Below are 115329 nucleotides of genomic sequence, written 5' to 3' on the forward strand. Positions count from 1 at the left end.
TGGCAATACAAGACGGCATTAAAAGTACGTTAGTGTGAGATTATGCAAACAAATTGGCTTTCCTTGTTTTTACACAATGTTAACTGTAGAATTTTTTTTTTCCAGATTACTTTACCCTAAAACTCTTTAAATTGGTTCCCCCTAAAGTTAAATTCTCTAGTAAAGCATGACTGTAACCATTTTTTAATTATTTTAAAACTAAGAAAATAAAGACTTGCTGTCTTAAACTCCAGTACAAAACATTATAAATAATTAACAAACTAAAATGAACTGGTTTTTGTTCTGGTCTGAAGGTGAACTGGTAGATTTTGTTACGTTGGTGGAATGTGTTTGCACTGTTTACAGACTGAGAATGATGAAGGGCTCTGACCTGTTTGTTCTGTTTGCAGACGCATCAACTGCGTAGGAAAAGCTTTTAAATTATTCACTCGCTCGCCTCCCAAAAGTCTGACCTGTGCCAGGAAGTTAGTCACCTGAAGAACTCGTGGTCTAATTACTCACTAGCCTGATTTTGGCTAAACAAGAAGGAACCCTCCACAGGAAATGCACTGCGGTGATCGGGTTCCAGCTGCCAACGAGTTCTTTAACCCTCACTGATGCACGGCGCAGCGTGTCGTTCCTTAAACAGCCATCTCAGGCTGGACAGCAAAGCCCCAATTTGTGAGAGGTGTCACTCTAGATGTGCCAGAGAACAACTTTTCCTTTTACCTGGAATATGATTAACAACGTATGCTGTAAAGCAGGGATCACCAACATGGTGCCTGCGGGCATTAGGTAGCCACCAAGGACCATATGTGGAACCACCAAGCCTGTTAAAAAAAAATAGCCCAACCATCCAGTGAGCTGCATCTAAAATGTTATTTTCTTTAGTATGTCCTTCTTTTTTAATCATACTTGTATTTACATAGATTTTAAGTGATAAATGCATCAAAAAATAGGCGTATATTACATAAAGTTAATGTGAGTGCTGACTCTTCTAGTTCAAAGGGTAGCCCTTCGTATGACACAGTACCAAAAAAGTAGCTCCCTACTTCTAAAAGGTTGGTGATCCCTGCTGTAAATCAACACTCTCCAAGCATACTTCATCTCAGATTATTCATTTTTATTTATTATCTTTAGAGAGAAACTGTTTCAAGATAGTTTAAAAAATAAATAAAGAACATTTTTGTCCATCTTTTACATCACAAATACAGAAATATAAGCCGTGAGATGACAAAAACAGTGTGACGCTATCAGGTTAAAAGCACAGTTAACCCAAAGGAAGTGAAGAAAATAAATGGCTCACCAAGTGAAAATCACCCTAAACCTGTAGGCCTCCTGGAAGAGCTGTTTGAAAAAATATAGAGATAGCACAGTTTACAGGATTATTATTTATTTATTTTTTTTACATTTATTTTTTTACCTTTAACCGGATGCGTCTGAAACCAAGAGGCTGTAATTATACTGGTCTCCCGCTAGGTGTCAGTGATGCACAACCTATGACCTAAGAATGAGCCAAAACGTGAAACGGAGACGATCAGAGAATTAAAAACGAGCGTTTAGAAATAAATATAAATATTTGAACAAGCGTATTATAGCAAAAACTATCAAAACATGCACGTTCCTGCATCTTTTCAGCATCGATTCTGGGTGGTTGCTGGGTATTTTAGTGCATATTAGGTATCCAGCAGACTGAGCATCTGCTGCACTTTAATCTCAGATAAAGCTGTGATTTCTGATTTTGGCAAGACTTGTGTGTTTCCAAGGCTGCTGAGGTAAGCAGAAAGCGGGAAGTGTAGTCATTGAACAGAATGAGGCCAACATCCCATACAGCCCTGCTGAGAAACAGATCTGCATACTGGTCAGTAATGTCATATAACGATGACTAGGTGCAGAATTGACTAATTTCTTTTCACAGAAAACACAGAATACAGAGTTACATATTTATATTTTCTAAAATGCATCCCTCTGTAACGAGAAGAACCTTGTGGTTCTAATTTAGGTAATGTAAAAGTAAACATGGAGACCCGACCACGAATGTGCCTAAATCTTAAAGTAGGGCAGCAGCTCAATCTACTTTTTCCTAAACTCCTTCTCTGCATGAGAAGCAGACCGACCAGCTGCGTCAAAACTCTGCATCCAAATGGAGTGAAGTGATGAGATACGCTTTAATCTCACATAAAGCCCTCATAAATCAGGGGAATGTCGATGGTGGGCCACATCATCCAAATCGTATGACTTAATACTGCAGATAACTTGTTTGAATCAAAGCAGCCTGCTTGTGGAGGCGTACAGAAAGAAAGATTTTTTTCCTTTTGAACCCTGTAGTGAGTTCGAAGGCTGCTGGACCCGAATGAAGGCAAGCAGTCCAGAACCCAACATTAAACTTTTATTAAATTGGCTGCCTAAAAAAATGTTAGCAGTCCGTAAACAGATAGAAACAAGAGGGCCTGTCTCTGATGTGAGAAAACTAAAAATTATAATCCCACAGAGGTGGGATTCCTCAACTAGATCAGGCAGGCTGATCACACTCAATGAAAAGCAAAAATTGGGACTTTTCTATCTTCCTGTTGTAGCAAGCTGTGCTGCAGAGCTCTCACTGCCTCAGTGCTCGTCCAAGGTTGTGTGGAGACCCAAACAAAATTGGTTTTGAGGGCCAGATGAGATTATTACCCATCAGAAAAATCTAAGTTCAGTTGTCCCTGTTTGGTTTCTTCCTCATATAGCTTGATTTTTCTTTTCTTTTTTTAAACATGCTAACATGTGAGCCAACATTTAGTACAAGTAAAATTATAACTTTTATTGCTCCAGCTAAAAGCATCACTGAGATTAAAATCTCTTTTTTAGACTTTTTTTTTTTTCAGGAGACATCTGAACACAAAGGCGGTGAAACATACAAGTAAAATAGAAAACGGCTGTTTAACTGAATAATGCTTTTGTGTTTCACAAGGCGACCAAAGAAAATAAATTAAAGACACAGTTCTCTGACTTTCTCTGTCTGATAACAAGCACTTTGAAACAAACTGAAGCAGCCGGGAAAGAGGGGCCAAGTTTAAGATTAAAACTGCTTAATTAAGCAATTAAAAAAAGAAAATATAAAAAAAAAATAAACACTTTCTCTCAAGAAATAAACCACAACGCTCCCAAATATCATTAAATTTGCTAAAAGTACACATAAAACATATCACATCACATGCACAAAATTAGAGCATCATTACTCATTATTTAAAAACTAGACACTTACACTATATTACCAAAAGTATTCGCTCACCTGCCTTTTCTCACATATGAACTTAAGTGACATCCCATTCTTAATGGGGTTAAGATGACATTGGCCCACCCTTTGCAGCCATAACAGCTTCAACTCCTCTGAAAAGGCTGTCCACATGGTGTTGAAGCACATTTATGGGAATTTTTTACCATTCTTCCACAAGCGCATTTGTGAGGTCAAACACTGATGGTGGACGAAAATGCCTGGCTCTCTGTCTCCACTCTAATTCATATTGGGATGAATTAGAGGTTGAGGAAGTCAAGGTCATCCACACCAAAATCTCTCAGTCATGTGTTTATTAACCTTGTTTTGTGCACTGATGCAGTCATGGGCAAAGGCCAGCTCCTGGATGGGAAAAAAACACAACAGAATCCCCCTCTCCGCCAAACTTGGCTCAATCTAACCCTAACCCAGCTCCATCAGTTTAAGTGGCCTACCAATTTGTTATAAACCTACCCAAAACATATCATATGATGCTACACTAAGGTAAGTTATTGAAAAACTCTGAAAATATGCAAAAGTGCATCCCTGTACATTTTGAGTAAAACTGGACTACTTTAGCTTCCTTTATGCGATTAAAAACAACAGCTGATCAGGTTCCTTCTCTGTTACTTATGTGCTATTTCGGGTCCTCTCATTTTGTTAAAAGGGACATTCTAACTTTTTGTCAGTGGAAATGCATACATAAAAAGCATATTGAAGATAGTATTTCTTACCACTCCTGTTGATATTTATTTTATACCATTCATGTAAACCCATTACAGAACATCTTAAATAAAGAAACCCCAAAGTTACAATTTCCTCTATATTGAGCAGACTCTGTTTAGCCATGTCTGGAAACCAACAAGGCGCCGGCAAATGACATCAAATGAGAGAAACTTATTAAAATAAAGCAATAAAGAAAAACTTTATTTATGTTTCCCCTGGTGTATGTGGTTAATTGCTGCCTTAATAGCGGCTGCTATTTACCGTGCAGTGGAAGATCTACAAACATGACGCAGGTTGTACGTGACGCACGAAATGGGCGTTTTTTTTTCTGGTTGAACGCTGCAAAAAATGCTTCACTCAAGTAATTAGGTAGTATAATTTTTTAAATTTAAGTGCAGTTTGCAAACACATAGGATGGGTGCCTATAGTGTGGCACTCTGCTAGAAATGCGTTATAATTGTGTTACTATTGTTTCCGGTTTTAAAAGCAAGAAACAGCGTTCACGGTGAAAATGGCAAACTCCCAAATATGATTTGCGTTTGTGATGCACTTTCGTCTAATCCAATGCATCTTCTTCTAAATCTAAATCGGAAATCAGATCCAGAAAAAATGTATGCATGTAGCTGGAAGACTTCTTGCAGTGTTTATCTCCTCCTCCTTTGTCTGCCCTGTCGCCTCCCCCTCCTCTCTGATGAGGGGGCAGGTCCTGTTATAGTGGATTGTATTACTGCCTTGGCAGGTGATGCTGCAGCTCACACGGGGCTGGAACAGCCTCCTTGCTTATCTGCTTTTAATTAGACAGGTGACCTCGTTTCAGCACCGACGTGCGTCAACAGCTCCGGGAGGGACGCGCATATTCCTCCAGCCTTTACGCGCCTTTCGCGTCTGACAGACAAAGCTCTTTCCCCCCCTCCCTCCCTCAAGGCGCAGCCTTTCCACCGACAGTTTCAGCACCGGGACCGGAGCTGTCCACACATTCAGCACTTTTTCTTCCCTTCCTCAGGACACGAGAGCCGCACCAGTCAGATCGCCAAGCCAAACGATCCGCGGCAGATTGTTTCGGGATGGCGTCAAAACGCGTTGGCCTTTTCGTGCTTCTCCAGCTCCTTGCTCTGAATGTAGTGAGCCAGACATCTGCCTTCCCCACACCTACAGCCTCAGCGGATGGTGAGTTCGCGGGAACTGGGGCACCATTTAGTTGCAAGAAATACGCACGGCCAGTTTAACGTTTGTGTAAAACTCCCCAAAAGTACCACGGGATCAAAAATGTTTTACAGAGCGCATATATAAGGAGATAATTAACAATAAAAGTTAGAAATATTATGAAATGTGTTTTTTCTTGTTTTTTTTATTATTATTTACAGTATAAATTCAAAATAAATGGGATTCTAAAAGAAAGTGTAATATAACCCTTTGAGTTGAGCTCCGTGCGGTGTTTTTAATGCGCCCGGCCGCTTTAGGCTGCTTGTGGTCTATTTTCGCCACAGTTTAATCTTTTGTTTGATAATCCGATTAAGCTCTGCCTCTGGTGGAGAGTTAGGAGGGCAGAAGCCCATCAGATCACATCAATCGGGGAGGTCAATTTTCCCTGAGTAACTTAAAATCTATATTTCAAATGAATCAAAGTTCGTTTATGGTAATGTTAACAACTTGTAATAAAATCATCTGTGCGGTTTATCTCTGGTGTTTTCCACTGTAAACTACCAGTTTAACCACTCAAAGCATTGGTTTTATTGCAGATAAAACTGTGTACAACAGACAGCTGACAGAAGAAAGACCTTTACAGGAACAGGTAGGTCTCTTTGTCTCCGCCTCCCACAGCTCATTTTCTTTCTTTCTGTTTATCTTTTTTTAATATCCGGCCAGATGGGTGTTATGGTCGCTTGTCAAACAGCCTGGGTTTTAGCCCAACAAACATTAATAATCAGAGCTTATATCCTGAGAGATAATCAATTGTTTGATGTTTGTCCTTGCCCAGATTGCAGAGGCGGACAGCGTGAAGGCTGCGCTACAGTCAGCAGGTAAGAGGACACCTCATTGGCAATCAATTGATGACTGTGTTTCCGCCTGCCGCGCCGATTCATGTTGCAGCTTTTCCAGTAAAAGAGTCTGCACCGGGATTCAACCTTGAGCATCGCTGTGTTTGCCTCTGCTTCCTGACAGTGAGCAAGCAGCCGACGGCCCCCAAGGATAGCGAGTCGGAGCAGGGTGACGACTTCACCATGCTCAAGTCTCTGGCCGACGGCCAGAACCCAAAAGGAGCCCCAGAAGGGCCAGGGAAGAAGGAGGATCAGTACATCCCCGATGAATCTGACTCCACAAAGAGCCGACGCCTGGCTGACGACTATGACTCCACTAAGAGCGGCATGGACTATGGCAAGTACCAGGATACGCACACTCAACATGTGCTTCGTCCCTTCTGGAGGTTCACACATAAAACTACTGATGCCAGCACCTTAAGACGGCTCTCTTCCTTTTTCCTCCTTCACACTTACCCCAAACAGAGTGCTCACTACTATATATATATTTTTATTTATTTTTTGCTGTGCTTGTTATCTCTCCAGTCTCAGACACAAGCCTCCAGTCTGAGTCCTGTGGCTAGTTTCCTGCCATCACTAAGGACAGGCCTCACGCTGGATGCTTCTGTCCGTTGCTGGCAGGCCACCAGGCCGACATTTTAAGAAAGAGTAGGCTGAAGAAACACGTGGGTATAATGGAGACGAGCAGCCGCAGAAGGAAAGGAGTCAGAGACAGGACACGTGAATCCAGCAGAAACAGATTATCCTCTTCCTCCTCTGCTCTGCTGGGGTGAAAGCTGATGCTCTGCTCTGTCAGCCTGTTCCGGCAGCACTTTGCAGGAAAGTTTCATTACTCTGATGGGATCTTGATATATTTAGCGTCATGAAGGGGGGAAAAAAACACAATTCTCTGTTACAGTTTTTTTGCATTGTTTGCGTTATTGTTTCAACGTGGATCTTTAACATCAGTTCTAACAATAAAAATAAATGCATAGTAGTGTGTAATATAAATACACAATAAAAACTAAAGAAATCATTTTTAAAATACAAAAAATGGCATTTATTCTTCTTTAAAATGTCTAAAGTCAAACACAGGTGTATCATATCAATTGCATATGATGAAAACATAGTTAGTGTTTTCGGTGGGGGGGGGGGGGGGGTAATCCAGGCTGTTGAAGTAAGCGTGAACACCATTGGGAGATTCAAAGATTTGTCTCAGGCCTTCAGATTCAGAAAGTGGGCAGATCTACAATCAGGAGAGGATTGCACAAGTTTTACTTTCATAGTAGGCACAACAAGAAAGCATTTGCTTACCAAGAAAAACATGAGGAAAAGACTGAAATTGAGCCATTTGGACGGCAAATGGAGGGCTTGTTTAACGTAAACGAAACACAGCCCCAGGAAAAAGAATCTCATTGTCATTCAGAAGCATGGAGGTGGAAGTACAATGATTTGGGAGGCTTTGGTGCAGCAGATGGCCAGCTCCCCGTCAAACCATCCACCATGAAATTTGCCGTGTATCAGAAGCTGCCTAAAGAAAAACTCATGAAAATGACCCAAAACATGCCAGTTTATCAACCAAAGGGAGGAAAAAGGGAGGAGTGGGGCACTGGCGATGAGAAAGAAGGGCGTGCTCTTCTTCCTCAGCTAGAAAACACATTTTTATTAACATCTTTTTAAAAAGTAAACCAAAGCAATATTCTGTTATTTATTTGAAAATAAATAATTTCCTACCAATCAAGAAATATTTAGGGTGTTTTACTTTTCCCCCCTGACTCAGATGGTTATGCTTATAGCATAGGCCTGCATTGGGCCTAAATGAACACCTATCCTTTCGATGGGGGGTCTGACCGTGGAGTCCCCTCAGAGGTGAGGTGACTCAGACTCAAAGCGCTGAGCGCTACACTTCCTCGGCTCCTGCAGGTGGTCCAGCAGCGACGCAACGCTTTTCTTTCCAGGTTACGCTGTACGCTTAAATTTGGCAAGCGCTGCAGTCAAGATCTCTTCAAGTGCGCCAAAAATAGATGGAGGGAAAACGTGTCTGTTGTGATTCAACACACAAGCAAAAAATAACCCGGCACTGCTCATTTTGACTGGGTTTGGACCTTGGCAAGCAGCAGGCGACGTTATGCAAGTGTCAGGCTGTCACAGTTATTCATGACTCAGGATTGCGGCGACATGCTGCATACGAGGAACATTATTTTTTGTTTTGAGTAAAACGGAAAAGCTGGAAGCTGCTTTGAAATGAATGATGTTGGCGGTGTCTTCACAGATGACCCAGAAAGCTTCCGGCAGGTTGACGGCACCCCGCTGACTGCTGAGGATATCGTTCAGAAGATTGCCAACAAAATATACGAGGAGGACGACAGAGGGGTGTTCGACAGGATCGTCTCCAAGCTGCTCAAACTGGGGCTGGTAAGCTCTGAGCGCGGCCTCGCAATCTGAAAGTCATATTGAGCTCAGCCCAGCGGGTCGCTTGGCATTTCCCCCGCGGGGGCCCTCCCTGTCTCACGCTGCACAACCTTTTCTGTCGCTAAGAGATGGAAGATATGTGTAAATTGCTTTTACTCTTCCTTGACTTCAACTGTAAATGAGTTTTCCGACACTCGATGGCGAGTTTGACTTTGCCCCCCCCTGCGGGGACGGAGCCGTTGATCAATAGGTTGGACTATAGCACCATCGCAAACCGGTGGTTATTTTCTGTTGTTTTTTTCTGTAGATCACTGAAAACCAGGCGGATACTTTGGAGTTCCAGGTGGCCGAGGCTCTCCAGGACCTCATCACCAAAAATGCCAAAAATAATGAAATTGAGGACATGGAGAGCGTTGACCAGGAGACTAGGGGAGAGCAGGACGACCTGGGTGCAGACGCGGTACAGCATGAGAGGAAAGGCGTAGTCATGATGACAGACGGCTGTGGTAGCTTCTTAAACGTCTCTCTTTCTTTTCTTTTTTTTTAAGGATGCATGGGAGCCCCCCAGGCGCCGTTACAACGAAGACGATGAAGAAGAAGAAGTCAACGACGATGACGAGATCGTGGACAAGGTGGACAGGGATGCAGAACAAGACGTGGACGGGGCTGACAATAGTTGGGACAAAGATAAAGAGGAGGGCAATGAGGTGAACCCTGAAGACGGACTCCAGGACCTGCAGTACTTCCCAAACTTCTACCGTCTGCTGAAAAGCCTCGATTCAGGTACAACGCTTAAAGAAATCCGGCTCATGCCGTCTTCCACCTAGGATATTCTTTCTTTCTGTTTTTTTTTTTTAGTCATGACAGCATGAGTCCACATTTGTTTCCTACACAGAAAGGAAGTGTGCAACACAAACAGACCCACCCACACAGACACTCCAGCGAACTCATTACTTATACTCCAGTTATGATGAACTCAGCGGTCAAACATTTTAATAACCATTTCCATCCATCAGACCATCCGTCCTCATTCTCAACCTGTTCTCTGCTTTGTTTTTGTTTTTTCAGATCAGGACGCTCAGGAGAGAGAAACTCTGATCACCATCATGAAGACGCTGATTGACTTTGTGAAGATGATGGTGAAGTATGGCACCATCACTCCAGAGGAGGGAGTTTCATACCTTGGTAAGATGTTAAAACAATCTTTTGGCGGCCTAAAATTAAGGATTCATTTATTAGGCGTATGACTGATTATTCCAGATAAATACTCTATATTTTGATTAGACAGGCTTACTTTTATGTTTTTATTTTTGAGTTTCAGGTGTGGAGCTCAGTTGGAAGGTTCGTAAGGTCTTCATGAAAAAATTAAAAAGAGTAATTTTGAAGCTTCAAAATGAATCAGTTTGAGCTTCCATCTTCCAGACATAAGCAGTTTCCGATTCGGGCAGTAAGGCTCGCCACCCAGGGTGGCATCCTACTGGGGGCGACATAAGAAAACAATTTACATGTTGGTTGTTGTCCAGACGCTTGTTTGCTTATGAAGTAAACAGGGAGTGGGCAAGCTGCTGTGTTGTGCGCAGTGAAACGACAGCACAACAAAATAGTCCTACGTTGTGAAGTTAGAGTCAGTACCTGATTTGGATCTTGACCTAAAGGTACCATAGAGACTGTTTCACTTTTAGACATTTAGACTTTATTTTATGATCACTAGCTGACAATTTAAAGTCTAGACTGTTCAAACCTTAAAGGAACAATCAGTAACAACGATACTTAATGGTTATAATCGGAACAGCACATACACAATGTCTTTCACAGACACCCCCCTATTTACTCAACGGTCTGTTGTTCCACTGAATCTTTACGTACACAGGATAGGTATATAATGTTGCATTTGCTCTATTTCTGGTCTGCTTCTCTCAGTGGCTTCCATGTTCGCAGGCTGCTGCTCTTTTGCCAGCATAAAATACCAAATGCTGCGCTCTGGTTTGGGAACCCCAGGAACTTTCATATGATTGGTTGAGGAACCAGGAAGTAAACACGGGCTACACTCTGAACCGAAGTAGTTCCGGACTGTACCTCTAGGTTTGACAGGAGAAAAACTTGACTAAGACATAATTGATGGAAAGGACCGATAGTTTATTGGGGAAAGTTACTTCCATCCCAGGTGACAAATGAGAACGATTTAGGTTGATTTTACAGAAAATATCTTATGTATTGGTACTTTAATTTACATATTCTATAACGAACAGATATTATTTTAAACATAGTTTGAAATTCATCAAAAAAAAAATGTTCACACCAAAATAATAAATAAAAATTCCTACACAATTTATTTTAGATTTGGACCACCTTACATTGAAACAATTATATGAAGAGTGGCCACAATCTGGATGGTGTTAGGATGGGCAAACCTGGAGTGTTATTCACACAAGAACTGCTTCCAGTCCTGTTATCTCGTAGCAGCAGTTTTAATGCTTTAACAAGAACATATAAATAAAGTCGGTCCTCTAGGTGTTTGGTTTCTGTTCTGTTTTCTTTATATATACACATAAAAAACATATAATAAAAACACATGTTCAGCCTATTTCACATCTTGTACAATCTTTACGTTGACAACAATCCTTTCTAAATTATTTGTGGCGAGACTGCCAGACATCTTTTGTTCGCTGATAAGAAACTCCGACTGGATTCAGATGAGCTTGGTCCTCGTGTAATTAGAGTATTGCTTTTCTTATCTCTGGATTTTAATTTCAAACTGTTTGCAAAGACCTATTTGGAGATGACAATCACTGCTTTTAATCATTCTAGTTTATGTTATTATAATTGCCTTTTTCTCTCAGAGAAAAACACCTGATTTTCTGTTCTAAATTGAAATAGCTTAGAAAAAACAACAGCATTTGCCTCGTTCAGAGTATTTTGTCTCCTTTTTTGATCGGCAAGTTGTTTTAATTAAACTTTAAACCTCGGGGATGTTTGCCCAGTCTCACTGCAAACAAAAATAGAAATTTGGGGAGTGTGCCGTATAATATTGTGACACTGATTTCAGCTCTGTTGCGTAAGCTTTTTGACATGGAGCTTACAGTCTGATGAAGGATTTCAGATTTAGACGTTAATCCAGTGCGCATGCATTTCATCCCCCGTCCGTGTGTGGTTGTTGTTGCTGTTTTTTTTTTTTTTTACTGTGCTGTTTGTGTAATGTTCGCTCTTAGCTAATGCAATCAAGTGTGAAGCCAGCAAAGGCAGATAATAAATGTCAGGGAGCGTCCAATGTGACCAGACTGGTTAGGTTATGAGCATCAGTAGCCGGTGGAAAGGTCAGCCACCTTTAGCAGACAGCGGAGCCGTCATCTCTGTGTCCGCCTGGAGAAATCCCCGAAACCACCCGGTCCCTCTCTCTGTGATACAATCTCTCTCTCAGTTTAAATCAGCATCCAGTTGAAAAGCAACGTAAAACAAGCGTAAGCAGTTTTTGTCTTTCAGAGAGAGTTTTGATGGGTTAAGTAGTTGTTGTTTTTTTCACTGAAATCAGGCTAACTTTACCTCACGATGTTTGGGTGCACCCGTCATGCTCCCACAGAGAGACAAAGAAAATGGACTTAGTTCGACTGAAAAGAAAATATATCCTAGTATGTTCTGATCATGGACATTCCAAGCAGAACAAGACGATTATGGGGAAAAAACGTTTTGCTTTTGGGCAAAAGTGTGATAAATCACATGCCACATTGAATCATGTTGAAAATGTAGCTGGTCTAAAAAAAAAAAAAAAAAGGGAATTCCGGGGCAGGAACAGATATTTGATGTGACACTGTTCAAAAAAAAACGTATGCTAATTGATCTGCAAAATATACAAGCATCTACCTTTGCATGCATACCTCCAAGATCCAGTGTGGAGGACTGTTACATGTAAAAATATAGTGTAATTTTTTTGTCTTAATTGCAATACATTCTTCTTATATTAATCAGTATATACACATATATGGTATATGCTTATATTGCAATATATTTGAAAATATAAATACTAAATATCATACATGGGGATATATTTACTCATATATTGCATATTTACCAGTATATTGCAATATATTTTAGTTTCGTAAGGGTGAGAAATAAGGAATAAGTTATTTTGCTCATCAATTACAATCTTGCTAATCTGAGAGTAATGTGACGTAAAATACGGACAAAACCTCATATTAACTTTCTGCGGTTTTATGTAAAAGTTGTCAAATAATTTGTCAGCAGGTTTAAATCTTTAGTGACGACATGATAGTAGGCCAACAGGCCTTCGCCGCTGTGTGTAGACGGATTATTTGGTTCCCCTTCAGTTGACCGTCCCCGGCAGACGGCCATTAGTGTCTGAACCTGCTGCTGCTGTTTCTGCTTGCCCACCACAACCGGCCAGCCATGATATGCCATTAGAAAATATGTGGGTCTCCTTGGCAACCAGTCCTAGGCTTCGCATCGTAGTGGCTGGAGCAAGAAAAGAGGAATGGATCCTCCTCCATCTCCTAGCAACTCTCCTCCTCCCCCCCCCCCCCCCCCCCCCCAACCACCGACCCGGTTGTGATGTTCCAGTGAGTCACTCAGGTACACCGCCGAGTACGCAGGGCTGTCAGTCATCTCCAGCCTGCCAGCGGGTGATGCTGCTTGCTTCAAGACAGGCAGGGAGGGAGAGAGAGGCAGAGGAAGAAAGCATGGGAGGGGAAACAATGTGGGTTTACCTGTGTTGGTGTGTTCCTCCAGGTGTGAGGAGGTGGACGGTACGCGTGGAGAGAGCAGAGGGAAGTGGGCTGGTTAGGTAATAAGAAGTAAAAAAAAAATAAAAACGCACGAGAGGAAATTGACAAAGATGTTGAAGTCAAGCTTCATCGTACCATCTGTTTGATCGGTTTGCTCTCATTGATTAAAAAAAAAACACCCTGCAGCGCTCATCTCGTTTCCATTATGGACCCATTCAGGAAAAAACAAAAGCTCCTCTACTCCTATCAGTGGTTCCTCCTCTCGAAGCAAATTACAGCAAAGCATAATGTCAACACAACTGCTCTCTAGCAGTCAGGATATTAACCAATCCAGCCGAGGTGGTAAATTTGATGAATAGTTTATAACTAGCCCATGTCCCTGCTCACGTAAAGAGGAGATCAATAAACACATCAAGGGTTCTTACGGCGATTTAAAGCCCGAGTGCTTTAATCTGTCTGTTAACTATTTACACAAGGCTTTTAAATGCTGAATTAGAAGACTAAGTAGAAATCAACTGGGCTTCCAGCTGATCTCTCATTGTGTCCATCCCCAGAACATCTGCTTCCTTTATTTTCCACCATAATGTTTCCCTTTCGTTAATCCGGCCGTCGAGCAATACGATCTGTTCTTCTCTCCTCCTTTCACGGTCACCCTGTGAAGAAATAATAATACAAACCCTCTGTAGCACTTCATTTTACAGAAATAGAAAGATTTGGAAAAAAACAAGCAACATCTTATTGAGATGTTAAAGAGGTGAAGCACACATGCAGATAGTTAAGCCACGCGTAGATTATTCCGGCTGTTTGTTTTTTTTACTCCGGTTGAGATTGCTAATTAAGCCACAGGAAATGAGAGTGGAAAAAAAAAAAACACAAGGTTATGTTTATGACTGTCGTCATTCTCCTGAACGTCCCATTCATTAATGAGAAGGAGGCCTTTTCTCATGATAATAACCCTCTGAGTCACACAGGAACAGCGTGAGACACTGAAACGGTCGCCAGGCGTCCAGTCCTCGTCTGCAGAGCGAGAACTGACCGACCGCACGACGCTGATGACATCTAAAAGTAAACGTCTGTTCTCTCTCATCCACCTGCAGAGAACCTGGACGCGATGATAGCCATGCAGACCAAGAACAAGCTGGGAAAGTCCCTGGTCGTCCCCGATATCTCGGGTCTTACGGGTAAAGTTTTTACAACCTTAGCCTAAAACCTTATCGTTAAATATTGGACCAAACTGGATCATTAATCATAATCGTAGGCAAAAAATAGCTTCTTTTTTTGGTGATTGTAGGTAGATTATGTCTTGGCAGAAGCTAGCTGCTTTAAAAATGGCTTTTGAATAATGCTCAGTTGCTTTCAACACTATATGTTTTGTAAACTTGTCCACTACTAGCACGTCCTATTAAGATGTTAAAGACCTCGAAAGAGATCGGTGTTTTATTGCGTAGCCTCGAACTACATGTTCATGAATCCATCTTCGCCTTGAGGATGTTTGTTCAGAGGGGAAAAACTGCCACATGAGGATAAAATAACCAACCTCACCATTCATTGGTATCCCTAACAGTTGCCATAAAAATAAACGTAAATCAAGCGTTTCATCTTCAGTTGACGAGAATGTTATCTGAGATGGGTTTACTTCTCCTAGCCACTCCTCAAAAGGGGGAAGACAAGCACACAGGGAAGTCATATAAGGCAGATGTCTGCTGATTTTCATATGTCATGTACTGGAAACAAGAAAACAGCTACTCATCTGCAGAAATAAATAATAGTAATAATTAAAAACTACTTTTAAAAGAACTAGAATTGGAATAAATAAGGCTGAACATTGACCCAAGTTCATTTTATAACCACAAACGATAATGAGGAGGGTAAGGGAAGTTTTAAAAAAAAAAGTCTGAGATTATGCTACCGCAATAAGAGATTGATTTTACACACTTTTACCCTGAGAAGACGGAATACAAAAATATTTCTAAAAAGTTTCATTGGGGGTTATTTACCAGTCTTTTTCATGGATGAAAGCTGCTAGGTCCTTGCCTATAGCCCGACCACAATCGAACGAAAAGAATCAAGTTAGACGTGTTTTTGTGTGTGTTCAGTTTGCTGAGTGGCCACCATAAGAGTTTTGCTTTAATCCTTCATGTCCTTTTTTTCCAGGGAAAAACTTGGATGAGGATGACAACACCAAATCTGAGACGGCCAAGATGCAGAAGGAATACGAGAGCCTGAAGGATTCGACCAAAGAGGAGCAGCAGCCGTCAGCCGAGACCAGTCAGTCCTAAAAACAAATCCCCGATGACCTCCAGACACATCCTTTGTTTTACTTAGCTCAACTTCTTTGACAGTTTTACCATTTTTAAATCTAACAAACAAACATTTCTGGCCTTGCAATTTGAACCTCTCCTTCATTGTGTATTTTTTGTTGTTGTTGTTGTTGTTGTTTTTTTTGTCAATTCACAATTTCATGGTTTTGTACCTCAAGCCTCAAATAAACACTCAATTTACAAAAAAACACAGCTTTTTTTCACCACTTTACTTCAGTTAAGTAAAGCATCATATTCAGTCGACCGCGAAATTGGCTTGAATGCAACGGCGACCGGTGGAGACATTTGGTGTGTTCCCACAGCAGAGCTGCTGGGAAATAAGCAGCGCTCTGGCAGCCCAGACCATTCATAATCAGGCCCCTGCTTGTCTCTGAACTGGGCCAGTCCAATAACAGTCACCGGAAGAGCTTGTCACAGCCTCGTTGGGTCTGTGTCCCGGCAGGCTGCGCGTTAAAATCCATATTTGCTACCAGACAGAAACAGACAGCAAAACACGACACAGACTGGGGCTCTCGGTTTCATCCGTTAACGCAGGGAGAAGCTGATTGGCTCAGTAAAACTCTGGTTTTATAGGCTGCAGTGAGTTCTTTTTTAGGTTTTACAGCAAAAATGACAAGATCTCTAATAATCCACATTTAATCTCTGATTAAACTAAGAACATAGACCTGTACATGTCAGATTTAACCAGCAAGGATTGTTTTCTCTGCAACTGAACAGGGAGGGAAGAAAGCATGAAGCTTACATTGGGAATTTTTCATACTGTGAATAATTTATAAATCTACTATTCAGTTGTCTTACCAGCTGATAAAAAAAATCAATGTTCATGTATGTTTCACATTCTGAACAAACAAGAAAAAGCCGTTTTGGAATAATATCGCTTTGCTTTGTTTCATCTGTGCTTCTCTCCTGTTTTCTGCTGCGTTTCTACTCCAGGTCAGCCGGGCAAATCAGAGACCTACCTGGAGGCCATCAGGAAGAACATCGAGTGGCTGAAGAAGCACAACAAAGAGGAAGGCAAAAACGGTGAGACAAACAGCCATTACAGGAAAGTTGATGGTGCGGGTCTTAATCCTCATTATTGTATTTTAATTTGTTTACAGGGTAGCCGGTTTCTCTTTTAGAATTTTGACTGACGTAATACACACGCATCAAAAGCTCTTTATTTCCAAATCATCCCTTCCCTATTCCTCACAAACTGTCCCGTCTGAGGAGCTTGTTATCCTCTATTTGCATTTTAAAGGAGCGTGGCATATGAACATAGATGCTTCACTCGAGATCTCATCAATATGGATCGTCCCTAATGATGCCGTCCTAATTGCTGCAGAAACAGCTGCAGGACAAAGGTCGCCTCCACCCGGTTGCCGTCATTTGTGGTGTGTGTGTGTGTGTGTGTGTGTGTGGGTGTGCTGAAGCCCTGAACCTCCTCTACTAAGCACTTCTTAGACAGACGCTTTCTGATGCTGCCACTGCTAACGTCGGCCTGCAGAGCCGTGAATGCTGCTGCAGCCTGATGCAGTCGGCTATCACCGTGTGGTGAAATCAATGCCCGGGGGCGCGCTTAATTAAACAGAGGGGAATGAATTGCTAATGAGTTCTCACCATTCAGATCTTCGCGCGGCAGAGGATCTCGGCTGGATGTCCCGGACGAGAAGACAAAAGTTCAAGCTCAGCGAGATTTATGCGTACTGTCCATTTTATTTGTTTATCTGATCCGACCTCAGCGACGGGATAAGAAGGTGAAGACAGAGGGATTATGGACGAAAGCAAAGTTTGACCCAGATTTTCTTTCTTGCCTCCCAAACACAGCAGAAAGAGGAATGAAACAACAGCAAGTAAAGCAGAGTAACTCTGAGAATGTGGTGCTGAGGAGGAGAGGGGAGCTGCAGGGGGGGTGCCGGAGCAGCAGGGATGTTTTGTTGGGGTCTCATCTCTAACCTTGCCCTAGATAGGACACTTCATTAACATTCAGGAGCGTGCAACGGTTGTCCGGGACAACTGGGGGCCCCCCCGCCTCCCTGCCAGTGGACCGAGACGTACAGATAATGCTGTACGAAGAGGCACACGCAGACAGAATGTGTCCAATTGCCCCATTTTTCCCATGATCAGGCTCCATTTAGGACTGAAATAAACCAGGGTGTTCGTTTTGTGGCTCATTTTGCAGGGCGTTGAACTCCTCCTCCAAGCCCTCGCTCCTGTTCTTTTTTTAGAAGAGAACAAAAGCCTTGGCAGCTGAAAACAGTGTCATAGAAACAGAGTGGGATCCGAGCCATTTATTGTGTTTACTCTACCAGAAGCGTCCATTAGGACGAGCGCCGCGGCCCGTTTGCACGCGTGTTAATGAGTTCATGTGAGTGCGTTTGTGCGTGTGCGTACGCCCACACTCTACAAAGATTAGCCAGAGGAGCAGATGGACACGCACAGGTAACATCCAGGCTTTTGCCTCTTGGCTTTTTATGGTACCGACAAGGAGGAGCGGCGTCATCTTCACGCTCTGTTGATCTTTTGCACAAGTATCAAACGCTGATGTGAGGATCTGGCCCACTGCAAATGTGGGGAGGTCGTGGTGTGACCTTTTTCACTGCCAAAAAGTAAAATTTTCCTCAAATTAGTGTATTTGTCCTTGATTTGAGCAGGTAATTTTAAATATTCTGACAATTGGATACGATTTTTGCGCTTAAAATAGGAACCACTCATCTCCATCATCTTATTTCAAGTGCAGTATATATAATTATCTTATTTTAGTGGTCAAAATACTCATTCCATTGGCAGATAAGCTTATTTACCTGCTAAAATAAAAGACACTCAAATCAAGAAATTTTTACTTACTTTTAGTTCCCTTCTTGCAGTGTTCTAACTCTCTAACCGTCTGCTGCCACTTTAGTTGGAGTCAGTTTCTCATATGATAGCTTCTTGTTGCTGGTTTTGTGAGTGATGATTGTAGGGCTTCTAAAGGGAGTGGAGTACAAATGATCCTTTATTAGTATTTAATTAATTTAGAAAGGATAGAACCAATCTTGTTGGCCCACCTAATTAAGGAAAAATATTTCAAATAAATATATTTCTATTGCAGTAGCATAATCTCACATTTAGCATTTTAATTCCCACCTTGAGAAATAATTGTTTTTATTTAAATAAATGTTGGTACACTTATCGATGACTTTTTATTTATTTATTTTTTTACAACTTATTTTGCCAAAAGGACAGCAGCAGTCCTCCTATATTACTTATCACAAGGTTGGCGCACATAGAGAGAGGAAACTTTCACCATACCTCTTTTGCACGAGCTCTTCAGATTGTCCAGAGTCCCAGGTCTTCTTCTCCTCAACCTATCAATAGGTTTTGTATATTATTCAGGTCTGGGGACTAAGATGGACATAAAACAAGTCTGATTTTGCATCAGGAGTACAATTTCTGCATTGACCTCACAGATTTTTATTTAAAATCTCCAGGTATCTCAAATATTTCATAACGTTGTGCCTCTAATAAGGTCCCCATGGTATTTTTAAGCAAACCCTACTGCATCACAGATCCTCCACCATTCCTCCAGTGGTGGTCCACAATATCTGCTTTAAAATATCCATCTATTCCAGTCAAGGGAATATTTCAGGTTAAAATGGTATTAGTTTCAAGGCCCAAATAAAAACTACCACAATCCTCATTGTGACATACACACACACATTAATGTTCTCAAATGAAAGGCTGGTTTTCTGAATTTTTTTTAATAATTGTTGAATATCTTTATCATGAGTGTGAACAATCTAATCTACAATTGTATTTCAATTTCAAAAGTCTTGTCGATGATGTAGCGGTATGACCTTCCTATTACACGACTGCAAATCTGAGCATCAGATAAACATCCTTTGACCCTAATCCTCCATGAAGCTTGTTTGGGTGTGGCCTCTGAGGGGATCCACTGACCATAACATCCTTAATGAACCTGCTGTGAACTGCAGATTATGAACCACCCTCCATTTCCTACTTCTTGTCACTCCAGATTATGACCTGTCCAAGCTGAAGGATTTCATGGACCAGCAAGTCGACTCGTACATCGAGAAGGGAATCATCGCCAAAGACGAGGGCGACACCATCAAGAGGATCTACAGCAGCCTGTGACAAGATCCTCCGTCCAGAACTGAGTCCAACACTGAGATCTCCAACTAAAACACTGACGAGTTCAAATGCTTTCAAATAGTGTGATAAATTATACGCAGCATAATTAAGACATTTCCAGACATTCCAAAAAAGAACCAAAAAAATGAGATGTAAAATTAGTCTCGACTAAATTCAAAGCTACTATCAATCCAACTGTTTCTGTTTGCACCAAAAGAAATTGAAGACAGTTAGCTAAAATCCTTTATATGAGCTACCAGAAAACTACTTTGTCACGTCACTTGATGAAGTCTGTGAATGTATCTGTTGGAATCACACTTTACAATAAAATCCACAGCTAGCAAATTATACTAATGTGTAACCTGTCTTAGTCAGACAGACATATGTTATTTCTAGTGCATATGTGAGATCCTATGTATTCTTGCTTTTTATTTTACCATAATTATGTTTGTGATGTTACGTCTGTGCGCCTTGTTGCTATCTTTTTTCCCCCCTCCCCTGTTCTGCTGTATTTCATCTGGAGCCCGCTAGGGGGCGGTGTCGCAGTCAGTAATTCTCTTTGCATGTCTCTACTGTGTTTTACGTTTCCGTCTAGGCAGATGATAAAAGTATTTTTAAATGTAAATATTGGTGGGGTTTTTCCTAACGTTGTAAAAGCAAATAAAACATTGCCTTTTCTTTATATGGGGTCTGGATGTGCTTGAGTGCGTAATGCATGATTAAATAAACAATAGAATATGCTTATTATTATTATTATTATTATTATTATTATTATTATTATTATTATTATTATTAAACCTTTACTTGAACGCTTTAAACAATAACCTTTATAGAAGATCACCTTTTTAGTATCATAAATGAGACATTGGGTATTATGGCAACTAATGCAGAAAATACATCAGATTTTCTGCACAATAAATATTTTGTATGTCTTAAAAACATAAACAGAAGTTCCTACTTTTGGAAACTACTTTACAGTTTTCCCCCATGCAGTTTGTATTTTTTTACACTCCCTGTGTGAATTAGACATTGCAATATGTGAGCTATTTGGTTTTTAGCCTCTCTTGTAAATACTCTATGCATTGACTGCAGCTGTGACAGTGTGCAGATGTGCCATATTCCAGATAAACACTAACTTTTAAAGTATCTGCATTTTACATGACAGCTACCACTAAGATGCAACGAAGTACAAAAACATAGAACATATATGTGAAATATTTACATTTACTTTTAAGTACTTGGTATCTTACAATCATACCAAATTAATTAAATACATGTCCAAAGTCAGACAAAAATTATTTCACTACAGCAGTTTTGAAAAAAACATGCATATCCATTAAAAATCGTATATAACAACAATCCCTTTCTGCCACTCAGGGCAAACCAAACCAATCAGCTGCATGGTTGCATTTTACCTTTCACATCAGCATAAAAAAAAAAATTTATCTGCTTTTGTGTCACATTTAAACCAGAGCATCAAACTATTTTTTTAGACAAAGAGACATGTTTCTGAAGGGAGGAACAGATTTAATCCTGAGTTCCTTTAAATCAAGATTAAAAACACATTTGTTTAGGATTGACTTTGACTGTTCTAGTTAAACTGTTTTACTGAAACATCATTAGTTCAACTTTTTTAGTCCAACTGTTTATGTTTGCTTTTAGTTTCTATTTTCCCATGTTCCATTTTGTTTCTACATTTTTTTCCTACTTGCTTTTATTCTGTTTTACTTTCCTAAAGTTTAATCATGTAAACCACTTTGCATTGTTTTTGTACTGAAATGTGCTATACGAATAAATTTGCCTTGCCTTGCCAAGATGGGGGGGGGGGGGGGGGGGGGGGAACAGAATAAATACAAAAAGTTGTTTTTAATGACGCCATACATCAAGAAAAAAATAACTATCCAAATCAACCTGGCTCAACATAAAAAATATAATTACCCTGCTTGTGAAATCACAAATTTTCTGAAAATATTCTGTGGGCTGATGAGACAAAAGTGAAACTTTTTGGAAGGCGTACATGTTGTTAAATCTGGTGTAAAACAATTCTGAATTACTCATGGTCAAACAGAGGTTTATTTGACCTGAACAACTCGCTGCAGTTTATAAATTCTCCCAGAATATCCTGGAAAAGAACGTCCAGCCATCAGTTTGTGACCTCAAGTGCATCTGTTTTATAGAGCACCGCAGTGATCCAAAGCACACCAATAGTGCCATCTGTGGATGAAAAAAAAAAATGTTTTGGAGTGGCCTAGTCCAAGTCTAGACTTAAATCCAACTAAAGTACTGTGACCAGCTCAAAAATCTGGCTGTCTTAATTTAAACAACACGAGGCCAATATTCCTCCCCAGACTGTCAATTATAGCACCACTTCATAGTAGCTGTTAACACCAAATTTGGTATAACAAATTAAGGTTGAGTTAGATTTTTTTTTTTATGTTAAATTAAATTATCCTCTTTTTCTATTTACTCAGATTATCCTTTTCGCCAAACTGAATAATCCAGGATTTCTTTCTCTCACTTGAGAGTAGGGGCCAACTTTGGTGTTGCAGTTACAGGAAATCATGAAAATAAGGCTATCACGTGATAATCTATTAACCACAAGGAAGCCTGCCTGATATGTTTTCCACACTTAAACACAAGCAATAAGACCTTTAAACTGTGAGTTTAAAGGTGTTCAACTGGCGGGGCTGTCAGGCCGTCTTGTGCAAACTCAAGTTTTCTTAGAGCCCGTTAGCAACTTAAAGTCCATTTATACCGCTGGCCGGCCCTGTGCCCCGTGATAAAACACACTTGACATGTCGTGGTATGGCTTAAATACATATTTATTTCCGGCAAATGCAACCAAAGAAGTTTAAAACCACAATAAAATAGCTGTTACAGACACGTTCTCCACGCACATAAATAATGCATTCACACTTCAAAAATAGAGCTCTCTCTGCACTCCGTTTTCAAACGAAAACAAACACTTTGACGAGGCAAATGTTCTGAAAGGCTTGAGTCCATCCATCGCCTCGGCGTCTGGGGGCGTTTCCGCTCATACGGGGAGAACACTGATGAGAAAGATGGGAATAAGACTTTCCAAAGATTGGTTGATTGATTTAAAATATCAGGAGCTTCGATCGAGTCTAGCCTAGCTAGCGCACGGTGTTTCAGTGTGTGGACGTACGCAGCTGGTGTGTTCTGTACAGCAGCTTCACGCAACTATGCTCAGACAGATAAAAGTAAAAAAAAAAAAAAAAACAGAATTAATAAAATAAATCATTACAGTTCCATAAATAAGAAGGCAAACATGACACTTGTTCAGCATGGTAAACCCAGAAAGATGAGGCTGTGTTTAAGGTCACTGCTCCTTTTAAAGCTCCTGGTATGAGGATTCGGGGGCTGTGTAGTCCTCCTCGTTGTTCCTGCAAATATAAACACAATAAAGGTCTTAAATTAAAAATATGGTCAGAGGTTTTAACGCCACAGCAGAACTTGAACTCCTTTCCGGGCTTCCTTCTTTCGTTTGCAAAGTACCCTATTAAAGGAGGGCGTGAAGCTCATTGCCTCGATTTAATAAAAGGCGGAGTACACATGGGGGAAAGTTAATATACAGCGCTTTGCAAAGCCTTTCATCAGTGGTGGAGTCAAGGCTGGTTCTTCCTAGATCAAGACCGATGCAGAATCTTTAGAGTTGGACAAATAATTGGGGACGTTGTTTTGTTTAGCTTTCGTTCTGTTTTTTTGTTGTTTTTTTTAAATAAAGGTTCTACAACACAAAACGCAGAAATAGATTTAAAAGGGTTAATTACCCAACCAGAACCGCCTTTAGGTGTTAAACTGATAGCTGCCCTAATAAACTTAAATATTAGTTATTAATTAGTCACACGTCGATACACAGCCTCCAACGTGCCTTCATCAGCTTACGCTGCCCAGCTGGTGTTTGATGAATTATAAATAAAAGCCTGACAAGAGTAATAAGGATTTAGCAATAAAGAAACATTTTACTTAAAATTGAAGTTTTTGTTTAAAATTGTTAGCCGTTAGATGAAGCTACAGGTTGTTGGAGCTGATGAAAGCAGTTATTGGTGAAAACCAGATGACTCGCAGACATTGTGTATGTCACAGGTGGGACATACCTAGATATGGACAGAGGGACAGCTATAGGGACGGCTCAGTTATCTATGGGCAGTATGAACACTTGGACAGTCTTGGACATCATGTTATCACACATTCTACCACATAATACCCGAGTGGTGACCAGTTTCTACTGACGGTTCTAAGACTCATGCAACCAGCATTCCCGCTCTTCCTCATCCCTTTTCTCCGGCGTCGATATCAAGAGAGCCTCAGCGCCAATCTGTATCCATCTCTGGCTTGTTTAGATCAAAAGTATAGTTTCTGTTTCCAGATTAATTTCCTTTTTGGATGTGTGATCGCTTCTCCCGGGTTAAAGGACGGACGGGACGTCAGACCGCTGACAGGGGCCGGTAGCTTTTACAAAATTAACTTTTGCAAACTAACGCATTCTCAGACCAAGCCCAAGACCAGGAAAAAAACAAATCAGTCCAGGTATTCATAACATACCCCCTGAACGTTTTTTACATTTTATCATGACACAACCACAAACTTGAATCTATTTTATTGCATGCATTTGTCTTCAACCAACCTTTACTCTGATACGTCAACTGCCTCAAAGTCACCTAGTTAGTGAACCCGGGTTCACCTGTAATTTAATCCCAGCACGACGACAGCGGCTCTGCAAAGGTGTCGCAGATCCTGTTTTAAACATCCCATAAAGCATGGTTCAATCCCTCACCCAAATATGGAGCGAGTGAAAACTCCAAAACTGCCAAGATGTGGGCGTCCACCTACTCCTCCGCTTAATCTTTTGACAGGAAGCCGAGGCAAATGTATTTGTATAGCACATTTCACTACAAGGACAACGCAAAGTGCATTAAAACATCCATCCATCCGTTTTCTAACACGTCTATGCCTTGTGGGGTTGTGAGGGTTGCTGGTACCTATCTCCAGCATTCAATGGGCGAGAGGCGGGGTACACCCTGGTCGCCAGTCTGTCGCAGGGCAACACAGAGACAAACAGGACAAACAACCATTCTCTCGCACACCTAAGGAGAATTTAGAGAGGCCAATTAACCTAACAGTCATGTTTTTGGACTGTGGGAGGAAGCCAGAGTACCCAGAGAGAACCCACACATGCACAGGGAGAACGTGCAAACTCCATGCAGAAAGACCCAGGGTTGGATTTGAACCGAGGACCTTCTTGTAATAATAATCTTACTGATAAAAGGGGGGGGGGGGGGTTGAGATGGGCCTGTAGTTCTGCAGAAGTAGTTTGTCTAAATTGTTCTTATTAGCGACAATCCTGGCCTTCACCGAACAGTGGCCAGAAGAAAGCCGTAATAGAAAGCAGGCCTTAAGGAGATGCTTTAAGCTTGTCAGACTTGGATGGAGACAAACACAAAGCAATGAAGGAAAACAAAAGCAACGGAGGGCCACTTTCCAGCACAACAACGCTGAACACGAAGCCAGAGCTGCAACGGAAGCGTTTAGATGAAGCCATTTTTTTAGGTGCTAAAGCAGGACGGTCATTGTCCAGACCTAAAACCAATAGAGAATCGTAGGCGAAGCTTGAAAAAAAGTCCATGTTCACGCACCGTAATCTGCCCAGTTTGACCCGAGCTTGAGCTACGCTACGAAGAACAAGATGTCTCAGTCTGCAGAACTGGTAAAAACACATTCAGTCATGGACCACCATCGTGTTGCTTTATCATATGAATGATAGAATGGCGGTTCAGACTCTGAGCTCAGAGCATGGTCAGGAGCCCCAGTCAGCAGGTATAAAACGTCAAAGCGTCCTCAGAAAAGACAGCTAGAAGGCCCAGTTCTCCGTGTCGTACCGGTCCGATGCCTTGTTATGTTATCAGGTACTAAGCAGGCCCTCCTCCTGCAGCATGTTGAGACAGAGACGCAGCATGTCTGCTGCTCCGCTGCAGGGCATGCATGCATCCACTGGTGCAGCGGAGGCTGTAGTTGGTGCATTAGCTTTACAGTGGACTGAGTCACGCTGTGTTTTCCCCCACTTTAGCCTTCCTGGATCCCATTATTTTCAGAGCACTGCGCTTCCCCTGACGCAGCTGAGCGTTTAGTTTCTGAGCCCACAGCTCCAGCTGCTGCTACGTTTTCGCTGTCCCAACAAACAAACAAGCTCTTGGCCCTGCTTTGGCCTGCGTGTGTGCTCGGGCAAACAGAGGCTCGTGCCGTTCGTTTCCACGGCATCCCAGGGCAAACAGGCTGCGCCCTCTGATAGGGCTTCCTTCCCTAAACATAACAAATCAGAAACCTCTGGAGATGAACTGATTGACGGTTCTGTTCTAATAAACCGGCGTTCTCTCAGACCCAAAGAGGAAGGGTTTCTGTGACGCGCCGCATTTAACGCCAAGACAGGGTTCATAGGAATCGATGATCAGTTCTGTGTCGAGCAGAAAAACTACGGCCTGTAAAAATAAGAAACCTGGGAGATTCGTGGAGTCACTTTTAAGAACGGCTCACTTGTGGATACTCTCATTGTATCATTCGTCGAGAGAAACCGTGTAACCTTGCTGTCTTGGACATTCTGTTCCTGTGATGGACTCGTTTCGCAGATACACTGTTTCCATTCATAAAACAGGGCTTCAGTTCTCAGTCCTCTGTTACTGATCGCAACAAGTGATCTCAACCCAGGTTCAATCCAAGCGGCCCCAAAGCCTGACGCTACCGCTACCGTGCTTGTTCCTTCCCCCAAACTAAAAGCTTTCTGTTTAACCAACAAATAACGCGGCTCTGTCTGAGTGTAAGGGGAACCCATTAGGGGCTCGTCTGACAGAAACAAGGCTCAGGAAACTGATTTTAAGCACCCCTTGGCCTCGCAGTGCGAGAACATCTGCTGAACTTTGATCACACAGAGGAGAAGTATTAGTTTGCTGCAAGCAGTTCTCCGCAAACTGCAAAAACGGATCTAAAAATAAGTAAAATGTTCTTAAAGTTAGTGTGTTTATCCTTGATTTGAGCAGGTAAATAAGAAATCTGCCCCTAAAATAAGATAATTAGACATCCTGCACTTGAAATAAGATGATAGAGATGAGTTGTTCCTATTTTAAGTGCAAAAATCTTATTCCATTGGCAAATCATCTTATTTGCCTGCTCTAAACAAAGGACAGGTACACTCATTTTAAGAAGATTTTACTTATTTCTAGTTCTGTTTTTGCAGTGCATGCGCCCCTCGCTCGACAAGCGCGTTCCGACGCGACGGCAGGGTCTGGACAGCGAGTTGAGGACGGGATTCCTGAAACGGCGTGAAACAGAACCAACAGCATCCGCAGCGGCGAGCGGCTCACCTCACTTCCTCTTCCTTCAGTTTCTGCGCCGCCCGCTTCGACTGCTTAATTTGCAAGTCCAGTCTGTGCAAGAAGTCTTTGGCTGACAGCTCCTCGGGCTGAGGCTGCGGGGCTTTGGGGGTCTCGGGGGGAGGGGACGGGGGCGGCGAGGGCGCCTCGATGTCCCGTGTCACGACATGGGCGGCGGGCGCGTCCGGGCCTTCCGTCTCCCCGTCCCCGTCCCCGTCGGGGGACTCCAGAGACAGTCCGTTGAAAATGGAGCGCTTCTCCGACGCCATGGGGATGCTGAGGCTGTTCCTCAGGAAGATGCAGTCGTTGCTGAACAGCTTGTTGGCCCGCTTGATCTGCTCCATCTGGAATATGAGCGAGAGAGTGAAAAGAAAAGCACAAGGTTATTCATCTCTGTTAGGGATGGTCGTGGTTCTTCTTCTAAACAGGACGCCCTTCATTTCAGGAACCATGCAGTGTTGTGATCAAAAAAAAGAGGTGCTTTTTTATTCTAAGTTCCTTCTTTTAACGCGCGCCGGCGACCTTTTATGAAGCCACTGTTTAATACCTCGTTAGGTTAGCAATAGGGACGCATCACCACTCCACCTCAGGTTAGACCTTCAACAGCTCACAGGTTTGGGTCTGAATCACCAAACAAGCTTCAGTTTTCCAAAATAATTTAGATCCTCCACAATAACGTTCCAGAGGAATCACCTAAAAGTAGGGCTGGGCGATATGGATTAAAAAATAAATCTCCGATTTTATCATACCAAATCCGATTAATCCATTTTTTTTTCCTCCTTTTTGTTTCATAAAAAGAAATTAAAGAAATTATTTTAAAACCTTGCTTTTATGTCAAGCATTTTGTCAGGGAGTTGACCCGAATTGAAAGTGCAACTAAAAACAAGCTGTGAAACATGCATGTAAAACAAGATGGCAGCCGTGCCATTATAAACAATGAAAATATATCAAAACATTTGCTGCTAGTGGTATTACACACTGAGCTAAGAACAGGCTTCACTGCACTTGTGAACTTCAAACTAAGTTAAAAAAAAAAAAGTAAGTAAGTAAATGAAGTACCTCGTATTATGGTAAAAAAAAAAGTTTCCACTTAACAATATTTTGACAATATATTTGCCTAAACATATATTCAGCATCACATGCTGTTCTCTTCATGGAAACCCAATGAGTGTATTGGCAAAATAAAATCCTGATTTTCCAAAAATGAAATCTTAAAGAATTGTAAATTCAAATTAATCGATTAAATCGATTCATCGCCCAGCCCTACCTAAAAGTCACCTAAACTAATATCTGAGCTATTGGCATACGTAAATAAACTAAGACCTGGCTTCCTCTACATCAGGCCTAGAACTGCTTGTCTCTGAACTCTGTTTGTCAACTTCTAACTTTCTATGTCCTCTCAGAACTGGCAGCTGGAGAGTTGACACCACGACACAGAAACTGAGAGCCAGAAGCCAGAACTAAGAATCCTCTTCTCAGGAAGTGATAGGCGAGGGGAAATCACAACCATGTCAGTGCTTCCTGTGGGAAAAGGTGTGCAGCATCTCACGTAACCACAGGTTACCAGGCTGAGAGAGAGAGAGAGAGAGGGGGGGGGGGGGTAATTCTGGGCTCCTGCTCATGTTAAATTGACCCAGACAGCTGGCTTTGGTAAACAGACACATGAGAAGAGCTCAGCCCTGCTGCATGTGTTAGTGTGGTCGACATGAGAGCAGCAGTCTTACCGTCACGCCGTACTTCAGAGCAATGCCCTGCAGAGTGTCGCCGTCCGCAACCCGATGCTCGATGCATTTCCCCCCCAGGGACGCGGTGACGCTGGCCGTGCTTCCGTACGAGCGGATCTTGGTCCGGGCCAGGCTCTGGGACAGTTCGCTCTCGGACTCGGAGCCGGACCTGGATCGCGGGAAGATGGGCTGGGCGAGCCGTCCTCCTCCATCCCGCATCGGCAGGACGGGAGAGAACTCCGCCATCTTCTCTCCTGAATAAATAAAGAGAGCAGATACCTCTTCTTGTTTTGTTTCAACGACCCCCCCCCCTGGGTGTGCCTCTGCGGCCGGACTACAGCGAAGGCTTAGGCGGCAGGAAGAGCTCCATGCCGGGTCACTCTGGCCACGTCAACCCTGGGGAAAAGATGCATGTTTCGGGAGGGGGGGACACACAACCACGGCGCTCCCCTGTCGCGCAGCTACGCGCTACGGTGACCGCTGTACGTCGGAAGGAAGAACTTCCGGTCGGACTTTCAAAATAAAATGGTTCTTCTCCACTGAGCTATATAATACAATTCAGTGTTCTTCTCATATTGTTCTTAACATATTTCTAAAAAATAAATTTTTTACATAATTTATTAACTTAATTATTTGTGTTGCTGTTATTGTTGTTGTTGTTGTTGTTGACAGACACCACGTGTTACTATATCTTAATGAGAATTGCAGTTTATTTGGGATGCACTCTTTGTTAATTAAGTTATCATAAATAAATATTTCAAATGACTTGCCGGCTTATGAAATATCAGACAACCTACAAACTAACGTGCTTGCGTTAAAGTGAAATTATACTAATGTTAGACTCAAACATATTAGGCTAGATGTGTGTGAGTTTAAGGAAGATTATATATAGGAGACAGTTATTATTATTATTATTATTATTCAGAAATCTACAGGTCATGAAATATCTGTAGTTTATGACACTAGATTTTATTTTTGGATTAAATTGGCAAAGCTCTCTTGTTGGAGCCAGGATTGTTAAAAAAAAATATTATCTGTAAAAACAAATTATCTAAAAAAATATATGCTATATATACAGAAACTAAAACAAAACAGAAGGTTCAGCTATTGCTGCAGCAACTACTGTAGCCTAAATGCATCTCTCAACAATAGCTACCTTAAATTGTGTGTTATAGTCTTTCCTGAGTATATTGCTTTATTTTATCCTACAACATTTTTTTGGAACCAATTCCTTTGACATAATTGTAACTAAATGTGTAGCACATTTTTACATTCTGCAGGTGTGTAAAAAATCATGGAATTTGCTGTGACTTTATCTCATTTTCTTGTTACATTTATTCTAACAACATGAAAAAACAACAGAAAAATCAAACTCAGACCTTTATGGACTAAAGGGAGTACTTGTAGTAACGGGTGACTAAATAATTGCATTTACTGCCCGTAGGGGTGGGAAAGGTAACAATTATCAATTGCTCATTGTTAATTACAACCAGTTCATTGTGAAATAAAAAATAAAATAATTTGAGTCAAATTAAGAATATCAAGAAAAATAAACTGTATTTCTAAATGTTACTTGTAAGACAAAGACATTTAATATCAGTCGCCAGGTATAAGCCAAAGGATTTCCCAGTCATACAAAACCCCGTTACATAGCTAAATAACTGAGTTCTAATTTCACACGGCATGGAAAGATTTAGCAGGTCTCCGTGATCGCCATCCCACATGGGGAAATGTGAGGCCTGTAATTTTGCTGGAGACTGTGAAACGAGCTGAGTTAACAGGCATGTGACAGAAACTTTGTATTTTCTGCTCCTGACACATGACAAAGGCTATAAAAGATATACGGGATTTTCCCAAGATGGAAAATCATAACGTCTAATCAAAAGGGAACTAACTGTTTATATAGACTGGTCAAAAATTTCCATAATTCTCTGTAATCATATTGACATCAACTATACAAAGATCTACTGTTGTATTTTTACTTCACTAATAGGTGTACGGTGACATTTAAAACACAGAAAGTCAACACAGCATGAATTTACACAGCAAAACAGAAGCTGTTTTAAAAGTTCGCAGAAGAAAATTAAAAAAAATCTGCTAATTTAGATTTCCGTAAATTTGTGTTGATAACATCACAAGAAGCGCAGGAGTTCTAAGATTGGGAAGCATTCAGGTTTTGCTCCGGCGCTCTCCATGTGTTTCCTGTTTTTCATTGTTACAAAATTTTCCTGAAATCCATGAAATTGTCTGAAAGATAGCTTTTTTTTCTGGAGTTAAACATCTTTTATTTGACAAACAATTGGGGGGAAAAGACGGAAAAGACAGAAATCACAAAACCATTAAGTGTCTAAAAAGAGTTTTCAAGAGATAAATTAACAAAATTACTGTCTGGAGAAATATTATGCTCTTTAAGAACAGTGCCGCCCATCTTCAATCTCAGTCCTGTTTTCAGTCCTGGTTCAAAAGAGCCAACAGTTTCTGTATCTAGGTATTCAAGCTGTATGTTCCAGAGCATTGAAACAAAAAACACTGCCTCCTCTTATTTAGTTCTGGTCCTGGAAACCATGAACCGGTTGGTTTCTGATGATTTGTGGGGTCACATGGTCACACTTGAAAAGCAACTCAGAAAATAAACTTGTATTTGTGTCTCTATTGCATTTGTTTTTGATACAGTAAATTTTAACTCGATTAAAAACCAGTTGAGAACAAAACAGCGACACTGACACAAAAACTGTCCTTGACATGTTGTTCCGGAGGTAACAAATGATTTTGAAAGGGAATTTGATACATTTTCCAGAAAACCCTCGTTCAGTATCTGCAACTTAACTAAAAACATAACTACAAAATAGTGCATTTATTTAATTTTGTTTGGAACAGCACTTTTGTAAACTTGTAATCAAATTCATGATTCCTAGAGTACGTTAGTCTGATGTCTGTATAGAAGTGAGGAAGCATTGCATGTCTAGTCCACTATTTGTCCATTATGCAGTGGTTGAATGTAGGATAGCGACAAAGAATACTGTCCTAAGATGTGCAGATTTGTATGGAAAATGATCCATTTCCAGATGAAATGTTGTTATTTCTTTGAGTTGAAGCATGTTGGCAGGTTAGTTTGGTTCTCTCCATTCTTTAGCACCAAATTATGGTCTGGTTTGTGAATCATAAAACAGGCCTGCATTGTAGGCTACTGCTGGTGAAGATTCTCAGTCATCCAGGTCATGGTCATTCCATAAAAAGTAAAAAACAAAGCAACTGGACTTGTTTTCCGTAGTTGAAGACATTTTGAAAATTGTAGGCTACTAAAGTTATATAACCATAGCTTGTTTGCATCAAGTTTTACATTTGAAGATTCTGCATCTACCTCTAATAAGACCAAGGATGTCTTAAACTGCAATGTAGAGTAAAACTTAGTTTTATGGCCGTGTATGGTAGTTAATCAGTAAATATTGTTTTCGCCAGACATCATCATCTAGCTGAGGTTCTCGGACTACATATAATCTGGATTCTGAGAGAATTTGTCCGATAATGCTGTTCGGCAAACTAGAAACGAGCAGTCTGAAACTCCATCATGTGATTCCAATCTGGAAACCTGTGAAAAACAGAGCCCGTCTCATCATGTATTCATTACTGGATGGCCAGCGAGTGGAAATTTTCATCACCACCTGCCGCCGCCGTCTGTGCGCTCTTTATTGTTATTGGCCATTCAGATGGCTAAAGTGGTGGAAAACTCTCTGACGTTGGTTGGTGTTGTCGGGGAACTTTGTTCATTTATCAAATCACACAAAGGGTATGGAAATAGTAACCGCTGATGGTCAAAAATGAGTGATCTGAACGTGGCACCAACAAGAGATAGCATCTAATTTCGTTAGAGGAACACAAAAGCCTGCAGGTGCCACTATCAGACGGACAGAATGTACTGAGATGAAACTTGATCCTCCGTGGAACAAATGTGCGGGGAGCAACAAGTGGATTCATGATCTCTGAATGCTTTATTTATTCAATTGAGCCTCTCTTGGTTATACATGGAGCCGTGTTCATCTCGCTGCAGGACATTTTCTAATGGAAATCAGGTCATTAAGCTTACACAAGAGAACCGAGAGGGACCAGGAAGAGGCAGCGTGGTGCATCAATTAGTCATGACGCTCTCAACATGACATGACACTTTTTAGATTGAACAACAAATCAGTTTGTGCATTCACGTAATATGTAATGTTTTGCCTTACTTAGTCTAAAAGGTGAATTTGGTACACACTGGGAGCGGTCTATTTATGCATTAGGTGGAGAGGTTGAAGTAAAAGCACACAAGTGCTGAAGTATAAAAAGAACAAAAAACAGAAGGCCTCCTACACAACTCCCGCCTTTGTCTCCATGCTGGAAAAATAACAAGGGAAACGACTGTATCCATTAGAAGGAGGAGAAGGAACAGTTTGTCTCTCGTGTTGATAACGACCAGCCTCCTGATCCAAGTCCACCTACAGCTTCTTAGGAAAGCGGATATGACTGACTGTGCCTATTCCCTCCTACCCGTGTTTTATATTTGGTGAAGCTCCAGGCCAAATGTAGTTCAGCCTCTTAGGAGTTTATTTTCCCTCAAAAGTTCTCAACAGAAACAATTTAGAAAATTAGAGCATATTTGAATAAAGTTTACACAGTCAGTTTGAAGCAGTTGCTTTATTTGTTGTATAATATATTAATTTGCTCTTTATTGGAAAATGCATGTGTCTTTGAAGGGACATAAGATGTAGCTACAGGTATAATAAATAGGACGTCTTTAAAGTTTTGGTCAAGAAGCTCTAATGCGGTGGAAAGTTGGTTAAATTCTGACCCCTACTGGACATATTTAACATTACAGCTGAAGCTTTATGTCGCACTTTCATTCAAACAGCAACGTAAAGTGGTTTATGAAACAAAACAATACAGTAGAAGTATGCTTAATTTTCAGAGGTAATCTCTAAATTATATATATAATATAATTAATTGCTTTATTTCACTGGACTGTCCGAGATAAATTATTCATCCATTCATTCCTTAATGGTGACGGATATGGTATGCAACACTATCTTTACCTTGTAAGAAAGTGCTGAAGAATAAAACACAAATCAGATGTATGTGTTATGTTTCATCCATACAAATAAAATAAGTTAAATAACACAAAAACATAAAGCAAGATAAATAAGTAATATTAAACAATAAACTTGTTCAACTACAACTATGGGATAATACGTTGAGAAAATGTATATATATATATATATATATAATATAAACGAGACTCAGAAACAAGCCACGATAACATCTGAATAACATAGTGGATAAACTCAGATAAATAAATAAAATAAAATACATTTTAATTTATTTTATTTTAAAAGCAGCTTAATTTTGGACTTATTTCAACCAGCAGATGGCGCAAGTTAGTCACCAGTGTCTTAAACAGAGCTGATAGCTAATGGAGCTCTAATACATGCTGTTTACATTAGTGTTTGACTTTGCAACATTCACACTAGAAGAAACGGTCTCCACTTTACTGAAGGAAAGGCTGGGATTTTGTTTCACACAAACTATTTTCACAAATAAAAAAGCTTGTTGCAGATGTTGATCATTTATTTTTTTAGGCAAGTCAATGTCTTTCATAACAAATTCTAAATCCTCTTGGGGCCGTGGCCTATTTTTTTTATAAAGCTGGGACTTGGTCTCGCGTAGACATTTTGAGTCTCTGTCGTTTTGTCTATTCATCCATCTAATTCAAATAGTACTTTTCCATCTTCTTCCTCGCGTTTCATTTGAGATCATCACAGCTGAGCGGCCCATCACGTCCTGCACATCTGAATATGTTTCCACCTCTCCCATCAGCTTTTTTTAATCAGAGCACGCAGTCGCTCCGCACGTCGTCTGAAAGGACCCGTTTAGCCTCCACTTCCAGGGAAGAATCCACCACAACCAACGTGCGCTTAAATAAGAGCCACCTGTTTGACATCTGGTTTTCACAGAACAAATGACCTCACTTTTTTTTTTTTTTTTACCGTACTCCACATGGGTATTACTTTGAACATGTCCTTTTCATTTGTTCCTCCAGTTGCAAAGAATCAACAGCACGTCACGACTGTTGGGTCTGTTGCTTTTTTTTTTTTATTGCTCCGCCGTGTACGACTAATAAAGCGTTTTTGCTGTGGAGAAATCTATCCACCGGTCCATCGTTGCACTGGCAGGTCCCAAGGCCTTCTCAGGCCAGAGAGGATTGTTCCTCCAGCGTAATTTTCCAGGGTCTCCTCCCAGTTGAACACGCCTGGAAAAACCTTGAGAGGGGAGAGCGCCCATGGAGGCTTCCTGTTTAGACCCCCACTCCCAGCTAATTGAAGCGTTAATATTGTTTTCTACCTTTTTATTTAACAACTATTTGTTGTTTTTGCTGGTTTGCTTTTTTTCAAGCATATATTCTCGCTCGACCACTCTTACGTTTTCTTTGTGTGAGCTGCTCCTATAAAGCTGCCAGCTTTGCTCCACTTTTATCTGAGCTTCAGCTTTTTAGTCAAGCATGAACATTGCTTCTTATTTATGAGATTCCTATGAGACCATAAAAACAACCTTTAGATAAAGACTGATAATCGAGGCTTATGTTCAGTCTATTTTTCCGTATGTGTGGGCAGAGTAAAGGAGCAGCTGCTTACATGAACACAAAGGTGTGTTCTGCCCCCAGATTCCCGGCTCTAGGGTTTTTATTTTTCCTTTTGCTGAACAATGCCTTTATTTGTGACTAACAGACGTGACTTTATGCTGATTTGCTGATTCTCCTGTGCTTTTTTTTTTTTTTTTTTTTACTCTCAGAGTTGTAACACTTGAGTCATTCACTTCCCACCCTCACCGGGTCAGAGTTTGCTGCCAGAAGTGCAGCGTTTTCTCTGACGGCAGCGAAGCTCGGGCACATGGAAACCCGCAGAGGGATGGATGGAGTCATATTCATGGTGACATCATCTTTTAGGCATGCACAAACAAGCCGAGAACTGGATCTGATTGAAGGTTGCTTATGTGCACCACACGAAGATCCAACCCAAACCCCAAAGAGGGCCTGTCGGTGATTAGAGACTCCTTCAGCCGGGGCCACACAGGGTTTTTTTTTTTTTTTTTCTAAACATTCTGGTGCCACACAAGGTAAAATCAACTCATCTGTTTAGGTGGTCTGTTGACAACGAACTTGTCCAGTTTCTACGTGAGGATTTCATGTTTACCGTTTAAACCCATTCCTCCAGGATTAAGTGGGGAATGAAGTCGGCATCCATGCACCTTGAACACAATCCCCACGTTAAACCTGCTGAACAAACACGATGCGGCCTCGGCTGCTTTGCATGCAATGCAAATACCAAGATTTTCAGACACAAATAGATTTGTTTCTGTTTCTTTTACTAATTCAAGATTTGTACCATAGATTTTAATTAGTATATAACGTTATTACAATTATCAAATATAACAACGTATTAATGTGTTTATTCATTTTGGGGATTTGTGTCAGTCAGGCTTCTATTTGGTAATATTATCTAGAACCTAAAAATCCCAGGTATGGAGCAGAATGGAGAAGGGAAGAGGCGAGCAAGGCAAAACGACAGGAGGTAAAATGTACCATCAGCCTCGTCTAGTAGTAGATACTGATTAATTTTCTACTAGTTACTGAATGCAATGGGGGGGTTGGGGGGGGCATATGGGTGTTGTCCCGGGCCCAAACAGGGCTGCCAGCCGACCTGCAACACTGCTAACCCTCCTAATGAAGGGTCAGCTGGAAATAATGGTTGAAAAGACGAGAACGCCTTCCACATGAAGCCGTCCGTCGATGTTTTAAATGTGACTAGTTATTAAGCTTGATCAAATGGGCTAACTAAGCCTAAGTTTGAACTTTTGTTTCCAAGCTAAACATGTTCAACGCAAAACGGCCTAAAAACGGAGTTCAAGCCTCTTGAGCTCCAAAGGCAAAGCTCTGGATTTACTGGACCGTCTACATTCTGAACCAGACATCCTTGATCCAAGTGACTGAAAACAGCCTCCTCAGTAAGGTGTGAGCTCACGGTTAGAGATAAATGGAGGAGCTCCATTAGCTGGGGGGCTCCGAGTGAAGCTGCATGTCCTCCAGCTAATAGTTCAGGCCTCATTAGACTTTTAAAAACTCTAATTATAACTTGGTGAGGGTGTTTTACACACAGACGGGGGTTCTTTTTCTCAGCTAATGAAAAACTCAGTCTGTCAGATATGAGCATTACCAGTAACCAATTAAAACAGGGCATTAACTATATTTTTGGACTCAATAAGTCTGAGCTCCTTTTTACGCAACTCTACCAATGCAAACAAAAAAATAAAACAAACACCACATGTATATATAAACATTTATTGTTGAGGATATTTATATTCAGCAGTGCTTTTTAACCTGTCTTACGTTGTTGTTTTTATATAATACACATTCTTGGTGTTAACATTTGGATGTGGAGTTCAGGTACAAAACAAAAAAAAAAAAAAAACCTTCGGCAGTGGTTTGTGGTTATGCGATACACAGCTGTATCTGTGTGCATATTTTCAATTTGAGATGGTATTTTCTTTTTTACAGTTAATATGCTTGCTATGAGCCACAAAATACTAACAAGCCCAAGCAGAAGAAAAAAAAAAAAAAAAAAAAGTTTTCCACTTTAGGTGCCTTTCCACCAGAAAACGAAGGAATGTAAAAACAGAGTCTGTCAGGAGAAAATACTAGCGGATGTGGACATGGAAAAAGTGCACAGACATATAAAAAAAAAAAAAAAAGAAAAGAGGGTAAAATTCTTTCCTAAGGAACTTTGAAGCTTTTTTGGTCAACAGAAACTTGATGTTCACAAGTGAGCACGTCATGCCAGCATATTGTTCCTATTAACAGTATATACAAGGTTCAAGTAACGCCTCATTAAAGTCCTGGTTAACTAGCTGAAGCGGGGTTAGCCGCGCTGAGGACGTCCGATTCCATGCACCTGAATTCCCAACTCCACTGAGTGGGGTGGCTCGTGTTGGGAAGAGCGGAGGGTTCGTGTTAAAACTTTAATCTGCAAGATGCCGCTTAAAAGAAACGCTTTACAAGCAGTTAGAACCTGAGAAGCACGTTTCAGACAAAACCTCTGAGTCCTCCTTATGGCTCAGTGAAGTAACAAACCAACATCTTGTTATAAAAGGTCAAATGAAAGGGGGGGAATGACATAGCTTCATGTAAAAAAAAAAGTCTGAATATTTATTAGGTTTTTTATTAGTTTGCTTTTTTTCCCCTTGAATCTGCACCGTGGAGTTAAAACCGGGTTGTATTCTGCACTGTGTGTTAGTCTTTGGCATATTTGAGCAGCAAAATCTTTTCTAACTGGCATTTTTCTACGGTTTTGCTAAATAAACCCACTTCTGCTTGATTCTAAACCTTTTTGACCAAGCTATGTAATATTTCTCGATCCAAAACAACAAAATACTAACATTAAAATTGCAACTGTATCAAAACAAGAATCTGAGATTAGAGCAAGAAACAATAATTACAGTATAATCTTTTACAGGAGGGGATAAGCCGAGGTTATCTATGAGATTTTAAACAAACTTCACTTCCAGCACGCTAGGCCCAGTCCAGCCAGCTTTACAAGAGGCTTCTATAATATATGTATAATATATAATAATAAAGCACTGCCTGCAAAGCACCGGGCCCGTGCTGATTCACGCAGGTCTGCTTCGTTAGAACCAAGAGTCAGAGGTGAGCAGGAACTTCAGACTAACTCTGCCGCTTCTACGCATCCTTATTTGATCTCAGCTGCGAACAGAACGGAACGCGGCGAGGCTCCAAATGTCGGCGCCGGGTTCTCCTCAAAGCTGTTATTTGTTACTGTGCATGACTACTTCACATGTTTTTCTAGCGTGGTATAAAAAAAAAAAAAAAAAAATGAACAAACGTAAAAAGTCTGGACAGGTAATATAAAGGCTCAAAATGAGAGCAGCTGAAATGACACGTTTAAAAATGAAGGAGATTTACAACATTAACAACAAAAGTAAGAAAACACGTGAACAGGGAGAGGGCGATTCCAGTTATTCCCCTTCTTCTCTAACGTTTTGTTCAGGTCGAGCGTGGCTTGGCCCGCAGTTTGGCACAGGACTAAAACCTCCCCGCAGTGAGATGAGACCAGGGCGATGGCTGAAATGATTCCACGCGATGAGATGAACAGGAGCATCGGCTCGGAGGAGAAAGGCGGCGCTCGGTCTCTACTGGTCCCTCTCCACTCGCCTCCTGCGGACTAAAGACAAAAAAAAAAACACATTACTATATACACGTAAAATAAAAAGCATGCATGCTGTATAGTCTTTAACCTTCAGAGGTCTGTTAGTCAATCTTAAAGAGGAGAAGTGAGTCGTCATTAACAATGCGGTCAAAGTTTAAAACTATTTCGCCAGCCAGCGTGTGTCGGCATGTACAGGAAAGGGGAAGTGAGATGTCGTCACTCATAAAGATGTAAGACGGTTTAGTCTCTGGTTTTTCAAACTGTTAATGCAGTGGATGCACCATTCAGACACTGTGAAACAAGTCACTGTTATCATCAACCCCTCGACACACCCATGCATCAGACCTGAGCAACGGCAGCTCTGGCAGGGGGCGGAGCTAAAAGGAAGAGGAGAGTTGGTCACTTCTGACTCGTGTCTGGCGGAGACTGCGCAGATGTTCGCAGAAGCCTAAAGAACTCGTCAGCGTTTCCACATAAACGGATAGCAGCTGATAACAGGTCAGTGATGGTTACACATCCCTCTCCGCCCCACGTGGGAATCATACCGAGGTCGTTGTTCTTGGTGATGGCTGCGGCCGCCCTGGACCGAGGTCCCTGCTGGGTGAACTGGTAGCCGAACTTCACGATGCTGGTGTTCTCCTCCAACATTTTAGCCATCTCCATCTCTGCAGAGGTGCCCAGCTGCTGCCTCTGAGGAACACACAAGCACACGGAGGTCAGGCGAGCGCTTCCTCTGCAGCACTTCAGCTGGAGGCTCCATCAGCACACAGACGTCCACGAGGCCGTGAGGGCAAAGTAATCAGCAGGGAGAATAATAACGTAGCTTTTTGCCCATTTATCAAACCAGAGTTGCCTCACGTGTTAAACACTACTGCACTAAAGGAGGAATGTGTGTTATTCTTTCCTTCATGATAAAAATAAATGAAACCTGTAAATCTAATGTACAGACAGAGGAACACTTTGGCCATAAATGAATAGACATGGTCAGCAACAATGCTTGGGTAGGCTGTGACCTTTAAATATAGATAGGAGGCCCAAAATGTACCAAGAATATACCTGCAGCACCATTTTCACCACCATCCAAGGCAGGATGGATCTATGCTTCAACATTTTTATGTCTAACTCTGTCCCTTCCCACTGAATGTCAGGACTCATTGATCTGTCCAGCGCCTAAACCCGCCTAGCCGCGCGGGTCACACAGGGCTGGAGCTTCTCTGCAGGAGTCCATTGGGTGAAAGGTGGGGTTCATACACTCACACCTACTAGTGATTTAGACTGACCAATTAGCCTGACAGTACGACTGCACTGTAAAAGCGTTAGATGGTAGAAACGATGTGAATTTGGCCTACAGTCAAGATTTGTTATGTCATCCTTCCTGCCTCGACGTGGCTGCAAGCGGCTTTGCAAGCAGCGTGTGTAAAGATATGGTCCCTTTCCACACAGTGGAGCGCAGCGGGTTTAGAGATGGTTAAAACTCTTCATCTATATAATCAACCTCTGAGCCACGAGTGTTTAATGAGCAGAAATGCCCAAACTGTATTGCCAGCTCAGAGGAAAAGTTGGAAGGACCTTTTGAGTTAAAATACTACGCAACTACTATGGATGTGTGGTCGAGCAGCACCATGGAGCCTCATATCAGCCACTGATTAGTGGAAACCGGCCAGTAGGGGCTCGCAGACTTCGTATTCCTCCGATGACCATACGCAGGGTTCCTACAGCATAAGGCAAGTTCAATTCAAGACTTTTTAATGCCACTTGAAATAAAAAGTTAAGACCAACTTCACGATAAACAAGATAAACCTGGTTGCGACAACTTCACCCAAATGTTGATTTTAACATAAAACATTACTTTCTGGCTCAGTAGACATGTTAAAGCATATTAACTGTAAACAACTACTGAACTGAATTCACAAACTTTGTTTTGTTCATTACTAAAATAAACTATAAATCAGTGCCAACTCTTTTTCGCAGCTATGGTCCGGCCGCAACAGTTTTTATTGGTTCCGCTATCGGGACGGAACCAATAATGGTTACATTGGGCCGTTTGGTAAATTTAAAAAAATATATATAATTGTATCAATTATTTTAGTGTTTGGTAAGGATTACAAAAATAAAATCCTATTTATGACCTGGTAACAATTTTAAGACCTAAGAAAGACTGATTTAAGACATTTTAATGCCAATTAAGGCCTTAGTTTTATATTACAGAATTCAATGCCTTTTAAGACTTTTTAGGGATCCGCAGGAACCCAGCATACGGGTGAGGCAACAGCAGCAGGAGTCGTGGGGCCTCAAGGAACAACCTTAAGTGTGCATTACAACAGGCCACGGCACAAATGTGGTGAAGGCAGTGATGCTGAATGTCCGGAGAAGACTGCAGTGCTTCAGCCACAGGCTACGTCTCCTCATAGGTTAAAAGTGTAACAGAGACTATAATTTGCATTTCCGAAACGTGCGCACGCCTCCTGGGGTAAATTCACATTACTTACAGGACTATTTTTTTGTACCTGCTCTTAGTGATGTTTAAAGACATAAGATTACATATAGCCAGGTAATATGCACCGTTTTCTGCTAAATAAAAAAGGTCTAAAAATGTTCTGATAATTTTTAAACCATAAATCTCTACTGTGATATATACACAGTTACCGTGAAGGGATTGGTTTTATACCGTGACAGGCATGTCTTTGGACTGTGGGCAGGCCTCACTAGATAGTTTCAGTTTTGTCCCTAGACCCGAGAGATGGTTGTGCATCTAAATTTGACATTCTCAGACCAGCAACCATATCATGAGATGCTTTATAGTGGAAAATGTAAACGATCAAAGTTGATTTACAGCGCGTGTGCAGTCATTTATCGGGTTTACATACCTGGTTGTCTATCTTGATCTCCGTGAGCGTGTCATTATCTCTCAGGGCATCAACCAAAGCTTTCACTCCTACTCCGGTGATGAAATTGGACTCCAAGTTCAAACTTCGCAGCGTCTTGTTTTCTCGCAGCATGTCACTGAACGCCTGGGAGGAGATGGAGAAGGAAAGCAGGAAAGAAAAGAAAGAAGAAAAAAAAAAAGGTGTAAATATGCAGCTACCAAGTGTCAACAGAACCATTAAAAGCCCGCAAACAAGCCCATCTCACCACAGCAACCGGGTCGTTGCTCCGTGTTGCTGCCAGGCTGAACTTTGTGACGTGTGTGTTGCTCTCCATTGCTTTGGCAAAGTCTTTCAGAGTGGGGATGGGAATGTTCTGGGAGAATTGAAACGCTGGCGTTGGTGAAAGGCGTAACTAAAACAACCGAGCTCCGGGTTTTTTAGTCTTCTGCGTACCTTGATGTTGTTGAGGTTGACCTCGGTCAAAGAGCCGTCGTTGCTTTTTACCCTCTGCAGCGTTTCTTCTACGTTAGTGGGGTTTGGAGGCTCATCGAACACTGGGTTCATCTTCTCACCTTTGACCACATCTGGAACGGACCCAACGCCAAGGATCACAATACTGACCTTTTTTCTTTAAACAGTTAAAGAGCTAAAATGTTGCTGTACTCACTGTTGTAGCCTTCTTTACTTCCAGTTCCATCAAACGTCTGATTACTGGTGACCAGCGTGTGAACACCCAGAATAGCTGTGAGCCAAAGCAGAAAAACTGGTGAGCATTAAGCACAAACTCTGCAGCTCGGTGGGAAGGTAGGATGATCTAATCTGGGTAGCACTGAGAACGGGAGGTGTTATGGTGCTCAGTCAGCCCTTTTTTCTTCCATCCATCCATCCATCATCAACACAGTAAAAGTGCCTGGGGAGAGGCTGAGAAAAAAGGGAGCTTGTATTTTTCCATCCCAAGAAAAACTAGGATCAGGCTGCATGCAGCTGCACAGATTTTCTTTTGTGTTGTCCTGAGCTACAACGCCCTGCAGGAGTCTTCCTATCCATATTCACACAATATCTGGCAGCTCACAACTCTAAAGTGAAAGAAAAGTGAAACGATGTTTGTTTTACCGTGTTATCTAAAAAGTGCGGCGTGCCTTTGTTTATCCGTTTCAGGCTCTCCTTGCCTGACCTGTCAGTTTATCTGAATGGCCATGCCTTGTGTGCAGCTGTATGTTATGTTTTATAACCTTCTCTACTGATTCCTCTGGAGTGTTCCTTGGTTTACAGAACGCCATTTGCCCACTAATGTTTCCTAACTCACCTCTCAGGTCCTCACAGAACACCTGTAGATGGACTGAAATTCACTTACAAAAAGGTTGACTGTTTTATGTAAAGCTGTGGATACGCACAAAGTCTCGTTTTCCTTTACTTTGTGTAGGTATTTCACATTAAAGTCTAATAAAATGGATTGTTTGTGGTTGTAACGTGACAAGGGTATGAAAACTTATTTAAAAGCATTCAAAGTTGATGTTTATTAGTTTTCATAGAGCCTTACCTGCTAAATCGCACAACTCTGTGTCTGAGGCACTGCAGAGAGCTTCTTCTAATTCAGGATCAAGGACCGTGACTTCGTCCTGGAAAAGTTCCTTTGGCTTCTGCTTTGGAACAAAGGCTTTACCTGTGGGGAAAGGAAAGAAGGGATGTCAGTCAGACGTGAATGGGATTGCTATTCATCAGGGATTGCTATTCATCACGCACAGAAACCACCCGCTGTGCAAATCAGTGGATGAAATGCTTGTTGTGCAAAAGTAAGATGAAGTTTCAATAAGACAAAAAAAAACTTCAAAGCAACAGACACCAACTGTTTTTTTCTACTGTCCTGTGAAAGTGTTTTTAAGTGTGATTTAAGCCTATACAGAGACAGACATGGTAAATTTTCATAAGCTATTAAAGTAAAAATGCGCGTCGGCATGAGACGACACAGCACAGAGGCCTGTAGTAGGTATGCCAGACCCGTTGGTAGCGCTGTGCCACAGAAACATGCAAAAACACTGGGCATGCACACAGACATATTACATGCTGGAGTGCATCCAGCGTCGCCGCCATATTGGATGGGTCTCTCCAGCTCCAGGCTGGCATTGGAGCCGAGGGGAGAAAACGCAGAGGGAGCAACTTTGCCCGTATTTTCTGCAGCTTACCGTTGCATAAAGCGGTGATAACTACTTAAAGTAGATCACATGGTGCACATTACCAATCTGGGCTGAGACTGGTTCTGAAGACGAGTTTTCACTTGGTGAGAAAATGCAGAAACCCAACAGATGGACCCTCATTTTATGCTTATTAATTTGTTATCGCTGTATTTAACAAACTGAGCCTGAATCACGTTGCCAAATGAAGTACCCTGGAGCTACGAAGTACCAGCACATCCAAGAAGCTGCACACAACACTTAGTTTTCTTAGTTACAGGATAGTGTGAGACACTAGAATGACAGAGAGAGGGGAAGCTACGACGTCATCGTTTAAGTAAAGATGCAGCGTGCATGAAAAGTGAAACCAGCGTTTTGAAATTAACCCACTCAGGGACCCGGTTTCATTTACAGCCTCCCTAAAACACCGCATCCATGCGGACGCACAGCCTAAGAGACATAATACCTTTGCAGACACACCTAACCACGTCTCTGTGGGGACTTAAAGCCCTCTGTGTCCTGGGAGTGTGAACGCATACTAGCAAATTCACATCTAATCTGCAAATTTGGATAATTCATGAATATCTACACATTTTCAACACAGAGATTTTAAAATCTAATCAAAAGCCGTAAAGCTGCAAAACTCACTTGGTTTAATCATGTATATAGAGGTAATAAATAGCTAAATGTATGAACCCTGTTATCACTTTGACGTTTTAACACATCAGCTCAATGGAACAAAAATTTCTTCATTGAATTTTCTTTTGTACATTTTTTTAGAGCAGCTTCAAGTCATGTGTTCCTGAAATGAACGTTAATGGTGAGAATTGGAAATGTCTCCCTTAAAAGATCGCTGCTCTGTTGTTTCACAACATCCAACAAACAAAAGCAGCTCTGTGCAGCCACGGCTTTCTGACAGCATTCCCTCGACAACCTATCAGAGGAAAGAAACCAACAATGCAGAGGAAGTCACGCAACAAAAAACTTCAGCCTAATCTAAAGTCCACTGCTGAGGCAACAAGCATTTCCAGCAGACAGAGAAGACATGCAGCGGGAGCTCTCTGCTGGCGCCCTACATGCCACCCCCCCCCCCTTCATAAAAAAAAAAACGGCAACAATGGGGCCTCCCTCTTTCTCCTCCTTCCAAGTCACTCAAGCTGTTTAAACTGTGGGCTCTGGCACTTCCTGAAAGCCAGTAAATACAGTCATTAGGCAGCATTCAGAGCCAATCCCTCTGTGGGGACGTTTAGCCCAGAGGAGGGGACAAACGAAGCCAAAACACTGTCCACTAAAAGAGTTTGTCATCTGTGTGATCTTTTACAATTGAAATGAATGAGAGTCACATAACTGGACCTTAAGGTCCGGGAAAACATACAGCAACAGGACCAATGAAAGGGCTGTGCAGAATATTTGCTGGCTATTACGGCCCAAGCGTTAATATTTCATGGTTAGAAGGCCAAAACGATATTCTACCAGATGGATGGACAGCAGTAGGTTCAACTCCGGTCAAGTCAAAAACATTTTCATAATCCCAAAGGGAAATTAAATGTTGTTGTAACTCAAGCGATTTAGGTTTATCCAAGGAGCCATTCTGGGCGATTTTATCTGTTGACAGGAAGGCTCTCCTGTAGCCGTCCATGTTACAGCAGATAGGAACAAGTTTGGTCCCGAAGGCGATCTGTTGTTGTATGAGTCTCCTGAACAGGAGCCTCAGGGTTGTCCGTCATGTTCTTCATTTAAAAAAAAACTAATCATCTCCAGAGCAGACTCCAGAACAAAGCCAGGCTCCCTGAAATCACCTTCCTCAGCATTTACTGGTTCTGGTTTCCTAATCAGGGCCGGAGCTCCGCCCACACACACCACACCACAGTGCTGAGGGGGGCGCACCAAACAAAGTCATGATTGGATGAGTGAAGCTGTGGATGGCCCTCAGTAGAAGCCAGGCCAGCCTAATTAAAGTCTACGATATTCCGACTTTCTCACTGCGCAGGACGGTCGTCTACTGCATCTACAAATGCAGAGAGGTGAGCTGAATTTTGCTGTTGCTACAAAGCCGGGTTTCCATTTACTCCTTTTAGCAGACCATAGCAAAATACAATGCATGCAGTGATATCAGAGAGTAAACCAAACCACGCATTTCCCACAAAGCTTATCAATTGTCATGTGCTTTCAGAAAACAGCAAACATGGCAGATTCTGTGTTTTACCGCAGCTTCGGTGACCGCAGCATGAGTTAATAAGGCCGACACACCCTGAAGAAACTCTGCAGCAGCTCAAAGGAGAAACAACAAGCCCGCTACGCTGAAATTAAGTCATTAGAGAGCTGCGGCGGTTTCTGCGGCATTTCCGCCGACTCTATTCACGTTATTGAACCCTGAGTCAGGCGCTCAGAACCCTGTTGGATATCAGCAGGGGGGCGAGTATAACGGGGAAGGGCCATCCAGCACATTCCAGCGAAGCACCAGCCAAAAGTGATGCAGGTTTTCCATGCTGTCAGAGGGAGTTACTGCACACATGCACAGAGAGGGGGATTAATCTCTAACTTGCTGCGGTCGCATCAGGAAAACATCTCAACTCCGTGTCTCCTCTGCAGCGAGGGGAGTTTGTTTTTTAGATCGCTGGAGGTCTCACGTGAGAAGATTCCTTCACGTGTGGAGGAGGCTTTCCATCCAGCAGTGCTGGTTGGTTAGGGTTATCCAGCCGATGAGCGTTTAGGTTATAATTAGGCTCCGTTTGAGTTTCTGCGGCGGTCCGTCTGGTTCCGCGGGTGTTTGTTAGCAGAGGCATCCTTCCCGGGGCCAATTTCCTCTGAGGTGACATCAGCCCCATCAAAGCCAAGCATGTTTCCAATTGGTTGGGAGGGATCTCTGTCTCTTAAAGACTGATGGGACTTTACGTCGCAGTCAGAGCCTTATACAACAGGAATGGTTGCAATCCTGACAGCTTATGAAAACAGCATCCCCGTTCCTTAGAGCCAAAGGTCGCTTCAATGGATACAAACTTTTACAAAGTGATTTTCTTTTGTTCCACAGCTGCACATCCTTTAACAGATTAATGAGCAGACAAAAAAAGAACGCTACAGCCTGAATCTGCACAGACATGTAGCCTGTTAAAAAAAGCAGACACTGCAAAAACAGAACTAAAATTAAGTGAAATTTTCTTGAAATCATTGTAATTTTCCTTGATTAGAGCAGGTAAATAAGACTATTTGCCAATGGAATAAGATTTTTGCACTTAAAATAGGAACAATTCATCTCCATTGTCTTATTTCAAGTGCAGGATGTCCAATTACGTTATTTTAGAGATGAATTGTTCCTGTTTTAAGTGAAAAAATCTCATTCTACTGGCAAATAGTCTTATCTACCTGCTCAAATCAAGGAAAAATACACTCATTTCAAGAAATTTTTTACTTATTTTTGGTTCCCTTTTTGCAGTGGAGACTTACAGGTCTGGAACATAAAAACAATGCACGCGCTGTGTGAAATGCACCTTTACTGGTCTGTCAAAGCTCCAGCATTCAACGTTTCACACACTGGTGACTTTTCCTTTCATGCACTTCACACGTTGTTCTAACAAGCCTGGCAAAGTGACGAGAGGAGCTGCAGTGTGAAGGTGAGATTTGTAACCAGTGAGGTGACGCACACTATATTAAAAAGGGGACATGCGCATATTTCAAGACACGGCTACGAGAATTACAGGTTTCTCCCACAGACGTGCTACCAGGAGGATAGTTCAGATTAGCGTGCCAATCTACGTTTCTTACACTTTTACATGCTGAAGAGGGCTGCAGGATTCAGGCAAATTAACTATGATGCAATCACAACAACAATATAAATGACTAGCAACCCTCATTTTCTGGACACCTTCCTTTCTTTAGCATGATGCATGTCTCCACTCTATGAACTTTAGCATGTCAGCCATTAAAGAAATACAACTAGTGTGGACACTGTGTTTTCTACATTGCACACGCTGATATCGTGTTGATGTGCAGCTCTAATGCTGAAGCTGACTGAGGCTTTAACTGAAGTAAATTCACCATCAAGGCGATAAAACCTGGACCTGGTTGATATTTTCCCTCTGCATCACCATACGGAGCGCGCCTAACTGCATCAAACTAAATTAAAAATGATTAAAAACACAACCAAGCTGCTAAAATGCTGCTTTAAAGGCATACTATGCAACATTTTTCAGTTAATTAATGTGTTCCATACCGTTTTGGATGATTAAATGAGTCATTTCAGGTCAAACTAAGGTTTTCTCGGCCGCCCTGGTGGTCTGTGGGGGAAATACCGCACTTGCAATGGCGTACCGCGCACGTGACGTCACCGACTCAAGAGCAACGCCCCTTTTGCCGCTTAGGTAGGGCATACAGGTAGAGAACGCCCGTAGCAACCAGCTATTACACGCACAACAGAACCAGCGATATGACCGACTTTACAGCCGTTAAACTTTCCCAAGACGATGTCCCAGGCGCACGGATTACTGGTCGAACTGTCGAAGAACACACCAACCTTCAGCTCAAACGATGGCTTGAGTGTCGAGGGCTTAAAAAGACCGGAAAACGGGCCGAGTTGATGGAACGGTAAGCTTTGTTTTTTTTTTCATGGCGTCGGACGTTTTTTTGTTTGTAATCACCATCCAGGGATCGGTATATGTTTAATGTTTGTCTTATTTGAAATGTTTTTGAGTAAGCTATCCTGGTAGCAGGGTATCATGTTAGCGCCTGCTACCATGATAGCCTATATGCTGTCATGGTAGCAGGCGCTACTTTATTAACATGTCGGCCACCAAAATACTCTTACCTTGACTTGATGTCGCTGGAATTGGGTCAGGATGTTCTTCAGTTGGGCCCTTTCCTCCGATAAAATGCTTGCTACATATGTACTTGAATTTGGTAACTTTTTCCGGGTTGAACTGTTGTGTAGGCCGACCGCCCCGGTGTTCCAAGCACACACATTTCTCCTTGGCAGTCTTGAAGAAAACATCCTTCATATGCGGCCGATCAGCGTACCTCGAGTCGCTGTTGCACGTTCCATAGCAACAATGTTTAAAAACCATGGTCTTAGATTTGGAAAAAGCAGTCGTTTACAGAGTAAAACCTAGGCTAACGCACGTCTCTTTTACAGCAAAACAGCGGCGGACTATGCAAGCTTGCCCTACTGCGTACCACGTGATGTGACGTTACGTTTCTAAAAATAGCTCGCTCGCGGTACGCTATTGCAAGAGCTCACGGCCTGCACACACAGGCTCAGAAGTCTTGCTTTACAGCGAGAACTCCATGTGTTTTTGCCCTGCAATTCACGCGCGAAAGCAACAACAAAGAACCGTGTGTTAACCTCAAATAAACATGCAAGCATATCAAGTTTTATTATTATTATTATTATTATTATTTTTTTTATTTTTTATGTTGGCAAGACGCTACCCCGGCGGCCTCGCCAAGATAGCGCTGCAGGAAACCCTGATGTTCATACCTTCACTGTGTTAGTCATTGTTTGTACTGCCGTTTTTTCCACTTTTCGTTGCGTTCGCCTGTCTGCTAAGCTCAAAACAACCGCGCCTGGCTTGACGGAGAAACCAGAACAGCTGAGCATCTTTACGACAGTGCACTTTTACTTTCGCCCTCTGGGGGGAGCCTCGCTGGAAAATCAACCCCGGTTGCATAGTATACCTTTAAATCAAAGTAGATTTTTTCTCTCTCAAATTTGGCAGAAGCGTGACAGCAGGCTTTAAAGAACTTCTTCTGACTACCAGTAATGAAAGCACATGTTTAAGGGGTTCAGCAGCAAACTGGCCTCCACCTCTGAAACTCCCTGCCTCCCATTACTTGGTAGAAAACCCGGCCTTCCCCACATTGCTGTACGGCGCACAGGAGCAGACATGATCTAACAATACCTGCAGCAGACGGCAGATCAGTGATTACTGCCGTGTGTCTTCTCCTGATTCACCCTGAATCTCTGCAGATATTCAGTTATTAACCTGCGACTGACCAGTTGTCAGTCTGGTGTTACTGTTCAAACGAAGGCTCATCATCGCTGCTACGTTTCTGTTGTGTAAACATTTATGTTCAGCTTCAGTAACAATACTCACTAACCCAGAATCAATATGCAGAGGTCAAAATACACAAATTAACTTAAAGGAGGTGAAGAACAGTAGAGAAGAGGAGCAGCGTTTCCCCTACCGTCATCCATCACACGCTCCCCCTAGAACATCACGGGACGCAGTAATTGTTCACAGTTAATGTAGTTAAATGTATTATCTAAATAACGGCAGACCGTGAGCCATTTCTGTCCCTATGCGGTCGCTCCGCGGCTTTCAGCTCTTTGTGTTGCCGACCCAACACTCACGCCAAGTCATGTGCTCCCGGCCAGCAGACAGAAATATGTTGCAACTAGCGCCGGATGATATAGGAAAAAAAAGTATATCGATAAAATAGAAATTATATTGATCGATATTGATAATTATCAACAATTTCAAAACATATTTAAAGCGCAGCCCTGGACATTTTATGCTGTTGATTAAACAGCCTCATTTTAGATTACAGAACATACAAACACTGAATTCAAACTAAACCCTTTATTCAACCAATTTATTTTTACCAAAACTGCACGTTCCTAAAAATAAAAAACAAAAAACAAAAAAATGGAAAATCGGGAAAAAAAAAAAAAAACGTGCTTTCTAAACTCTTTGAAGGGGGTGGAGCTTGGTGATGGAGCGGTCCTGGGTCTGTGTTTGTGATTGGTTGGGAGGATTTAATGACTGTAATATTAACCTACATGGCTAGATTGCAAAAGGAACATTTTTATTCTATTGAACTTTTTATTGAGCTGTTTTTCCATCATCGACGTAAATCTGTTGATTAATATATATTGTTATTGAATTATCATCCAGGCTTAGTTGCAACCTTTAAATTTGACAAAAGCTGGACAAACATAGGTGAGCGAGATCAGAGAAAAAGTCTGAGAGACCAACTGAACCCCTGAGTATTTGTGTTTCTTATAACGCACCAAATCACGTGATCACTGGCAGCACTTACTCTCCTATGAGAAGCAGCAGGAGTTACTTGTACCAGGAGGGGAGAGTATTTAGAGTAACCAGAGTGTTTCATGCCCTGCCCAACACACAGCGATACTGTAGATTAAAGATTGAAAGGTGGACAGACAGAAAGAGATAAAAGACGGAGAGACAGATAAAAAGATAAAAGAAATGGAGAGATATAAATATATAAAATACAGTACAGAGGTGACCTACTGCCCCCAGCAGTAGCTTTTAGTGTCATATCTTGTATCACTTTTAGTCAAAAATTTTAGAAATTCAATTATCATTTTGCACTAAAGGGCAAACTGAAGCTGAAAGTTGTTCAGGGGAATTTTAGGTTTGGGTTACATGCCCTGATGTTAGGATAACAATGCCACTGATGTTATCTTTTGTAGGCAGACACCCTGCAAACAAAAACACAGAGGCACATAATTCCAGCCAAACCAAGTAGGACCGCGCCTTTAAAACACTTTCTCAGAGAGATTCTCTCTAACATTACCAAATAATAAAGAAAAAATGGTCTCAAGTTAAACATGCTGCAACCCTTTATAAATACACAATATCAATGACCGGGCTAGAATCTTTCCTGATACCGATTTAAATGTTATTTAAATGTTATTTCCATTTAACGGCCAAAACCAGGGATTGGATTCTGCAGTTTTATACTCCCCTCAGCGTGGCAATATTTCTCTAAGCTACTGCAAAAGTTAGACATGAAGTTTAAACTCTTAAGAAGTGTACGTACACAGTCTGGAAACCTGCAGCAAGAACGTGAGCAAAAAAGGTAGAGTCACGGTCAGCAATCCCTTCAGGCGACTTAATCTAAGCCTTTTTTTACTGTTCAGAGGGAGAACAGTTCAGTCTTACAACAATCAGGCAACTAGCCGAGCGAAGTGAACGGAGGAGCCTTCAATACAACATGCTGCAGCTAGGAGGGAGCCTGACACGCACCTTTTCTCTCCCCAGTGAAGGGCACGATGTCGTCTCTGTCCTTGTACTCCATGGCCTCCTTCTCCAGGTATTTCAGCAGTCGCTCCCTGTTGAACGGTCCGGTAGCCGTCTTGTCGGTCTGATCTTTCTGCCGTAAACCGGCTGGAAGGAGGGCGTTCTGCAGATGGAAGGACGAGGAGGATTTTGAAGCCACGTGCCATGACCAGGTTTTACACATTATATTGTTTCTCATTTATGCAATTAAGGGAGTATCGTGGAGAAACTGTCACACAAAGGGATAGATGTTTTATTATACTGTTTTACTGTTATTTAGTCTCTCCCAGACAATGTTAGGGAGAAGCAAAAAAATTTAACTTTTAAATGATTCCCCATTGCAACAGTGGCAGCGTTCATAAGAAAGGAGAGAGAAGGACAGGATGGACAACAGGCTCAATCGTCTGATTATAAGAGGCTGCAGGGACTTCCACAGAGGAGAACAGCTGACATGCAGGTCTGTGAACTATATTTACTGAATTTGTAATGATAACTATGGGTAAAACAAACTTTAACTTGGGGATGAGAGAAGTAGAGGTATGTAAGGTTAGCACACATGCTGCTTTATGCTTGACGCACATTGGTTCCACGCAGAAATGAGACATGCGGTCACAATGTCTGCAGCATTAAAGCCTTTTAATGTTGTGTCTGCGTTACATTAATGCACAGTCTTCTGTGTATATAGCTCTAGATTCTGTATATATATATATCTATATCTATATATATCTATATCTATATATCTATATCTATATCTATATCTATATCTATCTATATATATATATATATATATATATATATATATATATATATATATATATATATATATATATATATATATATATCATCAACACCAAGTCAAATTCCTTGTAAGTGCAAACCCACTTGGCAATAAACTTGTTTCTGATTCTGATTCTTACCTTCTTCAAAGAGTGACAGCGATTTCTGTCCAGGAATTGTTAGCAATTTGTTGATCACCGTGTTCTTTTTGGGCCGAATCATAAAGATCTCTATATTTACGAACCTCCGGCTAGGAGCGCTAACTCATCCGCCATGTTTTCAGTGATTGTTCGCGTAGTTACAAATTTCCCCATGTGCGCGGAGCAGAAACTTTTGGCCGTGCGGAGGTCGTGGGCGCCAAAATCACGCCATTTGGCCGCGTGAACCTCACGGATGCATTAGGCATAAAGCAAACTTAAGGGGAGCAAAGACTGCTGTAAAGCATCACTGGGTCACACGACCCATTCAGAGCCGGCTCTGACATTCTGAAGTTACATAGCCGAGTTTTTGAGAAGGGCAGCCTGCCCTGAGCATCTATATGTGCCAAATGCTGTATATTGACCTGCAAAACCATTTAATAGAGCCCAAATTAAGCTAATACTTGGGTCAAAACTGACACAGTGCTGCTTTAAATTATGGCTGTAAGAGCAGCAACTGAAAGCAACTTAAAGCTGAAAGAAAAGTGGATCTGCAAACCAGTTTGCTTGGATCTGCTTGGCTTAGATAAAAAAGTTATTTTTCCTACTATCAGATCAGCATCAGAGCGAGAGGTATGAGCCTACAGATAAAAAGGGTGTGTGAAAGGGTGATTTAAAGCACTCCAGGTAAACCAACAGTTTAAATTAACTGAATAATTATCTTTACTGAATAAATGAATTAAAATCAGGTTTTCAGGTCCTGAATCTGACATTAAACCGGTTCCTCTATCACAGCCCCCCTCTCTTCCACATAGCTCCCCCATCCCTCACCGGGCCCTGACCTCAGGATCCACCTCCTCCAGGACCGACTCCAGCTGTTTGAGCTCCTCCTCCGACAGCTTGCCGAGGATTTCGTCTTCATCGATATCCTTGTACTTTTCAAGGTCCTTCTTAAACGACTCCGCCATGGTGGCTAAAGCTTGCTGGGCAACCACGAACGGCAAACTGCAGCCACTCTGTTCCTGCTCACTCTCTCTGCTCCAGATCAGGGAGAAGGGGGGGCTTCTCTATCTGTGGGCAGAGAAGAAGAAATTAATAAGCTTATCGAGTCAAGATAGTGCAGAAAACCCGCCCCACACACTGACAAATCCACACGGAGAGTGGAGATTAACGAGGCTAACCCGCGCTTGTGAAACAATAGTGGAACGCAGCTGTGCTGGAAAACAGCCTTGTCCTGCAGTGATGCAACACACAGCTGGAACAAAGGATGAACTTTCTCAGGCTCTGACAAATCATCTGACTACTGCAGGAAGGATCGGGAAAAACAAAAATAAATAAATAAATAAATAAAAAAAACTCTTCCTCTGTGCAAATGATATGTAAAGCATCATCAAGTTCAAAGAACAAAACAGAAGCTTTTAGTGGTTTTGGGAAATCCAAATTGATAATCTTGTTTGGGGACTAACAACAATAGTTAAGATTAAATAAACTTTAGATAAGTGGATTGGCAGGAACATATATATACAGTTCCCCTAAATGAGGAGGATCCAGCCTCCAGTCGCCTCTCCCACGCCACAGTTTAACTCTTATAATGACCTCATCGTTTCCAGATCGCCGGCAGGACTTGACAGCAGCGCCTCCTTATCACGCCAGGACGTTTGTTTATACGCAGACATATTTGATGTGTATTGATGTTTTCACCTGATGCAACTTAATGTTTGTGACTGGTCTCACAACCAGTGACCGTTCCGATGTGTTCATGATGTTTTTATGTTTTCACGTTGAACCGCGTCCTGCTGTAATGTGCTATAACAAATAAACTTGACTTTTACGCAGGCAGCATTCACAGGCAGGGAGATCTAAATTATCTTTTACATATCTGAGAACTTCATTCATGGCAGGTGAGTTGAACCGGCATTCCTGAACGCTGTTGCGCTTCACTTTTGCAAAGGGTTCTGTCAACATGTGGTGTCAGCTCCTCGGCGCTGCCTGATTGATTATTTATGTCCAGAAAGCTGTTTAAAGTCTCATTCTGTCTCCTACACTGTTCACTTCCTCGTCTCCTCGGCCAATCCTCTCCTGCATCGGAGTACTGCTGCATCTGTTTATTTAGGAACTGTCAAAGTTTCTATGACTGCCAGCAGATAAAGTTAAATGTCACTCCTAATTATAATCACCGCAAAGAAATATTACAATCAACAGCATTGATCTCTGCCAAAAGATTAAACTCTCACTGAAAACCAGACTCGGTGCAGTTCAATCAACCTTCGTCCGAATGTGGACTTTTATTGCTTCGCTTTTAGCGTTCTGACCGTAAAACAATTCAAACAGACATTGAAAATGACCCAAATGACCACAGGATTAAAGGAGCAATAAGTAATAATGACACCTAGTGGTTAAAAATGAAACAACACATACACAATGCCTTTCACGGAGGCCAGCCATTTACTCAACGGTCCGTTGTTGCTGTGAAACTCGACTGAATTTTTACTTTAAAAAGGTATGTTGTTACGTTATATGCCCAAATAAAGAAAAAAAAAAAAAGACCAAAAACCGTTTGATCATGATAAAATAAAGCTATATACACCAAGCCTCTATCTTGATAGTGTTTTGCTGGTCCTTTTTGAGGCTAAATAGAATCCAGCTCTGGGAGCAATTAGACATAAACAGACATGGAGCCATCTACCAGAAGTATCGCAGAACAATCATAATGCTGGTTTGCTTAATCAATAAAACACTTATAAATAATGCCGGACCAAGCCTGACCCTCTGCAAAGCCTTGCAGTAAAGCGGCAGCTCGGCGTCATTGAAAACCAACCTCTTGAAATCATAAATTTTTTTGCTTTTTTTTCCCCACTAGATTTTGGACCATTCTTCATTGTTTCACTGGGAGATGCTAATAGCTGTTAGCTGCTTCCTTGTTTAAGCCCCTCCTGTGAAAGCGCAGTAGTTGTACTTCCTGTTATTAAAAATAAACACGAAAGGCTTTATTTACCAACTAACTGAACAAATACAAGGCGTAAAACGTCAGTAATAACTAATACGCCAGCAGGACGTGATAATCTTTATAAAAACTTTGCATGCAACCAGAGGGGGCTCGAGGCTCACTGCGCTTTTAGATTGGCTACACGTCACATTCAACACTTGTTCGTCTTCGGGGGGACACCAGACACGCTAGGATATCGGGCCAAGACAATCCAACATGTTGAATATCTCTGATTTGAGGTCGAGCGGACCAGATCACTCTTAACACACAATCTTAAGAGACATGCCGATAGTTGGCGCCTCTCAGAAGGGGGAGATCGGGGCAGAAATCGGGCTAAAAATCCTGTCATGTGAACGTTAACACAGGATAGGTCTATGATGCTGTATTCTGTTCTATCTCTGGTCTACTCATTGGTACACTTTTATTTACAAGGCCCTTCTTGAATTACTGCCCTCTTACATTTGTACCTTACTTACACAGAAAAGCATGGCCTTTTATGCCCTGAGATCCAACGATCAGCTGTTGCTCATTGTTCCTTTTGCCCACACAGAGCCAGGGAAGAAAGCCTTTAGCTACGCAGCTCCTTGTGAATGGATTTTTTTTACAGAGAGACTGGAAGTTGACGGAGTTTTTATCCTTAAATGCTTTTAGGTTGAAAATGAGAGAAATTGAGATGGTCTCAGATATCTGTAATTGTCTTACTTTATATGCTGGGGTGTTTTATGTTCCTGTCATTTAATCAAATGTATCTCTTGGCTAGGACTCCCTTGAAAAAGAGGTTTTTAATCTAAATGGGATTTTTTTCCCCCTGGTTAAATAAAGGTTAAATAAATAAAAAAATACTTCTCTTTCTTGCTTCAATGTTCGCAAGCTTCTGCTCTTTTGCTAAGACAAAATACCAAATACTGCGCTGCGTTTTGGGAACCCTGGGCACTCATATGATTGGCTGAGGAACCAGGAAGTAAACAGGGGCTACACTCTGCACCGAAGTAGTTCTGGACCGTACTTCTAGGTTTGAAAAGAGGAAAACCTGACTAAGACATTGTTGATGGAGAGGACCGATTGTTTACAGGGAATGTTATTTCCATCCCAGGTGAACGATGAGAATAATTTAGTTTGATCTTAAAGTAGATATCGAATTGCTCCTTTAAGATAAATAACAAACAGAACATAACCATACAGAAGACAATGCTATAGATCTGAAGATGAAAACTGACCTGTGCTGGATAGGTAGGGGCCGGTTACAGGGAGCAACGTACAGAAAGACTTAAAAAAGTTCTGGCTTTCACTGAAAAATGTTCTGCCGGCTGTTCCTGTGGTTTAAGGTTCCTTTAATGGGATAATACCAGCGGTATTTCCCAACTGCATTTAGCACAGAGTGACGCAGCACGGCTCTCTGCTATCTTTGGCCATGCACTGCTGATCAATCCTAGAGCTAAATGAAACAGTGTTTATTCAATATGTTTGGTCTTTTTTCAGTATTGAACAAAAGCAATTAATCACGCTAGACACGTTTGTTTCATTTTGGGGCGAAACACAGTGATTCTGTGCTGTCTTCGCTCCTGGTCACCTCACCCTAAGGATCTCTCCACCTGCACCGTCCCTGGGGCTGAATCACATCTTAATCCTTTGGCAGAAAGACAATTCTCATCAATCCAAATAATATGCAAATAAATCTAAATAAAGAAAACACATGTGCAGTCATCTGTGCTGCCTTCAAAAATAAGTACTGCCAGTTGTTTCCAGTGACATCACCGACCCTTGCAGCTTGATTCAGGAAAGAGAAATTGAACATATGAAAAAAAAAAGCACACATAAAAAATGAAGAAATACTGTGACCCAGGACCTGGAAAGAAACCATTTAAGGCCCTTATACCAAGATTAGGTCACCTTAGCACTATTTATGCAGACGCCACCCAACTTTCTCCTGCACTCATGGTCACGATGCATCATTGATGCCGTTCAATGGCGGGCCAGGTTAAGTGAGACCCAGTGGTTTCAAGTGTGCAGGCAGGAGGAGTAATGGAGCATACAGGGATAACGATGGCGACGGGTGGGCTCCGGCTAAGGTGGAGACACCGAGGAAGATCCATTAGCCCGACCAGATTGATTCCCTTCTCCCTCTCCTCTCCGTTAATCCTCCAGGACAACAACAGACGGCTAAACGCCGGCAACACAGCACACTTGTGAGCTCGACACTCACCTTGGCCTTACCCTCGCCGACTTGTGGACTCGGACTACAAGAAGGAGGCACAAACCTAACGGCTTAATGTTGTTTGACAGGCTACATGTTTTCCACATTTTTTTCCCCTTTTCCCCTCCGACTGGAGCCGTCGCTGTAATCTCGAGGTTAAAGCACATGACCCCTGTTAGCGAAAACAACCGATTCACTTTAACGCCGTTATCTACTTTTCTTTCTTTCGACAAATATCCAATTTGTCTCAACTATGCGTACTTCGAAAAGACTGAAGCTGGAGGACGAACAACGTGGAGCTCAAAGACGAGACAGGAAGCCATAAGTAGGGCTTAATTATTATAGAACAACGCCCCGACCGTGCAGAAATAGACTATAGTTAGAATAACCAGGCTGTGAAGCCCATGGGAGTCAGCGCTGAACTTCCTCCTCCGGTTTTTATTCTCCTCCCTCTGTCTCCCATCCACCCTGTCGTTACTCTCCTCGCTGGTTTCTGCGATCAGTCTCCAGAGGTGAACAGCAGTGGAAGAGAAATGATAGAAAACAGATGGACTCAGAGAGAGCAACACGACGTCATGTGAAAGCAGTAAAGGAGGAGATCTTGCATCTAAGCTGCAGCTGGGCATATATATATATATATATATATATATATAAAATGCGAGATGCTGTCTTTGTCATGTTTTGCATAAACCTAACAATTCCCAGACAGGAAGTGGGTTGTTTTCCTCAACAAACAGCCATGGTTTGTATATTTCCCAGCAGTCCGACTGCAATCTATAATGTTATACATGATGAGTGATCGTGTCTTTTGGAAAAAAATAAAATAAAAACAAAAGCCATTACAAAAAACAAGATTAGAAATGTTGCAAGTTTGAAGGAAGCCTGTTCATTTCACGTCTTTTCCTGAAACCAATTGTCCCCGGCTCACTTTTTTTCTGGCCCCACGCCAGGCTTCAGTCTCCACTGAAAAGGTATGCGGATAAGAACAAAAAAAAAAAAAACACTTGTTCAGATGTGGCTGGGGAAAAACAGTGCAGCAAAATAGTATCACCCAGAATGTAAAATAAAAAACAAACACACGTCTGCCTGATAGTTATAGTAATACCTGCCTATCAGCTTCAGTCAGGCCACCAGGATTTAAAGAGAAACTTCACGTCTGTGAGTGAGACTTGGACCACACCCTTCATTCACGGAGCACACAGATACAGGCTCACTTCAAGCTGCTGAACAGGCAGCGAGGTAAGATCACTTGCTGACAAAAAAAAAAAAAAAAAAAAAAAAGGCACAGCAGGCCCCGCACCTCCCTAACAACCCGTAAAACCACCTTTATCAAGAATGGTCCACACTCCTGTGAGTCATCCCAGCAGCAGAAAGCACCTTTGGAAAGCCTGCAGCTCCTGTCTTTTGGTCCGGCACACAGACACATCCCCCTGTCTAACGCTGGCATTGTCTGTGTCACGGGAATGGCCGGAAACTTTAAGAAACATGCCATATTTTACTTTAGATATAAAAAAAAATACAATAATTTGCATTATAAAGCCTAGAATGACCAGAGATTGCTTAGCTCCGGCATTAAAATCACAGCAGAAAACATTACTTAGGAGACACTTTAGCTGTCATCATCTTCTGGTGGGGTAGAAAAAAAAAAAACACTGTTTATCCAAAGGCGTTAGCTAAAGCTCCCCCTGACCTGTTTATGATATAAAAGTGACATTAAATGATCACCGCCAGCCGGAACCTCCCACGCCTTTAGTTATGTAAAAAAGTTACAACCAAGCGAAGCCCTCGGTGGGAAACTTTCGCTGGTAACCAGGCTACATTTCGTCGGACGCAGTGCGCGGTGAATGAGACGTGGGAGCTAACGCGCTAACCTTTTGGAGATGACTCAAGTCGCTAGCCGTCGAGCTAAACCCCGCGGCGGTACGACTCTCCAGCCGGCCTCGCCCCTGAATTCATGCGGTTATTTGGGTCGACGCAGAGCGGCCGCTTTCCTCACCTGGGTTAAAAGACACGTCTCTGGGTAAAAGTCCGAACAGCACCAGACTTCCAGCTGACGGCGGCGGCGGAGACTCCCGTGTGTGTGTCTGTGTGTGTGTGGTGGTTTGTCACTCGGTCCGAGCCAAGGGCGGTAACACCACAGACATCATATACGTAGACGCGTCGTAGGGCGCAGGTTCGCACGTCAACGTCACCGCCATATTGTATGTGGCAGAAAAAAGTTCAGTTCTGGTATTGTGAACGTGAATCAGAGAAGATGCCTCATTCGGTGCTGCAATAAATACACACACACACACACACACACACACATATATATATATATATATATATATATATATATATATATATATATATATATATATATATATATATATATATATATATATATATATATATATATATATATATATATATATATATATATTTATATTTGTGTGTGTATATGTTCTGAGAATCGATTTGTTAAATCTAAACATTGTTGTCTTCATTATTTCATAAAACCGCGTCACATGTGAACCTTTAGGAACAGACTTTTTGGGTGAGTATTAAAGAGGTAAAATTAATAAAATGAGAGAAAAAAGTCCTAGGTCAATAAAGTAAAAATAAACAAACAAACACAAAAGTGATAATGTTATGATAAAAACGTCATATCATGAGAATTAAGGGGGAACATTTCCAGAATACACATAGTTTGCAGAATTATTTTACTCCTGGAGTAATAGGGCCAGGTTAGATTATTTTAAATATTTTTATTCTTTAGGAGAATAAATTCAGGAGAATGAAGCTAAAGGGATACGAAAATAAACTTGTAATATTACAAAAAAAAAAATACTATGAATACAAAGTATATTCAGAGATTAAAGTCCCTCTGATACTGTTTAAGTGACTGAGTAACTGCAGATTTGCCACATTTAAGATGGCGGACGCTCTGACGCATCGCAGCATAGGCAGAACTCGTGGCATGGCCTCATCCTGGGCACTGTTTCAGGGTATACCTTTGCTGTCAAGAAAGTCTTCTATATAATCCAAATCGCTCTCAGATGATGATGATAAATCCATGAAACTCCATCACTATCGCTAAATAATCACTCTCTGCCGCACCGGTCGTCGCCATCTTGGATAATAGAGCCTGTTCTTCTTCTACTACTACTTCTTCTTCTTCTTCTGTTGTGTTTTCTGGCAGTTTACATCCTGTGTGCATTACCGCAATCAGCTGGACGGAGATGTAATTTAGAAATATATTTTCCTATATATCTTTATATCTTAATGAAACTAAATTATATCTATACTTACACACTCACACACACATACACACTAAATCCTCCCAGCTAATTCTGTATCTTTTAAATATTTAATAAGTGCTTATTAAATATTATATTATAGGGAAGCATCTGATTGACTTTTCACGTTAAAAATCTATTTTGAAATTATCAACCATTAAGCAGATATTAAACAGACATTTCTTTGTGATTTTTTTTCTTTATTGGTCTAATGAACAATGAACAATAAACAATAAAAACACGGAGGCTTTGGACCGGCCGGCCCGTCTAGTACTCCTCCCCCTCCTCATCTTCTCCCTCGATGGAGTCGACCCCCACCTCCTCGTAGTCCTTCTCCAGGGCGGCCATGTCCTCGCGGGCCTCGGAGAACTCCCCCTCCTCCATGCCCTCGCCCACGTACCAGTGGACGAAGGCCCTCTTGGCGTACATGAGGTCAAACTTGTGGTTGAGCCGGGCCCAGGCCTCGGCGATGGCCGTGGTGTTGCTGAGCATGCACACGGCCCTCTGCACCTTGGCCAGATCTCCTCCAGGAACCACCGTGGGAGGCTGGTAGTTGATGCCTACCTTGAAGCCGGTGGGACACCAGTCCACGAACTGGATTCTGCGCTTGGTCTTGATGGCGGCGTTGACGTCTTTGGGCACCACGTCGCCACGGTACAGCAGGCAGCACGCCATGTACTTGCCGTGGCGAGGGTCGCACTTCACCATCTGGTTGGCCGGATCGAAGCAGGCGTTGGTGATCTCGGCCACAGTCAGCTGCTCGTGGTACGCCTTCTCGGCGGAGATGACCGGGGCGTAGGTGGCCAGGGGGAAGTGGATCCGGGGGTACGGCACCAGGTTGGTCTGGAACTCAGTCAGGTCCACGTTCAGAGCGCCGTCGAAGCGCAGAGACGCGGTGATGGAGGACACGATCTGGCTGATCAGCCTGTTCAGGTTGGTGTAGGTGGGACGGCCGATGTCCAGGTTCCTGCGGCAGATGTCGAAGATGGCCTCGTTGTCCACCATGAAGACGCAGTCCGAGTGCTCCAGGGTGGTGTGGGTGGTGAGGATGGTGTTGTAGGGCTCCACCACGGCCGTAGACACCTGAGGCGCCGGGTAGACGGCGAACTCCAGCTTGGACTTCTTGCCGTAGTCCACGGACAGGTGCTCCATCAGCAGGGAGGTGAAACCGGAGCCGGTTCCTCCACCGAAGCTGTGGAAGACCAGGAAGCCCTGAAGCCCGGTGCACTGGTCCGCCTGAGGACACACAACCAAGATGGAGGCTTCAGAACGTTTCTCAGCCCACTTCAGAGGCAGCTGCATTATTCAACTCACGCTCACCAGAACCAGTTAACATGGTCCTCACACACACACGCGTCTACCCACCATTTTGCGGATCCTGTGCAGAACCGGGTCAATCATCTCCTTCCCGATGGTGTAGTGTCCCCGGGCGTAGTTGTAAGCGGAGTCCTCCTTCCCGGTGATCAGCTGCTCGGGGTGGAACAGCTGCCTGTAGGTGCCGGTGCGCACTTCATCTGAGGAGAGACGCTCGTTTTAATCAACAATTTAGTGGCTTCGGTTACGACTGAGGCCAAAAAAGATGCTACTCACCGATGATGGTGGGCTCCAGGTCCACAAAGACGGCTCTGGGGACGTGCTTCCCCGCCTCGGTCTCACTGAAGAAGGTGTTGAACAAGTCGTCTCCTCCTCCGATGGTCACGTCGCTCGGCATCTGGCCGTCCGGCTGGATCCCGTGTTCAAGGCAGTAGAGTTCCCAGCAGGCGTTCCCGATCTGGACGCCGGCCTGGCCCACGTGGACGGAGATGCACTCACGCTGGAGGAGGAAGGAGGCAAAGTTAAAAAGAAGCTCAATAAAACCACAACCTACAAGCCTGGTGGAACAAAACGGCTTTCAGCTGCTTTTTAAAAACCATGATCGCAAAATAACTAAAAATGGTTCAAAAAACTTCAATTAGCTAATGTGTGCTAATGATGTGGTTTCCATGACAACAAAGGTTGAGCTGCTCATCTTTACTAGAACAGGGACAGAAATAAACCATCTTTTTCTTTCATTTGCAGCAGAATTTCTATTTTTCATCAGATTTTCTGAAGATGACGGGGATTTCTTAAGCTGGTGGCAGAGAAAAAAGCCACAAAACAAATGACTTCTTAGCAAAGATGGCCTGAAATGTGCTTTCCATGCCAGCTAACTTTGGGACATTTCAGCCTGAAATGACCTGGAGCCACACATGACCCTGATTGGCTCCTGGCTGCATTTCCTCTTTCTCTAGAATGCAAATCATGATTTATTCTTCCTCAGTGGGGAAATTGAAATGATAAAATAACATAAAAACCATGATCATTTTTATTGGGGGGGGGGGGGGGGGGGGGGGTCCGAGTCCGACTAAGCTTTCATTTACCTCCTCCTCTTGCGCGACAATCAATCGATCGTGGCGCTCAACACAGTCTGATTGGTCAAAGGTCTCCATAAACCCGCCCCCAGCTCAGTCAGCCGGTTCTGTCCGCTGGTCCAAAGTTGTTGCTTAGGCAGAACATGGATACCGGTGGAGACAGAACCGGTGTTAATCAAGCAGCAGCAGAACTTTAAAGGGAAATCCATTTGGGTTCTCCGAGTTCCGCGTTTTTCAAACGGGTTCCCTGATCACGTGACTGGCATCGCGACCGTTTGGATCAACGGCGGGAACTAAAACCGTTAGAGACGTTGGATCAGTTTTAAAAAGGCACAAAGACTGACTAACGGCAATAACGGTGAATATTAAAGCAGTTTTCAGAAAAAAAGCCCAGATAAACCTAAAAATGACGAAATTTTCTCCTTATTATATGTTATACTTTCAATTATTTTATACCGTATCGATATTTATGGTTCTCTTTCTACTCGGGAGCAGTGAAACGTAAATTAGCTCAAATGTGCACCGTTAATGTGCAGCTGAACGAAAATAATTTATTGAATAAAGTCTGACTAAGTATTTTTGTGCCTAAAGACGTCAGGAAAAATCAGTAAGTGAACTAAAATCTTCTTCGCTACGCTTCTGCGGAGTTAAAACTGTCGTTTTTGACACAATGAACAACCGGTTCATCTTCCCTGAAATAACTCTATAAGCTTACATTCCAATAAAACTCTCCTTAAACCTTTAAAACTACTCTTACCATGTTTTCGTCGTGGTATTGACTTTTGAAATGGTATTGAAATTTGGAAATGTCGGCTATCTTCGATGGAAGACAAAATGAGAAAAGTTCGGAAGGTTCGTTCCAAGACTTAAAGTGGACTGTTCCATTAGGCTGTGTGTGTGGGGGGGTGGACTTTACCACTGAGGGAGCGAAATCACAAGAACCAACTAAAACCTCATAAATCAAACCTAAAAACAAAAAAATATATATTTATAATGTTTTATCAAGAGTCCCATCATTGTATATACTTCATTTATACAGGTTTTATCCGGTTTAAGTCTCCGATTTGATAGTTTTAATGAAGAACTATATTACCCAGAGTGCTATGCAAAACCATCGCATTGTTGCCTGGCAACAAGTTAACGGCCATGAAGAAGCATAGATATCCATAATAAATGGATGGATTTGTCCCGCCCTCCCACGAATAAAATAAGATGAACGTGTTCTTAAGTATAGTAACACATATGATCATCTATTTATATATATTTGTTGTGTTTAATGTAAACTAAGCAGACGTCTAAATGTAGTATTTTTTTTATTTACCGGATATTTGGAGGGGGAAAAAATGTTTTTTCATCAAATTCAACGTTTTTCCTTTCCTTTCCTCAGTGTCTGTTTCTTCATTCATTTTCAGTCTGACCTTTCACAAGAATATTTGCTTTTGTTTGTTAAGCCATTTTGCTTGGACCCATAAATTATTAAGACATTTATTTTGTTTGAGAAGCGTCACAAACATAAGTGACACTCGCAACAGTGACTTACTATCAGGAAGTCCACAAAATGCAGTTCGAAGTCTTCAGCTGATTCAAAATGCTGCGGCAAGAGTTCTGATGAAAATCAACAAGAGGGATCATATTTCTCCAATTTTAGCTTCCCTTCATTGGCTTCCTGTTAAATCAAGAATAGAATTTAAAATTCTTCTTCTCACATATAAAGCCTTTAATAATCAAGCTCCATCATATATCAGAGCTCTGATTACCCCGTATGTTCCTAACAGAGCACTTCGCTCTCAGACCGCAGGTCTGCTGGTGGTTCCTAGAGTCTCTAAAAGTAGAATGGGAGGCAGATCCTTTAGCTATCAGGCTCCTCTCCTGTGGAACCAACTCCCAGTTTTGGTCCGTGAGGCAGACACCCTATCTATTTTTAAGATTAATGTTAAAACTTTCCTTTTTGACGAAGCTTATAGTTAGAGTGGCTCATACCCTGAGCTATCTCTATAGTTGTGCTGTGATAGGCCTAGGCTGCTGGAGGACATCAGGGTCTAATTTTCTCACACTACTGATTTCTACTGTTCTTCAGTCTACTGTTCTCCAGTTTTGCATTGTATTACATTGAAATGACTGTCGTCATTTCAGCTTTTAACTTTTTGCTCTCTCTCTTTTTCTTCATAGTAGGTACACCTGGTCTGGCGTTCTGTTAACTGTGACATCATCCAGAGAAGACGGCTCACCCGCTATTACCATCTAATGTAGAACAGATTACTAGATCAATGTGTGCTTCTGTGCTTTTTTGTCTCTCTTGTTGTGTCTCTGTTCTGTCTTCTGTAACCCCAGTCGGTCGAGGCAGATGACCGTTCATACTGAGCCCGGTTCTGCCGGAGGTTTTCCTTCCCGTTAATGGGGAGTTTTTCTTCCCACTGTTGCTTCATGCTTGCTCAGTATGAGGGATTGCAGCAAAGCCATGTACAATGCAGACGACTCTCCCTGTGGCTCTACGCTTCCCCAGGAGTGAATGCTGCTTGTCGGGACTTTGATGCAATCAACTGGTTTCCTTATATAGGACATTTTTGACCAATCTGTATAATCTGACCCAATCTGTATAATATGATTGAACTTGATTTTGTAAAGTGCCTTGAGATGACATGTTTCATGATTTGGCGCTATATAAATAAAATTGAATTGAATTGAATTGATTTCAGAGAGCTTTGAGCTGAAAACCTGACACACACTGATGATAAACAACAGGATGATAAATGCCCCTCTCTCTCTCTCTCTCTCTCTCTCTCTTTGGTGGAATATTTATCTATTTCTGCTTTAGTTTGTGACACACCTTGAAACTTCATCTTTTGTCCTCCACTTGTTAACGTCCCTTCATTTTTAACACCATCTACCTGCCGTTATTGTCAGATACAAAGGAATGGCAGAAAAGAAATGAAATGAAAGAGGAACCACGGACCAAAATGGTAATAGCGTTCAGAAAGCCAATAACTGTTGGCTAAAACCGCTATAAAGGATTAAAAGACAGTCAGACTGGAAGCTGAATCTAAAGACATTAGGTGTGGTTTAAAAATGTTGACTATATATCAGTTTAACTTTGTGTAAAAGCCTTTGGAGCTCAAGACCACGTTTTTCCTCACACAATATTAACACTTTAGGTTAATATTAAGCCCTAGTCGGTAAAAGTACATTTTAAAACAAGACAGTTCAGTAATGTGAAATCTCAAAATTATGAGCTCATTTTAGAAGTTAAAATGTGAATGTTTATCGTTAAAAAAATAATTAAGTTCATTAAATGCACTTGTAGTTATTTGGATTGCATAAAGTCATGCCCTTAATTACCAGATTATTCATGATTTCGTTCCAATCTGCACAAGTTCAAACACCCATTTGTTGAATTGGAACAGTATAACACTCTCATGTGACACACACTGGTATACACACACTGGTATATTTGAATAACTGACATTTTTAATGAAAAAAATAATTTCTCAACACACTTCTCTTACTTTTTTTAATTAATTTATTCATTTGCAGTATTGTAGACGTAAACCCTTCTATTAGGTCTCATTTTTAAAGTGTAGAACAAACTAATTGTCCTGAACTACATCATACAAAGGTGTAGACTCTAAGTTTACACAAGATATTTACTGTAACACGAGTCTTTAGGTGGAACTGTGAAAGTTTGTGAATTAATAAAGGGGTGGATTTTAGATATAAATGTAAATCTGATGGTAAAGATAAGTGGAAATTAGATGAATGCAGGATGATGTTATTGAGTATTACATCACCATTCACTGTTAACTACACAGTTTCTTGAGTAAAAAGCCCACGTGGCTCTGGTCCAACCCTTTAAATGCTTCAGTGTAATCCTTTAAATGAAGTTGAATGGATATTGCTGTTATGGCTTAAGTCGCTTACTAGTTCCCATGAGCTGGTTGGCACAACTTCTAATATGTGACCCTGTACTTAAGTGAAACTGTTCGTGCTGAGAAGACCCCCAGGGAGGAATAAAAGATCACATATTAATCCAACCTTTTTCATTATACAGAGGATGAGTGAAGATTAAAACAAGTATGCTTCTCCGTCCTCTTGGTAAATCCAGGATCAAAGGGGTTTAATGCAATATAAAAATGCTATTGTAGCTGCAGTATGACGTTTTACCAACATTGAAAATGGTCTAAACAGAAAAACATGCCGTAACATTCCAGTATAGTGACTTATACAGACTTATAAAGCAATAGCTTTCCTACTGAAAGCAATAGCCCAGCATTACTATTGCCCCTGTTTACATTTCAATTGTTTACTGTTAAATCACTGCTGTAATTTACTGTAATTCTCAAGCTGTATGCAAACGGAATTTCGTTCTGTACGCACTCTGTGCATACATAATGACAAATAAAGTTGTCTAAGTCTAATTTGTCTATGGATGAACCCAGAACCACACACAAGGGACTTAAAATGAAAGTCTTTATTGAAGGTTTGATGGGATGGAGGGTGATGTAACCAGCGAGGTAGAACTGCACGGGAACAGGCTGATGGTGTTGGCAGGAGCTGACGGCCCGGAGAGAGACTTCTTGGAACCAGGATCAGGCAGCAGGGTCCACACCTCGGCAGAGAATTGACAGTTCAGGGGAGAACCCACCAGAGCTTGGCAGCAGGCTCTTCTGTAAGACAGAGGGGAACCGGAGCAAGGCAGCAGGATAAACAGGACAGGTAAAAGCTAAAATGGACAGAGCTGCTATGAAGTATCTATGTAATAAATAACTAAAATATATGAAGTGTGATGTCTGAAGTTTTTTAAAATCCATGTTTTTTTGGTCAGTTCCTGAAAAATAACAGTATAGGACACAAGGGGTTTGCCCCGACAGCAGCATAATCCATAAATACTATAGTGAACTGATTATTAATGTGCATGCAGTGTGCTTGCAACATTATTGAAGGCGTCTTTCTCAGTCTATGATGTCCTAAACTATCACAGTTTTAACAGGAATGGGCAGAATTATTTTATTAATTGAGGCTCCAGATCTACTGACGAGACTGAGAAACACACTGAACCCACAGAGGAATTTTGAGGGATACTGCAAAGTCTGCAACCTCAGTAAAATACTACACAAAAAAAAAAAAAAAAAACGGGAGGGAATGAGGCTCCTCATTTTTATTCATAGAGCTGTGACCAAGTGGCCAACAGTATTGACACTGTTCCAAAACAAAGTATGAAAAGGCTCAACATTATACATCAACTATATCCCTGGTGTGACTCATTGGCTAAAAGCTGTGAAACAGAATAGCTGATATAGCAATAAAGCTAGCGTAGCAATATAATGGAGAAATAGAAAACTAATAAATGACAAAAGTCCTGTTGGTAGCATAGCTACCATTATCCTAGCATCTATGCTAACAACAGAGCTAAGAAGACAAAGCTCTTACCTTCATAATCGAAAAGGTATTGTTCCACAAAGAACTTGTCATCTTTGTCGAGTTTGGAGGCTGGTGTGGCCGGAAGCTTTTGTGCCAGTCTGTGCACGTCTCCCAAACGAAATTTGGGTAGATTGGTGAGGGACTGTGTGAAATCCCTATGTAAAAACACTGCTCGCGGAGAAAGCGGAAGTAAAGATACCCTGCTTCACCGCAGAACGGAAGTTGCATGACGTCACTGTGAAAAGGGTCTATTAGCAATCACATCACACATTTGGATTATATAAGCAGGAAGAAATCAAGGCCAATAGTTAGACGATTATGACCAAAATAAAATAGATTAAGCAGATACCAAACAATATTGTACTTTTAAAATTATTTGTTATTATTATTGTCATTATTATTACTATTATTAATATTAATATTATGTGTTATTGTTGTTGTTGTTGTAATTTGACACTGATTGACGAAGTAACATATGTTTTCATCTATTATGGTGTTCTCCTTTTTATGATTTAAATGTTTATTACAAAAGCATTTTGTAACATTTTAAAACATTTTTGGATAAGAAAGAATTCATATTTTATTTGTGTCCCTCATAGAGCTGGGTAGTATGTATAAACAATGTACATAAAATCAATTCCCGTAATTTTTGACCGTGACAATCAGAGAATGAACAAATTCTGGTATTGTTTCAAATGGCGCCCCCTGTCGCCGGACAGGAGTCACTGCGGCAGCATGGCTGTGACCCAGAAGTGAAACACTTCCGGCTGCCCCAGTGATCACTTCCTGAGGATCCGAGCTTGCGGCAGCTTGGGAGAAATGGCGGACCGGGGTGAATTGTTCGGCAGCGATGGAGACAGCGACAACGACAACGACCAGAGAGGTAACAAACGCTCCCAGCTGCAGACTGTTGTCTCTTTGGGAAATGTTTCTGTTCAACGTGACTATCGGGACGTGAGTTTGAAGATCGATCGGTAAAAGTCAACTTGAACGCGGCTCCCTGTGCATGAAATCTTAATAAAGAGTATTTTTTTTTACAACCCTAACCTATTTTTACTGCTAAAATATAGACCGAAGGTTGGTGACAACAATGGGACCTCTCCCTCTCTTTCTCTGTTCCACCCACACAGATATTAAGACTAATACAATATATGGTGAAACAACCAATATAAATGTGGGTTTGTAATGACGTCAAATGTGTTCTTAAGCTTTGGAAATCAATTTAAAGAATAGAAACATTCATTGTAAGACTTTTTATGCCCGTGAGGTCTGGCTAAAGAGCAAATTATCAAGTATTTCACTTTGAAGCCAAAACCTTTCTGATAAAAAAAAAAAAAAGCCTTTTAATGTCTAGAGATGCACCACAATGGCCGATTTTATTTCCTTGCTTGGGGTTTAGTCAGTCATCGGCAGGTCATAAACAAAATCCTGTTAATTAAATGCATTAAAATTAAGACCTCGACATTTTCAGGCTTGGCATGCATCAACCAACAGCATGTTCTCAGATGATTAATACAATCCATTAAAGGCTGTAGGCACGTATCAAGAGTATTTACTGTCATTATGTGGTCATAATGAGATTTTGGTGAGACACCGGCTCAGAGTGCACATTTACCACAGACGCAAATCAAAAACACCCATGGAAAAAATAAAAAATGGGCAAAAACACAATAGAGAACACAATAAACTCTAATATATTATCTCAATATTACTGAGATGATCTTATAATTTCCTTTTTATCTTGGATTCCAGACTATGATCTCTGATAAATAACCTGCATCACTTTCTTTCTCTCTGATGCCCTGAGAAAATGAATCTAGTCAAACCGATAAGCTGCAGTTGACAGGAATACGCCTGACTGGTGCGTCTGTTGTGCTGCGTGTCGGTGACTAAAATGTGTTTTTCTTTACCGCCTGGCAGAATCCGTCTCTGGCTCCGGATCGGACTCTGAGCAGGAGAGACCTCGATCCGTCAGCAACGCCTCAGGCAGCGACAGCGAGAGGGAGCGGGACGACGACGATGACGACGAAGGCCACGAGACGGGAAAGCCGAGCATGAACAAGGTCCGTACTCTTTTCTTCTTCTCTTGTGTCAAACATGTCAGTCATAGTCAAAATTGTGAATTCAGCGCAGAGAGCTTTATTAGATAAAAACCCACCTCCAGAGACAAAAAAAAAACACAGGCAGCATCGATTGTCATCAAAATAGCCTCGCACGTGGAGAATCTACTGCCAAGAATGGTATGCCAGATCGCTGGCATACCCAGAGGGCTTTTTTTTTTTTTTACCAGGGCGACCCTAAATCGCAGACTCCTTAAAGGGACAGGGTGGGTAATCAGTTTCACCTGGATACAAGCGTGTCCTTGTGTCCGTCTCCCACCTCACAGGAGCTGTTCGGCGACGACAGCGAGGACGAGCAGCGCAGCGGCAGCGACAACCAGTCCGAGCGCTCGGGCAACCAGTCGGACGCCAGCATGCACTCGGACCAGGGGGAGAACGACCGCTCTGACGCGGAGCAGCACAGCGGGTCCGAGCGCGACCAGAGGGAGGAGGACGAAGACGACGAGGACCTGGCCCACCGGTCGGATGGAGGGAGCCCGGCGAGCAGCGCGATGTCCGGCGGTGGAAGCCCTCACTCCGAGAGGGACAGCGTTCGCTCGGACAGAAGGTAGGACCCGCCGGTGTGGGATACGCGCCTTTCCACGCTGATCCTGGTCCAATTCTGCACTCAGATGTTTTAAAAGTTCCTATTGGCTAGACTGGACACAGCCCAGTGAGTCTGCCTTAAATCTTCCAGTTTTCCTACGATCAGTAGATCAAAGGAAATCAGACCAATGTCCATTTATATCTACAAAGACATCAATCAAATACATCAGGTGCATGTTTGTACTCTTTATAAAATAAAGTGAAAACCAGGTAAAGGTTATGGACGTGATGCTAAATGGAGACAGCGCTGTAATCCCTTAAATGTCTGTTGGATTCAAAAGAACCTGCAGCACATCTTTTCTTCTTTTATGTGTTTTAAAACGAAAAGGAGGGAAAAAAAACAAATCTCAAAATGGGAACTGACCTCAAACAGAGCTGTTAATTGGTATCCGCCAGAAAAAAACACTAAATCAATTGTTTCTTTCTTTGACTCAAACGTGTGCCCTCCGACATTATTTTAACCACCTGGCTGCACAGGCCAGACTAGTCATCTGAAAAAAATGTCAGGCCACCCTGTGACCAACGGTATGTTTTCCTAACGTACCGGTATATAGATAATTAATATCCGTTATAACGACACAGAAAAGCTTCGATGAAATAAATAAGCAATAATGCAGTATAATGTAACTAAAAATGACGCTTCTGCTGCAGAATAAATTAGGACACACAGGCGTCTGACATTAGGGGCACAAGGTTAGAGCGTCATTGCTCAACATTTATCCCGTTTAAGCACCAGCGCAGGTTGGCTTCGCTCCCGGCTGCTGAAGTGAAAGTGAACGCCAAGGGGGGGAAATCCACAGAGGCCTTGCACTGCAAAAACTAAAGTAAAAATAAGTAAAATTTTCTTGAAAGTAGTCTATATGTCCTTGATTTGAGCACGTAAATAAGATGATTTGCATTCCATTGGCAGATCATCATCCTTCTCAAATCAAGGACAAATACACTCATTTCAAGAAAATTTGACTTATTTTTAGTTCTGTTTTTGCAGTGTGGGGATTAAAGTTGCAAGGCAAGGCAAATTTATTTATATAGCACAATTCAGTACAAAGACAATGCAAAGTGCTTTACATTATTAAAATATAGCAAAATAAAACAGAATAAAAGCAAGTAGGAATAAAATGTAGATAGAAAAAAGAACAAAAAAGTGGTGATTCAGTTAACTAGGACAGTTGAAGGCAATCCTAAACAAATGTGTTTTTAATCTTGATTTAAAGGAACTCAGGCTTTCCGCACTTTTACAGTTTTCTGGAAGTTTGTTCCAGATAAGTGGAGCATAGGAACTAAATGCTGCTTCTCCTTGTTTAGTTCTGGTTCTAGGTATGTGGAGTAGACTGGAGTCAGAAGACCTGAGTGGTCTGGACGGTTGATACACTGATAACAAGTCTGTGATGTATTTAGGTGCTAAGCCATTTAAGGATTTATAGACTAATAGAAGTATTTTAAAGTCTATTATCTGAGATACAGGGAGCCAGTGTAAGGACTTTAGAACTGGTGTGATGTGCTCTACTTTCTTAGTCTTAGTGAGGACGCGGGCAGCCTGTGAGGTCATGAGAGTTTGAGACGAGCCTCTCCGCTGTACAGGAGGTAGCGGAGGACAGCTGTCCCATCAGCTCAACCTGAAAGCAGACCGCGAGATGATAAAAGCAGTCTCCCAGAAAAAAACATAAAATGTCATCATAGGACTTTACGCAGCTGCTCTGTTGGTGACTGCAGAGGTTTAGTCTTCATCAGAGGTGTGAGGAGAAAACCTGAGATCTATATAAAGGTCAAAAAGATGAAAAAAACAAAATAAATCCAGACATAAAAAAAGAGGCAAAACGTCAACATGTGAACATTTCTTAAAAAGGACGCCATCTCTAAAGGGCTGTCCTCACTTTTTCTCACGTCTGGTAAACTAGAAGGTAACCATCTCCAGACGCTCGTTGCGTAGGCGAGCTCGTCTCCCTGACTGCGTCTGCTTTGCTTGGCTTCCAGCATGCACAGCGAGCCCCGGACGCCGCAGTCGGGGCCGGGCACCCCCCACTCTGACGGGGAGGCTTCTGGCAGGGAGAACCAGTCAGACGACGAGAAGTGGGTAGGGGGCGCTAAGAGCGACCAGTCCGAGGACGAGGAGGAGAAGCGCCCCTACTCCGACGAGGACCGGGAGAACTCGGACGACGAGGCGCCGAGAAACAGGAAACCAGGTAGGGTGAGGATGAGGATGATGGGGATCGACAGGCCTTCGCACGTCCATCTTTTAAATATCAGGTTTTGTTTTTTTTTACGCAGTACAGTCAAATGTGATGCTTTTACGTTGAGGTGAATCTAAGATGAAGTATTGTAGCGTGGAGCGGCTCTGTTTTATGCCCCGCTTTCCCTCATTTCAGAGTCTGCAAAGGGCAGCGACAGCGAAGACGACTTCCTCAGACAAAAAAGCAAACCCAAAGCCGCGTCGGACTCCGACTCAGACAGCGACGGCGGAACGAAGAAGAGTAGGAGATGTCTCTTCCCCCTCTTTTTTTTTAGATGTGACGTTTTGTTGCTTCCTTGTGGGTGATTTTTATTTATTTTTGTTTTATTGTGGCAGCGGTGAAAGCGGCAGCGGATGATCTGTTCGGAGAAGCTGACGACATTTCTTCAGACAGCGACGCAGAGAAGCCGCCGACCCCGGGGCAGCCTCTGGTATCCGTCCGTTTTTTTTTTTTATGATCTCATTCTACAAAACTCTGTTCTCACTGAACCTGATCACCGATTCCCACCTTTTTGTTGTTTGCCGTGTGCCTTTTTTTTTTTTTTTCTTGCGAAGGAGGGAGACGACGTGATGGAGGGAGACCAGGCCGAGGAGGAGCCGGCGCCCGAGACCCGGATCGAAGTGGAGATCCCGAAAGTGAGCACGGACCTGGGATCAGACCTTTATTTTGTCAAGTTGCCCAACTTCTTGTCCGTGGAGCCCAGGTCAGAGCCCCAAAATGTCAAATTAACACCGGTGACCATTAAACGTGTAGAAAAAAAACGAAGGCGGCAATTAATTTTGTGTTTTCCTGCTGTAGACCCTTTGATCCCCAGTACTACGAGGATGAGTTTGAGGATGAAGAGATGCTGGACGAGGAGGGTCGGACCAGACTCAAACTCAAGGCACGGCTCTGCTGGGTTTAAACGAAGCCGACGTGCCGGTCTGCGCCCGTCCTAAAGCCGTTTCCTTTCCCTCCACAGGTGGAAAACACGATCAGGTGGAGAGCCAAACGAGACGAGGAGGGCAACGAAACGCGAGAGAGCAACGCCCGCATCGTCAAGTGGTCCGACGGCAGGTGTGTGTGTGTGTGTGTGTGTGTTATCGCCGGCTCTTCCAAGTGTGACGTGCTTCTTACATGTCCCGTTCTCACCGCAGCATGTCCCTCCACCTGGGCAACGAAGTGTTTGACGTCTACAAAGCTCCTCTCCAGGGAGACCACAACCACCTGTTTATCCGACAGGGCACGGGGCTGCAGGGCCAGGCCGTGTTCAAAACCAAGCTCACGTTCAGGTAACGGGCGGGCCAGCAATCTGCTGGGTTTTTTTTTTAATATCTCCTTTCATTCAGAGGAGCACAGAGCGAGTAGCTCCAGATGATCCTCCTCCGTCTGGCGCTGGCACAGCAGAGCGAGCTGTAAACAAGCCCCGCGTGTGCCTTTTATTACCCAACAACAACCAGGGAACATTCAAGAAATGTACTTTATGCCGTAAGTCCCTGGATGACCTGGTACGAGCTGGCCAGGTTTCCCTCAGTAAGAGCCGTTTAAGCCTCTTACTGCCCCCCCAGAGTCCACCTGAATGTTCTGCCTTTTCAGAAAAGCACACGTCTGGTGAGGCATTGTCCGGACCGGCCTTAGTGGCCACCTTCCCTGCAGGCTCCCACACGGAGCATTGCGGTGCGTCTCGATGGATTTATTAAGAAGCTTAGAGCCAAAGCTGGTCTCGGTTTGGAGTGACCTTCCTTTTTTGTTTAAAAGAGGCTTTAACCTGCAAGATTTTTCCTTTTTATGTAAAAGAAAAATACTAATCTTTATAAACAGAATCGATCAAAAAATGATGGAGGACCTGCACATTACAGCCCAGATTTCCCCAGAACCAGAGGTTACTTTCTGGAAGTTGTGTACTAGAAAGTTATGTTCTGCAACTTCCATGTTTTTTCACAGTGATCATTCTGATCAAAGCTTTCAGGGCTGAAACTCGGGTCCTCTAGACTTTCCCAGAACTTAAAAGGTTACCATCTGGATCTTAGAGGGCACCTTCCTGAAAACCTCCTTTAGAAGGAAATCAGCCTTCACAAGATATGGGTTACCTTTTGGATCTTATAAGGGTTCTTTCCCAGAACATTTAGACCAACAAGTGTGTTTGTCCTTAATTTGAGCCGGTAAATAAGATGATCTGCCGACGAAACAAGCATTTTGATCCCTAAAATAAGATAATTACGTACTTTGCACTTGAAATAAAATTATGGAGATGAGTTGTTCCTATCTAAAGTGCCACATTCTTATTTCATTGCCAGATCATTTAAACTTACCTGCTCAAATCAAGGACAAATTTCATTTCAAGAAAATTTTGCTTCAGTTAATGTCAAGAATTTACAGCTAAGGCCTAAATTGTCCATGCTCCTGACACATTTCGGGTTGAAATAATCTTTATTTTTACCAGATAGTTTCTTCTGGGAGGGATTCTGGCTGTGCCACTTACAGGTACACTGATCCAGTTTTTTTTCCGAGCCAATCCAAAACCGATGCCTGGACTAAGAGCATCGTCCGATACCGATACTACTGTTGAATGAATAAACCGTGTACCTTGCCATGTGAAGTCTTCAGGCTTGAAATAAACGTTAAAAAACGTTCTGCATGTTCTCAGCATGGTGCTTTTGGAGCTGCTTATTTAAGTTTGTGGTGTTGAATTTACCAACCTTATCACCTCCCTCACAACTTCTGCTTTGCAGATGCTGCATGTTGCAGTCGCACTTGTTGGCGTATGAAGTTTGAAATGTTTCCAAATAGCAGACTGGGCTCGGTCCGCCACTTGCTCCATGTTGCTCTGTGTTTGCTCATCGCTAGCTGCTGTTCTGTAACCGTAACTTTCGTTTCAAACATAGGATAGAAGTGACTAGATTGACGTAACTATATTGCTGTGTATGATATTAATAAAAAGGAAAAGACCGGATCAGAACGCTGGATCAGCATCAATAATCCGACATCCGGTCCAGCTATTTAGTTAATATTGGAGCCGATATCCGATCCGGGTATCGGATCGGTGCATCTCTAGTGCCACTCCAACTTCAGACTTTGCAGAGGTAGCTAAAGAATAGGGTGATGGCATGTAGGCCTTTTTTTATTTATTTATTTTTTTCAAATGTGTCGTTCACATTGTTTTATCTTATTTTGAGAAAATCCTGTCTCGTTTCCTCAGGAGATGTCAGGAAAAAATATTTAGCTTAAATTAAAAAAAATCTAAATCTGCCAGCCTAACTGCATGGGTTAGTCTCTGGAGCATTCTTTGACACTTTCCCTATTATGTACACGTAACTTTTCACAACCTTGAGGTCACTTCCCGGCACCTAAAAGACACCTTTCTAGATTGAAACGGCTAAAGCTCAAAGTTTTAGTGAAGGGGAACTTTTCAGGCACTTTGCTGGAAATTCCCTACAACACACAGGTTAGGATACTCTTAGCCACTATTAATGGGTGACTTGTAACTTTTTACACCTGCACCTTACAGATTACGGTGCAGAATTTAGTTTCAAGTTATAAATCGGTTCATAATTTATTCTGGTCTTCCTAGAACTACACAGACATTTGATTATACATATTTAGCACTTAATTAGTTTCAACTGGGATGTTACATCACGGTGAATAAGAAGCTATTTTTCATGGAAAAAAAAGCTAAAACACTGTTACATTTATTCTGGTCGGGAAAATATCAATTCCATTAACCTGCCTACTCACGTTTATTATAGCCATGCATGTTTACAGTGTGTTTCCCATCTGTCCACAGACCCCACTCCACAGACAGCGCCACCCACAGGAAGATGACGCTGTCTCTGGCCGACCGCTGCTCAAAGACGCAGAAGATCAGAATACTCCCCATGGCTGGCCGAGACCCAGAGTCGCAACGCAACGAAATGATCAAAGTAATGCTGGCCGGCCTGCTGTCCGTCTCTTTGACTTTCCTCCGTCCGTCTCAGCCCAGGCTAACGGGGTTTGCACGGATCTAGCTGCCGACGAGCGTCGTGCCGAGTTACATAAAGGCATCACCTTACGCAATGAGGTCAAGCAGCTGTCGGTGAAATGCAAACTGAGTCAGCGTGGACGCGGGGCTGGATGGGCCTCTGCAGTCGACCCAAACAAGCTAACGTTGTTGGTGTGTACCCTGGGAAATCGGCTTATCTGGAAAAAAAACCTCAGTGGGTGAATCCTCAGTCCCTGCGCGCGAGTTCCTAATGATTCCCGTAACGTGTGGCTTATCGCTTGTTGTTTTTCTGTAAACAATATTATTACCGTTGGACAGAGTCAGCAAAGCAGCCTTTGTTCAAAAAGCACAGCTTATGCAGGCGGAGGAAGCCTGGGGAAAGATTTGGTCCACAAGAATTCGTTTGTACAGCCAAAAACCAGGCTGGTCTGGCTGGAGGGCCAAAACTGAACATAAGAATCCCCTTAACAGGGATTTCTTAAAAATGATACGTTTGGATTGTTTTAAGAGGATTCTTGTCAGGCGGAAATGTGCAGTTGATATCTCATCTGCTACAGATGACACTTTTTAAAAGATCATTTTATTTAGCATTGGACCGCTGTCCAGCACAGGCAGTGGAAATGGCCTTACACCTATTTGTTAATGAGCATTTCATCCCAATATGGTGGAAGGTTTATAAAACAATTTTTTTTTTTTTAATTGTAGAAATGTGCTTTTGTTTCGATTAGCGTAGCTTTAGCATCTATGAGCGTCTGATCTCTGTTTATGTGAAACTCTGAGGCGATGCGCTGCAGGTAGGATGATCGCTGCTCGTCACCTCTCAGTCAAACCCCCCCACCCCACCCCCCACCCATTTTTCAGGCCCGGATAAATGGGAAACTATAAAGAAGAGTACGCGAAAACATTTGTGGCTCTAAACCGTTTGCCCTGGGGACGCAGTGGTTTCACATTGTATATAAATGTTGTCCCTGTAGCCAGCCCCTAATTTCAATAAGAACGTCTTTATTTAAAGGCAGAATTATTTGTCCAAAAATAAAGAGGGTCCTCCTTGTAAATAATTTTATCTGAAAAGGTCTAACTTGATTGGCATGTTTGGAGTAAAGGAATCTAACCAATCAGAGAATAAACAATAAAATGAGCAGAAACCTGAGTTAAAAGTAGTGCTGCGCCGATGCCATTTTTTGGCCCGATACTGATACCCGATACCTGGCTGTGCAATATTGGACCATACCGATACCATCTGTTTGAAATTGATGTGTGTGTGTATATATGAAGAACTGCATACAACTTAAGGTAATAGAACTTTTTATTGCCTACCTGGAATGGGTGTCAATAGTTGAATAAACTTTTGGCTCTCAAAGGCCAAAATAGTGCAACGTTCGTGAAATTATAACATGTATAATAGTAGTGCAACAGTAAGACAGTAAAATTACATTAATAATTGAATAATTTCTTTTAAACCCTGAGTTTTGGCTCTCAAATGCCCAAATAGTGCAACTTTCATGAACTTCTATAACATGTATAATACTAGTTGGGAGAGAGAAGCCTGCGTTCAATGGACATACAAACATCAAAATGGTATCGGTGCCCTATTTGTTGGTACTCGCCGATACCGATACCACCATTTTAGTGCTGGATCGGGGCCCCATCCGATACTGGTATCGGTATCGGTGCAACACTAGTTAAAACCCCAAAAGACCTCTTTCGAGTCGGGTCTGTTGTTTTAAGTCTTTGCGGCCTAAAGCTGGGCTGCTGAACATTTTGCTCGTCTCTCTGTCGGTGCTGATGTGGCGAACGTTTGTACGGGATGTCTGTCTCGGCAGAAAGAGGAGGAGCGTCTGCGAGCGTCGATCCGCAGAGAGTCCCAGCAGAGGAGGATGAGGGAGAAGCAGCACCAGAGGGGCCTGAGCAGCAGCTACCTGGAGCCGGACCGCTACGACGACGAGGAGGAGGGCGAGGAGGCCATCAGCCTGGCCGCCATTAAGAGCAAATACAAGGGAGGAGGAGGCCTGAGAGGTAACTGTGCTCGTTTTTTCTTTCTTTTATTTTCTTGTTGTTTTCCTGTGCCTCTCGTGTTCTTGACAATCCTGCTGTTCTCATTCCAGAGGAGAGAGCACGGATCTACTCGTCAGACAGCGACGAAGGCTCCGATGACGACAAAGCCCAGAGGCTGATGAAGGCCAAGAAGTTGGACAGCGATGAGGTAGGTGCAGCGCTCTGCTGGGCAGGCAGGGGGCAGTGTGTGGTAGGACACCGGGTGGCAACTTTTTCCCCTTATCCTGACGTGAACTGAGCTGGACTGGACAGGAAGCACTGACTGTTCTGAAGTGCGTGCTCTTGCATCCACACCAGGCGTGTTTTATTTATTTATTTATTTATTTTCTCAAATCAGAAAAGGCTGTCAAAAGCGATAAACGGGAAGCAAGGAAGAGCCAGACAGAATGTCTTGTGTCTAATCTCTCCTTGTCGTCTGTCGCTCTCAGGAGGGTGAGGGGTCGGGCAAGAGGAAGGCTGAAGACGACGAAGAGACGACCACTAAAAGGGCCAAGAAATATGTAATCAGCGACGAAGAGGAGGAGGAGGAGGAGGAAGAGGAGGAGGAGGATGATGAATAGTTGACTTTTTCTATTTTGTTTTTTATAATTTCCACTGTATGACCAGTGTTCAGTCCACATGGCGTATAAATAGCCATGTTTTGGTTTGTATATTTTCCTACGTGCGTGGGTGAGCGTGTGTTGGTCTGTTTGTGGCGTTGTACAGCAGAGGTGAGAAATAAACGGTCGCCTTACGTAAACCGAAGCTTCCCGGAAAGCCTCTTGTTTGTTTTTATTTTTGCATTATGAATCACGCATGGATCTCACAGCTGCGAGATTATAAAACATAATGTTTTAGCTCAGCTCCCAAAACAACAAACAAAGCCTTCGCTAGACCAGTGCCTGGGGTTGATGACGACTGGATTCACCTGGGAGCTGCGACCGCTGGTTCTGGTCACTGTCCCAGAATGCATCGCTGTTTAAACGTGTCGGCGGTTTTGTCCTGGAAGGATGTGCAGCTTCAGCAAAGGGCTCAGTTTGAAAAGAACCGGAAAAACCTGAAGGGCATTGATGGATCTGAGATTGGGGACGAGAGGAGCTGTAGCGCTGCCACAGAAGACGCTCCTCCATCTCCGTACCAATAAAGAGGAAAACAAGTGCAGGCCTGCCTAGATTCAGACGGAGTCGCAATCATATTGACAACGATGACCGCTTCCTTTGTCAAATTAAACTTTCACTGGTGAACAGAGCAGTGGAAAAGTCTTTGACACCTTACAGATCTTTTTTTTTTTTCCTCTTCCAAGACTTTATTTCCTATTTGCGAGCCAGTCACAGGTGGGCTTGCTGCTTCGGGTTGTGACTGAGCTTGATAAGCGGCCATTGTCCTTCAGGATTTTCTGGTACAGAGCCGAATCAATAAGAGCAAAGGGTCCGGTACCTGGAGCAGCAAAATAGCCCCAGACCATCACGGCAATAATAATAAGAGTAATAGATTTTATTTGTAATGCACGTTACATTTGACCTCAAAGTGCTACAATGGCAAACAGATAAAAACAGCTCAGCACAGTATGCCTTTCTAAACAGGAAGGTACTGAGCTCCTTAGAAAGTACCACCACCAAGCTTGGTTGCATGTATGATTTCTTTGTTAGTTTTTCGCCAGATATAACAGGACCCACACCTTTCAAAGTTTCCCACTGTTTCATCAGCTGACAGAATATTGTCACCCAGCTCTGGAGGATCATCAAGACTTTTTTTTTTTCTGGAAAATATAAGATGCGCTCTTGTGGTCTTTTTATTTTTAAACGCTCTCATGCATCCTTAGCTGAGACAAGTACGTCCCACAGTGCTTCAAGATGTTGTTTTGGGCTCTTCGTTGACCTCCCGATGTGTCGTCGATGCGCTCTTGGAGTAATTTTGGTCGGCCCGCCACTCCTGGGAAAGTTCGCCACGGATCTGTTGTCTCCATTTGTGGATAATGGCTTTTTCACAGTCGTTCATTGGAGTCCCGAAGCCTTAGAAAGGCCTTTTATAACACTGAGCTTTGTTTCTCATCTGTTGTTGAATATTTTTATGTGGTGTTGTGATGGACCGAGGTAAAAACGCATGAGGAGTCACAGGAAATTATTCAAAAGTTGGGGTTTTTATTTTTAACCCAAAAGCCAAAAGTACAAAAATGGTGGGTTCCGGAGTCATAAAAGAGGTCAAAAAAAAAGAAAAACAAACTTTAACTGACGCAAACTGTGCCCAAACTAACTGACTGCACAACCAAACATAACTGACCTACAAACAAATGACACACAAGGGTATATATACACTCTGGCTGATCAGACCAATTAACACAATAGGGGTAATTAAAACCAAACAAACACTCACAAATGACAAAACAAAGCAGTACAGTTAAGTTTGACACTAAACTAATCTAAGAACAATGAAAAACACACAACCTCTAAATACAAACCCTAAGTGAAATACAAAACAAAGAAAGAAAAATACAAATCCCCTTCCAGCAAAAGCAGGTGGAACAGTCCAATTTACCCTCCCCGGTATTTAGTTGATCTCAACCCTGGCAGCCATCTTTTGTCTGGCAAAACTCCCAGGCACCATGGAAGGTAAGAAATAAAGATTAGTAACAAAACACAAAAAAGATATGGAAAATTGACTAAGTACAAAAGTGAACTAAATGTGCGCGCTTACAAATAGAACACAGGTACTTAAACTAAGAATAAAGTTTTATTGCAAACTAAAATGTGCATATACTGATTGGTAAATGAAAAGTGTATGTGTGGTACAGACTTTTAAGGTGTGGCCATGGGTTTGGCCATCACAGGTGTCATGCGTTGCTTTTGGACATTTTTAGCCTGCTAAACAGATTCTATTCGAGTGGTTTCCTGATTCTGCAGGTCAGTCTGTGATGTGGCTGGTGGAGAAAAGTGTTTAATCAACAAGGAGGGCATTGCATTTTGACTCAGGTTCAGGTTTTCTCAAATAAGTGCACACATTTGACATTCATTCAAGTTGTTGGATATTATCCATCCATTTTCTAACACGTCTATCCCTTGAGGGGTGCTGGTCCCTATCTCCAGCTGTCAACGGATGGATATTAACTTTTTTATAATCTGAAGCATTTAAGAGTGACAAAAGCGCAAAAATGGAATAAGTCTACAAAGGAGTAATTAGTTTTTATGCCACTATGTATTTCTAAATCTCCCTCTCCAGTAGAAATTATTTGTAAACCTTTCAAATACAATATACCTCAAATTTGCCAATGAACATTAAATGTGAAAACAAATGAGATAGTAGAGGCCTTGATTCTTCCCATGAGCTTTAGTTCATTTATTTTGAATAATGTCACAGAGACAGAGAATAAAAAAAAAACTATACAAGCACACCTAAAGGGCAGTTTAGAGCGAGCAACTAGTCTAACAAGCACGTTTTTGGAAGCTGGGGGGAACCCAGGCATGCATGGGGCCCTTCCTGCTGAAAGGCTGCCGTGCCACTATGTGGCTCTGGTTCAGCTGGGTTCATTTGTAAAGTACCAATTCACAGCAAAAGTCCTGAAAAATTCTTGGAGAAATCAACAGAAACAGGAAAAAGGTGGTTTGACGCAATCTTCGGAGAAGGCGCAGGGTGACAGAAGAGACAAACCAAGGTTCAGAATGAGCAAAAATCTTCCTCGTCTAGCTGGTAGCTGAGAGGAGAGAAAAGCCTGAACCAGGTGTGCTTTCTAAGGAAAGGGTAATGACGACAACCACTGCAACATCTGTGGAGAATACGGAGCGTAGAGACATCAGAGATGAGCAAAAGAGGCGAGTCTGTCCTCCACCAGCCTCAGCCTATGTCTGCAGGATAACTTATAGCCCCCTGAGCTTTGAATGTGTGACCCCCATGTAGACATTAGATCTGACTGTACCAGGATGACGGTTGTAATGTTAAAACACTTTCTGGCTAGATGTGCTTAGTTCATGTTCCTTTAAAATATAGAACTATACAAACCTTGAGATACGATGGGGACTCAAACCACCCCCTTACTCTATGTTTTTGATGTTTAAAGGATGAGTCGCACCATGCGATCAGCTCAGACTAATGCAGACTTCTGACAAACGGGTAAAACACAAAGAATAATTTATTTGGAATGAGGCGAGAGGGTACACAAAACGAACGGGACATTGCAGACAACAAAAAGAAACGACCGAAACATGTCGAGCGCAATATTTATCTATATTTTAGTACCTTCTAAAACGTGTTCTATACTTCTGAGAAACAATTAACAACACTTCAAGTTTGTTAACACCCTACCACCTCCTTTTGTCCCAGAGTAGTTTGTCCTGTCGCTTCTCTTATGGAAAATGGCCTTATGCATCTTATGCAGCATTGCAAATTTATCTTTTAGTTTTACCTCATATATCCATACAAGGCCTTAAGTGCAGTCATCCTTTTCTTAATTGCCTTCATTATAAAGTATTTTTACTGAAAAGTCCTTGGATGAATGTGACGTTTATTAAAACCTGTTATTCCTGTTGTTCATTAAAATCCTAGTATTTTTTCCTGTCTCCGTCATCTCGTTGGTTACCTTGCACAGCAACAGCAGACTGATAATACATATTGTCCCTGCTTCTATTATGAAATATAGATCTAAATAGACCAAAAAAAGCAAGGAGGTTTGTGTTTGGTCATTTATTCTTCTTTGTTTTAGTAATGGTTCTTGACAATAAATCTTATCGTCTTAGAAAGCCTGTTTGTTTACCTTCAAAGGGCTCCACATTTGTTAGGAAAATGCATTCGTGGGTTGAGCATCAGAGGTGAGTATGTTGGCTGCACCCATAAAAGATCTTGCCCAAACACCCTCTTCCAATGCCAAACCGCTGCTATTACTCTGCTATTGTTTAGTGTCATCTGTAGGATTTAATGATTGCAGTTTAAAGAAACAAGACAGAATTTAACAAACCGTGGCCTCAGCAGTGCGTGGAATAACTGTACATAACCTCAGCAGCCTGGCACCCCCCTCTCCTCATGGTGGTCACCAGATTGATCAAACACTGCCTTGGGGCGGATTCCCATTCTTAAACAAGCATTTGTCACATTCAGCCAATGTGATTTTGTGGATCACTGTGGCACAAACAGCACATCCAGATGTTCCAACAAGTGCTTGGTGGTGCAGAGGTCCTGGTGGTAGTCTCCGACATGTCCCACTACGTCGGGGAGGACATCTGAGTTTGGACCTAAGCGTGGATATATGGGAGAGCCACTGTTTGCCTTTCCTCACCATCGCTCTGTGTCGAGATGGCCTCCAATGATGTCAAGCCTTGTTTCCCCAATGAGTTGCAGACCCCACACCATCACACTACCTCCACCTAAAACTGGTTTGGCATTGGCAAAGAGGCTTTGTAAAGCAAAAAAAAAAAAAAAAAAACTAATTTTTTTTTCTTCATTTGTGAAACTATTTAAGGGGAAATAAAAAGGCTTTCCAACAATTTAGGATTCAATTCAATTCAATTCAATTCAATTTTATTTATATAGCGCCAATTCATGAAACATGTCATCTCAAAGCAAGTTCAATCATATTATACGGATAGTTTACTACAAAGAAAAAGTCAAGCAAACCCAACTCCTCATACTTTTCATGCCAGTCACAGTGAGACACTTTGCTTGATTCGACTCAAATTCAGTTTTTTATTGCTAGCCGTTAATCATGACGGGTACGTTCTTTCCATATCTTGGTTGAGGGTTCGAAGAATCTGACCCCTCGTGAAAATATAAGCCGCTTACTGCGTACAGATATTCAAAGAATGTCACTGAGCTCATTACAACCTCACGAATCCTGTCTGAAGCGAAAAGCGAAGTGCGCTAAGTGAAAACTCAAGTTGTACCGTGTGATGTAAATTGACACAGCCAGGTATTATGCAACTGCTAATGTCGTTAAGTAACTGAGTGAAAGCCTGGAGTACAAAGCGGGGCATTTCAGGCGGTTCAGGAAAAAGGGCCCGCTCTTGCTCTTGGGAGATAATAACCCCCTTTTTTACAATCATTTTCAGCGGCTGGATCCTTTTAATGGTGGCATTGTACTGTTTACCCTTCAGCGGACCCCGGAGCTGCGGTGGGATCATCGGTAGGTATGCAGCTCAGTCATCTACGTCAGCGCTCCAGCTGTTAGGAGCACAGCGAGGTGAGGCATTGTGACTTGATCCCTTTTGAGCCAAACGGTAAGAGGAGAATGGGGAGAGCAAGAGTCCTGGTTACTGATTCATGTTCAGCTGCCAGAATGACGCAAAGCATCTCTCTCTCTCGCACGCACACACACACAACAAACATACACACATGGACAGACAGACAGAGTGTACCAGGGATGGACGTCAACCCTCCAATGTGACCAGACGCATCGCTCTGTCCAGACATATCCGGCTGCAGCAGCCCAGAGTGCAGAAGTCACGGACTTACATAAAATGTCTGCATCCTACCTTTTGCTTAGAGCCAGTCTGGACTGCAGCGTTTTACAGTAAAAGAGCCGCTCACATTATTAAGTGTAAAGTTCCTTTATAAATTCATAATGTAGCTGCTGTGGGCCGCCTAACTTTGCTCTCGTTAACTCGCAGCAGATTTGAGTGTATGCGTGCAGAGGGTTGAGCTCGGCCGTAACCCCGCCGCTCACCTCTCAGTAGGTGCAGAATTTACATCGGACTACGCTAAATGCAAACGTTGTGTTTGTGTTGCCTTTAAAGAGAAAGTGTCATCAGCGGCGGTGTGTGCTGCGTTATCACAGACTGCAGTGTGTTATGTAAAGCCAGTTCCAGTCAGCGAGGAGTAGGGAAGGGAGGGAGAGCAGAGGGGAGGGGAGGCACTGCTACACAGTCAGCACTGGCTGAGAGGGACGAAAATGAGGGGAGGGCTGCAGCATTTTACCTTTTTTTTGTGGTTGTTTTCTCCTCCCTGTTGTTGTTTTTTTTTTTTTCTGTCTCAATCATTTCTTTTCCTCCACCAACAACCAAAAACCTTTCCTGTCCCAACATGGTCTGGAACTCTGCAACATCACATTCTGCGCAACAGAGAGGGTAGCCCTGCAGGCGAACCAGGAAAATGGCTTATCTAAGTACCCACTAAAAAAAAAATAAAAAGAGCTAAACAGGCAACTGTTCTGCCAATTAGGTCACGGTAAAAGACACCGATTGGGTCAGCATTAAGCCAGGTTGTCTCAGAGAGAACAATACTCCCATCATCCATCCATTTTCTATTGGTACAACTCACCCCCGCTTAAGTATAAGTACTTAAATATATTATTTTATAGTAATAGTACTCTGTATTCTTACATTTTCTGACTGAAAATATCTTATATATATATATATATATATATATATATATATATATATATATATATATATGTCACATCGTCTCCCAGCATCCAACACAAAAGGCCGAATGGAGTGGAAATGGAACAGCCTGTGACCTGGAGGAGGGCGGGGTGAGGAGTGCCTCCTTTAGATTTAAAGAGACAGGACCACAGTGAGTTGCTCTCAGACGAACCTCGAGAACAGGGGTAAAACGGTGGAATGTAGAGCTACAATAATGAGAAATTCAGACCAAAGCATTGCAGTTCCACTTTGTATTGACCACAACTGAATAATTTAAATGGGAAAAGGAACATTAAAAAATGATATGTCCCCTTTAAGAAATCCGACCTTTGAGGAACTCTTGTGGCACAATAGGCTTGTAGAAAATTGGCTGTTGATGTTGTGACATAACTTTAAATAAACCTTAAATTAGTAATTTTGTACTGAATCTATCTAGCCTTTATATGCAATCACAGTTTCTGGGATTAAAATATCCTTATTTTACTTTAATAATCAATGGCGCAATTTACCCCAACGTATTATCTCCAACCCTAACCCTAACCCTACCTCAGCCCGCACTGGGGTTAAGTTGTGACACAAGACAACTTTTTCTTCAGAAAGCTAAGATTCTTAATATCTACTTTATGTTTCAGATCTAGAGAGATTGTTCCCAGGGATGCACCACATCCTGAAATATATGTTTAGTTGGAAGCATTACTGTCATGGTCTCGCTTTAAAGTAACGTTAAGTAAAAACTGGCACAGCTCACCCCACTCCCCCCTACCCGTTTAACCCAGGGTCACTGGTGCCTGGCTGCAGTGGCAAGAACCAGGGTATACACAGGACAGGTCGCTAGTCCATCCCAGGCCAACAGCGAGGGACACAGGGCAGAAAACCATGCACGCACTCACAATAAAGGAAAATTTAAAAACTCCAATTAACCTGATATGCATGACTTTCCACTTTGGAAGGAAGCCAGTAGAGCCGGATAGAGCAGAACCTTCAGGGAGTCAAATGCAGAACATTTCTGCTGCAAGGCAAAAACACTAAAATCTCCTAAACCTCACAACTCACCAGCCTTTATTTGATCAATTCCAAAAAAAGCCTTTCCCTGTGGCTGTGTGCATGTAGAGATGAATAATACGTGCTACGTCTGTTTTAATCGTCTGCTCTTAAAATATCACACAGTAACGCCGCTGTAAAACAAACATGCAGTTTCTCCATTTTTCAGTTTGGATTCTAGCTGTAGTTTATTGTCCTTTTCTCCACTGTTGTCCATCTAATTAATAAGTGTCTGTGTACACACACTCAATGTGTAGCGTTAAGGTAGGAACCACATCATGCTCTGGGTGTTACACATGTGCCCCGATCTAAACACACCAGGTTCTTAACTTGGAGATGGTTGAATTGTCTCCTCAGCCTGCCAACATGCTTTACAGGAGCCTACGAATTACCCACTTATTTAAACTAAATGTGGTTAACTAAAGAAACATCTAAAACATGCAAGATAGCACCTGTCTAAAAAAACAACAACACCACAAGGGTAGATGAATATTGCTTTAAAAAAAGAATATATAATGTAATATATATAATTCACAGAAACAGCAGACGTGCACAGATCTAAATAATATGTTAGTGCAGCTGAAATGCAGCTGTTCAGCTTATCAGCATTCCCATACTCATGCTGGTTTGTGGGTAAAATCTTCTTTCTATAATATGCAGAAATGTGTTTGGATGCGTCTGTACTGCCTCCTTAATGGATGCTGTGATTCCAACATTATAAATGTAGCCACAATGTCTTCGGGCAGCCTTGTTAATGCTTGCATAATCTGGTAGTCTCTCTCTGTTATTGCTATAAAGTAAAACAAAACAACATAGACCTATAGCAAAAAGTGACTCCTTTACTCTTGTATGGCTATTTACTTTTTGGAAACATTTTAAATAAATCTAAATATGGCACAATAAAACTTCTTAACATGTCCTGGAAACAACCCAAATGCAAGTGTGTGTGCCTTGGATGATATGGAGGAAATAAGAGATGATTACAGAACAAAAACGGATACATACCTTCTTTACAGCTACATTAATAATTGTGTCAACCCTTCTCGGATTTTGTAGTAGCCTGGTGGAGGTCATGAGCCAAAAAAAAAAAAACTAACTAACTTTAAGGGTTTTAATTGATTGTCATCAGATAATAAACAATTATTGAGTAGACCCATCCTTACTTGTGAACTCTTCAGTATTATGTAACATCAGCTTTGATGGAGACACTAACGTCAACATATTATAATTCCAGTTTTTGATGTTTAGCAGCGTGATCCACTACTCCAGTTTCAGAAGGCCAGCGTCTTGCATGCTCTAGGTGCATCCATGCTTCAGGAGAAACGTGTTAGATGAAAGAAAGCCCTGCAGAACAGGAGAATCAGATGCCCTGGTGACTATATGGGTCTCATTTGTCAGATTAAAAGTACTAAACATACTTTTCTTTTCATTAAGCCCACATTTCTGCATTAAATGTTTATTTTTAATCGGTTTGATGTAATATTCTAATCGTAAATGTTTTGTTTTCATTACATCTAAGCAAAGCAAAATCATTGCTGTTAACAGAAATAAGGGCTTTAAAACATCAGTCTGTGAGTCATTAATCTACATAATGTGTTTACCTTAGCTAATTGGGTTACTGAAACAAATGCACTTTTTCATAATATTCTAATTTATTGAATATGAGTGTAGATATGCAACCACTTGATTCAAGTGTGTTGGAGCAGGGGCACATCATAGGAGGACATAGGAGGACAAAGGAGGACTACTGACTTCTGCTGAATCTAATGACATAAATGCAATATAACATTTAAAATGCTTTCACAACAGGAGAATCACATAAACATAAATTACTATATTGTACCTTAGGAAAGCTTTTTTATTTAATTTTTTTGCTACGTAAAATTACTTGTTTTCCCTGCTTGTTGCATTTACTGTAATGACAGCAGACTAAAGGGAATAGCAGGTTTGTCTTTCAGGTTACCTGTAGATCTAGGACAGAGCAGAAAGGAAAAGTCCTTAGGAGTCATCCAAAGAGGCAAGACTCACTCAAAAGTGAGTCCAACTTTATTGATATGATGCAGTGATGCAAAACACCATCCACATCACCAACCTGCGACCCTCGTGTCTGAGAGACAGCAATCAAATAACAGCACTGAAATAACAGCACTGAAACTGCACTGGAACCAGCAAACAACAGACTTTGGCAAAATATGTATTTAAGAAAGCAATACTGGATTTTCACACTATCCCTTTAACTAAGGGTTTTGGTTGTGCACTGTTGTGATGAGACACAGGCTGATGCTGAGAGAAGAGTGCGACAGACACACCAACGCACACACAGTCATACAAATAACTAACGTCAGTGACTAAGCGAATGACATACTAAATAGGGATTTCAGCTCTATTCATTTACTGCGTGACTACTTCAGTGAACAACATGACAACTCTAATATGACAATTATAAATATAACTAGAGAAAATGTCCATTAATGTCTTCACTCCGTGTACAGATAATGGCAGCTAGTCATTACTATCCCCATTGCAGTTTGACTATTGAGGCATTTAGTTGGTTGCAATTTTTAATTTGATTCTCAGTGTCACTGTAACCTTGACAAACAATCATTACTTGGCTGTCAGTATTACCTTCCTCTTTAGGTGTGAAACGAAAGTTGTCACGCTTTTTCCTACTTAATTGTGTTCAGTGACATAGAAGAAAGTGTGTTGTGTGGGCATAAATAAGAGGAAAAAATGCATTCTATGAAACTTTGAGTGCTGTCAAGTCTTAAAGTAAGATGCTGACTTTTGGTTCACCCGTTATAGTGTATCTGCATTGGGATCATGGCTGTAGAAATTTCCAGAACAGAAAGTTTAAGGACATGCTTTTTTATGTTTGTAGTAACATCAGTGCTCCCCCTTCCCTCCAAAAAAAAATAAAATAGAAATATATATAAAAAAATAAATAAATAAACTTAATGATATATCTGGGAGCCTATTATGAGCTTAGTTATGCGGAAAGCATGCCACGAAGCACTCAGCGTTCCAAGATGAGTAAGTCTTCATCAGCACAGACAGAGGGTCAGCACAGTGTAGTATGAGATTAAGTTATGTTTATGTTTCATGGAGCCGTTGCTGCAGCATTTTAAGAAGAATTAGGAATATTTTTTTGTCGTTATGTGTTACCATCGAGAGGCAGACACCGGCTCAGAATGCAAACAGTTACACATAACATGCAGACACAACAAGACATGATTGTTCTAAGCTTTTTTTTTTCTTTTGGGGGAGGGGATATACTTGTGTCAATTCTATAGCAGTGAAACCTATGTGTGGTTCATTTGACATTTCAGAGCTGCAACTCTCATACTCAGTATGAGTGATAGCCTGGCTTAGCTGAAATCAGACTGTCTAAGCAGGATTGTCAGATGTGTTGGATGTTGATGTTGCAGAGTTGTTTACTTTTAGTTGCATATCTTCTGATGATAGATGAAAAACAATGCAATAGGGTATAAAAATATTGCCTCATTTTACACTATACACATTCTTTTACCTTTTGCTGTAATCATTTGAGGTATAATCATTCAAGGCTTGAATTAAATCTATTAAATGAATGTGGTGAAAATGCATCTCAACATACGTTTTTTTTTTATGTTCCCACAGTTTCTAGAAGCACTATATACACAAATGCTAACACGAATAACAACTAATAAAAGTCTCTGCTGAAATTGATGCAGAGGTATGGAAAAAAGATATCAGATCTTCAAAGTTTATTTAATGGGCATTACCGTAGTGTTCAGTAGTTTTTTGGGGGGTCTCTTGTGCTTTGTTCAATCATTTAAGTCAGTATTTCTGTCTCTTTTTCCCCTCGTTCCTATATATCTTCTAAACTACCTCCTAGACAGTCTGCCCTGCTTGCATTTCTTAGCTCGGTGCCCTTTACTCCTGTCTCAGGATGTTCCTTTCCCCCGCTGGTGCTTATATAAGCGGCTAATAAATAAGAAACAGAAACACAATACTTTTCTCTCACAACAGGATCCCCACACACTCACACATGACAGTGACCTGGAGCTTGCTGCGAGGGCCGAAGCTGGAACATTTTCACACACGCAGGTGTGCAGTAATCACGCACACACGCGTCACACAAACAAGCATGCAACAGTTCAGTATCATCTGCGTGTGTGCGTGTTTTTTTTTTTTTTTCTGTTCCTTGTGACCTCAACAATTTGGGTCAGCGTGTTCTGTTGAAGGAACAGAGCCTAATCTGTAAACAACGGGTTACCTTCAACTGTGAGCAGCTCAGAACAAAGATTACACTTGAGCTTTTTGAGAAAGAAGAGGAAAAACAAACCAAACAGGAACGGAAGGTGACCTTTTGTGCTGCAGTTCCTTCAGAGACATAGTTGTTCCTCCCCTCACTTCAAACAGAAATGTTTATTTGTGCAATTATTTCTGTGCTAAATGGTAGGTTCTCTGCTCAGAAGCAACTGTGTTCAACTTTGCAATGAATTTCTCATCTATCGCTGTGGACAACATTGCTGCCATGCAACCAGCTGGCAGCACACCAGGAACACGCTGAGGGTTTAGTGTTTTACCCCTGAGCAAAGTTGGTACATGAAAAGCTCATAGCTCAAACGGGCAAGCCTCCCAGCGTGTTTTAATGTGTGCTGAATCTGAGTGGACCATCCCCTTTTAGGCCTCGGTCATTGCCCCAATTTGTCTCATCTAATTAACCTTTTAAAAAAGAACTTGATGACATTTAGAAAGGCCAGTTTTAATGAGTAAAACTTTCAAATAAATTCCCCTCTCTTGCTGGTGTTTTCTCAGTAGACCCTCCCCACATAGATCGTGCAGCGGCACCAAGTGAGTGCATGGGTTGGTTCCCTCCAGCTTCCTTCCACCATACAAAAACACACATGTTAACTCTAAATCGGCCAAGTGAGTGCCCCCCTCCCATTCCTCTTTGCAAAATGAACTCATTCATGTTGATGAAAAGCCTCTGTGAAAATCTGTTTTTTCAGATTCTCAAGCGGATTTAGATCTGGAGTTTGGTCGAGCCATTTTAACACATGCTTATGCTTTGATCAAACCAATTCCACTGCAGCTCTGGTTGTCTATTGTTATTATCCTGCTGGATGGTCACTAACTGGTGCTCTGAGAACAACCTGCCTGTCAACACAGAGAAGACGAAGGAGCTGGTCATCAACTTCAGGAAACTTTGTCCTGCGGATGACATTTCGATCTTCATCAGTGGAGAGGGTATCCAACGTCAGGTTCCTGGCAGTGCACATTTGCAACAACCTCACATGGACCAAAAACACTGCTGCTCAGGTGAAGAAGGAGCTACAGCAACTGCTCTTCCTGAGGATGCTGAGAAAGACTGGACCGGCATAGGAATTGCTGATAACTTTCTACCGCTGCTCCATGGAGAGCATTTTAACTATTCTAAATCTCCACACAGTTCATCAGCTGCTCTCCAGCTGACAGAAAAGCCCTTCAGCGCCTCCTCTCAAACACAGAGTACAAGGTACTCCACTTCCAAAGCTGGAGGATAACAACACATAATGTCCCAGGAAAGCTAAAAGCCTCTGCAAGGACTCTTCTCATCCATGCCACCGCTTATTTTGAACTGCTGCCATCTGGGAGGATGAACAAAGACCTCCACACACACACACACAAAAAAAGCCTGAATACAATCTGTTGTACCTAAAATGTTCAATTTTATCATTGAGAATCTCCTAGAAAAGAATTACAAATAAAAGTCCATCTGCTGCGGCTGCATTTGCTTGAGGGAAAAATTTGTACTTGTCTTGAGCTGTTCCAATACTACTCCAAGGGCCAGGAATGGCCCCTGGGCCACATTTTACAACCAGCTAGTTTAGGGGTATCATGGTGGGTGGGAGGGGTGGCGGGGGGGGGGGGGGGGGGGGGGTTAAACACATACAGAAGAAAAACACATTTCATTTCCCCTACTTTATCTTGGCCAATCACATTACATACAATCGATATAAATAGAAGTCTGTGATTGTAACAATATCTGAACATTTTTGGACTCGGAGCTTTAAGATTCTCAGAAAGTGCGCTGGTCAGTACAATGTAAAACTAATTTCATTTATTTTTAAAAAGTGTGGAAATATTATGTCTTGTTGTGTCTACATGTTTTATGTTGCCTGTGTGCATCCTGAGCCGGTGTCAGTCTCAATAAAACATGCGCTATGGTAGCGCATGGTGACAATAAAGTTTCTTGATTCTTGAAATATCCAAGAGGTATTGATGCATTTTGCAGCGGGCCGTAGCGCTGCAGGCAGTTTCATACAGCAGTGTGGTGTGGGTGTTCATGGGTGTCAGGATCAACACAGATGAAGTTGATCATGTGTCCTAGTTCGTGACCTCGTAACTGCAGTAAACATTTCTACATAAGGGCAGTCATGGGATGCAGGGTTTTTGGCATAACAGAGATCCAAATGGGCGAGCTCCTTGAAGTGCGTGAGTTATGGGCCATAAAAAAAGGTCATGATTGCAAAATGTCCTCTTCCACTTTGCAATGAGGCATGCTCTAATGGTGCTAAATTAGCTTTAGCCTGGAAAGCCTGGAGCCTGCAGATGGGGCAGCAGGTTGAATGGGATCGCATATTTTACTGCATACGGCTTCTTCTTCAGGCCTGTCATACTGAAATTAAATATTTTCATTCTGTGGGGAAACAATTCAATGTGTTTTATGACTGGTCTCATGGTGGACTTTAAACTAGTGATGAGAAAAACTATCTTGCAAAAGGAAAAGCATTGTTCTGCATCTGAACTATATGTGCAAAAAGTCTGTTTTGTTCTGCAGGCAAGGTTTTGCATCTGCACATAGTCATCTGAGCAGGCTTGAAAAGTACGATATATTTTAACATGCAGCTGATTGCCTTTATTTATGGATAGATGCTTTGTAGCAAACAACAATCAGAGGGATCTCAGTTTGAAAACTTTGTTAGTGGTGGAGACATTTTTTAAAAACCCTGCCAGTTTCTGAGCAAATGTCTGCCATCCCAAACATCCCAAACATCTAGCAGTTCAAGCAATGTATCAAGCTTTTTCCCATCCAAACTCTATAGTTTTGTTGCTTGGTTATCCTTGCACACAGTCGCAGCTAAATACCACAATGCTGATCAGCTGAATTCAGTTTTATAGCCAAAAGTTCCTCCTCGGTTTAATCTTGCTCATACAGACATCTTTTCACCTGAAGATTTAATATGGTGCCGTGGTTTTCAGATCAAATCATGGGAATCATGAGTCAGACTAGGATAGATTCAACAGTTCAGGAGTTGTTTTTATTTATTTTTTTCCATTACCATGGCTTACCTGCTGGCTGTTGTTTGCCTATAAGCTCACCATCTTAAAAGGCCTGGATAGATGCTCATTTATCACTACATGATCAACAAGAGAGGCAACCCTTCTCTGCAGCGCTCACCGTGCTGAGATTGTCATGTTACGTGTCTTCCCTTCTACTTGTCTTCTTTGGAACCCGCCCAAGCCTCTCCTTGCACCCTCTCTGCAGAGTCTGGCTTGGAAATCATTCCTTCAAGGTCTGACCGAAGGAAGAGGTTTTTACCTGGAAGGCTTACCACCACCATCAGTCTCCTCCTCTGTTGTGCTCGGATACAAAAGTACACCGGTTAGGGCAATATAACCAACACTCTATTTAGATTTTTTTTAGCATATTTAACATTGTAAAGTTTCTCTGAAGCTTATAATAAAAAAAAGTACAACAACCGTTGAAGAACATTTAAAAACATGCTGCAGAATTTATAAGACAGTATAAGCAAAACATGTTCAAGTAGCTATTATGTAATAAAAAGAACAGGTTGAACCAACTCAATGTGTCTTTGAAATGTTCCAAATATTATATATATTTGTTCTCATGTTCCTTAGGTTTCACCAGCCTCCTTGTTTGTGTTGCAGAGCGGTGCTTCCTTAACCACGCTGTTACATACTTCCTAGGCCAAAAGGATTACCAGAAGGCCCATTTATACTGATCAACATGAGATTATGGTACTTACATTTGACAAAAATAGAGAGAACCTTTTATCAGTATATACATTGTTCATTAGGCTGAACCCTGTTTCGCCTAAAGCGCTAAACGTCCTTTTTTACAAACCATGCAAGTGGTCAGTGGTTGAAGGTTTTCAGGCTCCCTGCTTTAGTCCTCAATCAAATATCTCACGACATTTAACAGCTTGGTTTTTTGCAAAGAGGAAGTCTCTTACACAGTCTCTTCACTTTTGTCTCATCTCATCTTAGACCAGGTTTAGATGGCTAGTTGCTTTTATTAAGCATGCTTAGTTCACATTGCATTTCCCCTTTGATTGAGCAACACTTCTTCATGTTATTGATCAAGTTTTGCAGGAACTGATAAGCAACTACTGATATTAGTTTGTGATTTGATTCTAGGGGAACGGATCCAAAATGTCCTGGAGTCTCCGTGGCTTCAGGGGCAGCTGGTGTATAGAAACTTTAAAAAAGCGCAGCTTGTTTTCTCTTTACTTTGAGTCCATTGTCCATCGTTAGCTTTAAAAATCCTCCAGCTGCTGCGTCTCTCGACCAATGCTCTTGACTTGAGCCTGTCGAACCTGTTCCCACCTACAAACCTATCCAATGACAAAGGAGCAGCAGAATAAAACCCAATCACAGGGCAGTGAGCTGTGGTAGCGAGCTCGGCCAATGGCAGAGAGTCTCAGATGGCAGCAGCTGAGAGAGCAGCAGATAAATTGCGCTGTTCCTTTTAGGTGAACGTGATAAACAGACAGACAGATTGTCTCGTATGACTGGGCATTTTCAAGTGCTTATATTAAAGGGTATCAGGGGTGTAAATCACCAGCTTTATCACAATGCAAAATATGTCAACTTGTTTGGATAATGATCCGATATTTCCCGATATAACAAAGTCTGTTACGATTTGCGATCGATATGATGCAATATTATCTACCAATCTAACACTACTATTTACATTCATTGTCACAATCTTGGCACTGATGCTGGTCTGATAACTCACTCTACACATTCATATTAACTCACAGAAAACAAATAATTTGACCATTTTCTTTCTAAGCTCTTACAGGCATCAGGCACTACTACTACTACTATTACTACTACTACCACTACTACTACTACTACTACTATTACTACTACTACTACTACTACTATTACTACTACTACTATTACTACTACTACTACTATTACTATTACTACTACTACTACTACTACTACTACTACTACTACCACTACTACTACTACTAATAATAATAATAATAATAAGCAATAACCAATCATATGTTCACTGTAGTCTCATTCCTTCTGAATATCAAAATAAAGGTGTATCTTAAAAATTATTATATGTATCGATATTTTCATTTTGCATTGATGTAACTGGGTCGTTAATCATTTAAATGATATATTGATGTGAATCGATGTATTGTTGCACCCCTAGTGTGTACACGGCGTATACCACCGTGTCACGTAGACTACACCACTGACATCCACACCCACCTGTCCACATGCAATGCCACCATCATTCATGGCATAATTTATGAAAACCCTGGAACCTCATTACCCCTTCAGCCCAACCAAGCATCAAGACCCAAGTGAGACTGATCAAAGAAACATATGCTAAATACTTAATTTGTCTTTCTCCCTCTTTCCTTTTCATAATTCCTCTGTGCTGCATGAGAAGCTTTTTGGACTAAGTTAATACCTTGTAAGCACAAAGTTTTATCTCTTGCTCATCCTTAATTAAAGCACAATAAACATGAAGGAGCTATAAAAGGTTTACAGCTTAATTAATAATATATCTATAAACTATTTATTAGCCATTTTTAAAAGCAGCCTTATTGTGAAGTGGTATCCAAAACTATTTCTACATTTTATACTTCAGGTAAGATACTGACAGCTCATAAGTACTGCAAAAATCCCTACATCGATCAAAATAAAACTCTTGCTTGACACAAAGGTGTCAATCTTCAGTCCATATGGGACGGTGTCCTGATATTGTCTAGGTGTGTCTCTCCGTCAAAAAGCCTGAATCACGTAATCAAGACTTCAGCAGGACTCAGTGGAACCTGAGAGCACCAGGAGAAATTTCAGCCATTTGATTCAGGTGTTGGACTTGGGACAGATCCAAAAGTTGCAGGACGCCGGCCCTCATGATGCTTTTCTAATCCTGACTCCTGAATATGTCATAATAATCAAGCCACGTTGTGAGATTCTTCAACCCAAACTAGCAGCTCCCAATGCAGGTGTTTGATCCCTTTAAGCAAAACACAATACTGCATGAGCTTTTGTGTCTGAGACGGATGAAAAGATTTTCAGACAGTCTTACTAATTGCTTTGAGACTCCGTCAGCCAACACAGCTATAACACAAGTGTCATATAGTCGCAAATGACCATCTTCATATATTTGGAAATTCCTGTCGGAATTATTTACATGAAGTAATTCAGTTTTAAAAATGGTTGCTGTAGCTGCCATATTTTATCTTTCCAGAAATAGTTTTGACAGCTTCACATTATACCACTTAAAGTTTTACTTGCAAACTGACATTTAATAGAAAACACACAATATTGACAAGTTTGATGCTTCTTCTTCTTGTTTTGCTGCATATCTGACAGTAATGAAAAATCTATATTGTTTAAAACTGGAGCTATGAGTGGGACGTTGCTGCTTGTTTAGTTTCTTAACTCGCCACATTAGCAGATCTGTGATGTTTGAGAGGCAAAAATAGAAAAAAAAGTACCACATGCTAGCTGACCACCCCAACCAAAGAGTGCAGGTTTTAGTCAGGAGGTGAAGAGTGAGCGGTTCAGTGTTTGCTGTGGAGACATAGAAATAGCATGCTTTGGAAGAAAGACGGGTGTGAGAAAAAGGTGCTGAGGTCAGGTGTGGGCAGAGAGAGCACGCCCAGTCTCTCTGGCCTGCGGTATTTCAGAACTTGCTGCAACTCAGCAGCCACGGTGCACTCTGCTTCTGACCTTCGGTTATCTAACCACCCTGCCTGCACCGCGCAGAGTCCCTGTCTTTTTCTCTTGACTCATCTATTGTCCTCCCTCTGTCTTACCATTTTAGTTAGATAAGCAAAGGTACTGTAGTTGGAGACTAGCCTCACATGTTTAGATTTACTTTAGCATAGAGGTGGGAGGCACTACTATATATATATATATATATATATATATATATATATATATATATATATATATATATATATATATATATATATATATATATATATATATATATACAGTATATTATTTTTTATTTTTTACTTTACTTAATTCAGTGCAAAGGGTTTTAATAAACTTCATTTTGTCGTTCAATCCTTGTAGATGTTTCTGCATTTGGATTTCTTTTGATTTCAAGTATCAAAAAGACAAAGACTGCGGTTACACTTGATTTTCTTGAAGAAGTTGCAGGTAAAACATGGGGATTTGGGCATGAAGAAGTCCAAAACCACAAAAATAGTGAATGGTCTGTACTTGTATTGCGCTTCATTAAGTCAGAGTCACTCTTAAACTGCATGTTGCGATGTTCTCTCAGTCCTGTTCTGTTTTTGTCAACTTCATATTCTGTTTGATTGTTTTTTAAACAGCAGGAGTGACTTTCATTATCAGGTCAATGAAAGTAGCCATGACATTAATGACTAGAAGCTTGAGTTAGGTATGCAACAAAATCTGCACCATTGTTCTCATGAACCACAAACCACAGAAAGTATATTCTCAGCAAGTATTTCTGCAGCAGGGTTGGACACATTGTAATGGGTTTACTGTAGTACACTTGAGGTTAATATATAGTGGTCATCCAAGGAAGGCTCTTTAAAAGACACCCATGCAGTTTGGATGAAACTGGAACTTGATTTCAGTATTTCCCAGATCTGAATAAGAATGGGAAAAGCAAATCAGTTTTCCACCCCACAATGTCAATAAATCAGTCATTCTATATTTATAGAGCTGCCTTCTTGCTTTACATAAGAAAAATGTTGCATGTTTTTTTAGATCCTTACTTCATTCTCTCCAGCTTTCCTCCTTCATATACTTCCTCATTATGTCCTTCCTTGTCTTTCTTGTGGTTTCATATTTTTCAATAATGACTTCTTTCGGGCGGATTTTTTGGGCTTTATTCTTCAGTGACGGGAGGGAGCGGCCTTGGGGCGGGGGGATTTTCTGGCTTGTATTTTTCGTTTCTTGTGTCTCTTTCTGTCTTTCTGTCTTTCTTTCTTTCTTTCTTTCTTTCTTTCTTCCTTCCTTCCTTCCTTCCTTCCCTGTTTCCTTCCTTCCTCATTCCGTTTGTCTATTGTTCCTTGTCTCCATCTTTCCTTCCTTCCAGTTTATTGATTCTCAAGTGTCTATATTTAAATCTTGCCCTGTGGGGGAATATCTTCCATAAATCCATATTAAACTATGGTATTTAATATAATAAAATAAACATACCGAACTGAGAACGTTGGGAATTTGAGTCTGGAAAAGTTAAAGGAACAGCACACATTTAGACCCCTAAATGTGTGATGTGGCATCTACAGGCATGAACTTTAGCAGGGACTTATGGGGGCAGTTTTCTGGGGCCACAATTTTATGTTGCCAAATAAGTACAGACCGATATCACTGAGAGGTTTTAATTAACTAATTTTCAAGCAACATAACCTCACCTCTAAATGTTTTTTTGCATACAATTTGTCATATTTATAAAGAGCTCTTTCACAAAAGGCAAATGGAAAACAATTGTTTGGGGGAAAACAGAAAAACCTTCAAACTATCACTTGTAAAACTCGTGTAGCTAGGGGATCTAAACAAGCTTCAGCCCAGAGTCCCACATCTTCCAAAATCAGTCTCGGTGTTTCTGTCGCCAAGATGTTGGCAGCAAAACCTTCAAAGTACTTTAAGTTGTCAGATGGGGCTTCCATGGATCTAGTTTTGGAGTTGCTCTGACCCAGTCCTTCAGCCATGGTGAAGCTAAGAAAAACCAAATGAGCTACCAACATCAATGCAGCTCAGGCCACAAGCTAAGTGCACAAACAAGCGCTTGTTATGAAACACCCATATTCTTCTCATGAAAGGCTGGATTCTCTCCAGGTACCAAGGGTTCCTGTCAAAATCCAAAAATATGCCTGTTGGGTTAATTGGATACTACTTTAAATCCCCCTTAGCTGTGAGTAGCTTTGTGCACTGAGGTTTAATATCTATATGTCTCTGTATTGATTTGTGATAGACTGCCAACCTTTTTCCTCAGCGACCGCTGGAGATAGGCGTTTGGCTCACTGCAAGGATGGGCGGATGTAGAAAATGACTGGAAGGATGGATGAAAGTATAACAGTGAGAAAAGGTAACTGAGCTCATATAATAAGGAAAGGAAGGGCAAATAAATGACAAGTAAGTTGCATCAGCAAAATCAGGATGTATGTGAATCCAGGGTAGAAAAAAAGCCAGTCAGAGATAATAAATTAGTATTAAATCAAGATAACTTAAGTAAACTAGTAAATTATATCAGAGACTAAAGAAAGGAAAACCCAACTATAACAAGGCTTGCAGATCAAATTCTGATAGATGACCATACAGCTCAAAAAGTATATAATAGTTTTAATTTGACATCAAAATTCCTGAGGTTTGCTATCTCCGTTAGCATAAAGGTAAATAATATTTTATCATTTCAAACATCTTACATCAAAATGGACAATAACACATCAACTCTTGTCTCTTTTTTTTTTGTCTACCGTGAATAGTTGAAGATTAATTGCCTGCCTTGTTTATCTTGGAGTGCGGTGACACACAAGCAGGAACTGGCTTGTTGTTGCGAGCTGGTTTTAGCTGAAGCTAACACATTTATTCTGCTCCAAACCAGTCGGAGAGGAAATAATCGGGTTAAGATTCGAACTACTGCATGTGTTTGCTTGTGTGCCTTCCACAGATCCAGCCCGGGGGGCTTTAATGTTTCCCTTTAGCAAACACCTGGCATTAAGACACATACATTTCACACAAATATTAAATCTGTAGATTTGTGTGTGGTGTGTTTTACTGCATGAAGTTGTCTTTAGACCAAATGTTCCACCAAAACAGCTTTGCCGTTGCCTTAGGGTGCCGGTTACGCAACCTATACTTCAGACGAGCAAATGTAGCAAAATATTTCAATTTTAGTCGCGTTAGGAAAGCACAGCTACCTCCCTCATCCAAATTACCCTCAGGGGCTAACTCTTAGCTCTACGACAGCTATCTGGTCATTTCATAACTCGCTTGGTCTGGAGTTTTCTAGAACGTTTACCCTCACCCTTACTCTTGTAACCCTTATCGAGCTCAATCCACCGTCCCCCGCAGTTGTTTGATTAGGTAAATAGACTGGCACCGAGTGCAGAGATGTCACCATGTGTGCCAAATAGACATATCCCCATGTCCATTCGACCTTTTTTTCCATGCCTGCGAATCACTATCACCATGGATACTTCCACAAATAGAGCATGAGGTGAATAAGAACACCCTGTGCATTAGTGAGAAGTCAAACATACTCACATATGCATGCATGCACCCTCACACTCCCATTTTTCCAGCATTAATGGAGACCGTGCATTGACTTACTTTTTTTTTATGGGGACCACTTCCATATTTATTTACCCAAGTTTTATTTTTTACTGGTTTGTCTAAAATTCTTCATGGGACAATGATTTACCTTGCAGGACAGCCTATTTTCTGTCCTACTCACCTTGGGTATTTTGTCTACCCTGCTTTCCGTATATGAGGAGCAGATAAGAGCAGCAAAAGGAAAGTTGAGTGGTTGACATGATCTTATTGGGAAAAGACAGAAGTGGCATTGGAAAAAAATTAATTTAGGCTTGTCAAAGTTCGCATTACCTTTGACCTGAAGAGAATGGATATAATAAAAATTAAAACCAGCTCATATTAAATTTGTGTTGAATCTGTTAGCTTCTTTTAAGCACCGCAAAACCAAATCCACACCAACCCAACCGCTTTGCGACATCTTTTCAGTTTTTAACATTTATTTTTGTTACGCTGCTTCCACAAGCGCAGCGGCTGATGGCCATCCTGATCTGCATTGATCCAAGTTTGTTCCACAATCGCAGTCGCCTGAACTGCATGGATGCAAGGAGTGCAACCTCTCTTAAAGCCTTAATCGGTTAAGAGGATTGATTTGCAAGGCCACATACCTTTGTGGAGGGATTTTCTCTCGCTCGCTGCATCATATTACCAAGCGTGGCCAAGGATTAAACACACAGATGTTTTTGCAAGGAACGTAAGCATTTGGTTGGAGAAAGCAGTACTTTAACACACACTGTGTCAAAGGAAGAGAGGAAAACAGAATTGCAGTATCTGTAAAACTAATAATAAAGTGATGTAACCTAACTTGCAATGCCCACATTTCCGCTGTGAGCTTTTTCAGTTTTATGCTGATGATAGGGTGCTGTGCATTTGTAACGCTTGTCATAAATAAACACAAATAAAATCAACATTTCCCTTTATTATCCCACAGAGGGGAAGTTTGTCTCTGCTTTAAAGCCATCCCTTAGGGAGCAGTGTGCTGCCAACACGGAGCGGCACACAGGCCACAATCTGTGGTCAAGGGTCTTGCTCAGGGACCCAAACTCATAAACTGATGTTCAAACTATTGCAGCTTCTCCAAGATGCAAACTCTAAGACTCTAACCACTAGGTCTTCACTCCCTCCCATTTCTCTGCATATCTCCCATCCCTCTTTAGAGAGCAGTGGGCTGCCACTGTGAGGCGCCCGGGGAGCATTCTGGGGGTCAAGGGTCTTGTTCAGGGACCCAGAGAGGCAGTCTGTGGGAAACGAACCCAGGAACTTACAGCCTCGCCCGGATGCAAGCAGCCTGCTCTAAGCACTTGGCCACCACTCCTTACTGTATCTCTCCCCATTGTTTGAATCTCTACCCTGTTGCAAATGCTTCATTGCTCTCTGTATTGTTACAAAATGCATCTGTCAACTAGCCCTCCTAAATCTGTCTAATCAAGGGCTGGTGGCTGTTTTTAATTTTTTGACAAATAAGAGAAAGTGTTCTGCGAGAGTGCAATGGTGCAAAGTTGTCGCGAGAACACCGGGACAGCCAATGCAAACACATATGTGTCATTATTTCATTATTATTATGCCTATAAAGAATTAACCCAACGTGGATGTTTTTGGGCTACACAGAAGAACTGGGATATCCAGTGAGATGCACTTCATCTACATGACTGAAGTTTTTTTTTTCAGCTAATGCATTTATAAATAGAATCTAGATTTTATTAAAGAAGAACATTGTGGAGGGTTGACTTCATTATGACCATAAATAAATAATACACAATGTTCTGAATCTATTTAGAGTTTATTGCTGTTGAGTACTTTTGTCAAAGACAGCTTCAGCTCTTAGGGTTTGGCCGTTTTTCTCTATTATTCTGTGCAATAATAATTTAAAGAACAGAAGCAAAGAAAAAGAAGAAAACTCCTAGCATATTCAATTCAATTTTATTTATATAGCGCCATATCATGAAACATATCCTTTTTGCGCTGACTTGGTTAAAAGTGACCAACAGTTACAAACGTTTTTGAGGTGAAATTTTATTTTCTGTTGATGAAACTATTGAAATATGTGAATGAGAGCATTGGGAAATGAGCCATTGTAAAATACAGCTTATACAAGCAAAGACAACAGGAGAGAATAAAACTGATGCCAGGCAATGGGACAATCCATAAGCTGATTTGTGAATGACGTCATGACCTATATTTTTTTTGGAAACCTTATTTCAGAAAAAAATGCAATGTTTTTCTGGAACTAGTTGTCACTGTGAACTTAGTTCAGACCCATTTTGGTGGTGAATCATGAACGTGAACTAGTTCATTCTAACCTGTGAGTTTAATAAGGTTTTTTAAAGAGAAAATTGATGAAACACTGAAAATCAGCCTCTTTAGTTCACATAGGTATTAAAGCCGCATTGTGAAAATGCCAGGGTGACCTTTTTATTTTACTACAGGGGAAAAATTAAAGAAAAAGGTAAAAAAAAAATAAAAAGCTCTCAGAGAAAACAGTGTTTACTTTTAGTTACTTTTAAAGTGTTTTTGGCTGATTCCTAAATCAACTTCTTTTCACATGAAATGGGAATGAGAAAATGAACAGCAACAGTGTGCAGGCTCTGATGCATGCTGGGAGGTCTTTTCTCTGTCTTTACTGAGTAATCCCCACACCGAGCCCAAAGGGGAAGAGTAGCACATTCGGTTGATGACTTAGATTCCTCCCCAGAGTCCACGACTTCCTCACGCTGAACCCACTGAACCCGGGCCGTCACACCCACCTTATTTACCGAGCAATTTACCACTTGTTTAATTTCAGCTGTGGCCAGCAGCAGCAAAAACAGTGTAACAGGAGAATGCAGAGGAAATTGTTAGCTGTGCCATTTTGTAAGTGACATTACATCCATCTGTCTATGTTTTTTCTGTAGCCTACATATGAGCAAATTTACGACAACGCAGACAAGATGATAAATTGCAGGTCACTTACGCAAGAAACCTGGGTAACCTTATATGAACTGACAGTGAAATAAAAATAGCCTATTTTTAAAAATAGGCAGCACTATATTCAGAGCTTTTAAAAAATGCCCCCCCCCCCCCCCCCAACAGATTTGTTCTGTTTGCCTTTTCTTTTAGCACACCTAAGTGTTTCAGACGATCAAAAGAAAGTTTATGCCAGATTACGGTAACCCATGGGAAACCCAAATGCAATTTTTAAATGATCTTTTCATTTATGAAGGAAAAACGCTATCCAATCATTCCTGGCGCAGTATGAATTGGTAACTGCCTCTAAACATTACTGGTTGAGCCCCTGTTGATGGTGCCATTGGCCATCTGGAGTAACTGGAAATTAATCTTTTCAATTCAATTCTATTTTATTTATATAGCACCAATTCACAACACGTCATCTCAAGGCACTTTACAAAGTCTTATTCAATCAAATCATACAGACAGATTAGTCAAAACGTTTTGTATCCGAGGAAACACAGTAGCTTGCATTGAGTATTGTCAAGCAGCATTCACTCCTCCTGAAAGAGCGTAGAGCCACAGTGGACAGTCGTCTGTATTGTCGATTGCTTTGCAGCAATCTCTCATATTGAGCATGCATGAAGCGACAGTGGAGAGGAAAACTCCCCTTTAAGAGGGAGGAAAACCTCCAGCAGCACCGGGCTCAGTATGAACGGTCATCTGCCTCGACCGACTTGGAGTTAGAGGAGACAGAGCAGAGACACAGAAAAGCACACATTGATTCAGGAATCCTTTCTATGTTACATGGTAATAGCGGAGGATTTTCCTTCCCTTGATGATGTCACAGCTAACAGAACGCCAGACCAGGTGTACCTACTATGTAGAGAAAAAAGAGTTAAAAGCTGAAATAACAACAAACAATGCACATTGGAGAGCAGTAGGAGAACTTAGCAGAGTGAGAAAATAGACCCTGACCTTAAGCTATGGAAGTTGATGCCTGAAGTGCTCTAGATGTTGTTCTGAGTTCTTTCAAGGCCTTCTGAATGAGTCCTGGTGTGCTCTTCAGATAGTTATGGTAGGTGGTAGGTATGGTATGGTATGGTAGGGCCAGTCCTGGAAAGGTTCACCACTGGTTTGGTTTTCTCTCACTGGAAGCTTAGCAATGGCTTTGCAACCTTTCCAGATTGATGGATGTAAATTAAATTTGTTTCTCATCTCTTCTCGCATTTCTTTAAACAGGGGCATGATAAGTTTCTTTTCATATCTAACTTTGAAATTATTGTTTACAATTTTTTTTTAACTCTGTTCTTACCGCTGAACAGATTTCTACCCCTGCACCTCCATTGCATGGCTTGGACCTACAAAAATTAGGACAGCTGCATTCTTGCCCACTGTGACGTGTCTCCTTGGCAAACCCCCCTTTGATAGCTCCTCATTAGCTCCTTCAGTCCATTTGTTCTCCTTTTTATTGCCTTCGTGTCTGGTTTTCTTTTGTACAAGTCTGTCTGACAGCTGGTTGGTAATTATGCTTCACTTTCACTGAAAAACCTGTCTCTCCAAATCTTTAGGGTATGTTGGTAAAAGAGTTCAACGAGTTGGCTGTGAAAGGAGAGTTGAGCTACAGGAGGTGTGTGTGAGTGAGTGTGTGTGTGTGGGGGGGGGGGACTACTATAGCTATAGGAGACTGAGGATTTTAAAGTCTCAGTAGCAGCTCTGTGAGAACGTAGAGTCTACATTTCTCACATTATGCTGCATTATTATTCTATCAGGGCTGCACAGTGGCAACACTGGTCCTGGGTTCAAGTCCCAGCCTGCGGTCTTTCTGCACAGAGTTTGCTTGTTGGGTCCACAAAACACGAGTGTTGGGTTTATTGGTCTGTCCAAATTGCCCTCAGGTGTGAGTGTGTGCGTGCACGGCTGTTTGTCCTGTGTGTCCGTGATGCCCTGGCGACCTGACCATGGTGCACCCCACCTGCAGCACAATGGACATCAACTCACTCAAGAACGACTGAAATCTGTGACTGCGGACGTGTACAAACAAAATAACGCTTCGAGAGAAGCCCTATGACCAGATGACTGATGAATTTGAACATAGCTATTCAAAGTATGTTTGGAGGAGTCAAGATGAGGCTTTCGGACCTGAATGTAGCCCCAAGCTGATGGCTTGATTTGCGTTACAATTAGTGGAGAAAATTACAAAAACGAAAAGAAACCTCCAGATGTTATCAACTTTACCTCAAATAAAAAGGTAGAAACGAGAAGCCAAATGTGTGTCTGGACAGGGCAATTAACTTAAACACGTCAAAACTAGTTCTGGAAGGAATAAAGTGGATTAAAATAAAGCTTTCTAAGATATGAAAATGCATGGGCTATGGCTAAAAGCTGCGTCCCAGGAAGTTATCTGTTTAATTTAACTCAAGCAAAAGAAGTCACTACAGCCAAAATTAAACCAAAGAGCTTGTTTATAGCTACAAATATATGGATTTTAATAGTCTTTGCTTCAATCTCTACTTGATTATTTCATACTTTCAAGAGACAGCAATAAATAAATAAATAAAAATTCAAAAGGCTGCTGTTCTTGAAAGTCATGTTAGTCCAAAACTAATCTCTTTAGGCTCAAAATAACACGCCTGAGTCACCAGTACTAAGATATACACATGTTTTTTAAAAAAATTTTATGCCTACAGAGGAATGACAACAAAAAAATGGCAACTTAAACCAGTTCTTGCTGAATTTGCTACAGAAATCCATCTACCTGGTAAATGCTGATCTCGGGCGAAATCAGCTGTGGAAAACAGCATATTGTGCAAACTGCAAACGTTTTAGTCTGCAGTTTTGAATACAGCCTCTGTTTTGCAACAACAGAAAATGCTTCCAGTGAAAGGGTTTACGGGGAAAAGACCCTAAAGTGTTTCTAGCAAATTATTCTAAGAAGTTAGTTTACCTGGAGTGCAAATGACTCCATATAATTCAAGACACTCCTCTAAAGAGAACAATGCACCGACAGCTTTATTAGCTTGGAAGGTGACGCAAAATCAAGATATCGAAATTACTTTCCAAGAAAATGCGTCAGTGTCTGTGCATAATCTCTTCTTCATTTTTTTTTAAAGTCTGGTAAAACCCGGTGGAATAGATTAGATAAGGTTTGCCATTTAAAAGAGCTATAATTATAGGGTTTAAAGGTACTTAGTAGTAATAAACACCTACTCCATCTAAATCTGGAAATACCTCTAATTAATGATGCCAGATGCTTGATATAGCTCAGCAGGTCCGGTGTCCGCAGCGCTTTGGGGAAGAGCTGACGTTTGATTGAAGCAAAACGTGACATAGATATTTACCAGTCATGATATTGTGTTCTAAAATGCCATGAAGGAACCAGATATTTAATGACAATTTTAAATTAAAACAACATAACTGATCGCCTTACATTTATATACAAACAGTTAGTTTGAAGCCATTTTGTTCCAGTGAATTTTTTTACCCTACAGGGGGGCTTTTAAAGCTGCAGTGGGTCAACTAAGGTCACTGTTTAGACCCTAACAGATTGTCTATGTTGCAGTGATGCTCACGCGTGTGAGAAATTTCACTGTATGAGGGGAAACGAGGTCTCTCGCACTATTTACTCATCCGTGAGTACCCCAAAGTCTCACGACAGCCGGCAGTTTTACAACCAGTCCGTTCTGAAATAAGTGTGTTGCTTATTGGAGAAAGAAAGAGCAGCAAACAGCGGCTCATGAACCCCGTGTTCTCACTTGCGTCTCCACTGACTGCTGCTGTTTGCTTTTGTCGACACTCCGTTCCTTAGTGATGCACCCGAGGATGGATGCACGTAGCGAACAGCGCCCAGAGGATTTGAGTTGCTGACACTCAGATAGACCATTATATGGCCGTGTGAGATACTGCAGTCAAATTCAAGCATAGTAAACATTGTGATCCAGTACAATAATGCAAACACTATCATTTTTTTTTTCCCAGATGCAAGTTGTTGCAAAGTTGCATCTGGAATATATTGCTTCCTGGAAAAGCTAGTTTTTTTATGACTTCAACTTGCAAAAATTTTATTTTTTTATGGTTTTTAAAGAAGGTTGGGAATAATGTGTGGAAAGTAACAGAAAGCTTGTTTTAGAGGAGACGATCCAAGGCCACCCCTTAAAGAGTCAGCGGACACTGAGCAACAGAACCATTTAGCCGGGCTTGCCTTGGAGCTGACCTGCAGGAAGCAGCTACATCACTGCTTCTTCCTGCTTGTGTTCGCCCATTAGATAACAGGATGGATTATTTGCTGCTGCAAGTTCAACACAAGCATGTAAAACAGCAAGTAAGAGACGCATGAGTTTGCTGGCAACTAACAACCAACACTCAAAGGGAGGGGTTTGCTGCAGTAATCTAAGTTCTTCTGAGTTCAATTCTGCCAATTTAGTTCATGGAGTCATTGGCCGCAGACCAATGCGGCCAATGACTCCATGCATGTGCTCCCTGTGCATATGTGGATTCTCCCCAGGCACTCTGGCTTCCCCCTGAAGTCCAAATATATGGATGCTAGGTTATTTAGTCATTCTAAGGGGGAGTAAGAGCATGAGTGCATGATTTGTTTGCCCTGTGTGTGACTCTGTGTTACCCTGTGATAAACTGGCCACCTGTCTAGGGTGTACCCCCAACTCTTGACTGCAAATGACTGCTGGAAGTGGGCACCAATCCCCCTGGGATCCTGCATGGATAAGTGGGTATAGACAGTGGATAGATGGATGAATGTCATACTCGGGACCAATACATTATTTTTAAATCCTATTGTTATTTTGATGTAAACGACACAACAAGCATTTCAACTTTTAAATAAATTAAGTTTGTCACTTCCAGCCAAGGAGTGCCGCTACCCTGCAGCTACACCAGATGAAACAAGCATTGTATGTTATGCAGTTATGGTTTTCCTACTTTCATATAATGTTGCATGTACCCTAAAATGTTGGTTCATGGCAAACTGCAAACAACTGTAATAGTTCTGCTGTCTTGCCAATAACTAATCGCTGTCCTGTCAGCAGAGTTTTCCACCAGAGCAGCGGATCCCTGCAGCTCCTCAGACGGCTGAACGGTGCTCTGTAAGCTGCTGGTCTCTGCCTTCACGATGCTTTGAACGTTTGCACACTAATGTTCTCAATCAGACCTTTTTTTTTTTTTTCTTACCGGTAAAACAGCAAAGTGGCTGAATGAACTACTTTGTGTTGGTCTATCACATGAAAATCCCAATAAAATACATTGAAAGCGGTGGGTTTAATATCATGAAACAGGGAAAAATTCAAAGTGTTCTTTATAAATTTAGCAAGGGACTGTGTTTGGGCGTGTCCAGGGTGTAGCCCGCCTCTCGCCCAATGACTGTCCACTGCACCCCTGCGGAGATAAACAGGTATGGATGATATTAAAGCGTGAGGCTGACCTTGAAGGGTCCTGGAGAACCATTGCAAACTAGCACTGAGGACAAGACTTTTCCTTGAAGCACATATAACTAGCGTAGCCAACCAGAGGCAGCTGAAAGACGGAAATGTCTCTGTGCCCACATTGTGAGACAAAATTGGGAAAAGTCCCTCTTACTTTTATTAAATGAATTTGAATCTAGACTGAGAGACTGTTTTTTAAAAATGGCTTTACTTCAAAAGACGACTTTGTGATGCAAAGAGGAAAATGTATCCGGCGCGTCTCTAATGCGGATGAAGTTGGTCGCTGGGGGACCAGAGAGAGAGATCTAATCAGTCCTGACTCGCATTTGATTTGGCTGAAAGTATGCAGACCCCCAGTCACCAGCAGCTATAAATAGGCCGCGTCCATGCACACACACAGTACATAATTGCAACAGTCCATGTGTATTGATTTTTCTATCATTAGCGGAGCATTGGTGTTGTGACCTAACAGGCGATGGCTTCATTTGACCAGAGAAAGGGTTCAGCGGGCCTGTAGGATCTCCTCTGTCACTTATATAACCGCTGCAGTGTGATAGACCTCTACGCTAAAGGCTGATGGCCTCCTGAAGAGCTACAGATGAACTTGCTCAATCGTCCAATCAAACCCTCTCTGGTTTTAGCTATGCAGGGAGCAGGAAAAGTGCTCGGCAGAAGAAAAGGCAGACCCTGGCACTATTTCATTTGCATTTTGCTCATTACGCAACATATTCCTCCGTGGTGCAGAGGAGTAAAAATGAGCTGAACTGCAATGACCTATCCGAGAAGGAACCCCACACCAACCCACCAGCCATCGCTTGAGCAAACTGCGGGAGCAGCAGCTGAGAAAATATATATATATATGGGCTTCAACACAGACATGTCTCCAGATTACCCAGGGAACACACTTCTCAGCGAGTCCAAGAGCCGTAGCGTTCCATGGTGCAGGATTACATGTTATTGCGAAGCAAATCTAGGCCAGTTCGCCCATTAAAAGGAGGATGCAGAGCCGCCGACCCACACCAGCAGCCAGGTGTTTTTCCACCCTGCTGTCACATCATGTGTTAGAGGCGAGAGTTAATGATTATTGATTTACCCGAAACAGATGACAGCCTGTGTGTGTGTGTGTGTGTGTGTGTGTGTGTGTGTGTGTGTGTGTGTGTGTGTGTGTGTGTGTGTGTGTGTGTGTGTGTGTGTGTGTGTGTGTGTGTGTGTGAGTGAGAGACTGGAAAATCCCACTCTAGCATCTTGGTATACTGTCACAGTAAGTGAATACACGTTGACTTCTAAACTTTGCAGAATCACCTTGAATGCAGACAAGGTATTCCACTTCGGCTTTGCTCTCAATAAAGAGTTTTCTATTTTTATTTCAAGATGTTAAGATGTCACCGGCAGCCTTCGTTTGACAGCGAGCTGAAAGGAAGACAATGCAGAAGACATGGTTGGATTGGTGCAAATAAGCGTAGCATCAGTACAGACGCTCTGTCTATTATGTGTTTAGAATCCGATTGACAGCCTGGGAGAAGAAAATCTCTCTGTGGCGGCTGCTTTTTGTAAAAAGCGCTCTGTGACATCCACCTGAAAGCAAAAGTCTAAACAGTTTGTGTCCAGGATGTGCGGGGTCTGCAAAAATGTTAGCTACTCTTTTCTTGACCCTAGACCTGTACACATCCTGGATGAAAGGAAGGTGGATCCTTTCTGCAGACCTGATTGTTTGTTGTGTTTTGGCCTGTCCTGTGGATGAGTCAAACCACACATTGATTGATGAGTACAAAACAAAAACAAAAAAGTGGCAGCGTAGAAAATGACCAGCAGCTTCTGCAGGAGAATGTACTTCTTGAGATGTCGGAGGAAGTCTTCTTCTGAACAGTGTCTGTGCGGGGACCATCTCCCACACCGAGGAATCAGACGTGAGCCACAGCAGACACGGCGCTGCTGAGGACTCAGGAGGTATGAGTGCTGGTGTGATATCTTCCCATAGATATAGATGTGAAGTCAAAGCAGACTTTTACTTTTACATTTTCGTGGATGAGCAGCTCCCAGTGACAGATGGTTTGGTCCAGACCACCATCGGCCAGACATGCTCCCCATTAGAGCTGCCGCTCTGCTGCTGGGAGTGAACGCCGTGTGCTTTCCCCCCTCGGCCCCAGCACCGCATCGATCCCCAGTGACAGACGGAGCCAAAAACTGTAAGAGCGGTAAGAGCAGCTGCAGTAGCCTCGGCTAACTTCTGACGCGGTGACAAGGCGGGACGGATCCCACGGAGGTGATCTAAAAAAGCAATCTTCCGGAGAAGGCCCTCCTCCGGCGTTCTCCTGGGTCTAGCTGATAGGAAGCTGGAGACGGATGCACGCCAACCTGCTGAGCAGTCTGCGCGGGTTTCAGGTTTAGCTGTGATTAATCGAGACCGCCGCTGTGTCACACACTCGAAACAGAAGAGGCCGATCAATCCTTTACATGCAGCCGTAAAGACCCAGAGTGCAATAAGAGGCAGCTGGGGAGCAGAGGGAGCTCAGCAAATAGAATTTTATCAGTTTGAAGGCAGATCTGAAAGGAAGAAAAAATTTATACAACACCTTCTAATCCCCCCACCCCCTTAAAATTGAGATAGGTAATTACCATTAATTTGCTAAATGCAAACATACAATTGGTGACTGAGTGGGAAAGAACAGGAAAGCGTGTGATTCGGGGGCAACAACATGCAGGAACCAGAGAGAAGAGGATGAAAGCAGGAGTTATGAACGTCCGGCCGTCGGCTTGCTGATAACAGTGACATAAGATGTCCTTGATCTTATTTGGAACCCAAATATTGTGCCCAAGCCCAGAGGTGCGGCTCTAATGTTACCTGATGGGCAGATAAAACCCAAAGCTCTTAAAGTGAAGCGTCTTATTCAACATTTGATGCATTTCTAATTGCAACCTGGCCCCCTGTTCGGCGAGCACAGAATGTTCCAGGAGTAATTATTTTGTTTTTTATGGTCACTTCCAGACAATGATCCCTCACCCTGTCTGTGCTAACGATTCTCAGTAAAAAAAAAAAAAAAAAAAAAGAAACGTCAGAGAACTTTTAACTTTGACCTGTTTTCCCAATCTTTATGAGTATATTGCCGTGGAAAGGTTTCCACTCAGCCGTGTCATCGGGCGTTTTTTTGGACGAATCGGAGAGCTGCTATCAGAACGCCGCGTCCGTGTCAATAGAATCAAAGTCGTAAAATACGGCGGCGATTTTTATTTCACGTTTAATTAGTTAATTAACTCTTGTGTCAACTCAACAGGTCCCGGGGGGGCAGAGGCAGCGACGGGAGATAACTCCTGCATTATCTCCGGCTGCCAGGAAGACTAAAACACTGTTTCTGTGAACAGTGGAAGGTTTCCGCTTTAGTCCTGTTAAGAAAGCTCCTGATTCCAGGGCCTCTGATCCCCTTACATCACCAGCGGTTTTATCTCTGACCCCATACGCACAAATCCAGTCACATCAAACACACACACTGCGTCAGCATGAGCACACACAGACACACACACAACACCTACCATGTACCTGCCAGATCATTTCCCAGTTTCTTTTCAAAATATACATAGAATTTACCCTTTTTTTTCCCCCTCTTAATCCTGCAGCAAAGAACAGACCAGGCAGGGTACATCACATCCCCAAAGAGAGAGCTGTAGATGTACTTAATTAGGCAAAAAGTAAGAAAAAGAACGTACGTAAGGAAACATTAAAATTCAAAATTTATTTTCAAAAAATGTCCCTTTATAGATCAGAATAGAGCTTTCAACTGCACCCAGCCATCATAGATTGAAACTGAAGACTGGTTTTTGTAGAGATTAATCAACTAATATTTTTTTCCTGCCCAGGTGACTTGTGATCTTTCTAGTTTTGTACAAGTCTTAAAATGTTTAAAGCTATCTATCATCTATCTATCTATCTATCTCATCTATCTATCTATCTATCCTATCTATCTATCTATCTATCTA

General features: G+C 41.9%; 5 protein-coding genes across 9 annotated transcripts; 2 read left to right on the top strand and 3 right to left on the bottom strand.

The window, feature by feature from the left end:
* The first annotated feature begins 4648 nt into the window (after positions 1–4648).
* scg3 (secretogranin III) lies at positions 4649–20237 on the top strand. Its single transcript, XM_012851165.3, has 12 exons — positions 4649–5125; positions 5698–5750; positions 5937–5979; positions 6122–6334; positions 8249–8391; positions 8696–8848; positions 8937–9171; positions 9457–9573; positions 14222–14305; positions 15279–15392; positions 16379–16468; positions 19440–20237. Exons 1-12 carry the CDS (start codon positions 5023–5025, stop codon positions 19556–19558), a joined length of 1467 nt encoding a protein of 488 aa, XP_012706619.2. The 5' UTR covers positions 4649–5022; the 3' UTR covers positions 19559–20237.
* Positions 20238–22359: 2122 nt separating this feature from the next.
* lysmd2 (LysM, putative peptidoglycan-binding, domain containing 2) lies at positions 22360–29161 on the bottom strand. The gene is made up of 3 exons (XM_012851167.3): positions 28665–29161; positions 26932–27284; positions 22360–22959 (listed from the first exon to the last, which is right to left on the bottom strand). The coding sequence occupies exons 1-3, from the start codon at positions 28908–28910 to the stop codon at positions 22908–22910; spliced, it is 651 nt and encodes a 216-aa protein (XP_012706621.2). The 5' UTR covers positions 28911–29161; the 3' UTR covers positions 22360–22907.
* Positions 29162–37012: 7851 nt separating this feature from the next.
* tmod2 (tropomodulin 2) lies at positions 37013–60190 on the bottom strand. Of its 4 annotated transcripts, none has more exons than XM_036136333.1 (11): positions 60058–60190; positions 53724–53952; positions 51935–52091; positions 43319–43441; positions 42446–42520; positions 42232–42362; positions 42044–42151; positions 41779–41922; positions 39457–39601; positions 39257–39288; positions 37013–38926 (listed from the first exon to the last, which is right to left on the bottom strand). In XM_036136333.1, exons 2-11 carry the CDS (start codon positions 53847–53849, stop codon positions 38672–38674), a joined length of 1296 nt encoding a protein of 431 aa, XP_035992226.1. In that variant the 5' UTR covers positions 53850–53952; positions 60058–60190; the 3' UTR covers positions 37013–38671. The 4 variants fall into 4 exon arrangements, with proteins under 4 accessions (XP_035992226.1, XP_035992227.1, XP_035992228.1 ...); XM_036136334.1 differs by lacking the exon at positions 60058–60190 and adding an exon at positions 59933–59955; XM_036136335.1 differs by lacking the exon at positions 60058–60190 and having other exon boundaries at positions 53713–53773.
* A 1379-nt stretch (positions 60191–61569) lies between these two features.
* LOC118562968 (tubulin alpha-1B chain-like) lies at positions 61570–64569 on the bottom strand. 2 transcript variants are annotated; one of them, XM_036136337.1, is made up of 4 exons: positions 64487–64569; positions 62930–63152; positions 62705–62853; positions 61570–62575 (listed from the first exon to the last, which is right to left on the bottom strand). In XM_036136337.1, the coding sequence occupies exons 1-4, from the start codon at positions 64487–64489 to the stop codon at positions 61607–61609; spliced, it is 1344 nt and encodes a 447-aa protein (XP_035992230.1). In that variant the 5' UTR covers positions 64490–64569; the 3' UTR covers positions 61570–61606. The 2 variants fall into 2 exon arrangements, with proteins under 2 accessions (XP_035992230.1, XP_035992229.1); XM_036136336.1 differs by lacking the exon at positions 64487–64569 and adding an exon at positions 63739–63822.
* A 5346-nt stretch (positions 64570–69915) lies between these two features.
* On the top strand, positions 69916–80849 carry leo1 (LEO1 homolog, Paf1/RNA polymerase II complex component). The gene is made up of 14 exons (XM_012851170.3): positions 69916–70027; positions 71065–71207; positions 71531–71811; positions 73824–74032; positions 74216–74320; positions 74416–74510; positions 74635–74783; positions 74879–74963; positions 75042–75136; positions 75217–75351; positions 77844–77979; positions 79862–80054; positions 80144–80241; positions 80522–80849. Exons 1-14 carry the CDS (start codon positions 69964–69966, stop codon positions 80651–80653), a joined length of 1920 nt encoding a protein of 639 aa, XP_012706624.2. The 5' UTR covers positions 69916–69963; the 3' UTR covers positions 80654–80849.
* The last annotated feature ends 34480 nt before the right edge of the window (positions 80850–115329 follow it).

The sequence above is a fragment of the Fundulus heteroclitus genome, chromosome 4 (genome assembly GCF_011125445.2).
Source record: "Fundulus heteroclitus isolate FHET01 chromosome 4, MU-UCD_Fhet_4.1, whole genome shotgun sequence".
NCBI lineage: Eukaryota > Metazoa > Chordata > Actinopteri > Cyprinodontiformes > Fundulidae > Fundulus > Fundulus heteroclitus.

What these genes read in the sequence shown, in the direction of transcription:
- scg3 (XM_012851165.3), top strand. Translation starts at nt 5,023, where the DNA reads ATGGCGTCAAAACGCGTTGGCCTTTTCGTGCTTCTCCAGCTCCTTGCT. An exon ending in GCTGAAAAGCCTCGATTCAG is followed by an intron (nt 9,172 to 9,456) that starts GTACAACGCTTA and finishes TTGTTTTTTCAG; the next exon opens with ATCAGGACGCTCAGGAGAGA. An exon ending in GCAGCCGTCAGCCGAGACCA is followed by an intron (nt 15,393 to 16,378) that starts GTCAGTCCTAAA and finishes TTTCTACTCCAG; the next exon opens with GTCAGCCGGGCAAATCAGAG.
- lysmd2 (XM_012851167.3), bottom strand. Translation starts at nt 28,910, where the DNA reads ATGGCGGAGTTCTCTCCCGTCCTGCCGATGCGGGATGGAGGAGGACGG. An exon ending in CTCTGAAGTACGGCGTGACG is followed by an intron (nt 27,285 to 28,664) that starts GTAAGACTGCTG and finishes CTCATATTCCAG; the next exon opens with ATGGAGCAGATCAAGCGGGC. An exon ending in CTGAAGGAAGAGGAAGTGAG is followed by an intron (nt 22,960 to 26,931) that starts GTGAGCCGCTCG and finishes TTATATTTGCAG; the next exon opens with GAACAACGAGGAGGACTACA.
- tmod2 (XM_036136333.1), bottom strand. Translation starts at nt 53,849, where the DNA reads ATGGCGGAGTCGTTTAAGAAGGACCTTGAAAAGTACAAGGATATCGAT. An exon ending in CTTCACTGGGGAGAGAAAAG is followed by an intron (nt 43,442 to 51,934) that starts GTGCGTGTCAGG and finishes CTTTCCCCACAG; the next exon opens with GTAAAGCCTTTGTTCCAAAG. An exon ending in GCAACGACCCGGTTGCTGTG is followed by an intron (nt 41,923 to 42,043) that starts GTGAGATGGGCT and finishes ATCTCCTCCCAG; the next exon opens with GCGTTCAGTGACATGCTGCG.
- LOC118562968 (XM_036136336.1), bottom strand. Translation starts at nt 63,807, where the DNA reads ATGGAGACCTTTGACCAATCAGACTGTGTTGAGCGCCACGATCGATTG. An exon ending in CCTGGAGCCCACCATCATCG is followed by an intron (nt 62,854 to 62,929) that starts GTGAGTAGCATC and finishes GTCTCTCCTCAG; the next exon opens with ATGAAGTGCGCACCGGCACC. An exon ending in TGCACAGGATCCGCAAAATG is followed by an intron (nt 62,576 to 62,704) that starts GTGGGTAGACGC and finishes GTGTGTCCTCAG; the next exon opens with GCGGACCAGTGCACCGGGCT.
- leo1 (XM_012851170.3), top strand. Translation starts at nt 69,964, where the DNA reads ATGGCGGACCGGGGTGAATTGTTCGGCAGCGATGGAGACAGCGACAAC. An exon ending in CGACGGCGGAACGAAGAAGA is followed by an intron (nt 74,321 to 74,415) that starts GTAGGAGATGTC and finishes TTATTGTGGCAG; the next exon opens with CGGTGAAAGCGGCAGCGGAT. An exon ending in GTCAAGTGGTCCGACGGCAG is followed by an intron (nt 75,137 to 75,216) that starts GTGTGTGTGTGT and finishes TTCTCACCGCAG; the next exon opens with CATGTCCCTCCACCTGGGCA.